This window comes from Plasmodium malariae (genome assembly GCF_900090045.1).
Source record: "Plasmodium malariae genome assembly, chromosome: 9".
Classification (NCBI taxonomy): Eukaryota; Apicomplexa; class Aconoidasida; order Haemosporida; family Plasmodiidae; genus Plasmodium; species Plasmodium malariae.
This window is the reverse complement of record NC_041783.1, coordinates 488,839-618,353: the sequence shown is the minus strand read 5'-3', so window position 1 is coordinate 618,353 and position 129,515 is coordinate 488,839. Positions and strand designations below refer to the sequence as shown.

Genomic DNA, 129,515 nt, shown 5'->3' with positions numbered 1-129,515 from the left:
CAAAAATGTGAATAAATTCCTAGCAAATATGTTAACAAAATATACACAAAAATGTTAACAATTTTCTTGCAAAAATGTTAACGAAAGTTCACAAAAATATTATTTTTGCCCCTGATAACTAATCTGTAGTACATACACATTTTTACATGAACAAATGTATATATGTACACACACGTGTATACATTTGTGCATATATATATATATATATATATATATATATATATATATCCTTATACGAGTAAGCACGTAACATGTATCAAGCATATCTTTTTATTTAAAAATAAAAGATACGTAGAAAACTTTTAAATATTCTTTTATATTACGTAAATCAGAAAAAATTTTGTTTCTCCCTACAATTGAACTTTTTTTTTATATATTATAATGATTTAAAAAAAAAAATAATAAAATAAAAAGCAAAAAGGGCGGACAGAATGGAGTTGGTGGAAGGTAAAGTAAAATGGAATAAATTGAAGATAAAATAACATTTTTATATTTATTATTTTTGTTTTTTTATTGTAATATTTGTATTATAAATGTATTTCAGTTAATGCGTATTTCGTTTTACTACATACGCCTGTGCATAATATTTTACTGTTTCGTATTCGTTTTAGCAATTATTTTCGTTTACTTTTCTTATATTTTTGACATTCGTATATTGCGACACCAAAACGTAAGATAAGATGCACCTTGTGCGTTATACCGTATATTAAAGTTGTTCTATATCTCTTTGAAAAAAAAAACAAAGGACGCAATTGTAAACATCATAAGAACAAAAAGAAAATAAACGTAAAAAATTCTTTGTAAAAAAGGAGAATAAAAAGACATTCATTTTTTATTTATAGAATGTCAATAATTTTTGTTCCTTCTTTTTAATCTCGCCAGTCGCTCTTCGTTTTTCTTTATTTTACATAACCTAAATATGCCGCTAAAAATTGTTCACCGAGTGTCACGTAATTCCAACAACTATTCCCGTAGTAGAAAATATATAAAATGTATCATACAATGAAGTATATGCCTAATATGGAGAAAATGCTTGTATATATAAGTTTCCCTTCTATTTGGTTTATCATTTAAAAAAAAAAAAAAATTTTACTACAGGAGCAAAATAGATCATAATGGTATTATTTTAAAAGTGTAACTTATTTTTCGAACTCTGTTTTTTTATTTTTTTTTAAATAAGTTAAAAGTTTATGAAAATATTATATATATGTTTGCATATGCACGTATATGGTGTTGAATATATATACACTAAATAACACATGAACTTTTTGAAAAAAATAGCAACAAATTAAAATGGGGATAAAATAAAAGTATAAAGTCCATAATGTATGTGCAAGCATACATAATATTGTTATTTACATATTCTTTCGAATTTAAAGCCCTCTATGTTGACAAAGTGTATTATATAATGCATATACATGATGGCTATATGTATACAAACATAAATAAACATTTTAACAGCAAATTAAAACTTGTTACTTTTCATTTAAAAAAATGCGTAAGCGTAACTGAAAAATGAAGTTGTAATGACATGCGAAAAAACATATCATTAGGCATAATGTATGCTGTACATGCATACAAACTGTATGTTATACATATATATATATATATAACAACACCGTATGATATACTACGTCATCTATATCTTAAACTTATACGTTCACCCATTCTTTTTCTTTTTCTTCTCAAGGCTAACTTTGTTTTTTTATTTTTAAAATATAACAATTCCTGAGAATTAAAAAAAGAAGTTGGATTAGATTTTTAAAGCATCTCAAATTATATACGATGTAATAACCGCATGTAAATATCGCGTCATTATCTTGAGTAGTAAAGGTTTTCATGTAATATGCCTTCAGTATGTATTTTTATATTATAAACATATGCTGAAGCAAGTGAGAGAAATTATATATGGCAATAAAAATATATCATTTTGTAATAGACAAAAAGAAAAAAAAAGGATTTAAAACCTGGGGAGTTTTTTTAAATATAGGATTTTCCTCGTTTTCCTTTAAAATGTGTAAAAAAAAAGAATCATTCAAAAAATACGAATTTGTTAGCATATTATCTTCTCTTATTATAGCTAACTTATCAAGGTATTTAAATTTAGAAATTCCATACTTGAACAATGAATTTTTTTTTTCAATAATTGGAAAACATTTTAAGGAACATACAGTATTTTTCGAAAGGGAAAATATGTTTCTATATTCAAAACTATATTTAACAAGGTTCATTTTTTTTTTTTATGCTTTTATAGTTTTTTTTTTTTGTTTCCGTTATGTTTTACCAAATTCTTTAGCAGGCATGCTTTAATGCAAAATTGCACAAAAAAATGGACGTGGAACTATCAGAAAAGGACAGGAGAAAAAATTGAAGTATAGTTAAATAAGAACATTATTTGTATAAAAACATACATATATATATATATACATGGTATATAATATTTTACACATTAATAAGCATATTGTAATAGAGAAATGTTAAAAAAATTGATAAAAAAATGTAGTACACAATTTCGCCATATTTGGCCCAATTCAAATGATGCACTGCTTGAAGCAGAATAAAAAGGATAAAATTAATACAAATGCATAAAAATGGAAAAAAAAAAGAACTATGACATATATATAAAAATAAATTATACAGTACGCACATTTATGTATATAATATATTTTTACAATTTTTACAATTATAGTTATAAATATGTATTGTTATATATATATGTATTTATATCACAATTTTAATTGCTTTATTATGTAAATTAAAGTTGTCCGCAATTAAATATTTTAATTTTGAAACATAAAATATGCGTAAAATAAATATTTATATATATGTACCAACCATTTAAATAAAATTCCTTTTTATTTGATTATTCAATATAAATTAAAAATTACAAAATCTCATCTCATAATAGTTTATTACATATTAAAAATTTTTTGTCATTTTTTACGAATGTGTTCATAAAAATATATAAAATATATACATATATATAATATATATATAATACATATTTTTATTTTCAAATTAAAATTTTTATTCGTCATTTTCGTTATTTTTCCGTTTATAAAAAAATTAAATCAAAAAAAAAAATAACATTAATTTTCATTATTTTTTAATAAATAAATCGCAAAAATATATTAGTTGGAACAGTATTTTAGAAGTTTGTTATTTATTGAGTATAAATATAAAAAAAAAAAAAAAAAAAAAAACCTTTTCATTTTACATTAACATTTTTTTTTTTCATATATATATAGAAAAATAGTAATGTTTCCATTTGGTATATGTATATATATTATATATATATAATACTTACAATATATTTAGGGGAAATTTTAATTTCATACAAAATAACACATTATATATTTTTCATTCGATTAATAAATATATATATATTTAATATCAGAGAAATTTTATTGAAGAGTTTTTAATTGAAAGTCATATTTTTATATAACTTACAAAAGTAAACTATATAATTTAAATATAATTATGAAAAAACAAAAAAAAATAAGAAACATGTATATATGCTATAACTCTCTATATAATAGACCACGAAACAATTTGCTGATATCATAAAATAAGCATTGAATTTAAACAGGAAAGGAAAAATTCATTCCCATATATATTACGCATTACGTATGCGTATATACTTACACATATATATATATATATATATATATTTATTTATTTATTTATTTATTTATATACGTGTACAATTTTGTGTATATATATATATATATATATATTTATAAGCTTATATTTAATAAAAAAAAAAAGTACATAACAATAAAAAACACGTTTATTTATTAATATAATATGCATAAGACAATATTCAATTTTTCGGAAGACTTAAATTTCAGTTGTTTAGATATTTTGCAAAATAAGTTAAATGGAAATAAAATATATTAAGAGCATCTTATATACAAGGAAAATTGTATTTGTGTTTGCGAGCATAGGAAAAAAGCGAACGTTGGGGTAAAGCAGATATTATAAGAAAAGAAAGGGGAAAAAAAAAAAAATAGTATATTTCAATTTTACAATTTGGATGATAAAAAAAGTAAAAATAAATTATATGTAAAACGAAAGACGATTTTTTTTTTTTTATCCCCCATTTGCATGGTTAGAGAATATAAATTATGACTAAAAGTAACGATAATATTAAAACATATATTCAAAAAAATAAAAAGCAGATAAACTTTTAAAGCCCACCATACACGGCAGAGGAAACAACCCAAGGGTTGAACACAATAACTATAAATTTTTATATGTATATAATATGAGCTAATTACTTATTTGAATTTATATCATTTACATTGATATGTAATTTTAATCTCATCAGTGCATCAAGAAGCTGAGAAGAACTACATAAATATATAAATAATGAATAAATGACAAAAAGGGATAAGGAAAAAATAATAAACAAATGCAAGTAGTTAGATAACGTAGGAATTAAATTATGTTTGTAACATATTCAGAGAGCGTCCAAAAATAGAAAATATTGCAAATGTTAACATAGAAAGGTTTATGAAAAAATAAAATAAGATAGAGTAAGAATAAGAGAAAGCGTACGGGTAAGCGTAAGAATAAATACAAAGATAAATTATGTGTTTACGCGAGCCTTTGCATTGTATAAGTATGAGTGGAGATTGTTAAATGAATTATTGGCTTGTGTTATTTACGAATAAATTATATAAAAGAATTATAATATAAAAAAAAAATTAGAAAAAAACTGGAGGATAAATATACCAGTTGTGTAAATTGTAAAAAATAAGCTTTTAGAGAACACAAAAGATGTGCAACTTATTAATTAGAATATTTAATATTGCTGTATACATATTAAAATTAAATAATAATATACATATATATACATTTTTTTCTTTTACCACCACCGCGGATATAATTAATAAGAATTATATATAAATTGACTTTAATGAGAACGGATTTATTATATGTAACATTGTTACAAAGTATATCCATTCATCATTTTAAGATTAATTTTTTTTTTTTTTATTAAATAAGTTAATTTCATTTTTTTTATAATAAATGGGATAAGTATAAGAGAAAAATGAAATATTTGTTTATGTCGAAATGTGAACTATTTTATATTACGGTGCGTGTGTAAAAACGCACTGCCTTTTCGGAGTGACAGAGATATAAGTACACATTTAAAAATATACATATATGTGCATGCGTATTTGTTTGTGTATTATCTATATTTCTGTTTATATATCCATTTACATATATATATATTTCTTTTTATTACCTTTCATCCCATTTTACATGCAATTAATACATATTTATACACAAAGTTTTCATTTTACTACCTATATGCGGTCTATTATTTAAATACCTTTTTTTTTTTTTCCCCCATTACACCCGCCATTCTAAGTTCTTTCTTTGCATCTAATGTATTTATACATTTATAAATATATATATATATACATAAATATTTACATACCTCACATATACACATTGTCACACGTTATATGCTACAATGATTTATCACTTCCTTTATAATTTTATAAAATATCTATATATATTTAGTGTACAAGTTATAAAATAGTTGTGATAATAATTTTTGAAATTTTATCATTTCTTACAAGTGTTTTAAAGAAAAAAAAAGGTGCATCTGTTTAATGATTACGTATTTTTTTTTTTATTTATTAATATACGTATTTATGTTTTGTCATAAGAATTTGTTTATTTATGCAAATATGAAGAATATCAAATAGCACATTTTTAAAAATTACATCTATTATTAATTATATTTAGTATTGATATAAAGTAATATACATGTTATTTGTGTATATATGTATGTATGTTTGTTTGCATATATGTATAGATGGATGTACTCTTCTTGACTCTACCGTTCCCACAAATTGTGCTAATCCCCTTTCCCATATTTCAAAATTGGAAATTACATACGCATATATTTACCTCAAAAAGGTAATATTAATAAATATATAATTTATTGCATGTACATATATATATATATATACATACATATACGTGTGTGTGTCTATGTGTGCTACATGCATAAGTAACAATAATAATTTTGCATGACATTTTTATCCATCTGCCTATATATATATACGAACATATACATGTACACATATATGCTTATGCGCATATACGAATATACGAACATTTGTTTATATTTACACAATGAAATATTGAAAAAAAAAAGATTTTATTTCAAGGAATAGTGTTCATATTTGTTTATAGTTTACACGAAATAGTGAATATATTTTTAATTAACGATTTTTTTTTTTTTTTTTGTATGTAATTTTTTTGTATGCAAAAATACTTTTTGCATATGATGTTATTATATATATTTTTAACATTGCCACTATAGAGTTATCCTATTTGGTGTTAACCAGTTAGTAAGACCCTTATTGGTGCTTAGTTGAAGCATCCGAATTGATCCCCCGAAGTAGCTTGTAGCAGTTGAAACGAGTTTTAAACCGTGCTAAATTAGTGCATATAAAGCTGTATAATTGTATGTGTATATGTATATATATATACACTCGCAAAACAGCAAAAGGAAAAAAAAGAAAAAGACTCATTTTTCAGAAATTCGTGAAAAATGCAAAGTAGTGTTGATTATGAATTATTAAGTAAATCCTTCTTTTATTGTAATAAACGAGTTTATAAAAAAAGTAGTACTTTTGATAAAGTTATTAATAGAATAAATGTGAAATATTTCGAAATGGAAAGATATTTAGGTAATGCAAACTATAATATGGATTACTTAAACCCAGTTTTAAATCATCCAACAAAAATTGAGCATGGGAAAATAAAAATTTTGATTTTAGATGCACCAACAAATGATTTATTACCATTATATATAAAAGAAATGAAAAATTATAATGTGACTGATTTAGTTCGTACATGCGAGAGGACATATAATGATGGTGAAATAAAAAATGCAGGAATAAATGTTCATGAATTAATATTCCCAGATGGGGATGCCCCAAATGTAGATATTGTTAATAATTGGTTAAACATTGTAAATAATGTAATTAAAAATAATTGCGCAGTTGCCGTTCATTGTGTAGCAGGGTTAGGTAGAGCACCTGTTTTAGCTTCTATTGTATTAATTGAATTTGGAATGGATCCTATTGATGCAATTGTTTTTATACGAGATAGAAGAAAAGGTGCAATTAACAAAAGACAGTTACAGTTTTTAAAAGAATACAAGAAAAAAAAAAAAAAAAAAAATTGTCTGAGAAAATGTCATTTTATGTAAGTTTTTTTTTTTTTTTTTTTTAAATAAAAGAAAAGTATAAAATACAAATTAATTTAAAATAAAACAAATATATGCGCATAATTGTGACATCGTTGTTATTTATTTTAAAATGAAAAAATATGGATTAATAGTATGTGAAGGAATACATTTTTTTTTTTTTTTTTTTTTGTTACACGGTAAACCTTTAAATGGGTTAAGATGGAGCAAATGTCTGCATATACATATTCATGCATTATGTACATATGCGTATGTATTCGTACTTACATGTACATATATATATATTTATAACAAATATGAATTTATGCAAATGTGTAATTACGTGAAAATATAAACTTATAATTTAATGTGTGCATTAAACTGTATCCATTACTATAGCTATGTTAAAATAAATTTTAATTTATAATGGAAAAAAAGAAAAAAGAAAAAAAAAAAAAAAAAAAAAAATTTTATTCAAGACTCTTGAAATGAAAACACCATTTATGAAAATTTTAAATGTATCCACCCCCCTTATATGTATTCTTTCCTTGTTTTTGTTTATTAATTTTCCTATTTTGTTTCTCTTTGACGCGAGGTCACTGCTATCTCTGGTATCTTTTGCTCTATCTCCCTAACAAAAGGTACCTTCCTATGTTTAAGACCCATTTCACTTCTCTGTAAAATCGCGAACAGCCTTCGGTAAGTAGTTGTAAGCATAAGAAACAATAATATCAATAAAATTTATTTCCCCTATGTCCATAAAGAAGCGATAGACTGTATTTTCAGCATTAAATTCTTGTATGAAAGATTCCCCAATTTTGATCAAGTGTGTGCAAACATATGATTGAAAGAAGGGTTCTCCAAAAATATTTGAAACCGTTGCTGATATTTTATTGAGGAATGTTATAATTATCGAGAGTAACTTTTTTTTGTATCTAGAATGAAAATATAGTTCAACTGTTTGTATAGATGAAATAGTAAGATATGATATAAAATTTCCAAATAATTTTTTTAGGGTAATATTTTTTGATAATGCTTCATTTATATTATTAACAAGGTCTTCTATAAATCGAGCATTTCCAGTATATCTCATATGTATTACAGCAATTATATTAGACAGAAGTTTTTCTAATTTTTCTTCATCAATAACATTTAATATGTTTTTTAAAGAAACAGATAAATTCTGCATATTACATAAGCATATATCAAATAAGCTATGCTTCATTGAATCCGTATTCGTTAAAGAGGTGTTCAACTCAACATTTCGTACAATTAAGAATAACATATCTAAACTTTGAATCACATTCATTTTAGTATAATACGTTATATATTTTGAAATCATATGTCTACGATAAAAGAAAAGACTATTTCTTAAAAAAAAATCAAACCCATGTACAAAAGTAAATGAAAAGACTCCTCCTTTTAATTTTGAATATAAATTACTCATCTGAGTACCTAAAAAGTTGCTAAGCATATCAGAAGATTGTATATTATTTTTATGTTCATTTTCAATAAAATTGTATGGTACATTTTTTATTATCTCGATGGGATTTGTAGTTTCTTTGATAGTAATCTCTGATGACATAGGAGCACCTTCTTCCTCTCCTTTAATAATATTATTATTATTAACTCTATTCCTTAGTGTACCATTTCTTATGTAGTTAGGCTTTCCTGCATCTTCTGGAATAAAACTAATGGAAAGGTTTCCTTTGTTTATTATACTATGATTGCTAAGCATATCTTTTTCATTTCTTATTTGATAAAAAGCAGGACTGTCATAATTTCCTCTTTTGCTCCAATTCGGTTTATTACATTTTTCGCTACAACTTTTTCGTACCTCAACTGTCCCTCCTTTTTTTTTATCCGAAATTGTGTTCGATGAATTATACCAATCTATATTCTTGAATGTGTTTACCCTATTTTTACATATTACCATATTTCTCTTTTTTCTTTCTGTGTTTATTCCTAATGGGTATGTATACCTACTCATTTTCCCCCCCTTTAACAATGGCACAAATTTCCGACACCTTCTTGTGTCTACATTTTTGTAACCCCAGAGTTCAACGGGGATATATTTATTGTAACATTTGCAGTGATTATTCGTTCTTCTACTAACAGTACCAATTCTTTTGGTATTTACTGAATCATGTGCACCGAAGGGATTATACCCAAGTGAATGGTAGTAATGTACCTTCTCCATACTTGGATTCATTTTAGAATAATTCTCAGTCCTTTTACGAGACTTCTTATTATAGTTGTACATGGTAAGAGGACCTTCTAAAAATATATATCCCTCTTTGAATTTCCTATTTCTGCAATTAGAAGTAGAACAGGATTTCTTTGGTATATTCTTTAAAGAAATGTCATCATTGTTGTTAATACTTATTACATTTTTGATGGCATAGTCTACATTATAAGACCTCGTGGCAGCAAATAATATGAAATCTATAATGGATTTTATAAGATTAATTGCAGTTGATTTATCACTAATTTGTTTTATTGCCTGCATATTATAGTTGATATCTTTTTGATTTATTATATATATTAAATTATTTTTTTTGTTAAATGAGAAAAAAAATTGTTTTACATTTTTGATGAAATTATCGTAAAAAGAGGAACGTTTACTCAGACTAAAATTCGAAGGGTAATTATTTAATATGAAAATATAATTTTCAACCATAATTTGGATAAATGAAATAATTTCATCTAAGTCACGTGGTGTATAGGCTTTTTTATTTTTGCTCTTTAACATGCTGATCAGTTCATTTTTTTGCTTCTTGTTGAATTTGAAAAAGACGTTACTGCGGTTGTTAGTAGAATCATTAGTGTCATCACTACCACTATCATTATTACCACCATTGTTGTTGATATCATCCTTATGATAAAATCTGTATTGTATGGCGTACTTATACACAAGTTTGGCTATTTCCTCATGTTCCTTATTTAACGTTCCTCTTTTCTCAGGATCTAAATTGAAAGTGTTGTATGACTTGGTTCTATAAACATAAATAGATTTGTTGTTATCAATAGTTCGGTTAATGGTTGTCTCTAAATTTACATACTGTCTTCTCGTTCTTATTATATCAGAGAAACCATAATAAAAAGCAAATAATAATAAATGATGAACTTTATATGTGTCAAAATTAAAAGGAGGTGTAGTCTTAATAAAATGATGATGAAAATCTTTTTTTTTCAATTCTTCATTAAGAGCTTTTTTATATGCCACTAGATAATTATTATCATTGAGATAACTTTGTAAGTTCATTAATTTTATTCCTTTTACAAAATAATCTACTAACTCATGTTGTACTATTAACTTTTTAATGCTATATATTTGTTCCTTTTCCATCCATTTGAAATCATTAATTTCGTATTTTATATCATTCATTTTGCTTTTTTCCATTGATTCAGTGGCATACACAGAAGAACTATTATAATCTCCCTCATCTTCCCCCCTAGAGAATAGATAATTGTAAATAGTTCCAAATGGTTTTGTGATTTTATCTGCAATTCCTGTTTGATTTTTTTCAGAACTGTCTTTCTGTTTTTGTTCATTTTTTTGAGTATTGGAAGAACCACCATTTTCTGATGATGCTTCTTCCTTAGATTCTAAAATTTTTTTCATCTCGATTACATCTATATCTAATAGTTTATAAATAAATTCCACATTTTGTGAAGCTTCTAGTAATACTTTTTGTATTTCAGGATAATATCCTAATAAATTTAGAACAAAGAAGGCATATACTCTAGTGTTCTGTTCTCCTTCATTAATAGCTTTATTTGGGTCAGCAGATAATTTATACCCATATGCATCATCACTAAATGGCTTATGAAGAAACATAAGAATCTCGACTGCATCACTAGGGAAAGAAATATTTCTTAAAAATACATGATCTCTATAGAGAAATTCTATTTCTAAATATAAGGTGCTAATTTTATCTAACATATAACTTAAATATTTTGAATAATTTTCTTTTTTATATAATAATTTTGTATATTTATTTCCTACCAAATTTAATTTCTGTTGAATACGTAAAGGTTTGAATGCTCTCGTTTCAAACATTAGTTTGTATATCATGACAATATATATATTTTTAAATAGAGCATAGATATTATATGCATTTCCATTACTTATTCCATCCTCTTTTAACTTGTAATATTTATCTATAAATTGCTGTAACACATTAAGTGTTCTATTTAAGATAGTAATTTTACATTTTGCGCCTTTCTTTTTCTCATATGCCTTTAATTCATCTCTATCTGCAAAACCAAAGCATTTTATTTCACTATAATTATTTCCCCCATAATTGTTATGATTTTTATTTGATGAAAAAGTGTTATACAACATATTAATCCATTCAGTGTTTGGTTTGAAAGGTTCATCAAGTTCTTCAATTTCTTTATCGAATATATTTATGCAAAAGTTTTTATAGTAGTCATCTAGTTCACTCAAATTCTTTCCATTGAATATAGATTTCTCACATTGATATGAAAACATAGCTATATTTTTAATCCTTGTTTTCCCTATTGATTCATCTATTACCTTTCCAAAAAACGATATAGTACTTCCGTAAAATCCTACCTTTTTTTCACATTTTTTTATTTTTTTTTCTGCGTCAGTAGTGGTTGGTATTTTTACTGAACTGTCTACTTTGGACGTATTGGAGAAGTTAAATTTCTCCTTATTTTTTAACTCATAAATAATTGGACATAGGGATTTAATATTTTTTAAATTATCTAAATAAAAGTTGGAAGAATGGATGTTAGTATTATCTGTGTAATAATATTTGTAAAAATGTTTGTTAATACTAGAAATTTCTACAGCTAAATCCTCCAAAAAATTATTTAGAATTTTCTTTCTTTCTAGAGAATTCTTTAAACTTTTGTAGAATTCTAATCCTATCAAACACTCTAATTTCTTTTTAATTATATAATGTTTGTTTTCAACGTATACATGTCTTTTCCTAAACAATTTATTTTGATGATATTCAATATGTTTGTAAAATTTGTATCTATTCGTTAATAATTCATTACTAAGGCTATTCATCTTTTTTAGGTTACTCAAGTTATTGCTTTTAATTATTATAACAGATAGCAAAATAAGTCTATATTTCAGTAACGCGCAAGTTTTGTCCATTCTAGTTTTTATAAAATAATTTTCCTCCTCAGTTAGGGAATAAATCTTACTAAAGTATTTTGCATAGTCCGAAAAGTATTTACTGTTTCTACCATTTATGTTAGTCGATTTCATGCGCATTCCACGTATTTCATGAGTCGCACTTGGATTAGTAGCATCAACACCTTTTACCTCTATCTTTTCTTCTTCCTTCTTCTCACTTATCTGATCTCCTTTGTCCTCTTCTTTCTCTTCCTTATCACCATTAGCCAAATCTGTTTCTTTCCTAGAGCTAGCCTTTTTCCTACTACTGTATGTTTCAAATATTGTAAAAATATCTGTAATATCACCATTCACTTCACACAAAATTTCACTATTATGATTTTTTAGATTAAACGGATTGATGGATCTTACTGATATAATGGCTTCTTCGCGTCTTTTATTGTGCTCTTTATACCAAGTAAATTTTAAATACTCCTCGATTGTGTGCTTCTCCTTTTTGTCTTTGTTATCTTTATTCATCATTTGTTCTTCTGCACCACTATCTAAGTTACCACTTTTCTCCTGTGTCATTTTTTGCCTTTGATCATCTCTTTGCATTGTGATACTATCCATTTTTCCCATCTGTTCATAGTCGTTCTTCATAGGTACCTGCTTAACCCATTTTACATAGGAAACATGTTTAATTTCATGGTTAAATTTGAATAGGTATTTTAAAATCATGTTTAATTTAGTGTACTTCTTCAACCTTTGTGATATGCCATTTCTGATATTACTTTTTTTAATAAAAGCGTCTAATTTTTGTAAAGATGGAATATTATTGATTCCGTTTAAGTCTACTTCGTAATATGTTTTTATATTATAATCTCCTAGCTCTAATATTAATTTGATATTTTCATTAGTCCCTTTCATAGTATCAATGGTAAGACTAAAAGTAGTAGTAGACCATTTGCCGGAATGGAAATATTCAAATTCTAGTAAATGATTAATCACCTTTTTATTTGTTATATATTTTAGGGCATCTTGAATTTTTTCTATGTTATTATTTAAATTATCTTTTTTTTCTGCACTTTTTCGTCTTTCTTTTATTTTATATTTTATTTTATTTATTCCTTTTTTAATTTTTTTAAATGGGTTTTTCAATTTCTTTTTTTTATTATCATTCACATTTTTGAGTGTACCACTTCTGAGATTATTTGATTTTGCATAGGCTAACTTGGAGTAATTTCTCCTATTGACGAGTTCTTTTCCATTTTTTTTGTAATTCTCCTCTTGCAAAGTAGAAATGCTTTCATTTTTCATTTCTGAATCTTTTTCGCTCCTTAAGGCGAGTGAATTATTTTTGTATGCAGTGGTATCATTACTATCATTATTAGCGCTACTACCACTACCATCAATTATGTTAAAAGGGTATATGCGCATATTATCGATATTTTCCATATTCTTTTCGTGAACCAATTCATTTTCTTTCTGAATTTTTCTATTATTGATATTGTCAACATCTCTGAAGGATTTGTTTAAGTAACTGGTAAGATCATTAGTTCTATAAAATGGGACTAACTCAGCAGTGTAACAGACGTGTATATTTTTATCCAGACGTTTGTTGCTATTAATAATTATAAAGCATAACTGATTATTTTCTCTAAATATATTGAAATCTGATATTGCATTTTTATATTTCTTACTACTCAAAATGTATTTCTTTTGTACAGGAACATTAAGTTTAAAGTGCAACTCACATTTTATGTCATTAACTTTTATGTATAAAAATAAATCATGCGTATAATCATATATAGATCTTTCTTTATCATTTAATTTTTCTAAAGAAACTTTATATACTTTCTTTGTCCAATTGTGAGTATACAACGAACTGCATGTTTTTGTTTTATTTTCCAAAGAATTTACATTAGCGTCAAAAATGTGTATGAACATTTTTTCTAAACAACTCAACGTTCTATAGTTATATGATTCAGTAAGATAATAATTACTATTCTCGTTGATACTTCTATTTTCTAGGAATGACGAGTCCAAATGGTCATCATCATAACTATTCCTTAAAACGGGAAATATATTCTTGGGCGTATTCGTAAGGTTCATGTGCTTAATATGATTACTTAGAACGTTGCAATACCTAGCGGCCTTTTCGCTGCAGCCATTACCACTGCATATACTGCCACTTCTTACGCTGCCATTACTTGTATAATTATTCCTCACATTATTAGCCAAATTATTACAGTTATGATTTTGATTCTTCCGAGCTGGGCGCCCGTTCACTTTTTGGTATGCCATCCCCATCGAATTAATCCTGTGGATGCTGAACATATTTTTAACCATGTTACTATCCATGTTTCCAAATTTTGTGTTACAATTATGTTGCATATTAACCAATTTTTGTTTATTATGCCTGATGTTATCAAAAATGGGTTGTATGTTCTTCTGTTTGTTAGATGCACTAAAATACTTTCGCTTGTCCAAATTTTCACCTTGACAAATATTAGTGTCATGCCATTTGTATCTACCCCTACAATTTTTCAGTTGCAAATTTTTTAATTGCCTATTTTCTAATTGTCTATTTTTCAACTGGTATAACATTTTTTTTTGTAAAAACGATGATACCGCTGCATTGCGTGTATCCCTTTCACCTCCTTGAATATCCTGGTTTTTTATAAGTGGCTCCTCCAGTTGATAATGTTCTTTCATTTTATTATACATGCTGTGGATTAATTCTGAATTGGATACTTGTACTTTTTTCTGATTAGAAAAATATTCCTTATGTTTATTAACAGTAGTTTCTCTAAGTCTATTCATAAAGTCTTCATATTGTACAATTGCTATGATATTTTCATACATTAATGCCATATTTTCTTCATCGTTGAATGAGATGAATTCAAGTAAACTTATTCTCTGTATTTCGATTTGCATTATCTTTTCAATAATTTCAGATGAATAGGATAATAAATTATTTAAAATTTTCGTAACGTAATATTTGATATAGGTTAAAAATTTGCTCTCGATGCTATCATATAAATGTAGAAAAAAATTAATATAAGTACCAAAATTAAGCAGAAACAATTTTTTAAAATTTAAAAGAATTTCAGTTACTTTCTCCTCATGATCATTTACAAATTCAACAATAAATGGATATCCAAGCAAAAAATCTAGTATAGCTTTAAAGTAACATTCTTCTACAATATTATGTAGTAAAAAAAATAAATTAGAAAAGATTCTTCTATAATCGATACTTTCTAATATATCCTCAATGATACTATTTTCGATAACATTATGCATGCTTGTTAGAAGAGTAGTGAACCAAGTAATTAATGTATCTAATGATATATTAAATTTTATTAAAAAAAGTTTAATAGCGTCCAAACTACCACGAAAAATTCCTTCAGACGTAATTGTATTAAACATATCCTTTTTTGTTTTTCCTAACTTTAGTATACGATATATGATATAAGACAAAGCATTTACTAAATAAGTGTTAATCCTTGAATTTCGGATAAAACGAAGTATTTTAAAAATTGAAGCAGAAGAATAGTATGTAACGTATTTTGTTGGTACTAAGGATCTTATTAACATATTACTAACTTTTACTTGTTTAATATCTTTTTTCCACATATCATAGTTACATATAGTTTCAATATATTCCTTTGTTAGTAAGGAATCACCTGATATGTATATTCCTCTAATTATTAACTCTTCAAACAGTACATTTGTTATCCTATAACTTTTGTATTTATTAAATGTACCTTCATCAATGGCTTCAACTAACCTATGGAATATTATTATTGCATTGAATAAATTATGTACATCTTCTTTTTTTAATAAAGATAAATATTGTACATCATTCTTATGACTTTTTAATTTTTCATATATGTCTTCAAATTTTATGTCCTGTCCATTTACACATATTTCTGTATTAATAAATTTCCATACAATCGAAATAGCATAATGTTCTCTATTTATCAGTTTTGCGTCTAAGTTGTTATCCGTCCTGCTCAGAATTTTTACATTATATAATAAATCCTTGTATTCGTTATATGTTAATTTATTGTCACTTAGTCGTTTTATATCTTTCTCATCTATGTATAATTTTTGCTCTTCTAATTTGCTCACAATGGATTTGGATGTAAAAAATTTTGCCCCTTTTTTCCAAAACGTAGATTCATTCAAATGTTGAATATAGAATAATTCATTTTTTTTAAAATAATCCACTTGAATTTTGCATGCTATGGAATACCATTCTTCGTAGTCAATTTCTTCGTCTGACAGCTTCTGTAAAACTTTTGAATAGTCTGAAATTTTTATATTTCTTTTTTCTAGTTCGTTGAAAAACTTCCTAGTTAACTCGGTTGCCCCTAATTCGTTGAAATCGTACTTCAAGCAACAGTCATGTATTATTTGAACTTTGTTTATAAATTCATGTTCAATATGTTTCTTCTCCGATTTGTATGCAATATGGTTGATTATATTGTCTAGATTTATTTCTACATATTTCATTATATTTGATATTATTTTTACATGTTCACAAATGATAAGGGATTCTAAACTTTTTAATTTTTGAATGTACGTTTTCTTTTTTACCATATTTATCTCATTTACTTTACTTAAATTATCCAACAATTTATTCTGTGTTTCTATTTCCACTTTTATTGTTTTGAGTAAAAAGTCTAGGAGTCGCAAAAAAGTACCTGCCTCATGTTTTCTATGGCTGTGATTTTTCATAGCATTTGAACAAATCCTTATTATCTCTGTACCAAATATGCTATAGTCATCATTTTCTATAAAACTGAAAATATTGTTAATACTATTTTCAACTATGCTATTTGGAGAGTTTAGAATATCCTCAAATGTTATATCAACATTTAAATGTATTTTAGAATTAAGTATAGAAATAAAAGTATCCATTATATCCAAAAATTTTACAAATTTTTCGTAATATATAACATATTTAAAATTTAGTATATCTTCTCTTATTGATATTAGTAAACTATATATATGTATCTTTTTAGATAAAAATAGGCTTACTTTTTCTTCAATTATTGCAACATAGGTACTGTAGTATTCATTTGATTTGGCTCTATTTTTTATAGACTCATCAATAACCAATGGACAGTTAGGAATATTAAAATACAACGGCGCAAGAGTTTTAATATTATAACTGATATCACCTTCACTTTTTATAATCGTATTTGTAATAATATTTAATATATTCAGATGTATGAAATAAGTAGGTAGAATTAAAAACATATTCTCATCTTGTACTAATATTTGTATACTAAATTTTATACTACTGTCTTCCTGATATTTGTACAAACGTATATCATTATCTTTAATATATAATATACTTAGAGAACTTCTAAAATGTTTTGATATAAATGGTATAAGCCATACCATTTTTTCATTAAAAGGATTATCCTTAAGAAACCTCCTAATAACATCTTTAATATGTTCCTCTTTTTCTAAAAAGCAAGATTTATCATCTAAACAATTTAAGACGGAGTAAAAAAAGTCATATACATTTTTATATAAATAATTCAAATAATCCTCATATAGTGTAAAGGACTCTACATTATTTTTCTCTACATCTGTATCATCCTTTTCTTCTTTTGCATTTTTACAATTTAAAAGATCATTATGTACATTGTGCATTGATAATATTAGTTCACAAAATTCTTTTCTCTTTTTCTTACTCAACTTAATTTGTTGACTTTTTATACTCTCTTTATTTTTATAAAAAAAATTTCTGTACACCTTAAGTATGGTACTAATTAGTATATCCATCACATCCGCTAGTTCATTTACAAGGAATAGGTTATACATCTTATGTAACTTAATCAAACTACTAGCAGACATAGAAGAATGAAAACCTAACTGTAACTTATTAAATTTTTGAATATAGGAATGACCTAATCCAATTAAGGAGATAAGGTAATAAGGTTTCCTATCCTTAGATGATACAGAAAATTTATATTCTTCTATTTCCTTCAGAATTTTATCTTTTATCTTTTCATCAATTTTGAATTCTTCTACTTTATTACTAAGCATAGTATTGTCATAATTTAATTTTTTTTTTTTTTTTTTTTTTAAAAAAAGTGGTATAACTTCCTCAAAGTCAAACTTTACTATTTCTTGTGTTTTTGTCTTAAATAGTTCCATAACTTTATCATAATCCTCTTTTACTAACAATTTATTACTTGTTATGTTTTCCAACTTTTTTATCATATACCTTAACGAAGTAACGAATAGAGGTAATTTATTGTAATTATTGACCTCATCTGATTTTCTTCTATGAAATAAGGATTCATTAAACCATTCTAACAATCCCTTATCACACAAGAATAAATCATTTAATAAATTATCTAAATTGTTATAATACCCAAAGGCAAATAGGGAATTTACTTCTAAGTATAGCAAATGTAGGTAGCTGTTTTTAACTCTCATATTTCTGTGCTTCACAATGTCTAAATCTATCAAATTTAAGAGGTCTACCTTTTTTAAACTACTGATATCCTTATGTTCTAATAAAACCAATATTGCTTGCTGTATGTTCGTGTAACTCATTTCATAGTTATAGGCTCTTAAAATACCGTGAATTTCCTCCAATGAAATCCTTGGATTCTCTGCATACTTACCTTCAAGCGACTCGAGATATTCTTTTATGTTCACTACTTCATCATAGTACATATGGAGGAAACCTGGACAATCATGGGAAAGAAGGAAGACGTGAAAATAAAAATGGCAGAAAAGTGAAAGTACAACTAGGGACAAAAATGAAGGAAACATTGAAAGTAAATTTAGCAACCAATCACATGAACAATGTAAAAATACACACATGTGAACGTGCCCCATTATGCACACGATGGTGCGAGTTTCTACATGAAATACATTTCAAACACGTTCATTTCTCACAAAATTTCTACTTAAATGGCATATATATATATATTTTTTTCCCTTTTTGTCATTTTATTTATTTTTATTTCTTCTCTTCTCACAGGCGTCTTTCACGTGGTGCATCTCATATTTGAACAGAGAGTTGTTCTGATCGAACACTTTCAACGTATGATCATCTTTTAATATGATAATTTTACTATCATTATCACTCTTTTCAGGATTAAAGGAATATACACTGAATTCACCTTCTGCATTTTCTGATAAATATATAATTTTTTGTTTAAAATGATGACTCAATATTTCAGTTAAATATAGGAGTGCGTTTTTAGAGTAATAAAAAATGGCAACTTTTTGTTTAATATTTAATACGTTATTAATTTTATAAAGTAATTTGATACTCATATCATTTCTCTTTACTCCCATGAGTAAAAAAATGGAATTGAATTTATCTTTTGTCTGAAAAATATTATCTAACTCATAAGCTAATAAATTTAACATAACATTTGTTAATGTGTTTAAATGAGGGTACCCTTCGTTTTTTCTAACACATGTCTTAATGTCTTGCACATTCAAGCTAAATCTCATTTTAACATTTGACAGATATGATTTCATATTTTGAAAATTTTTTTTGTATAACCATTGTTCTTTTAAGCATGAATATAAACTGCTAGTCCTCTTTTCTTCCATTATCGGTCTTTTTATTTCTACTTTAACTTCATCATAATTCAACATGAAATCTACTAGATGCTTTATTCGACTGCTTTCAAAGTAGTACCTGATTAATCTTTGCAAATTAACAACACAAAGCTTGGCGTAAGTGTCTGTCGGAACTGTAGACAATTAAAAATGAACACAGGTAAATGTGTATTGTAGGAGTTATTTATGTGTGTGTATGCATTATTTGGGCATTTATGTATGTGTATGTAGTATGTACCATGAGGATAGGTATATATCTACATGTACAATTAATACGATGCTGTAGAATGCATGAAAAACGAGTAAAAGCTAAATACACAATTTAATAACCCCCATTTTGGAGTACCCGTAATATACGCGTAATTCATGTGCATCTACATACAACGGCACACAAAATATTAAGCGGGAAGCACTTTAACAAAAAGGAAAGATTTAAAAGGTAAAGAGGTAAAATAAAAAAAGTAATGATTCGTATATAGGTGCATGTGAATGTATATATATATATATATATATGTGCCTATATATTTATGTATACATCCATGAAATAGAGTCTGAAAGGCCCTATTCAAACATGCAAACATGTTTTTCTTATATAAATGGCTCACTAGGCGCGTGGCCTCATGAGACGCTTAATTACCATTTCGTCCCCATAGTTCACTTTTACGAACTAAAGATTTATTAACAGATTCTTCTTGAGCAAAATCGAAAATATGTTGAAATAATTTTTCATTATATTCTTGGGGTATATCAAATGCATGGTACAATAAAATTACCTTCTTCACACGTTCAATTAGTTGTGACATGTTGCTACTCTGTTCATCCTTATCATCTGGTGTGTATTTCAAATGAGAACTAGTATAATCAGAGTATGAATATTGAATTAAATCTAAAAAAAAGATTTTTTCGAAATTTTTAACTTTTCCGTATGATATATCGATAGGAAAATTGTATGTAATAGGACCTTCAAACATTAAAAATGATTTTTTATTTTTTATGTTGTTAACAAGTAAGGATGACAACTTTTTACTATCGTCATCAATAAAATTTTTATAATAAATAAGTAATAATTTCATTTTTTTTAATAATGTGTCTATTATTATATTTCTTATATCATCCTCTATAATATCATAAAAGTAATTATCAAAGCTTTCAAATATTTTCCTTACAACTACCATAATTTCATCTATGTGACTTATAATAATATTTTCATTGTCAATTAATTCTTCTAATTCCTCTATCTTGATTATCTTATTTAAAACTTTATTAAAAAATGCCATTATATTTGTTACATCGATTAAATCGAGAACTAGTATTTCGCTGTGCACTTCCGGAGTACCTTGATTAACACTCTGCTTCATTTTTTCTACTTTCATACGATAAAAGATTAGGGAAATAATGTCTAGCACCTCCATGAATTGTTCATTTTCTGCATTTTTCGCGTGAAAGGTTAGGGAAAAAAGAAGGGGAGTTATATATGAAAAAATGGGAGAAAATGTAAAAAAATAGAATCATATTATGACAATGTGGTCTAATATTGCAAATAGGCCAAATATGATAAAATATACCAAATGACAAATGAAAATAAAAAAAAAAAAAAAAAAGGGCAAGTAGTCACATGTACAAATACATATGAGAACGGAAATAAGCTCATTACTATTATTAACAATATCTATCACTCCGACTATTTACATATACATATGTTCTAAATTAGCATTCGTCTCATTTTTACCTGCGTATTTGTTGCTTAGCAGAATTAGAGTACTAGCTACTTTTTCGCTATATAGTTTGTATTTAAAAATTATTTCTTCTAGGGCATATAAATGAACTGCTATTGTGTGGTTAGGAACCCCTTTCTTTAGTACTTGTCTTTTTATTAAGTTATAAACAAACGAAAAGTGATATCTAATTTCATTCTCCTTAGATAAAGCTTCTGCATTTCGGCTCATCTCTTCGAGGTGTAGTATCAGTGCTCTCAGAACTGTCAAGAACGAAAGTAAAAAATAGAATATTGTATAACATATAGTGTACTACATAATAGTGCATAACCAAAAAGCGCAACAGTGAAAAAAGAAAAAAAAAGGCATATAAACTGTCATATTTCCACGCAGCAATTATAATGTACAGAAAATAATTAGAAATATATGCGCCAATATTTATAGAAGGAACAATAATATGTATACTGAACAATAATATAGCGATACGTGACTGTAACATTTATAATGAATTTTCAATATCGTGTAAAAAAATTTTTGAATTAATTTTTTTTTTACTTACGTATTTTTTCATTATCATAAAAATTACTAAAAACATTTTGATAAGCTTTCTTGTTAGACATAAATGTAATACTTTTAAAACTTGTGCTATTGTTATAAAAGTTATATATAATAGAATTAATTTTTTCACTAAATGGAGAGAAAACATCCTCTTTTTTTATACAATCATTTATATTAGTTAACGTATTTAATTGACCACATATAATAGCTGTAATTAAAGCAGGAACATCATTAATAATAATTCCGTTTTCATTTCTATAAATGGGTAAAAATGAATACTTTTCTGTTACTGTCTTGTTATTTATATTATACGAAACGCTTGCATGTTCAGTTGATCCTATCATGGTTAGTAAGTTCTTCTTTGGAAGAGACATTTTTGCTTCTTCTAATTCGGATACCATATCCCCGTTATGATTAAAAATAGATTTATCTAATCAGATTGAAAATGGCAGAAATGGGAAATGGGGTGGATGCATATTCTCGTGGCAAAACTTATATAAACAAATATGAAGGTACACAAATATATATATTTATATATATATGTATATACATGTATATATATATGTTAATCACTATGCACCGTTAGGAAAACATGTGCATTTGAATGTTCATATGTATGTATATATTTTGCACATCTTTTCTTCCCCCTTTTCGTATACATTAACGAGTCTAATTACCTATTTCCTTAACAGAGTAGAAATTCAGACCAAAACCTGCATTTATTTTATTTTTATTATCCAAATTTTTATTTAATATTTTAGTTGCAAAATCGTTTTCAAATATATAATAGAATCCATTATCCCCATGTGCAATTTGTAGAGGCTGAATTTTTAAGAGCGAATCATTTTGAATGTCAAAAGATTTATTTTGATTTATATAATATATGTTTCTCTTTAAGCTAATTAATAATGTGTACATAAGAAAAACATCAGTAAAACCAAAATTGTTCAAAAGATTTAGGTGATGATCATCTTTATTTGTATTAATAAATGTATAATACATAGCTGAGAGTACATTTAATTCCTTTGTTGAAAATATATCCAATATCTTTCTCAAATAATTTGTATAATGTACCCAAACAATTGTAAATACAGAATAAAGCTTCGTTTCAATTTTGTTTATTACATCTTGACTAGTATTTAAACTAAATAAGGATAAAATTTTTTTCTTATTATAGAATACGTTTGGTAAATTATAAAAATGAGAATTTAAGTCACTGATATTAACATCTAATATGTTTTCTAAATTTCCTATTTCGTAGGTGGACATTATCCGAATTATCGAATTTTTCATTTGATTAGAATCAAAAAAAATAGATTCAAAAATATTTTTTAAATTTGAGTCATTCAGAAACAATAAATTTTTATTTAAAATACTATATTTTGTACCTAGTAAGTCAAATTTTAATTCTTTAATACTTTTTAACTTTTCTATTTCCATAATTTTTTTTTTCTCGTTACAAATATTTCTAAGATAAAATGCACTATTCATTATTTCCCTCATATTCTTTTCATATTTTTCTTCTTCCTTGTGCATATTATTATTTTCCACTTTTAAATTAGACATATTACGAACACGAAATATGTGAAATTCATTCATTTGGTCATCTATCGTGTTGTCTGCTCCTTCCATTTGTTTATAGGAACTACCTGAATTGTTTATATATTTGTTGTGCTTTTCGTCAGACATTTGGTTATCGGTAAAAGAAGGATCATCAACCATGGCAGATGTACTGTTCGGCATAAGTGACGTATCTCTTGCTGTAGAATAATCATTATCTTCTAAGAATTCTTCTTTTGAGCCTTTATACAAATGTTCAGTTGATGATGAGCTTGCAGAGTCTTCAGTCGTATAATCTAATAATTCTGTGGACGTGCTATTACTATTATTAGAGGACTCATCCACATTATTTTCTTTCAAATTTTTATTAATCCATTCAGAAAAAGGTTTCTTGTCATGGATGTATGACAAATTAGGCATAGACTTAGACAAATTCTTATATTTCCCCTCAGAATTTGTACCATTTTCCCATTCAGATGTACCTTTTTCTTTTTTCAAAATAGTTGACAAATTTGACATGGATTTAGACAATCTCATCCTCGATCCTGCAGTAGGCATATTGGTAGAAGGACCTGACAGGTTTTCTAAAAAAGTTTCATTTGATTTGTTATATGTACTTAGAGTTAAATCATTATTTTTGGATACATGTGATTCGTCGGATGAAATATCTTTTTTTTCATTTTGTAGTAAATTAATAGATTCATGATCTGATGAGTGATCACTCCTTATCTTACTTAAGTGCATTTTTTCTGTAATAGTTTTTGATTCTTTTAATTCTGAATTGTTTGAATCGCTATCTGAATATTCGGTGCTGTGCATAATGGAATCATATAACTTCTTCAATTTCGGGTTGTCATGTATATAATTAGTTAATAAATTTTGTGTTGAACTGTTATTAACATCATCATTTTGTATATCGAGTCTATCAGAATAATAAAGGTGTAAACCTAGATCATTATAATATTCATTATTTTTTTCTTTATCCCCTTTTTCTTTTTCTTGCATGTTTTCTCTTAAATTTTCCTTACGCAAGTCGATGTCTTCACAGTGTTCATCGAGATAATTAATAATTTCCAATGAAAATAAGAGACTTAAATTTGTTAAATTCCCTGTAATAATATCGTGTAACAACAGATAGATATTATTTTGTGTCAAGGGGTTATTCCCATTATACTTGGTAATTATATCGGCTATAGTTTTGTAGTGTTTTACATCCTCCTTTTTTTGCCCAGTAGAATTTTGCTCTAATTCGTTTTTTATTAACTTGGTAACTTCCTCATTCTCTTGTGAGGTGATAGACGCAATTTTGATGGCTGCAGAGGAAGGTTAAAATGGAGCGATCAGTGATTCACTCATGCAAGCATATATGCGCACACACAGACAAATACATATATACATACCTACATGCACGCTCATACAAACGCACATATAAACACTCATACAAACGCACATATAAACACTCATACAAACGCACATATAAACATTCATACAAACGCACATATAAACACTCATACAAATACACACATACATACAAACATCGGAAGCACATTTTTTCTGTCAATAAAACCGAAAATGCACACAATGAAGCAGCAGAAAGTCCGTTTGCACAAATGAATGGAACAGTTAGAGGTGTAACTCTTCTATTCATTCTCGCGAAACTGTCTCAGCGAAGTGTATTTGTATACGTGTAAATCTCCGCATAACGAACGTACATGTAAAAATTTCATACATAGATGTTCAGGCAAAAATGGAAGTACGAATGTATGTATATATATATATATATATATATATATATATATATATATATTTAGTGTAGAAAATTGTCCTTTTCGATTACTTTCTGTTGCAGGGGAATGTTTATACTGGAAAAAAGTTGAAGAATCATTTATGACATGTATCGGAGTTACTTCGAAATTATGTAAAGCTTTTAGTATGGATAACTCTTCATGAACTAAAAGATATGTTAGATCGTCAAATAATCTATGAGGAATTAAAGTGCCTGAGTAATACTTGGTAGATACTAACTGAATAAGCTTATCAGATAAAGTATTTATACGTATAGATATGAGAATACCATTTTCATTTAAAATGGTGACTTTCGAATTATGAACTTTTGAAATTAGTAGTGCTAAAAAACTATCAAAAAAGTTGTATATATTAAGAAAATAACTTGCCTCATCATTATATATAACTTTTTCCTTTTTATGACATATAACGTCATCTATATATGTAAAGATATCATTTTTGAACTTTTCCCCTAATACAGTAAGAACATGTGAATTATATGACTTAAAAAATAAATGTAAGTTTTTTACACATATCCAATATGTTTTTAAGAAAGAATCATTGATAATATCTTCATCTCCTTTGACAAAATTTTTTAATAATATATAAGGATTAGGTGAATTTAATATATAATCAAAATTCGTTAGTATTGATTTATGGTCTATAGTTATTTTAGATGTATCTATTTGTATTAAGCTTAATATAATTTCATGTGCCTCTGGATCTCCAATAGAATATAAATTTAAAAATTTTCTTAATTTTTGTGCCATATTAATTTTATTAAAATATAGTAAATTATTCTCATCTTTTTCAGACTTTTCTTGTTGTAAAAATTCTTCATATAATTTATCTACTAAATTCTTTTTAAAATTTTCTTCATTCAATTTACTTGCTTCTGATATGGCATCACTATTTGTTAGTAATAAGTATTTTACTTCTTTTATTAACAGTTCATTTAATTCTGCTAATGACTTATCAATGTCTAAAAATGTTTCTATATATAATTTTTTCACAAAAGAAGAGCAAGAGTTTATAAACTTTTCGTAAATGTTATCATTATATTTACGAAATTCTCTCAGTTTATTTATTACGTTTGATATATTATTATTTATTTTTATTTCTTGTATAATATTTATATTAGAATTTGACAGCATTTTATGTAAATTCAAAAAACCACCATAGGAGTATTTCTGAACGAACATGTTCGCTGACGGTTCTGCTGAGGATAATAATAATAAAAAAAAAAAATATATATATATATATATAAATAAAAGAAATCCAGTAGAGCATGTCAGTATCTCAGTATATGTGCGTATGTATATATGCGTATATATTTCTTTTCTCTTTATCTTCCTTTACCTTTTATGCCTGTGAAGAACTGCATCAATCCAAAGCAGGATGTTGAAGAGGAAAAAAAAAAGAAAAAAAAAAAAAATTATACCGTTTTGATTTTTCTATATTTAGTATAAAATGGTTAAGACATAGTAATACTAGTAATACATGCATTTATTTTAACTGCTTTATTAGAATACACCTTTCAGCTATTACTGTAACTACTGCTTTTTTTCTTTTTTTTTTTTTTTGTTGTTGTTACCTTTTTCAAAAAGGGTTTTCTCAGTGCAGAATCGTTGCAATATAAACCTACAAGTAAGAACAAAATAGTAATTTACCATATATATTAACGATGTGGATTTATATGTTAGCTCGCAGGGTGGAATGAAATGATGTAAAAAACTAGACTTTCTCCTTTTATATAATAGAGCATAATATCATATAATACATATATGTTTAGTAGATGCATATTTTTTTACTTTTCTGAAGAATGGATAGAAAAAGCACCAGCTTTAAAATTATTATTTTATGATTAATTAGATACATTGTTAAACACTTTTGGTTAACGAAACATGTACATTTCTAGATGTATACTTCTCGCATTAAATTAGTAAAAAGTAAAAAAAAAAAAAAAAAAACTAATTAATTATGTTAATAAACTACATCAAGTATTAATAACCAGGTATGGACGAAATAGAAAATAGAGAAACAACCAACGCGGTCTACAGCCGAATGATATGTTTATTTTTAACACGTAACCACGTGATTGTTTATACTCACATGCACATATTTTCGTATGAGTATATGTACACATATGTATATGCACACATATATATATATACGCTAAAAATTAAGATGAATAAAAGCTAATTATTAATAAAGAAATGAAATGACGAAGAAAAGTAAAAAAATAAAAAAACGACAGAGTAAGAATAAAAACGACAGAGTAAGAATAAAAATGGCAGAGTAAGAATAAAATTGGCAGAGTAAGAATAAAAATGGCAGAGTAAGAATAAAAATGGCAGAGTAAGAATAAAATTGGCAGAGTAAGGATAAAAACAAAAAAGAAAGAAAAAAACAAATAGAACGAATAAAACGAGAAAAACTCAAAAAGAAGATTTTTTTAAGTGGAGAAAAGACAGCTTGTATTGCCTCTTATTAAATGAGTTACATGTTATAGGACAAATATGTTTAAAAATAAATATCATTACCTACATTAATCATCTTCTAATTAATAATATATAGTAATACTGCCATTACAAATTAAATTATAAAAAATTGAGAAAAAATAAAATGAATTACTATAAAAATATAAATACTTCTTCAATACTTATGAAGAATAGTATTATAAATTATCAAAACGAACTTGTACTATTATAATTGCTCTTATTAATAATTATATTAGAGTTAATTACACAGCATTTCAATGTCAACAACCAAAAATATTTTTTGTTATTTACATATATAAGGATATACCAGATATGGTAATAATATAGGCATGCACTCATATGCATATATGTAATAACTACATTTTTTTGTTAATATAACAAGCTGAACTGAAGATATTTTTGAATTTTTTAAGCGAAAAGTCATATATATTTTATACATCATTCATATGTTAAATTTATGCTTTTTCTGGTTATCTATAATAGTTCAGCATTTTATGAAAATCTATTTTTTTCTAGTTGTCGGATCTTTTCCAGTTGTTTTATCTTTTCGAATTATTTGACCTTTTAGAATTACCTAACCTTATAAAATTGTCGAACTTTTGAAATTTCCAAACTTTATAATATTGTCTAACCTTTTAAAATTGCCTATCCTTTTCGAGGTATTCGACTTTGCCCAATAGACTAACATGCTTAAAATTCGACTTAACAAAATGGAATAACAATAATAGTGCGAGAAAAAAAAAAAGAAGTAATAATATATAATAAATAGTGTAATGAAATATAATAAAATATAATATAACGAAAAAGACCGATTTAATTATATTATATATATATGCTCGTAACAACTGTGTATAAAAATTAATTTAAGTTTTGGACAAAATAAAATTATAAAAATTAATTATATCGCAACGACATAATAAATATATAGTGAACTGTAATTTTCGTTTGTCGAATTATAATAAATATAATGACAGAAGGAAATTTTGTTTTTTTGAAATATAAGAGTACACAAAGAAGAATTCATTCTGTCGAGAACTTCAATAGTATATGTATAGTTCATTTTGCGGAGAAAAAAAAAAAAAAAAAAAAAAAAAAATTTATAAACAAAATTTCTTCATTTTTGCAGTTAATAGTTTATACAAAATGAGATTTATTAAAGGGAAAATATATGCATTTGCATAAAAGCAAACATATTCAGCTAAGTATACATACATACAAATAGAAATATTTATACCCAAATTCATATGCATATATAGACAAATTTATTAACATATGTACACATTTTTACACATATATATTCATTTTTATGATGTCGATTTTTCCTTTTTAATTTTTTTTTTCTTTTTATGCGCTCTTCATCTTACTTTGTCATACAAATTTTAAAAATTAATAAACAAATAAAAAAAAAACTATCGCTAAAATGAAAAGTTTTAAAGAGCAAAATGAGGATAATGTTGAAACTTTTACATCAATAAATAATAACCTTGATATCCCCTTATTAATAAAAAAGCAATTAACTTTAAGGGTAAACTAATTTGTAAAAAAAAAAAAATAAATAAAACAATGTGATAACTATTACAAGTCTTCACATTCACTATCTTAGGATTTAAGATGCAGAAATAAGGACTTAAGTGGAAAACACGCGGATATTAAAAAAACCCTTCAAGAAAAGGAAAATTACTTTAGGTTCTCATATACATAAGCGTATATATATAGTACTTATTAATGAGAAAAATGAAATAGGTGTTATTATATATGTGCTATTCGAAACGAGTTTTCTGTTGTCTTTATCAAAAATTATGGCAGGAAGTGTATATGGAGGTGTCCACTTGAGTACAACGATATGTGGGCATGTATATATGTATACATATATATATATATATATATATATATATATATTCTATAGCAACTAAACTTAACTCAAAGTGGTTGCAAAACATCCCATTTTATTTTACGCCTTAAAATACTATATGTTATATCATGCTATTCTGGGAAAAGCAAAGAATGAAATGATCTTAATTTCTCTCGCAACAAAAATCGGTTGTATATATTTGCATAACTGCATAAGTTTAAATTTATATATTGTTTTTAAAAGTTTTAAGGAAAAGATATATAATGAAAATAAAGAAAAACTGTTAAAAGAATATCACCAAGCTATGAAAGTAGGAAAAAAGGCTCGAAAAAAAAAATAAAAAAAGCTGTGCGTATAACTAAAATATATTAAAATGTAATTTAAAATAAAAAAGAATTAAACAAAATGAAACAGAGTTACTCGAATAAAACAACCAAATTTTCCACTCAGGATAATTACGATAGACAAGTAATTTTAAAAGAAAAAATAAAAAATAAGGAAAAAAAAATAAAGTTATACGATTCAGAAATTAAAAAGTTTAAACTCACCATTGCGGATATGCATGAACGCATAAAAAAAGCGACTTACGACACCCTAGAAAGTAATAAAATAAATTATATTAAAAAAAAAAAGAAAGAAAAAAAATTTTTACAATAATTTTAAAATATTATAACCGTACAATACACACGTATGTATATATGTACATAACAATAACCAATATAGGAGAAAAATGCCTCAGTTTTTTAAGCAAGTTTAAAGATAACTCAGCCGAGTTCGTTCAGTTAGATATGTTTGACAGATTAGAAACAATATTTAGTTCGAGGGAATTCTTAAAAAAGAAAAAGGAAAAGTTGAAGGCAAAGATAAATATTATAAAGGATAAAATAAAAAATATGGAAGAAAAGAATAATGTAACCTTAATGGTATGTCGTTACTTCCACTAATATCTTTACTCCATTTTACATCATAATTTGTACTGTCATTATTCATGTGCTATTTTGAAAATAACATATAATTTGCTTCAATCATTATAATTTTATTAACCATAATCTCTTAATCTATTTTAAATATATATCGTCCTTAGTCGTGTATAAGTGTATATACAAATATATTCAACACATATTTATGTATATATATATGAGTATATATGCAGAATAAGGAAAATGAATATAAAAATTTAGAACAAACGTCTGAAAATGTTCTGAAAAAGGAAAAAGAAATAGAAGATTTGTTAAAAGAAAACATAAATGAACACAATAAGAAAGCATTACTTCTATATAAAATAATTTCATGCATTGATAACTTCCTATGTCGTTTTTCTTCATTCCTTCCGGAGTTGCGTCATTATAACGTTAAAAAGGATGAAGAGAAAACGTATCTAAAAAAAAAAAAAAAAAAGACATTTAAATTTATTTTGCTAGTCTTAGTACATACGCATGCAAATAAACGTATACACATTATACGTACTGAATTATGTTAGCCCATTTGTCTATTCTTTCGTTCATTCATTCTTTTTTTTTTTTTTTCTTTTTACGGAAGAAATTTAGAAAAAAAGAACAAATCTCAAGATATAATGGAAGACACACAATTCATCGACACAGCCGATTTTAACAACTTAGAGGAAGTAAAGGCGCAAAAAAAAAAATATATATATGTATGTATATATATATATTATTTTTTTTTTTAATATACCTTGAAATATTTAGGGCGAAAAAAAAAAAGTCTTCGCGAATGTTAAATGGCCATGTATAATTAAACGAAGTTTAAATTTAGCCATTCATCAATTTTCCATCTCAGGAAATACTAAAAAAATTAGACATAATCTACAAATATATAAAAGACACTATATATATAATTAATAAAGCAAAGAAGGAAATATCACTAAAAGATGACAATTACATGGAAACGATGAAAAATAATTTAGGCAAAAAAGAAAAAAAAATACTCATAACTCTGATCTAATGCATATACCTATACATATATATATACACAATTTGTACGCAATGTACACTCAAAGTATATACATTGAATATGCACATTTACAAACATGGGTAACGTTTTCTTAATTTTGAAACTTTTTTTATTTTTTTCAGATGAAAATATCGAGTTTTTTACATATAATGGCAATATTAAAGGAAAGAACAATTAATATGTTTAAAAATGAACCTTTGTAAAACAAGAAAAACATGCAGCAGGTTACAGTTGTACTTGATGTATGACTCTATGTTTTATATCATGTGTGAGAATACAGCACATGGTTGGAGGAGGAATTAAATTATATACCGTTTTAGAGTTATAGATAAAATGTATTTTGCCAAATGCCATTTTGTGAAACGACAAAAATAAATAAATAAATAAATAACAATAAAAAGAATTAAATGGAATATATAAGATTAAGTAAGAAAAATCATATAATTTAGTGAAATGCATTTTATTTTATTAAACTTTTTACATTTAATCCTGTCAACTTGATCTACTTGCGCATATAATGATATTGTACAAATATTTACATGTACATTCGCATTTTCAGCATATATTAACCTTGTATATAACAACTTATATCTGATATATGATTATAAAAAAATATTTATTATAAAAGAAAAAGGAAGTAAAATATTTTGTTATATTTATAACATACTGGAAAGTGCACATTTAAATGACCTATTCAGGAAATGTATATATATATTTTTTTTTTTTTTTTTTCTTAAGGTTAATATATATTTTTTAATATATTACGTCCTCCTTTGTTATAATTTCCTTCTATAAGTATATATTTTTGTATCGCTGTAAATGTGTATTGTTTTACATTTTATATCAATGCTTGCATAAATTTTTGCTATGGAGCCTTTGTATTTCGCCACTCCAGTTTGAACAAGGAACATTTAGCAAAATGAGGTATATAATTAATATCTCTTTTTTTTTGGAAGTTCTAACTTTTCTAATATAACTAGCTTGCAAGTTTTATTTTTATTATTATTTCTAAAATTAAGACCTAAGATCTCAGTTTTTTTCTATTAAACCATATTTTTGTCTCTTTTTTTATGTGCTGTGCAAAAGATATAAATAGAATAACCAAAAGTATTACCATACCAGTAAGGGTAAAAAAAAATGAAAAGAAAGTACATTATTTAAACAAATAGATAAGAAGTACAATATTCAAATGGAGATATATACACATATGTGTGTTTATATGTTCAGATATGGAAAGGAAAAAATTATTACGCGCATTGATGTATCCGTTATTCCACAAAAAAGAGACAGTATGTTAACAGGAGTATATATAAACTCATGCTCATTAAATAGTAGAAAAGACATTTATATTTCTTGATGTGGAATCGATGCTATTAAAAAATGTAAAATGATAAAATAAAAACATCAAACATGTGGGTACCATTAAATACATATGTATGAGTTTCACCTCTAAATAATTAAATGCTATTTGTTTTATTCTATTTTGCATTTGTGGCTGATCATGTAGGTTAGGAAATGTATAAACATAAAAATGGGACAGGCAATATCTTATGTATATATATATATATATATATATATATATATATATATACGTATGTATGTGTAGCTTCTAACAGTTTTTACTTCATTTGTTCTTTTAACTGTAATTTTTTAAAGCAACGAAAGCATTTTTTACTCATATAAAAAAATCTTAATTGACCCTTCATCTCATCAGTTCTTCTTTATATGATTTTGCATGTATTGTGTTCTCAGAAGAGTCCTTTGCGTGCTGCAAGCAAAAAAAAAAAAAAAAAAAAAGAATAAAGAAAATAAAATTAAATTAAATAAAACAAAATAAAGCAAAAAGAAAGAGAAAAACAAATAGCTAAAGCAAAAACACAAAGGAAAGGAAGAAAATATGGTAACCACGAAATTGAATGTAAATCCACAAATTAAAGGAATGAAAACAAGATTTATATAAACAAATAAACTGTGAGAAATATATTAACATGGCAGCGAAATAAGAAAAGAAGTTTTGCAAGTGATGGTAATGTTGTTTAATCGGAGGTGGAAAGGGGGGTGAAAAATTGAGGGGAATATATAATATGAATAAAAAAGATACGTATATATATATATATATGTATATGTATGTGTTAATTACAAAAACGAGGTTAGCAAACTGTACGTTTTTACTTAAATACAAAAAAAGAAAAACGCTCAACACAATCACATGTACACAAAAGTGTATACAGCGAAGTAACCAAAACAGCTGCTCAGTACCTTTAAAAAAATTGCGTTATTAAAATTTTTAGCTATTGATAAAATTTGATAAATAGTTTTGCTAAAATTGGAACAGTCATCATCCATATGTAGTAACAAAATAGGAAAAATATGTTCACAGGAATCATCTGGTAATATTAGGGATTTATTTTGAAAAAGCCCATACATAGCAACTGCTGAGCACTTACGGATAGGTTTATTTGTGTCGTCTAAAAGCTTAATTAAGGTGTTCAATATAACAAGTAAAATATTATTATTATTTATATTTTTTGCAATTTGTCCATATATTTGTATACCTATTTCTCTATTATCATTATTCCATGTATCATCAATTGTTGACTTAACGACGCATACTAAACTTTCAATTAATGCATTATTTTGCTGAAATATATTTTCGTGAACTAATTTTTTTACAAACATGGTTTTTATACAAAATAAAGCTCCTTTCCTCGTTTGAGCTTCGTTTAATCCACTTCTCCATGTACATAATGGTAAGAGAACATTTTTCAATATATCATGTGAATTTTTAAAAAAAAAAGTAGGAAATAAATTTTTAGAACAAAATAAATTTAGAAATAATAGAAATTCAGATTTGATTAATGGTTTTAATTCATGATTTACTGTTGCAATGAAGTTCATTAAATAAGTTGACTTCTCCATAATAACTTCTTCACTTATATTACATAGTAGTATGTGTAAAATGTTTATATTATATTTAAAATTATGGAAATCATTAAAATCTATTATATTGCTTTGAGCATTTTGTATAAAATATGTGTACTCGTAATTATAAAAATTAAATCTTTTTTTTTCACTGTAGTATTCTATTTTTTCAATTAATTTGTTTATGTCTTTGTTTGAACAAAAACGATTGTCTGACTGGAGAATAATTAAAAAATGAAATAAGATATTACTATAATTTTTGCATTCCTTCCCCATTAGGTATAATAAATGTTTTATTATTATTAAAATATATGGAAAGGAATCTATATTTCCATAATTCATATTTTCATTTATTATAAATAAAACAAAATTTATGTGTTCCTCAACTAGTTTATTTCTCCTTGATAAGTCCTTTTTCCTTATATAGTAACCAGCTAAAAATTGAGATAACATCATAAGAATAATTTTCTTATTTTCATAGAGTATTGAAAGATCACAATATTCATTGTTAATGCAAGATTCAACTTGATCTAATTCGTTTAATGTGGTATTCCCACTTTTATAAAAAGCACGTTTGAACTTCTGACTATATTCTGCTTTATTGTTTATGTCGTCCATTTTTTCCTTTTTTTCCTCCTCATTTTTATCCTTACATGTGTATTCATCTCCCCGTTTGATAGAAAACACATCTTGCATTTCTTTGTCAGATAAGAAGGGTGGGTGAAAAGGGTTACTACTACTGTTTTCACTTTCTATAAGTAAATCATTATTTTTTTCAAAAAGACCTCTATGGTACACTTTTTGTAGATATTTATGATAGTTTGAATTCAGAAAAATATATTCTTTCTTGGACATATTACTTCCTACTTTAGAACTACCATCTTTACATTTAATTTTTCCGTTGGTACTACCCGATTTCATATTATTCGATGAAATGTCATTAAATTCGTAAAAACTTGTTAATACATTTTGAATATTACTATCACCTAGGAGTATTTGTGCTATTTCTAAAAGAAATGTTTGTATAGGCATTAAATACCCACAAGTTATTATTAAGTAAATAAATTTACTTAAATATACTAATGATTCATATTCATAACAATACTTATCCAGTGTGTTTTGGAAAATTTCTTCTCCTCGCATGGACAAATCATCTATTAGCACAGGTGTTGTTGGATAGTCTATATATTTAAATAAGGATATCGATTTGTAAACAAAGCTTATAATATGTTTAATAAAATAAAAAACATCATATGAAGTGTACAATAAAAACATAGTTATAATACTTGCATATTCTTCTTTTCCTTCACTCCAAGAACATTTTTCATTGTTCATAATTTCACAAAATAGTTCTTTCTTTATGCTTCCAAAAAGGGGGTGAATATCGGAGCATAGTGTGTTATGAAAACTGGGAGGTACATAAAATAGTTTGTTCATATTAGCAAAAAATTGCTTATGTGTTTTAATTTCACCCTTTTCGAAACATGCGTCTTTTTTTTTCAAATCATCTTTTTGATTGGACAGCTCGTTTCTAATACTAATATGCGTTTTTTCCTCGTCATCGTTGATTATTCTTGAACTTACTTTTTTTTTCCCCCCCCCATGTTTGCCCATTTCCAGGTCTTCACTATATATTAATTTTCCAAAATATTCATTTTCACTAATACATACCTCTCTCTGATCATCTTTCAATTCCTTTGACAAATGTGTTATTTTTTGCAAAACTTGGTAGCATCGTTCATTCAAATATGAAGACACATTTGAATTAATACACAAAAGGATAATAAATACTAATTTTGCCTTTTCACAATCATTTAAATCTTTTATGTTTAAACTCCACACTTCAACGCAATTTGCAATTTCTAACACAACATTGCTTGATTTGTTCGTACATAATTTCTTTAAACATTCTGACGAATCATTGAGGAAGTCTCTATTGCTTTCAAAGCGCATCAATTTTTTTAAACACTTTAAAATTAGCTAGAGAAAAAAAAAAAAAAAAAATAATAATAATAATAATAATAATAAGCTAGCCATGAACACATTACATAAAATAAACAATCTTGTGTATATTTAAAAAAAAAAAAAAATTGATATCCAGTAAATATGTACCAAAGAGGAAAGGTAAACAGTTGTTTGAAGAAAATATTTGCATAATACAAAATGCACATATGCTTACACATACGTACACACGTGTATATATATATATATATATATATGTATATGCATATACTCATATAGGCACTGCTGCATATAATGACAAGGCAACTCCACGTCCTTACCTCTCTCACATCATTCTGCCTGAAGATTATGTTAGCTAACATATTTTTTAGCAGACTTCTATATATCTGAAGAGAAAAGGAAGCAAGAATAATTTATTTTAGTATATATGTGCATGTATGTATGTATGTATGTATATATGCATATACACAAATTAAGAAAAAAATTGTAAGGGCAAATGCCTATAATTACGTGATTAAACTCTTTTCGTTCTTCCTCAAAATTCAGTTCACATAACAGCTCGCACGTAAGCTTTTTAATTAGTGGAAAAGGATCTTTAATTAAAATTGATAATGCCATTAAAATATTCTCAAGGTAAACATATATATTCAATATGTTTGGAAGCGTTGTTTCATCTATATTATTATGTCTTACTACAATTTTATATAAAAATTGTAGTATTTTTAGTCTTATTTCCTCTTTATCTTCAACAATTTTTTTATTTTCATCTTCTTTTAACCTATTTGTGCATATAAGAAGAAAACTGTCATCATTTTTTTCGGTTTTGAATAAAATGACATCTAGTAACTTATCGTTGAGATTTTTTTCAATTAAAAAATAAATATTAAGAGCAACATTCCTGTATTCGTCAAATTCTTCACTAATCCATTTGTTTAAAGGGTGTAACAAATAGTGGCAAAAAAAAATACAAAACTTTTCTTTTTCTCCCTCATTGCAAACATTGAAAAATTCTAATAATTTCTCATATATTACACTCAAAGAACATAATTTTACATCCTTATCAGATATTTCATTATTATCTAAAATGTGTAAATGATGTTCAAAGCTTTCAACGAGCAAAATGTTGTACTGTTCTTCGTGTACAGTATTACTCATTGCAAATTATCAAAAAAAAAAAAATAAAAAATAAAATAAAGTAAAATAAAGTTGAATAAAACAAAATTAAACTGAATAAAACAGAATAAAAAAGATTAATATAAAAATGCAAATAGAAGTGGTCAAGCAGAAATTGATAAATATGCACAACGGCAGTTATACTGAAGATATATATATATATAAGAGAACAATGATAAGAACTGGTCTTAGGAAAAATAGAAGGGTATAGAAGGGTAAAAGTCATAAAAAAATTTCAGGGGGGAATGTAATAAAAAAAATGAACACAAAATAATGGAGATAAAGACAATAGAGATATAATAATACAAAAAAAAAAAAAAAAAAAATTAGCAGTACTTTGTTTTGTTTTATTTTGTTCTATTTTGCTTCATTTTCTTTCCTTTTGTTTATTTTTGTTTCATTTTATCTTATTTTGTTTTGTTTTGTTTCATTTTATCATATTTTGTTTTATTTTGTTTCATTTTATCATATTTTATTTTTTTCTCTATTTATTCGTTTGCTTAACAATGCAGATGAGAAATAGAAAAGGTAAACATATACACACATGCATACTTACACATACTAATTATATTTCGCAATGTCTCATAATTTATGGAAATGACTAAAAAAAAAAATAATTACTTATCAGTTTTATTGTGACACGGTATACAGTTTCACACTGCATCTTTTTACGTTTACGTTTATGTTTACGTTTACGTTTATGTTTACGTTTATGTTTACGTTTACGTTTATGTTTACGTTTGCGTTTGTGTTTACGTTTGCGTTTATGTTTACGTTCATGTTTATGTTTATGTTTACCTTTACGTTCATGTTTATGTTTATGTTTACCTTTACGTTTACGTTTAATTTATGTTTCCTTTCAGCTCCACTTACACCTTTTCTATTTCATTATCTTTATTATTACCTTATTATTTTTTTTTCTTTCTTTCTTTCAATTTCCATTTATCTTTCAAGAAGAAATATTATACATTATCCAGATGTGCATTATTTCCAATAATGTAATAAGGTGTGAAATTATTAAGTGCATTGTTATATTTTTGTATTTTAAAAAATCCTTTTTTTCTTTTTTTTTGAGAAAATCAAAATTTTATTAGTAAAAAATGAGAAAAAAAAGCCTATGCAAAATAGTACACATGGTTTATAATGTAGGAAAAAAGAATGAAGTGCTAATATAGTAAATTTTGTTTTAATGTGTAAAAGTTATTTTTATGTTTCTAATTTTTTTTTGCTTCTCCAAATTTACTTCTCCAGATTCGCTTCCCCATATTTGCTTCCCCATATTTGCTTCCCCATATTTGCTTCCCCATATTCGTTTCTCTTCATTTTTGCAGCTCCCTTTCTGATGAATGAATTAAAATTGTTTGTTTCTTTTTCTACATTTATAATAATGTTGCGTGAACACTTAATGCTATATTTTTCTTTAATCAATTTTTAAAGAAATGAAGAGAAAATCTGTATTTATAAAAAAAAATGTAATAAAGTCTCAAAATACTTTGGATAAATTTGGTATTTTTAAAAAGGTGAATGCAGTAAAAAATGAAAATGACGAAAGTGTAGGGAAAGTAAAGAAGAAAAATGTAGAAGAGGCAAAAATGAATAACATCGCAACAGTTAGGATAAAAAAAGAAATATCAGAAGAAGACGATAATGAAAATATAAATAATAATGTTATTAAGAATGAGAATAATGATATCGAAAGTCAATCAATTAGAGTTAAGGTAAAATATGAAGATAAGGTTACAAAAGAAAAAGTTGATGATCGAGATATTATAGTTAATGAAAATAAAGATACTAAACGTGAAAAGGGAAAAGTAGATGATTGGGATGTAAACAAAGATAAGGAAAAAAATACTGTTAAGAAAAATGAAAACCATATAAATGAAAATATTATGCCATTACATAAAATATATGAACCAATATATAAAGAAGATTATATAAATGAAATAAGAAGTAAAAGAAATCCATTATTAACAAAAGTGTTAGAGGAAGACTTAAATTTTAATTTGATTTTATGTGGACCTGCTGGTTCTGGAAAATCATCCTTAGTAAATGTTATCAAAAATAAAACTAGTAATTTATTTATATCGCTATTTCATTTAAATAATTTAAATAATGAATTAAGAAAAATATATGATCAGTCTATAATAAATTATAAGTTATCAAAAAGGAAAACTATTTTATGTATAAAAGATATTAATAGATTAAATAAAAATCAACAAGAAAATGTATTATTAATTTTAAAAAAAGGGTATTTTTACCTACTGGCAACTTGTTTATTCAATCCAATGAATATTTTAAATGCATCTATAAGTTCGCGATGTTTATATTTATACCTGAACCCGTATGATAAAATAGAATTAGCCTTAATTATAAAAAGAGTCATAAATAAATTAAACGTAGATATAGAAAACAGTGCTTTAAACATCATTATTAATCATTCCTGTGGGGACGCACGTGTAGCGATAAATATCATCGATTTTGCTATACAGAATATGAAGCGTGAAGAATTAAAGGAGAAAGAAAAAGAAAAGGAAATGGAAAGAGGAAAAGAAATAGAAAAAGGAAAGGAAGTAGAAAAAGAAGTAGGAAAAGATGTAGGAAAAGAAGTAGGAAAAGATGTAGGAAAAGAAGTAGGAAAAGATGTAGGAAAAGAAGTAGGAAAAATGGAAAAAGACATTGGAAAATATATGGAAAAAATACTCAATTCACAAGAACCTGAGGAAGAAATAAAAAAAAATGATATAATAAAAAAACAGATAAAATTAAGGGATTACAATGAAACATTACATAATTCTACAGACTCTCAAAGTAGCAAGAAAGTCATACAATTAAAAAATATAAAAAATTTTTTACAGAATTTTCCATCAAATGATAACAAGTTAGATCATTACAATTTTATTTCAGGTTTACATAAAAGTATAAGAGCAGGAAATATAAAAGCTGCTATTTTATATTTAACCAAATCGCTAAAAAATGGGGAAGATCCTTTATATATATGTAGAAGATTAATTAGAATAGCTTCAGAAGATATTGGTTTGGCTAACCATGATGTTTTATCTATATGTATTAATACTCATTATGCATGTAAGGCTATAGGGATGCCTGAATGTCAGACAGCATTAATATATGCTGTTATTGTTTTGTGTAAATCTTCAAAGAGTAATTATATTTACGTTGTTGAAAATAACGCCAAACAAATATGTAATGAATATAGTTTCGATGTCCCATTTCATTTAAGAAACACATCAAACAAATATATCTACACAAATCAGCCTGAAATTTTAACCTTCGAGGAGCACTTAAATAAATACAAGGACGTTCAAAAGTATTTGCCTGACTATATAGAAAACCTGGAACTTTTGCCTGAACTGTGAATGAAAAGGGGGAGTGCAAACCTTGAAGAAAGAAAAAGGAAAAACGGAAAAAGTAATGTGCAATGTAATCGAACTTATAACTGTAATTAACTAAACTCCCTTTTCCATACATAGCGCAAATGTACATAGTACTATGCATTGTCTAGTAGGCCTATATGCAATTTTTATGTAAACATATATGTTAGTTTGATTTTCCATTTTTATTTTTAATTTTTATATACAGTATATTTTCTCGAATTATTTTATTATTTTTTTTTTTTTCATTTATTTTCTGACCAATTAAGAATTTTTCTTCTTTTTTATAAATTTGATTATGAAATGCATTTTTTTTTGATTTGATTTCAAATGAAACTGTTGTTATGATGCGTTACACATGGATAAATATAATGCTTTTAAAAAAAAAGGCTCCTTTTTCCATTAGTAGAAGCCAGTTTTCAAAAATGTAGGATGAAATAGAAACGCGTAAAGATATGCATATATTTATATATATTCGTATGTATATGTGTACATGTATGTATTTGCGCACATGTGGGTGTAAGTATGTGCTTATGTGAGCTCGCAAATACATGTACACCCACATACGCGCAAGAAAGTATTTTTTTTCTTTTTTTTAACTCGTGTTCCCTTTTGAAAAACTTCATCTTCCAACTTTGCCCTGTTTTATATCGATGACTGGGTTATAGGTTAATATTTGTATTTCATTAAGAATATTTTTTATATGTGTTTTCCTCTCCTTTAATACTTCATTAAAAATATATTTTATGATGTAAGCAAAATCTTTTAAATTATTATTCGAAACGGTAATGTTAAAATTAAATAAATTTTCGTAATCTGCATTATATATTTTTTTTTTATCTTTCAACTTTTCCTTTATTAAGTGCAACGCAGATATGATATCATGTAAACGGTTATAGTTATTACTATTATTACTGTTATTATTACATTCTAGTAGTGGTATATTATTCGCTTTAAATATATCATTAATTTTTTCAGTTAATACATTCAATGTAATAATTCGTGTCATTTGTTCTTCCTTATCACGACAATTAAGATAATTCAATTCGAAAAAATTTACTAAAGTGATATCCTTTGTTTCATCTTTATGTTTTGAGTTGATCTCATTATTTTTTTCAGACACATTTAAGGCATTGTGTGTTTCACGATTTTCTACATTTGCATTATCATTATCATCATCTTCATGATTATCAAAATGAATTAAATCCTTATAATCATCAATTAAAGCTAATGTTGTCAAGTTGTTCAAAATGTACGTCCTAACTTCTGCATCATTAATATTCGATTTATTAATATTAGTTGTGTTAATATTTAACTTTTTTAAATATTTTAATATATGTTCAACATAATTTTTTTCCTTCATATAATTAATTTTTTCTCTCTCCTTTGGTTTATACAGACGAATTTTTTCCTCTTCAAGTTTTAATACCATATGATAAAAATCGTCTTTTCCAATATCGATATTTTCATAATTCATTAGCTTCAGTTTTCTTCCCAGAGAATTCATATTATAATAAAAGGAAAATGTGAACAGGAGTAATATAAATATATTCAAATAAAAAAAATAATAAAATAAAAAAGTGTGAAAAATGGTAAAAAGGTGTGAAATAAAGGTGAAATAATGGCAAAATAAAGGTGAAATAAAAGTGAAAAGAAATAAAATCAAGTTAGAATAAAAAATTGTGATAAAAGTAGTGCAGAGATGATATCAACCGAATGACATTTATGTAAACATGTATACGCTGTGACTGAAGTACCAAGAGTAATACTGCATAATGTATACATATATACATATAAATATGTACTTCGAAAGATACGGTTAAAAATTTGTAAGGAAATTACAGCTCTACAATTTGCTGTTATTTTCTAATATTCAGGTAATCCTGAATATTAAAGGTGATTAAATAATCACTAAAAAAAGGAGTAACAGTAACACATTAATATCTTCTAAATTTTAAATATGTTATATTTATGTTTACACTGAATAATTAAAATTTCACGTTTATATCATGAAGGTGTTTACAATCAATAAAAAAAAAAAAAAAAAAAAAAAAAAAAAAAAATGGGCTCCTGAAAGGACATGAAAGAGAAAAATTTTTTTTTTTTTACATGAACTTGAATTATTCTTTTTTCCTCTACCAAATTTAAACTTTAAAATTTTGCCACAGCTTTATTAAAAGAAATAAAGTAATGTGAAATATTATATAATAGTAGTTATGAATTTTAAGAGTGTATTACTAATATAATATAATTAATTATTTTATTTAAAAAAAAAGGTGTATATTAAAATGGTCACAATAAACAGCAAAACTCAAATTAAGTGTAAAACGAAACACATTAGTCGATGCTCTGTTAAAAGGGAGAAAATGACCCTTTAATTATGTAACATTTGTGCATATGTAATTTATGTACATATAATATGTGTATATGCTCTTCTAATTATCTTGTCGTTTGTACTGCGGGTATTGTTATTCGAAGTAAATAATTTTTTTAAAAGGGCCTTTTACATTTATAAAGTGACAATATTTAATACGAAAACCTTTTTAATTATTCTTATGTGCAAAAGAAAACGTTTCCGAATTTTAAATTCGTAACAACAATGCAGGTTTTGCATAGAAAATGGGATAAGATATTTAGGCATTTGTACATGTATCCACAAGCGTGTACATGAGGACACAAACTTTTTATATAGCTGTATTTTTTTTTTTTTTTTAAATAAAACGCTGTTTAATCTTATGAAAAAAATGAAAGAAAAATTTTAAGGTAAATGGAAGAATTAAAGATGAAACAAATATATATGACATATATAAAAAAAAGCTTAAAAGGGGTGCCTTCAAGTATTCAAAAAAAAAAAAAAGATAGACACATGTATATATATACGTGTTACATTCCCATGTATTACAAGAGATGGTAACAAATGGTGCATGCATCATCTTTACAAAAATTACTATTAATACGCACAAATGACCTTTTTATAAACAGTAAAAAAAATAAGGAAGAAAAAAGGAAAGAATAAAACAATATAAAAAGGTATGAATATATTAGTAGAAATAGGTATGAATATATTAGTAGAAAAAGGTATGAATAAAATAATAATTGAAAAATGGAAAGATAAATTAATAAAAGAAGGAATTAAAAAAAGGATTTTCATTATTTTGAACACTGGAAGGATTTCCTTCCCCATCATTTTCTGATTTTTCATCTTCTATGGGTTTTTTTTTCTCATCCTCTATATATTTTAAATAATTATAAAATACTAATAAATGATGATGACATAAATAATTAAACGAATTTAATTTGTTAATTGAACTTATGGAAATACTTAAATCTTCGTTAATACTAACAGTGTTACAGATACCAAATATCTGTATTATATCATTAACTTTAATATCATCATTTTTTTCATTATAATTACTAAAAGAATATGTTAGAAGTAATTTTGCTTTAATATATCCTGTTGTGTCATCAATTGTGTAAACTATAAATTCTTTTTTTTCTTCTATATTAAGTACAAACCCAACTATTTTAATAAGGTTTAATTTTTTATTTAAAATCGTTAATTTATGTCTGTCTTTCTTGTATGCTCGAATTAGCATACTAATATTAACATACATGAAATTAGATTCATTTGGTTCTTCTTTTAACTCATCATTAAAATATCCGCTCTCAATGTTTAAATTTGTTACTAAACCAGACATCTTCTACTACTCAAAAGGGGAATATCTGTATGTACTTACATGTAAATATTCAAAGCATATGTACATAAACATATACCTGCATATATGTATGCATATGTATACATATAACATATGTATTACATGCGTATATACATGTATATATTTACCTTACACATACTTAAGGGCTAGCACATATATGCAAACACTGTAAGTCCACAAACAATTATATTTACACAAGTACATGTATAAGAAAGTGTTATTTCAAAAGGAAAGACTTTAGTTATATTAACATCCAAAAAAATAAGAAAAAAAAGAAAAAAATCATAAACTTAGATGGCATCACCGATGAAAATGTATAAGTAAAATAGGAAATTCTCAATACGACGAATTAAAAAAAAAAAAAAAAAAGAGGAAACTAATATAATAAATAGTATATTTCTTCTCAATATATCTTCACATAAAATGAATATCATTTGCCCATAATAGAGATGTATTTTTTATCATGACTGACATAATAATCTATAATAGTATTAACAGTTCTTGTGTATTAATATTTACAAAAAAAAAAAAAAAATAATAAATAATGAAGTTACAATAGATGTGTTATTTTTTTAAAAAAATAAAAAAATAAAAAAAAACTCTATGAATTTAAAAAATGCAAAGGATACAAAACATGATTATTTTTAAATTAATGCACAAGATATTTTTGCGGCATATTTTTACGTACTTTTTTCGAGTTAGTAAAAGCTCATTTCTGTTATAATAAAAATAGTGAAAAAGCTGATTTTACTTGCCTTTATATTAATATTTTTTTTTTTTTTTTTTTTTGAAGAAAGCAAGAAATAGGGAACAATTACTATCGAATATTAAAAAACACAAAAAATAGAACAAACAACAATATTCGTAACGCTGCTCACATGTAGTGTCATCAACTTTTAATAAAAGCATCGTATATGTTTAAACTTGTTCATACGAAAATGTTAGCATAGTAAGAGTTTATTATATAAAAAGGCTGTTTACATGTAATCGTCAAAAAGAGTTAAAGTAAAATTAAAATAATGAGCAAAATGTGATACACTATCATAACGTGCTTCATAAACGAGACATCATGTAGTACTGTTATCAGCTGTGTTGTATATATATATATATATATATATATATATATATGTACATCCGATAAACCATGATGAAAGATTGACCTAAAAAACTGCCGATTGAAGAATATTTATAGAAAAAAAAAAATATAAAAGTACCTTAACTAGGAGGCACAAAAAAGTGTTAGTCAAATACTCCTTCAATTAGCCTCATATAAAATATGATAAATATATATAATTATTTTTCTCGTTATAATGAATTAAAAAGAATTTTACAAAATTATAATGTTCATGAAAGGGTTAAATTAAATATGTCATGTCGTACCTACAGTGTAATTATTGGAAAATATAACAAAAGTGATAAGAGAAAGTTCGTTATATCATCAGCGAAAATAAAGAAAGGATTAAAAACTGATTTTATAAAAAGAAACTTTATATATGGTAATAAAAAAAAAAAAGAGGAAGAAAATATTTACTTGAATAAAATTTTTTCAAAGGAAAAAGACAAAAGTAGTTTATTTGGAAAAAATAACGAAATTATAGAAACGAATAATGTAAGTAATATTTTCGTAAAAGAGTTGTTAAATGAAAGAAATATATATTATATGTACATGTATCAATATGTGTTAATTGAGTTGTTAAAGTATAACAATCTTTTTATAAATGTACTGCATTCAGACTGTGTGATAGCTTACATTATTTATTCTTTTTATAAAATAAAATCTACAAAAGGGGATGTTTCAAATGGTGGGTCATTAAACGCGCGTGTTACTACAGCTTCAATGTGTCAAGGAGCCATTGCAAGGGCTAGCACGACAAACGGTAAAAGAGAAAATGTATATATGGAAAAGTTAGGAAAAAAAAAAAAAGAAAAAAAAGTAGACAACAACGATAAGAACAACAATAGCGACAACCACAACTATAAGAAAAACGATAACGATAATGACGACAAAAAAAAAAATTTTTTTTACCCTCATAACTCTACCCTTTTCATTGGCTGCTCAAAAGAGAAAACACTAGCACTGTACGAGACCATAATAAAACTAAAAAGTGCCGACATATCAACATACATAATATCGAACGAGAAAAGCATTGATAATATAAAGAAAAATTTTTTTTTATATAATATTATTGTCTTAAACATAGAAAATTTAAATGACTCCTGCGATTTGGGTATTCTATTGGAGCAAATAAATTTTGTTGTGGTAGATGATGTATATGAAATATATAAAAAAAAAAAAAGTGTTATGTTAAAAAAAATTATGAAATATTGTAAAGAAAAGCAGGAAAGGCAAGAAAGAGGTAATATGGTGCAGATTCTTTTAATAAATAAATTATTTGATGGATGGGTTGTCAATGATATGATACAGTATTTAAAAAATATAAAATACAAAATTATTTTTGAAAAGAATATGAATGAAATATCTTCTTCCCCAAAGAAGTTTAACCGTTTTAGCGGAGTTACTGATGATATTTGTTACAACCCTTTTCACTATTTCGATTTGAGGGGATACAGGAAAAACATTTGTAAGCATATGAGTATTAATGCACCTTTAAACGACGACAAAAAATTTTTAATATTATTTTATTTGTTAAATATAAACAAAGACAGAAAAATATTAATTTATTACAATAAAAATGATATATATGCTTTCTACTGTTTTATCAATTCGTACATTCCATGTGTGTTCATATCAAATACCTACAACAGGTCATGTAAAAATAATATAGTGAGTACATTGCGCAGATCAAGTGACTATATCTTAATTACTAATGATATAAATATAAGAAAAATTTATCAAGTGGATGCAAATTTGTATATACACTATACCTTTCACGAAAGCGTATGTTCATATGTCGATGTATTATCAGATAATATTATAATGACAGAAGACAATCCAGTAGCGCTAGGAGTACAAAATGGAAGTAGTATTCTGGATAAAAATGAAGAGAGTAACATAGAAAAGAGCAGCAGTAGCAGTACCAATGAGGATATTGTTGAGTCTGTCTTATTTTACAACAGCAAAAAAGAAAATAAAGAATATGAAACGTTGAACAGTCTGTTGAATTTTACAAATTATTCTTTGCCCTCATTAAGAATCCTTAAAAATAATTTTCTCAATTTTTTAATTGAAGAAATAAAGAATGTTGTTATCGAAGATCACAAACATATAGAAGAGGCTAAAAAAATATATGAAAAATACGGGCACTCTTTTATTTCTGCTTCTTTATATTATATACAAAAGAAGAAAGTTTTTTTGAAAAATTTCAAAAAAAAAATTTATACTAATATAACTTTTATTGTAGAAAAAAATATTCTTTTAAATACGAAAAGTAAAATGATTAATTTTTTAAATGAATTATTAAATTTTAAAAAAAATGTTGGGGATATAAACTTTTTTATTCAAAATTACTTGTATTGTAAAAGAGGGTATATCTTATCAGTTCCTGAAGATATATATAACATTATACATAAAAATAAAAACATCAGTGTAAATAAAGAGAAATACGCAGCTGTCTGTATGTATATATTGTATAATAATTATGAAAGACACTTTAGAACTACCCATGCTAAGAAGGGCGAATGCAGATCGAAGAAGTCGATCAGGTTATATATATATGTGCAAAGTGCACAAACATGTACATATACATACATGAGGGACTTTTTCTTTTCTCTTTCATAAAATACAGCAAGGAGAAGTGCATTTACCTCCTTATTTAATTATTTATATCTCTGTCCATTTATTTGTTCATTTATTTGTTCATTTATTTGTCCATTTATTTGTTCATTTATTTGTTCATTTATTTGTCCATTTATTTGTTCATTTAATCATTTTATACAATTCCGCTTATTTTTTTTTACAGGAGGTTTAAGAAAAGGTTGAACATAAAAAAGGAAAAATCGGAAATAAGCAAACTCAAAAAATGGATGGAGTCTAGCTTCACAGTAAGTGCAAGAAATGCAAAGAAAAAGACAAGTGTAATATCTGACATAATCTGATGGACGTAAAAAGTGTGTAAACGGCCTTTTGGATTTTTTTTCATATGAACGAGATTTAAAATTATGCACAATGAATACGAAGTAAATGTTATAATAAAAGGGGGACATTTATAATACGACTGAATAATAGTATTGTTATGGTTTATTACAAAATATATGTTTTTTTTTTTTTTTAAAGGTATGATTATCAACATCCTCATGCAGAAAGAGCATTGCGTCACGCAGCTCTACGTTTAATAAAAGACAAAGAAATAAAAAAAAAATGAAAAATAATAAGAAAAATATAGAAAAATAATTGAAAAAAAATAGAAATATAATAGCAAAATAATAGCAAAATGATAGCAAAATGATAGCAAAATAATAGCAAAATAATAGCAAAATAATAGCAAAATAATAGCAAAATAATAGCAACATAATAGAAAAATAATAGAAATAAAAATAAAATAATTATGCATTAAAAAAAATTACAAAAAAACATGTGTCACATAAAAAATAAGTGTTCATATAATAGAGTAAAAGGGGGATAAAAAAATGTGCATTCGTATTTGTTGGAGGGTGTAAAATAAACTTTTTACATCTTTATTATTTATTCCATTCATCTTGTTTTGTTTGGGTATTTCCACCATTCGTGTATAAATATTAAGGAAAAAATGCATTTCGAGGGAAACATATTTTAAAGTTCGTCTTTATTTTCCCCACATTATTATAATTGTCTGTTAGTTCATATTCTCCTTTTCCGTCAACTCGTTCAGTTAATCCCGGCCATAAGACGTAAGTGTGAAGGTAAAGGATGAATATTGTACGTTTTTCTGAACAGATCGATGTCCTTATCAAGCCATTTTTCGATATGAATAGAATGCAAGGGTTTACGTGTTAATATCCCGGCGGTGTATGCCCATGGGTACAACTGTTTTAGTAATATTTTTCTTGGTTTATATTGAAAAAGAAGATATTTTTTTTCAGGATTTTTTAAAAATATGTATTCATTATTTAATTTATCAAATATGATGTCGTTATTACTATTATTTTCAAAACCGTATATAATAGATCCTCTCACAAAGGACGAATTATTAATATTGTCAAAATAGTACTTATATAATTTATTATAAAAAATATTATCACCCCTTTTGTCAACATGAAAATAATCAGTTAAATTATATTCATACTGCTTAATGGACATCTCATCTATATATTTATATATATCGTTATATGTATAGTCAAAATTTGATGTCAGAAAATTTGATGGAATTTGATCTTTAAATGTATATTGAAATCGATAAAGGGGTGTCATAAGAGGGGCTATTAAAACAGCTAGTAATGTGATAGGCAATTTGGTTTGTATTAATTCAATTAGTTTGAGAGCTGCTTCTGATTCTATGGATATATTTAAATCGTATACAACATGTCCTATATCGTGAATTTGTCTGTATCTTGTTAAAATGTATGAATAATTTATATCAGTAAAAAAATGAGACACTTCTCTGTCATGTGCATGTAATTTATATGTTTCTAAAAATTCCATATATTTATATCCTAACGTATTTTTTGGTAATTTTTTTAGTTCATTAAATTGTATATCTTGTCTAATTAGCAAAGGCTTCTCGCGTAGTATAACCCTACCTTCTTCATCTTCTTTCATATAATTATATATTTTTTTTACTGCATATAACGCTGATATATCTGCTGCATGGGCCAACAAGTGCGTTCTATCTGGAGCCTTATATATTCCTAATATCGTTTTTAAAAAAATTTCGAATTTATTTATTGTATTTATATCAATAAAATTCGATCGAAATAACTTTGCAAAGTTGTACATTTTGCACGAATTTCGGGATAAATCGATCGACTTTTATTTTTTTGTAAATTCATAAGGGGAAAACACCTCATATTATTTGCTTCGGTTTGAAGTAAACCTTCCAAAAAAAAAAAAAAAAAAATTAATTTTTTAAAGTATATTTCTATGTATCAAATAGAAACATTTATTTAGCGATATACTTACACATCCAGCACGCAGCCTTTATTATTGAATTTCCCTATTTTTGTATGCAAAATAATTATGTTAAAATGGATGCTATATGCTCTTGCGTTCGTACAACCGTGTAATTCTCAGTTAATGGGAGATATATGAAACACATTTAACGTACGAAACGAATTGGACATAAACTCAAGAGTGTGTATATCATATTATCCCCCGATTTGTTTACTACTTACAATGGTAATTCTGCAATTTTACGGCCTTTGATAAGCAATTTTATTTTATTTTTTTTTTTTTGTTAAAATTAATAGCTACAAGATTATATTGGTAAAAAAAAAAAGAATAAAATATGGAAATGAAGCAAATTATTCTTTGAGTATTCGTAAAAACTATTAATTTGACGTTGGAAAAGTTTTAATTATTTACACTTCATATTATACTGCTACTGCGATTTTTTTTTTTTTTCATTTTCATTTCCATTTTTCGATTTTTATTTTTCTTTTGCATATGGAACAAAAAAGAGTAAAAAAAAAAAAAAAATAAGATAAACAAGCAAAAACAAGCAGCTTCACAGATAGTTATGCATTCGCACTCCCATCATAAATGATGTTTCCATAAAAAGAAGCAGGACGTAAATATTAAAAAGAAGAAAACAATTGCTAAAAATTGTTACACACAAGTGAACATCCAGGGCTCGAACCATACATAAAATGAAAGTCGCACAAAAGATATAATATTGTTTCGATGAAAAGGTAACGGAATGGGAAAAAGAAAAAAACAAAAAAGAAATATCACCATATATTATAAAATAGAAACATATGTGTAAATCTACATAATGAGCAATGATAATGTTAGCTAGTTAATAACTATTTGAGAAGAGGAGAATAAAAAAAAAAAAAAAAAAGTATTTATAACGAAGGTTTTACAAAAAAAAGAATATGTAAAAAAAGTGCCTCCAAGAATAGGCCTGAAAAAATGCAATATGCGCTACACTTCAAAATAAGGTGGATGCATTATACATTTCCCTCAGCAGTATTGCTTGCTTCTCTTCATCGTCATCGAATATTTTTTCGATTGCTCTTTTTAAATTTAAAAGAATAAATATTGCTTTTTTTTTCATGAGTTTGTTGATATATTTTGTGGATTTCTTAGTGTCATTAGAAGAGCATTCACTGATATAATAATTTGCATCATTTAATTTCCTGCACTTTGTTTTATTCTGTTCATTTTCAAAAAATAGTAGTTTTCTTTTAAATCTACCATCACTTTTGTTAGCATTACTGTTCTGGTCTGTCTTGTTATTTGTTATCATTTTACTCTTGCCATTATTTATCCAGTTGTCATGCATTGTTTTTTTTAAGCTTTTCAAATTCGAAATAGAATTCTGTATGAAAAAATATTTATTATTGTTTCCTATATTCTCACCCATAATTAAGGATTCTTTCAAACATTCTCTTCTTAAGTTGCCCCTCTGGTCATTAGTGGTGTGTGGGTTATGAGGATACCCATTATCTCGATTGGCTCTGCTAATATCAATCCCTCTGTTAATGTAACTTCCTCCCCTAATATCATTGTCAATGCCTCTTCCATTGCAACAGCCGATCTCTTTGCTTCTAATTATCCCTTTAGCTTTATTAGTGCTATCACTATAATAAGCGTTACTTATAGACTCGTTATTTCTCTTTTTTAAATCCGTATCTCCATAATAATTTTTTTCGCTATTATTGTAGTATTTCCTCTTTTGGCTAAAATATATAGAAGCTACCTTATTCTTATTTTTGCTGTTAATTTCTTCCCAATTATTTTGGTCAAAATTGAAATAATAATTGTCCGATTTGTTTATTAATATGTTATTAGACATATTACCCTTTTCACAATTTTTATTTTTCTCATTAGAATTAAAATGAATATAATTTAATTCGTATACATTACAAAAATTTAATAAAAGATGAAAAAATATTTGCCAAAAATCTTGATATTTTTTCCTACTTAACATCATTTTTACGTTGAAATTTTTTATTTTATTTTCCTCTTCTTTTTCAACAAAATAACTGTCTGTTTGTTTTTTAATTTCATTAAAATAGCTGTTAATCTTTTCCTTATTTTTTTCATCTATTGATAAGAATTTCGAATAGTCTATATAATAAACCCTCTCCGAGTTGTTCTCATCCTCCTCGTCCGTTTCGTCATTAGACCTTTTTCTCGTCTTATAATTCTGCTTCTTATTCTGCGCCTGTTTCTGCTCCTGATCCCGCCTCATTTTCGTCTGACTTCTAGTTGTATAATTACATTTCTCCTCTCCTTTGGAGTTGTTATCTCCGTTACTGTTACTATTACTGTTATTATTACTGTTACTGCCACTGTTGCTACTACATTTACTATCACTATTACCGTTGGTACTACTACCATCCCGCGCGCAATTTTTCTTTCCGGAGTCTGCATGTACATCGTCTAAGGCAGATGAGCACATGCCGTTTTCGCCTTTGTTAATCGCCCCTTTATAGTACTTGTCGTTACTATCAAGCGTATTTGCATTTTCCACATACGTTTGTTCCTTTGCTTTTATGAAATTTTCTATTTCCTGATATTTGCTCTTACTAATGGTACTATCGCTAGCTTTTTTTTTCTTCTTCTTCTCTTCCTGTTGGTCCTCCTCCTCCTCCTCCTTGTTGTTGTTGTTGTTGTTGTTGTTGTTATTGTTATTGTTCTTATTTTTATTATTAGTAGTACTACCATTACTGCCGTTACGCTTTAAAAAATGATTGTTATGTGTTACGTATGTGATGTCTAAATTGTTAATAACGATGTTATTTCTATCTACTATTTTATCTTCATATTTATATTTCACATGCCCAATATGCCTGTAAAATAATAGACAGCTAGCTACTTGAGCAATTCCTACAAGATCTATATGATAATTATAAACAGAGTCAGTTAAAAAATTATAACAGTCACAATTTTTTTCTCCATAAAAGATATATTTTTTAAAATGTTTAATATCTATACCACGACCTATATCAATTAGGAATAAGTTTAAAGGAAAAGTATTTCTAAGAAATGCATTTTTATTATCTTCCTTTAATTTATCATTATAAAAAAGGTCATTATAATTATATTTTTGTTTTCCATCCTCCTTAGGATTTTCACAATGATTATTTTTCCCCTTCTTCTTTGCAGCTTTACTTTTGTCCTTTTCATCATTTATATGGTTTCTACCGTTTTCATCATATTTATCATTTATATGGTTTCTACCGTTTTCATCATTTTTATAATTTTTATCGTTTCTATCCTTTTTACGTATATTATAATCCTTTGTTCCATCATCATTGGACATATTTTCATTTTTCACAATTAAAATATTATCGATTTTAAGATCCCCATGTAACACATCCAATAAATGTAACTGTAGTACACCTACAATAATCTGGTATACAATAAATAAAATAAATTCCTCACTTATCGCTTTATAATTTTTTTTAATATAAGTATTGATTAACTCGTTTAAAGATATGACATATTTGTATGTGTTCATGAGCAAAATAGACATGCCATTTTCATTCGATGGATTTTGAGTTCCACCATTTTGTATATCATTTTTATTTTTAGATTTTTGTAAAGCATTAGAAGAACCTGACTTTTTTTTGTTCATTCTATAATGTAATTCATCAGGAAAAATATATCTATTTTCTTTAAATATTTCAAAAAAAAAATTTTTGCTACTATAATTTATGTTACTATATTTGGTATATTTGTACAACTTATTACTTTTTCTTACCTTAAGTATATAAGAAAAATATATTTCTTTTTTTGCTAAATGCAATTTTTGTTGGACTTTACAAGCTAATAATTTATCGTTAATCATACATTTATATGTACTACCATTAATCCCATTTCCACGTTTTGATAAAATTTTCATTACCCTCTTTTCATTCTTATCACTTAATAGTAATATCTTGGAATTCTTCTTTAATGATCCTACTAATTCGTTACTGTTATAATGAAATATTTTTGTATGATTTATGTTATTAATATTTGATTGCATTCTGGCAAAATGAATATACCTTTTTTTTTCCTGACTGTTGTAAGGATTAATCAGATATAAACCTCCAATAACATAATGATCAAATAAATAAATAACAACTAATTTGAATTTGCTATAAATACTATATATCTTATCTTCTTCTATTCTTTCATTCATATATATTTCGTATGTATCTGCAAATGGTTTATCAAAATGGTCCACATTATTCTCTCTTAACATTTGGACGTTCTCTTTTGCTATTTTTATATCTTCATATTTTTCATATTTATTCTCATACTTTGCATCCGTATTTAACGGTTCGCCTATCTTTTTCGTCCTTTTATCTTTTTCCTTTCGTGCTATAGAACCTTGCACAGCTCTGTTAACATTTGCATTTTCTAAATTCAAAGACTCCCCGGTACTATCACTCAGTGACATAGTAAATATTAACTTTTTACTATTTTTCCCTTTTGGCGTTTCATCATAAGTGCAATCTTTTTTTTTATTCGGATTCTTTTTTTTTATATCCGAAATTTTTTTTTTTGAATGATCTTTTCCTTCCTTGCCTACTCCTTGATCCCTTTGACCTCCATTATGTATGGTGTAAGCTTCATCTCCACGGTGGTCTTTTCCACAGTTTCCTAGATCTACCCCCCTGTCACTCCTCCTGCTGCTACTCTTACTTCCACTTCTACTTCCACTTCTACTCCTACTTCTAGTCCTACTACTATTACTCCCCTTCCTCCGTTTATCATTATTATATTTGTCATTTGTTACACATATATTTTGTTTTCCTACTTTTTTCTTTTTCACTGAATCCTTTTCATTTGTTCCTTTTTGTTCTTCTTGTCCATCTTTTAGCCCCACTTCTGAAAATGTATTTTCTGTGTCCTTTTTATTGTATGCGTTGCTTTGATTTTTGCCTTCTTTTACAAATTGTCCCTTCCTGTTTCTTATTTGGCTAACACGATTTTTGCCTTTTAATATATCTTTTTGCACCTTGATTTTTCTTTTTAATTTATGCTGAAGTCTTATGCTTCTCCTTACATTATTTCCACTTTTTTCAACTTCTATTATTTCTTTTTTCTTTTTTCCATCTTTTATAACTTTTTTTTTTTTTTTTTTTTTTTTTCCCGTTTTTTATTAATTTTCCTCCTATTTTTATGTAAAAATCTTCATCATCCGTTGAACTTTCTGTGGCAGTCGACTCATCGGAAAAGTATTTCGCATATTTTCCCTCATTTTTTATATTACGTTGTTCATCACTTTTTTTATGCTTAGTTCCATTCATACATTTTTCTTTTGATGATACAATGGACATCTTATCACGTTCCTCCTCTTTGCGATTTTGTAAAGAATCATTATTTGCAGCTTTATCACCAGGAAGACTACTACTAGGACTAAAAGTACGACTAAAACTATGATTAAAACTATGACTACAACTACCAATGATCTCTTCATCTATTACTTTAGCATTCTCTGTCTCCATCATTTTTACATCTTTTGTATTACTTGGACTTTGCATCGGTTCGTCTTCCTGTGTTGCTTTATTCCCTTCGATCATTTCCTCTTTTGCTACCTCTTCCTCTTGTGCTATCTCTTCCTCTTTTGCTACCTCTTCCTCTTGTGTTACCCCTTCCTCTTGTGCTACCCCTTCCTCTTGTGCTATATCTTCCTCTTTTGCTACCTCTTCCTCCTGTGTTACCCCTTCCTCTTGTGCTACCCCTTCTTCTTGTGCTCTCTCTTCCTCGTTTGCTATCTCTTCCTCTTGTGCTATCCCTTCCTCATGTGTTACCCCTTCCTCTTGTGCTATCTCTTCCTCGTTTGCTACCCCTTCATCTTGTGCTATCTCTTCCTCTTGTGCTATCTCTTCCTCTTGTGCTACCCCTTCCTCTTGTGCTACCCCTTCCTCTTGTGCTACCCCTTCCTCTTGTGCTATCTCTTCCTCTTTTGCTACCTCTTCCTCTTGTGCTATCCCTTCCTCATGTGTTACCCCTTCCTCTTGTGCTATCTCTTCCTCGTTTGCTACTCCTTCCTCGTTTGCTACCCCTTCCTCGTTTGCTACCCCTTCCTCGTTTGCTACTCCTTCCTCTTGTGCCCTGTTTTTCTCAAAAGTCGCACTAAAATTACTTTCACTATCTGCATTTCTTGCTAATTCTACGTTATCTACTTTGATTTGATTTTTTGGTGATGCATTTTCTAATAATTGAGAAGGTAAAGTGTATTCAATTTTTTCATGAACATTAGAATTATCCTGAACAGGCCCAGAAATTTGTTCCTCGTGTTTCAAAATTTCGACTTTTGCACCAAAATGGCTATTCACATGGTGGTTATTATTAAAACATTCATTATTTTCAACTTTATAATCATTTGCATACATAGGAAGGTTCGTGCAATAAGCATTCTCACTTTTCTTAATTAAAACGCATTTATTTTGCTTTAGAAGATTTCCGTATGTACATTTTAGTAGCTTATGCAAAACTCTCTTCTTACAAACATAACCATCTTCAGAATATATGTTGGTAACATTTTGATCACAATTAAAAGGGTGCACCTTAGTTAATTCATCTTTATTATTTTTACGCTTATACAAGAACCTGTTGCAGATATAGCATTTTGCATTATTTGCTTGTGCATTTACAGAAATGCTATCATATAAGTTTTCCCTTTTCCTAATCCTATTTCTGGATGTCTTTCTATATAGTGAGGAATATCTTTTCATAAACAGAAACTTATTTGGGTAGAAAAAATTACATTTTTTTTCATACTTTTGGTCACTTTCCTTTTTTTCCATTTTTTCCTCTTTTTCTATTTTTTCCTCTTTTTCCGCTTTTTCTATTTTTTCAACTTTTTCCTTTTTTTCTGTTTTTTCCATTTTCTCTACTTTCCCCATTTTCTCTATTTTTTCCCTTACTTTTTTTTTTATTGATAAGAATTTATCCTTTCGAAGCTTCTCTTTCCTTCTCAAGTGCTGTTCACTGTTATATTTTAACTGTATAACAGAACCGTAGACATGGAAATTCAAAAAATTTTTTAGTTCACTCCCATTGTACACTCTTTCATTATAGTTATCTATTTCAAAAAAGGTGATATTTAAAATTTCTTTTAATTTTTTTTTTTCTGAATTTTTAATATCAATTTTGACAATAGCTGTCTTCTTCATATGTACTTTGTTTGTGTCATTTTGTTTATTCACTTTCGCACAGTTAAACAATTTTTTCCTCATATAATTTATCCTTTGCTTAGATACATTATTCATAACATTTCTGTATGTCCTTTTCATTTTGTTCATAGTAGCTGATACTTTTTTTGTTTTATTTTTAAAAAATATTAAAAAAATATTCAAAAAGTAATGATTCATATATTTTGGTAAGTTAAAATATAAATATATAATAGTCACTTTTATGGTTTTATATATAGTGTATAGGGAAACTTGTAAAACAAAATCGACATTATCATTCAAATGATATAAGCACTTTTTGATAAAATAAAGGAGTAAAACTAATTCATAAATATATGAATAATTTCTGTGAGACATTTTAATATTTTTAAAACCATTACCAACTTCCGTAAACCTTTTAAAATTTTTAATATATTGAATAACATTCATTTCGTATGAATTAAAAGTGTACTTAATATTAATTTTATCAGTTAATTTTAAATTTTTTAAAGTGCCATATAGACGTATTTTTTGCATTACACAACTTCTTATACTCCTTTTGGACCACTGAAATATTTTTAATTTCCCTTTTATAACTTCATTATCGTTATATATTTCACCATAACAACTAATTATAGTATATTTCATAATATATTCTGCATATGTGCATAAAAAGAAATATAAATCGTTACAAAAGAAGGTATCCCTTTCGAAAATTTTTGCAACATCATTCATAATATTTTGCAGAGGAACGCCGTCTTTCCTCGACACTGGAGTATGTTTCCCTGCATTTTTAACACTACATATTACTAACTCCCCATTTGATTTTTTATTATTGTTTTGGACATTAGCCTTGTTGGTATTTATAGCACCATTTGTATCATCATTTATAGTACCGTTTATAGCACCATTGTTGTAAATTTTTAAATATACAAAAATAAGCAAATTGAGAGGGTTTAAGGAAACATACAAGTATCTGGTTAGTAGCTGCTGAATATTTGCATTAAATGTATCAAATATAATAATATGTCTTTTTATGTAATGTAATAAATTTTTTACACTATCATACTTAAACAATATTCTCGAATATCCATTCTTTACAACATTCTGAATATCAGTTTTGCTTATTTCATTTATAACATAGCAATTATTTATGTCAAAGTCTGCCAAATCCTTAGTGTATTCTAAAATAAACGAGTGAAATTTATAACCAAATTTATGCACATGAAAACTTAAATATTTTAACAATATATTGGAAAATTCTGAGCTGCGTTTATCAACTTTTAATTTTTTTATATTTTTATCAAATTTTCTTATATTTACTAAAATTGCAACAAAATCATCGAAATTTTTGTAAAGAATACTGCTATTTTTTTCTTCAATACTGCTATTTTCATTATGTCTTTTTACGAAATATATCTTCTTGATGTGATTTTTTACATATATCTTTTTGATATCTCCTTTAAACATTATTTACCAGAAAGAGATATGCATGTGTAGGGGAACACAAAAGAAAAGGGGGTAATAAAAAGGGCGCAAAAAATAGGCGAAAAATATTGGAGCAAAAATATGGAAGAAAATTTTTAAATGGTCTAACTGCAGGTATTTACGAAAAACCAAACATGAGATAATGAATTGGAATTACATAATATATAAAATACTAAAAATGTGAGTATGTTAGCTTATCCAACATGTATACAATATGTTTAAAATGAAGGGCTGCTGGAAAGCATATACAGTTGTATAAACATGTATGCGTGAATGTATATATATATATATATATATATATTTATATTTATATTTATATTTATATTTATATTTATATATGAACGCGTCAACAAAATTAGTGGGTTCAATTATATATTGTGAGAATATCTATGTTCCTCATGAAACTTCAAAGCTCTGCAAATAAGTATGTAACTTAGCGCAGAAGTGCCATGAAAATTTCCAAGTCGGTAAACAATGAACATTTCGAAAAATTAAAAAGTAAAATTTAAAATTTAAAATTTAAAAATTTAAAATTTCATAAACATTGTGTAATATGATGTTTCGTAATATGAAGAATGTGGAATATATTTATGTGTAAATGTATTTTTTTTTTTTTCCTTTTAATATGCATGTATTTTTAATCTGTTTAAACGTAAATATAAGAAATGTTAATTTTTTTTTTGATGTCATAAAAAAAAAAATAAAATAATTAAAAAAAAAAAAAAAAAAAAAAAAAAATGAAATAAATTTAAATAAAAAAATCTAAAAAAATAAAATAAATCAAATCATATCAAACGATAGGAAAATTTTGTAAATTTTAGTAAAATTGAAAATATGTAACAACGAAGGGACAAATAAATTTGAAGAAAAACAAATTACAATCAAAAAGGACAAAAAAATAAAAATAAAATAATAATAAAATAAATAAATATATAAACAACCTAAATATTATAAAAAATACAAAATGGTAACGCTTCCTGAGTATGTTACTTTTCTTCATGTGTATTTTATTACAGCAGATTAGGACTTTTAAATAACTCCAAGTATGATATTGAAGACATTGTTAAAAATATTTTTTACAAGTTAATTGTAAAAATAACTGTTATAGTATTTCACACACCCTATTATTCATTCTTAAATTACTATGTTTTAGTTTATATTTCTTTTTTTTTTTTTTTTTTCTTATTTTATTGGAAATGTTTACTTACAAATGTTTCGTGGAATAGGGTAAAAAAAAAAAAAAATTAAAAATTAAAATTACAACATAGCATATATTTCTGTTGTGTATTTTATCTATACATACATTTACATTCAATACCAAATTAATTTTCCACATTTACTCTAGCAAAGTATTTCACTAGTATTTTTTTCTTTAAGTGCATTTATGATAACTATATATAATGTTTTTTCTTCGCATTTTCGACATATTTATACAATGTGCAAATTGAAATTACAACAAAGAAAAGTTATCCCGTAAAAAGAAATGCTACGTAAACAATATTTTTAAAATAAAACTTAAAAAAAAAAAAAGAAGGAAATACTAATTCATCGATAGTATTATATATAATAGGTCTATCCATATTAATAATATGCATAATAAACATTATCTTAATTTATAAATCCTTTAAATGTTTTTTTTCCCAATTGCTGAAGAAAAAAGAAAAAAGAAAAAAGAATGATTGTAGACAAATAAATAAAAATAAAAACAACAAAAAAAAAAAACAAAAAAAATAAAAAAACAAAAAAAATAAAAAACAAAAAAAATAAAAAAAGGTGTATTTTCATACAAAAGATTTAAAATTGAATACACTTCTTGCTATGTAGTGTGATCATATTTATTATAAAATATAACAATATACCCTCTATTTTAAAATGCTTTTATATATACGCTGCATTTAATTATAATTTGTATAAAAAATAAAATGATCAAATGTGATAATTATTCGTACACATAAAAACAAAAGTCGTTTATGTATTTATGTATGCTTCTATGGGTGTATGTGTTACATATATACACGATATACAAGGTGAAACACTACTTCCTTTTCTTAAGCAAAGAATACACATAAATATTTAAGTATTTTATTTCATTACGCGTAAAATGGATCATAGATAAATTTATCAACACCAAAAAACATTACGTCGATTATTAACAACATGGATACACATATACTAGCAAATATCCTAAACAAATGTGGAAAAAAAAAAGAAAAATTGTCAGATTTACGTTATATTTTCCTATATCTTCTAAAGAGCATAATTTTTCCCCGCTACTTTTTGCCCTTCTTTTTTTTTTTTTTTCTCGGTTATTGTATTAAACTTATTTAGTACCACATATATCTTTGAGACTCCACTGCAGCAAACGAAAAAAATATTATCACAGCAGTAACTCCAAAAAGAAAGGCTAAAAAAAAATTCGAAGTATGGCAAATTTATATAATATTTGTTTCTGTTTTTTTTTTTTTTTTTTAAATATATATTATGCTACGAAGGGTGAACAATATTTATGTAACTTTATTACTTCTCCTGGATTTATCGCCCATTTTTGTAATTTGTCACTTTATATTATCATTACTATGGATTTTGACCTCTTTTTTTAATTACTCTTCGTACCATATATTTTATTATGCTTTTTATATAACAGTATATTATACATATATATTTTGCATATATATATATATATATATATATGTGTATGTAATAAATTATGTATTTAATGACGAATACCAACGGAAATATGTATATAAAATAAACACTTTACCAAAAAGAAAAAACTTCAAATTTTTGGAAATTATAAATATATTTTGACTTACGTTCAAAATTTTTTAATTTTTTTTTTTTTTTGTTTTATATTATTATTATTTTTTTTTTAATAAAAGCTGTTTTGCGCATGCACAGTTTTTATATAATAATGCTATTTGAAATTATTCTTTCCCTTTTTAAAAACTTGTATAATATAATTGTCAGATTTATATAATTTATTATCTTTTACAATACTGATTAAATGTTCATTTAACTGAAAAAAAAAAAAATGAAATAACCGTAATTATGTATAGTATATTTGGGTATTTACGTATGTATGTTTGTATAATTATATATACAAGTGTACATGTACAATAATTATGTAAATATATTCGTAAATTAATGAAAAAATTTATGGGAATTTATAATATAATACACACTGCTTTAAATGTTAAATTAAGCTTTAAAGGGCATAAAAAAAATTAAGAAAGAGTATATAAATAATTTAATAAAGATTAAGATCCATGGTTAAGTGAACTTTTAAGAAATTTATATATTTTTTGGTTCAAAAAATCAAGTTAAAAAAATGTGTAGTATATCATTTTTTCAATATATATATACATATCCTGTTTACTTTTCAACTTAATAATTTCCTACACAACTGAAATGAAAACACATTTCTTTTAAAATAGTACGTATTTATGGGAATAAGATACTTGTGAAAAACATGTTGGAATTATAAGTTCAGCTGTGCAGAAAAAAGGAAATTCCATTAAAAACTTATTATAGATGTATTTTATAATATAAAAGAATGTTATTAAAGAATGTGCAATTTTTGTTAAGTATACTACAATTCGCCAAAATTTTCATCTTTACACCTGTTGGTACACGTGTGAGTATTATAAATACTGTTAAATTAATATGCCATTCATCCGTGCATATGGGCATTCGTGCATTCATTAATTTGTTTATTTGTTTATTTATTTGTTTACTTAATTATTTTATTTTTTTTTTTTTTTTATAGTATACATCAAAATTACTGGGAAATAACACCGGTTTGCTAAGGGATGAATCCAGTTTGAACCACATTCCTGTCACAAATATTAAACACTGCATTAATATGGTTTATACAAAGATAAGAAATGTAATAAACAGTATATTGGAAAAAATAAATGTATAAAAATGTATGTCTTTTTTCCTTTTTTACGCATGATTATATATATTACTGTTTTTTATTCATGTTTTTCATAAAACAAAAAAAGAAAAGAAAAGAAAATTGTACCTGAAATTTTTCTTATTGTGTAAAAATGCCTATGGTGGTATAAATCAAAAAATTTTATTTTAACAATATTTATTATGAATGCAATTAGTTCTCTGTTATTTAAATGATTATCATCAAAAATTGTGTAGCAGTTTTTGCTGTCATTATTTACTTTTTGAAATATCTCTTTATTATCAACCCAGGTTAACTCAATATTATGCTTATTCATCAAGAAATATAAAATATTTATATTAAAATTTCCAAAATAATAAATGCCACTTTTAACATAAGAGAGGAAGTTATTATAATTTAACTTATCTTCTGTTTTCAAATCAACAGATTGTGCGTTAACTGAGTTGTCAATTTTATCATTTTCATTACTATTTAATTCAAATGTTTCATCATTAGTATAACTCAGCTTACTTTCATATTCCTTAAAATCTTTGGGTGTATACACATGACCTTGCAAAATATTGTTTGCAGTGTGAACTAAACAATATAACTTGCTTTGTTTTTCAAAATATACATTTATTGACCCTTTTTCTGTTTCAATAATATGTGATTCATAATGGCACATTTTGAAAACGTAAAAAAACAATTAAAAAAAGTTATTCATATTTTAGGTTTTTCAAAGGTGGAATAATGAACAGCATATTACTGTAATAGGAGAAAAAAAAATAATAATATATAAAATAAATAATTAACGTAAATAATTAAAATAAATAATTAACATAAATAATTAATATAAATAATTAATATAAATAATTAATATAAATAATTAAAATAAATAATTAATATAAATAATTAAAATAAATAATTAAAATAAATAAATTGTATGAATAAATTATCGTACCTTACTATTTTTTTTATGATGTTCGATTTGAATGAGAACAATATTAAATCTTATAGCTGATGACAAACTGTTATTTTAAAAAATTAAAATTACATGTTCATAATAGTATATACAGGACAAAAATGTGTGCAATATTTTTTTATTTTTTTTCAAGCTTGATAATCTTTTCAAATTATACTATAAAACAGGGTATATCAATGTGTAACTATATGTAAAATTATGATATTGTATATATAATAAAAATAATGCATGTTACAATGTTACAGGAAATAGGGGAAAAAGTTACATAAAAAATAAATTAGCATTTTTAAATATTTACAGTAGTGAGTTCGAAACTTTATTTTTAATGTGTCGAACTGTATTATAATATAAAGCATGTTTCGGGCTCCATTATTTTGTGCCGTTTTGTTTTTACAACTGCAAGCATAATTCATGGGTTTCCATTTCAAAATATTGTATAGCCATTATGATATACACACACATAAGAAAATATTCCATCGGAGTTAAAATTGTTAAGATACTATTCTTAATATAAAAATTACCCAACTGTAAATATGTTAACTTTTTCCTTGGTTATACACATAGATGAATAAATAATATATAATAAATAAAATTGACAAAGTCCATAAGAAAAATTTTAAAAAAATTTTATAACAAGTAAAAAGAAAAGAGGAAGGAATTAATAATAATGATAATAAAAAAACTAAAAAACAAATTAAAAGATAAAAGAATATATTACTATTCAATAAAAAGAATTTTGAATATTTTTTATAAAAATTTGAGCTATCATATATCATAAATATGTAATTTTTTGTTTTGTGTATGTAATTATTATCTATTATGTTTAATAGTGTCTTGTTGAGGAAGGTATTGCTTTTACCTACTTTTTCCAAATTATTTTCCTTATTCACAATTAATTTATCGTTATATTTATTAGACAACTCCTTGTTATTATCTTGATTTGTTTTATCATCTACTATATTATAACTGGCTATTTTTTGTTCATCATTTGTGCTATGTTCGCTTTGATTATCATTATATGAAAAAAATTTAGAACACACTAATTTATTCTTCTTATTGTAAATTAATATTTTCTTTTTTAAAATTGACAAAGATTTTTTTACATTATTATCGCTCGGGTCAATCTCTAAAACTTTTAAGAATTCTTGCTTTGCTTCATTATACAAGTCTAAGCTCATGTACGCCTGTCCTTTTCTGTAGTATGCCTTTATATTATTCTTGTCTAGATTTAGCACCTAATCGAAAATATGATGGAAACAAATAAACCAGAAAAATGAGAAGTCGTTTGGAGTAAAGAAAAAGTATGGTGACGAGTAGCTTAATTTAGTGAGATACGATGTAATACTACTCAATTGTAACCATTTATGGATAAGAACGAAAGAAAGGAAGAACGAAGGAGAAAAAAAAATTACATGAAGTTATACAAAAAAGGAACAGCCATAAACGCATACATAAATATATTTATTATACCGTAGAACATTCACTGATGCACTCATAATAATTGGACATGTGAAATTTCGTTAATGCCAAATTTAAATGTAAATTGATTTCTAGCTGGTTTTGTTCATTTTTCTCTGGTTCGGATTCAGGAAAACTATAATCTAATTGTATTAATCCTTTTCGAAAATAAACACAAGCAAGTTTATAATTTTTTTCATAAAAAGCCTTTTTCCCTTCTATATTAAAAGCATTCGAAGCTTTTATTTTTTCTTTTGTATCTTTTTCATATAATTGTCTTTCTTTTGAATGATCATGGGAACACGGGTTTCTTTTATTCAAAAAGTTATGTTTGTTTTCTTCTTTCTTTTTCTTTTCTTCTTCTTCATCTTCAATTTCTTTTATACAGCTTTCAAATTTTGAATAATCGAAATTATATTTTGAACAATTATTTTGAGATTCACAAATGTTCTTTTCTTTTTTTGTTACTTGTTTTGTATTTTCTATTTCTTCTTTTATTTTTATACAATCTTTTACAAATTTGTAAACATCTTCTGATGTTCTTACAGTCATTTCAATATTTTGTTTCAAAAAAAAAAAAAAAAAAAGAAAGAGATAATTCTATTTATATGAACTGAACGCACACACACACACAAAAAAAAAAAGGAGGAATTCAGAATAATTTTGTTATTATATTATTATCCTCATACAATTAAACCTTCGTGGAACACTTCAAAAGGTGGGAAGTGATAAATATTAAATGATAAATGATAGAAGATGAACGAAAAATGTAAAATTAACAATGAACAGTGAAAAATGAAAAATAATAATTGAGTAAATGTAAGCTTAAGTAACAAATTTAACTACAATAAAAAAAAAAAAAAAAAAAAACTCCAATGTGTACACATATACATGAATAGCAAAATAGGCTAATTTCTTAAATTAAATAATACACGTAAGTAGGACTACATCGTACAAGTTACTTGAACACAACGTATGCACTACTATGGAACAATTATATTTATAAAATAAGAAAGTGCTGATCGTACGATAAAAAAATACTAAAAAAAAAAGAGAAAAAAAAGTTTAAAATGTTATGAGGTTAAAAGGTTAAAATAAAAGTTAAAACTATTTTGTAAAACGCAAAATGATCTTAAATAATATAAACAAAATTGTAAGGTGAAAAATAAAAAAAAGGAGTTCCTCAAATTTGCCCTTTTTAATATAGTAAAAAATATACATGTACTTACTTCCTATTCGTATTCCAGTTCGAATTTCAACTCGTATTTCTATTTCTGTTTCTATTTCTATTCCTTTTTTTTTTTTTTTTTTTTAAATTTCCATTCTGAAGATAAGTTTCTTTATATTTTTTTTGTAGAGTTAAAATAATATACATGTAACACGTATTGTACATCCTTATGTACGTAGGCTTCTAATCCTGCTTGCGCGTACAGATTCATTCACCTATTTTTAATATATATGTTTACGTGCGAAACTAGTTGCACAGAACGAACATGTATTTCAATGGGAATTGTAAGTATGTTCATAACAGTGGTCTGATTTTTACAACTATAGAAAAAATACATATTGACGATATCAAAAATGTTAGGGAACAGAATGAGGGTATTTTTGATTATTTAGGCTATCTAAATACGAAGAAGAAATGTTTGAAAAAATTGGAAAAGCTAGTTAACAGTCACATACCAAATAGCCAAATAGTATTAACAAATTTTGCTGATGAATCTACTGAACTTTTAAGTAGTAATTATATATATGAAAAAATTGTAAAAAAGAAAACAAGTTTCCTTTTAAAAAATGTATATATATCAAGTTTTTTTACGAACGATTATATTAATTATATTAATAAAAAATATAAACATGTTTTAATAACTCTAAATTGTAAATATGACAATAAGGTATACATTAATAACCATAGTGCATATTTTTCTATTAACGATCTAATAAAATTGAGATTAATCATTCACAAGAATTTGTATAAGGATAAGTATATGATGAACAATATTGTGATGATTGAAATTGATAAGAGTAGGAATGAAATGATACATGACGAGGATACTCGTAGAAAGGACCAAAAAGAGGATAGCAGTGTAAATCCTTTAAACGATATAGCAAGTGAAAAGAATTATAACATTTGTGAAAACACAACAGGAAATAAATGCAAGTCTTATGAAATGATAGAAAAAAAAAATATAAACATATGTGACAAACGTGACAACAATTATACAGGTGTTAATAAAAACAAATTGAGGGAAAGATATGAGAATTTCTTCTCCGAATTATATACACATCCAGTGGATGTACTTGGTATTTTTAATACTGATGTTAATTATGAAGACTTTTCAATAATTTTGAGAAATATTTTAGCGAATAATATGTCAAGAAATGTGGAAGTGAAGGCAGTTCATTTGAGATGCTACGAATGTGAGTATAAAACGAGTAGAAGCATAGCATCCTGTGTGTATGTACCAAACGAAATTGGCTTTAACACGCCAAACGAGAATTGTTTTAACGACCTGACAAATAATAGCAAAAGTTATGATATTACAAGAAGCCAAATTAATACTTCACCAAATGAGATAAATATTATGAATAACGCTTTGGATATTTATAAAAATATTTTTTCTAATTCTACCCTGGGTGATAACCTTCCAAATTTTGATCATCCAAAAAGTGAAATTAACAATTATAATATACATACTGATATTTACCCTTTACAAAATCAGTATGATTTGTTATGCTATAACACAGCTAGTTTAAATAATAAACATATGCTTATCGCATCAAATATAAATACAAATGGGAATAAGGAAGAACAAGATTTTTATGAACTCGACATAAATTATATTGAAAAGGAATTTCTATCTCGTGTGTGCCAATCCGATAAGAAAAGAAGTGAAAGAGAAAAAATGGATGATATGTGCAAACACCCTAATGGTGATATAATAGATGTGTACGACTTGAAGGAAAGGCAAATATATGGTGTATGTGAAAATGAAGAAAAAGCAGATGTAGAAATAGTAGACGTAAGCAAAAAAAAAAAAAAAAAAAAAAATGCTTCAAAATTAATGAGAAAAAATTTTACCTCAATTATAGCTCCACTAGCAGTAGTGATGTAAGCTTATCACTCATACGCCATGTGGATAATAGTACTACTGTACGGAAAATAGAAAAGGAACCGCATGTTTTAGGTAGTTCATCTGTTCCAATATTAGGAAATTTCGTAAAAGTTATCAATTATAAACAATCTAATGGATTAAGTGGAAATGCAAATGAAGAAAGAGAGGGAGGAATTCACAAAATGTGGAAAAACAAGAAGGAAAAGTCCTTCATATCAAAATCAGTAAAAAGAGAAGACAAAAAAAAAAAAAAAGAAAAAAATTTATCATTAGAAAAAGATTATGATAGTGAAGAAGATCGAAAAGTAAAAAAAATAAACAAAGTTGCTTCCTTTATACAAAAACATAAAGAATACTATTTTAAGAATAATGAAAACTTAATAAAAAGAGAATCGCTTTATACTATTATGCATAATATTTCAGAAAGGAAAGAAACCAAAAAAAAAAAATCACATAATAGCGAAAGTAGTCAAAAATTTGATGAATTTGTAAATTACTTAATTGATTATATAGGTAGAATTCATTTAGATATAAAAATTGACTATAAGAAAAATTCAAATATACTTGTTAAGAAACCAAAAAAATATTATCAAATACAAAAAATAATTTTGAATAATGGTTTGATAGATACTTGTAACATAGCTTATATTTTTAATTTTCTCATAGACACTTTAATTAAGAACAAAATAGAAAACAGAAAAAAGTTGCACTACGTTTTGTCTATATCAGGAAAAGATTATAATTTTATCAATTCTGATAAATATTCACACGAAAGGTGCACACAAGTTGCTACACACATCCTTTTTTTTAGTTCCCATGATGCAATATATGTACTGGTTTTGGATGCAGTGAACAGGGTGTCATAACTTGTGCAAATATTCTCAAGCACATATATACACATATATATATGTGTATGTGTGCAAAATAATGCTTCAGTCGTGTATTATGTTACTTTGTTGTGTTTTTTTAAAATTACTTTGCCCCTTTTTGAACGTGATACGTTTGTACCTTTTTTTTTTTGAACATCCTTTCGACCTTTTTTAATTGTTTCTTTAATGTGCTCTTTAAGCTCTCCCCCTTATTTTCTCTTTCAGTTTCTCATTTAATTTGTCGTTTAATTAGTTGTTTAATTATATCTTTATTTTATCGTTTAATTTTATCGTTTAATTTTATCGTTTAATTTTGTCGTTTAATTTTGTCGTTTAATTTTGTCGTTTAATTTGTCGTCTAACTACGTCTTTATTTTATTATTCAATTAGTTATTTAATTCCCAATTTAGTAAAGTCATTTATATATTTTTTTAAATGTAGGACAGTGCATGTGCTATTTCTTCTACTTTAATTTTTTAATACCGAATTTGCCTTTTAATTGTTATTTAATTTTACGTTAAGTTTGCACCAAAAAAAAAGAAGAAAACGAAAAAAGGAAAAAAAAGCGACTTTTCAAACATATAAAATATAAACAAATACTCATATATTGTATTAATGACAAATATAGAGTAAGCTTGTTTATTTCTCTCTATTTTGAAATTAATATAAAATGGTACATTTAATAAAAAATTTAAATGCAATTACAGACGCATCCAAAAAAAAAAAAAATTTTTCTTTTTTTTACAAATTAAATTTCGTCCATGAGACGTACTTTTAAGTAAATAATTAAAAAAAAATAGTTAAAAGAATTACACACTTATAAATGGGGATATATGTGTGACTGCTTACATGAAAAATGACACTCCTTAGAAACATTAAAAGAAGGTTAAGGGAGAAAATTATGTAACAAAAAATTTTAAAAGGGATCCGAATGATAGCTAAAATTTCCAAACACTCTACAGGATAAGGGAAAAAAAAAAAAAAAAATTTAAGGCTAGTTAAAAAGTCAGGAATATACACAGTAGTTTTCGTTTTGGCACATGAACATAGTTCACAATATATATAAATGTATGTGTATGTATAGGAGCGTGTTTATGTATTGGCCCACACACTAGGAGTTTTGCACCCCACCCCCCCTTACAGGTACTCAAAAATTACTTTAGTCAACGGTATATCTTCTTCATTCTTCATTTTATACATTTGGAAGCAGCACGACACGGGGTTATGATCACTAGACATAATAATACCTTAAAAGTAATAAAAAAAGGAGGGGAAATGCAAAAAAATGAGAACAAAATGGAAAAGAAATCATTAATATTGGTAAATGAATGCATGTATGGTGTATATTATAGTCAGGTTATATAAATTACTAATTTCCTGAGGTATTGGTGAAAGATACGAATTTGGTACAAACGTCAGGCAGTTTTGAGTTTTTTCACATGACCACTTGAAAATTCTGTCTGTCCACTGTATCAAAGAAAACGAAAAGGGAAATTAAACACACAAATGAAGGGGGGGGGGAAATGAGGGGTGCATAATGAAGGTAAAAGAGGCGACATATGTAAGGAAGTACAAATGTGCGCACATGTATACATAGATAATATACTTACATATTTAAGTGTTTATATGTAAGTGTTTACATGTATGTGTTTATATATACGGGTATATATGGACGGGTATATATGTACGGGTATATATGGACGGGTATATATGGACGGGTATATATGGACGGGTATATATGTACGGGTATATATGTACGGGTATATATGTACGGGTATATATGTACGGGTATATATGGACGGGTATATATGGACGGGTATATATGTATGTATATGTACGTGTCCACATGTATGTATATGTGCGTGTGGGGAAAAAGGCTACCGAGGGTAAGCGGGTTTCCTGCTTGCCACCCTTGTACCACTTGATATTGTGAATGAGCTTGTACTCCTTTTCCACCCATTTGGTGTCATTTCGATTAATGATAGGTCTGTTTCCCTTTTTTTTGTAAGTGGGTAAAAAATTTATTGGGAGTTCTTGAAAGCTTATAGACAAGTCATACGAATAAGCTGAATGCCCTTCATCATGTTTAAGCAATTCGGTTAAATTATTTGTTTGTAAATAATGAACTACTTTTTCTAGATGTATACCATGAACTCTAAAATTAAAATCGCCCATCCAAATAATATGATGAAAAACATCCTTAAAATTAGATGTAGCTTTATTACTAAAATATTCACTTAGTTTTGTTAAGATAAATTCTCTTGATTTTTGTCTTAATTCTTGATCCCTAGCAGGCATATGACAACCGATAAATAAAACGAACTGGTTGAAAATGTTCAGTAGTATTGAAACGCATCCTTTGCTATTATTTAATTTGTTGAAAGCTATAGATTTAGAGGCACATAATTTTACTGGTCCTTTTGGATATAATTTAGATTTCCTGACCCATGCAGCTATAGTTGTAGATTTCATTTGTAAAAATGCTCCATCTCCATAACCGGATAATTTGTAGTCTGCTAAGGGTAAAAACTCATATGTTTCTTGATTTATCTCTTTTAAATATTTGGATAGACAATCAATAATATTGTCAGATATGGACTCTTGTAAACATATAACATAGATATCGTAATAAGGTTGAATCCAATGAGCAAAAATCTTCCTATCTTTCGATTCATATGCTCGTGTACAATTTGTTTTAATCTGAAAATTGTATGAAGTTCTTTTCTCACTTCCTGCTTTTTCTGTCAAATTTGACAAGTGGGTCATATCTGTTACTTGCTTTGCTTCGTCTGACCATATATCACTCCTTTGTATTTTTTCAATGTTAATATTTGGGATGCTCAGGGTGCTGCAACTCTTAGACTTTTTGTTCTTATTCTCTTGGATACTGCTAGCAGCTGTACTAAAATAGGAATTACCATTTGCATCATTACTCCTTTCGCTGTTTCCCTCATCCCGCCTTTCCGCATTCGAAAATTTATCTGCATCTGTCCTATTCCTGTCAATCCTAAAGTTCATCACATGGGTATAATTGGAATTGTTATTATTATTATTAGCATTATTAGCATTATTAGCATTATTAGCTTTATTAGCATTATTAGCATTATTAGCATTATTAGCATTATTAGCATTATTAGCATTATTAGCATTATTAGCATTATTAGCTTTATTAGCATTATTAGCTTTATTAGCATTATTAGCTTTATTGGTATTGTAACCTTTTGCATTACAATAATTGGTTGCCCAATCACGTACGATATGATGAGTAAAATTATTAGTCTCTTTATCTGAATCAGAGGAAACATGGTTTGAGCATTTATTTGGGCTTTTCTTAAAGTAATTAAATTTGTCCTTATATTCCTTCTTAATATTACTACCATTACTATTAGTGTGGTTGTGCTCATTTTTAATCTTATCGTCCTCTCCATTATAATAGGAGTTGTTCCGTTTGCTCGTTGGACTGATATATATTAAAGGAGTTAGCGACCTCAAGGTATATTTTTCATTTAATTTCATTGAGTAAATTTCATCTTTTGTATTTTCACTTAAAAAATTTGTAGTATATCTTTTTTTCTCATATTCAAAATCTTTTGAAAAATCAAAATATTCACAGTTCCATGTACCCACATATATGCTCAGAGGAATGTTTTTTATTATTCTTGAATCGTCTACATTTATCATCTGCTGCCTATTTGTGAAATAGTTATACCCTAGGACTTTCTTCCTTTCAGATTTGCTAAAATATTTATTGCCATTTATACCGCTATTATTACCACTGCAATTGTTATGGTTGTTTCCGCTACTTCCCCTATTGGCACTATTGCCATTTAGAATGCTTATTCCTAGACTATGCCTCTTTAAATCTGCTGAATACTTGTCTATTGATTCCTTACATACATCCTTATCATTAGTACAAGATAACCTGACGTTTTTTACTACCCCATCTTTTTCGGTGTTATTTTCGTTACTATAAGATGCATTTGAATTTTCGACACTTTTACTTCTAAACCTAGAATATTCTAAAGGGGATAATAACTTATTTTTATTTTTATCATTTCTATTAATGACACTGCTAGCATTTACACTGGGTGTATGTGTGTCGTTCGTCTTTTCGTTAAATATAAGTGTTTTTGTTTCTTTTTTCTTCAGTTTTTTCTGAATCGTTGGATTCATTTTTGCTGCTAATTTTTAAGCTTATTTTCTGGTAAGATACCCCATCAGGAATTTTACACACATACATACGTACATATACATATATATATATATATATATATAAACCTCTCTACTGATTTTGCAAAAAAATAGCAGAGCGCAGATGTACGTTACTTCTTACCAGGTACGAAATTGTATATTTAAGGCGTGCTATATTAAGAAGACTTTTTATTTTTTATTTTATTACCTTTTTTTTTTTTTATCACATAAGAGATCTATCTTTTTCTGGATTAGCAAAAAGCTACAATTATTTGCTCATACGTCTGTACATATATTTCAAACGTTACTTAAAGCTTCTTTTTTTCTTTTCCTACAAAAAATAAATACGTATAAAAATGATAAGAGTATGGACAGGCATAAAAAATTTTAGCTGAATTATACTCATAACAAAAAAAAAGAAGATTTATTTATTCTCTTTTGGTATGTTTACATGGGGTGTGCGCGCATGAACATGTATACTTGCATATATTTTATGTATAATACTTAACATATTTAAATAAAAAATTCCCACTATATTATCATAAAAAAGAAGGCATTTTAGAATTTACACATGAAAATGTAGTTGTCTTTAAGTGAGTGTTGAAGGTTATATTATACTCGAATAGCACTTTTTTTTTTTTTTTTTTTCTTTTAAGTTTAAAGGATATAATATAAAATTTTTTAATGTATAAATGTATTTGACTTAAAAACATCCAGAATAAGCATAAAGATGGAAAAAGGGGGGGAAATTCAACAATATATGTCAAAGTGAAGTAAAAACAAAAAATATGAACAAACGAACAAGCGCACAAACAATCTCGATGCATGTTCTCATTGTCTACTATATGATATCGATGTGGTTATAAGCAGGAGAATGTACATTTGTAAATAACAGGCACCTCTTTACGAATTTATTAAAAAAAAGCATGTTCATATGTTTACTTGTTGTTGTTTTTCCTCTTCCTTCTCCTTTTCATTTATGGGTTTATAACACGGTTGAAAATTTTCCAGAACCATGCAGTTGTACTGGCAATTTTACCACTTTATTATTTTTAAATATAAAAATAAAAAGAAAATAAAAAAAAAAAAAAGAAGAAAAGATAAAAAAAAAATAAAAAATAATTTAGGAGAAAACCAAAATATACAGCAATTATAAATCGGAAAAATATTGAGAAAATATCGAGAATAAATCGAAAATAAATCGAGAAAATATCAAGAAAAAATTAAGAAAAAAAAAAAAAAAAAAAAACAGACTATTACATGTGTAGGTCAACATGACACTATAGTTACATAAAGGATGAAAAAAATAATGGGAAATAAAATTTACTCTTTTTTACAAGAAAAAAGGTAGCATAAATCTATTTTAGAACACATGAGGGAAAAAAAAAAAAAATGAGGAGGCTTCATTAAGGGAGGAAAAAATTGAAACACGTGGAATTTCGCCAGTTGCATATCATAACATGATAAGGGAAAAAAAATATAAAAGATAAAATAAAAATAAAAATAAAATACAATGTTGCAAAAAGGTTGTAAAAAATGAGTAAAGAAAATTAAAAAGACAATTAAAAGAGATGGAGAACATCATTATGAATAAACTAGAGGGTGTCCTTACTCACATATATATATATATATATGTTTATGTTCGTAAGTAAAAGTCTAGATATACTTTTAAAAAAAAAAAAAAAAAGTTTTTGCATAAAATTTTCTTCCTTATCGCCTATTATATATATGTATCACTAAGATTAAGAATAAATCGTAAAAAAAAAAGAAAATATATTAAAATATATCGAACTTTATCAAAATATATCAAAATAAATAACGAATAAAATACCTAAAAATAGCGAGTTTAATTGATAAAAAAAGTGAAAATTTTATTTTTGTATTCGTTCACCTTGAACAGAAAAATAAAATTACCTGTATGTATAAGCATGTACACAAGATCTAAATGCAAAAAAAAAAAAATTATGTTTTTCTTATCTTTATTATTAACTTCTTCACCTTTTTCTTCTATTTTCTTTTTTTTTTTTTTTTTAAATTGTACAGTTGTAACCTATATAAACGCCTTGTGTACAATAAGGAGCTATTTTTTTGTCTGCTTCAAATTGTTGTAGAAATTATAATTTTTTTTTTTGTTTGTTTTTCCAAAAAATTTGAAAATATTAAGAATAAATTATGTTTAAATAGTACATACGACGATAAATAAAAAATTGGTTTTTCTGTTTATGTGATAAATTGCTGTTGCGCGAATTTTACGTGTAACGTGTTTTGCGTGCACGTATGCTTACGTGTATGTATACATCAATATATATGCGCATATGCACATAATATACACGTATACACACGTACACATATACTCATGTACCCCTATTCCCATATATTTACAACTAAATTTGCAAACAAACATGGAAATTTGCTTTTAAGAAGCTTTATGTCTTTCAGTTAAATTGCAAAAAATGTAAATCAATAAAATGTATGTAAGTATATATATATATATATATATATATATTGGTATATGTATATATACATATATGTATTCATATACGTGTGAGGAGTCTTAACAAATACGCTTTAAAATTAGTTCTTAAAAGGGACCAAGTTAATGCTTGTCCATTTGTACATACAGATTGCTGTAAACAAGGGGAAAGCTAGCGATTATGGAAATGATTATTATTTTATTTTGTTTATTTTTTTTTTAACTTCCAAAAAAAAATAAAAATATTCTTCTATATTAGAATGCAGTTTTATATTACCAATTCAGTCTATTCGGTTTTTAATTTTAACTGATTTTATTCTCCCCTAAGATTATTGCGTTGTGTATATATTTATATACACTGCTAACAAAAACGAATACACGCAAGTGCAGTACTGTCACATATATATACAATATATATATATATACAATATATATATATATACAATATATATATATATATATATATATATATATATATATATATGTATGTTGTACACATATATGTATATAGCTTATTAATTCCCTCAAAAAAATGACAGAAATGAATAGCGAATGAACATGTTTCTTCCTGCATATAGGAATATACGAAGGATGCAACGAGGGGAGGGGTTATGTGCATGGGGAAGCATGTATATACATGCACACACAAATTACCAGATACCCACATTAATACGTATGTACATATGTATGTACATGGATGCAAGTTTGAGCCATCGTAGAACAGGAAACTTGAAAAAAAAATAAAAGATGAAAATGTTAATATTTAACGGGAAAAAACAACTCTAAATATAGAAAATATGAGCATTAGAAAAACATAACCCTACATGTTTTTCCTCTCTGTGAGTTATCGCTTTTTCCATTTGTTTATATAGTTCCTTTAATTTATTTCATTTAATATTAAATCGTTCTCTCGTTTATTCGCTTATTTGTGTACTTTTTTTTTTTTTCTTTTTAATTATAACAATTCATTAAGATGGAGACACTACAAATTGTTGTCGCGTGGCTCAACAAAACTGTGCACAGTTGAAGTAATCAATATACGTTCTTTTTTTTCTTCTTTTTTTTTTTTTTTTCATTAAAATATATGAGATTAATTATGCCCTTACAATTTCATAAATTATAAAAAATTTGAGAAAAAAAAATTTGTATTATTACCTAAAAAGTTTAAAAAAAAAGAAAAAATATATAGTGAAGCATTATACCTGAATATATAAATCTGCACATATATGTGGAGAGAAAGAAGAAAATTAACGAGTGTTTTCTTTTTTTTGTTAAAAAAATTTCTGAAATTGAAAGGCTTTATTCATAATTTTTTACTACTACATGTTTTATTCTTCCTACAAGGATAAAACATAAATTATAAAGAAAAAAAAAAAAATTATGCACATTCGTCCCTATATATCTTCGTTCCTTTTATTCCCTCAAACAAAACTTTGGTCAAATAACAATTTTTTAAAAGGTTTTTGCAATTCTAGTAAGATGATATATTCATTTGATTTTGAAGTGTTCGGCAAGGTTCAAGGTTCGGAAAAAAAAAAAATAAATAAATAAATAAAATACATATATGTGTACATACATACATAAACTCATACATACATAAACTCATACATACATACACTCATACATTCATACAAACACCCATACATACATACATACATACATACATACATACATACATACATACATACATACATACATACATACATACATACATACATACATACATACACTCATACATACATACATACATACATACATACATACATACATACATACATACATACATACACTCATACATTCATACAAACACCCATACATACATACATACATACACGAATACATTCATACAATAAAATAAAAGAAAAATTAAAAATATTGAAGTATTCTAAAGAGTAACGTTAAATAATGAAACATCGTAAGGTCAAAAATAACAAATAAGAACACCTCCCCCTTGCTGTTTTATATTCCTGGTACATATTTTTATTGCAAAAAAGTTTTTCGTTATTTTGAATTATTTTAAAGGGGGAATCATGTAGAATAAGTCGTTAATGTCTTCATTGTTCTGTTAAATATGTCACGTGCATACATATGTATATGTAAGTACTTATCTATATATGTACTTACCTCTATGTATACCTATCTCTGTATGTACCTACCTATGCACACTTTGACATCTATTTATGCACAACGCACAAAACATTTTCCCTTTTTTGTAGGTGTTTTTTTTCGAAAATATACAAAATTAGAAGCAGATAAGCTAAACATAAGAGGATATGTTCAGAATACTGATAGAAACACAGTAGTGGTTAGAGCTGAGAGTAACAATAAAGAATCATTAGAACAGTTCAAAAATTTTTTAACACGCATTGGTAGCCCATCGTCAAGAATTGATAAATGTGTAGTAACGAATAGTCAAATTGTGGACACATACTCAAGTAACGATTTTTTTATAAAAAGGTAGTTAACTTTTTTGTTTTTTCCATGGACATATGAACGCCAACCTTGGACAAAAATAGATTACAAGGATTTGAATGTTCAAAAAAAAAGAAATCCAAATAAATCCAAATAAAACGAAGTATAATTTTATGTGGTGATGTAGCTATGTAGTTAGGCATCTTTTTCCATTTATAAGATAACGAATTGTTGTAAATATTTTGCTTCACATGTAAATATGTATATATATGCATATGAGCATGTATTTACCCCCAACTGTAGCTCCTAAATTTTTTTATTCTAAAGTACTGAAATTAGAACTCGAAAGAAAAGCACAAAACTTCCCCGAGAAAACGTGTGTAAAAAATGAGTAGAAGAAGAGGAAATACTATACGAAAAGTGCAAGATTTAGAAAGGACATTAAGAAGAAAAGGAGGGAAAATAAAAACCATTTATGAAAAGGACAATGATATAGAGATTAAAAACATAATTGACGAAAAAGTAAAATACATCTGGGATTATATTAACAACATTGATGATATAATAGATGATAATGATTTTTTAAAAGAGGAGATAAGACAAAAAATAGAAAAAAAGCAGAGCTTAAAACTAACAGAAGAATTTGACGAAATAATATATTATAATAAAAATCTTAAAAATTTTATTAATATACAAAAAATAAGAAAAGCATTGTATCATTTTAATATAAAAGTAAATATTGAAGATATTGTAAATATGTTTTTATATTACACCAATAATCAATATTTTAAAAAAATTTTGGAAAATCAGATCTATTCTAATGATTGCATTGACAGAAACAAATGTAAGCGGAAATTTCCTTCCATGGATATTGCTAATTTATATATTAATTATGAAATGTTTAAACATATTTTTTTGAATATTGATTTGAATATTGAAAATAACGGGAAAATTTGGTAATGCGTACTTTTTACACTTAAATATTTTTCTTTCGTCCTTTTTTTTTCAACCATGTATGCGACCTTACTTGCAACCAAATTCATTGCCTCGTTTGCGGCTTAATTCGCTGCCTAATTTTCGGTCTAATTTGCGACCTAATGTGCGGTCTAATTTTCGGTCTAATTTGCGATCTAATTTGCGACCTAATTTGAGGTCTAATTTTCGGTCTAATTCGCTGCCTAATTTGCGACCTAATTTGAGGTCTAATTTGCGGTCTAATTTGCGGTCTAATTCGCTGCCTAATTTGCGACCTAATTTGCGACCTAATTTGCGGCCCTGCTTAAGAACCTTTTTTTAGGCCATTTTTATCACCCATTTTACGGCCCTTTTTATGACTCCATTTGAGCCTCTATTTGAGCCTCTATTTGAGACCCTTAATGCAATCATTTTACAGATCCTCTTTCAAAATTTGTTCGCGAACCTTTTATGAGGTCATCAACGCGATCCATATTGCATCCTATATTGCAGCCCATTTTGCGAACTTTCGTGAGCCCCATTTTGTGAAGAATGCTTAGTTTCACGTACATAATAAATGAAGAGAGATTGGAAAAGAAAAAAAAACAAACACGCGTGCCACATGAATGTTTACAACATTGCAGAACAATGAGATATGGATGTTTTACACAAACTTGTCTATATGATACACCATGTATTTTATGTGTTAGACGTGTACCATATATGTACATTTATATAAAAAAAAAAAAAAAAAAAAAAAGGAACTTAACTGGAAGCTCTATTATTTTTCTGTCTGACAAGGCGTGGTACTTATAGTAGGAAAAGTCAGGTCATTTATTTTTTTATTAATAAGGAAATTCCTGCATATAAGGCATTCATAGGAAAATGGGAACCCCTACAATACGTACTAGTGCTTACATGCATGAATTTACGTATGTGTGCATGTATGTATGTATTATGTATATATGTACGTGGGTATATGTACGCATATAGGTACACGTGACCATATAACTCTTTTAACAGTTTACACTTTTATATGTTCTTTAAAGCTATAAAACCGCATCATGGAGTAAATATGGCACGCTTGATTTCATTTAAAAAACTTAACATTTATCTGCCTTGTAGAGATCTACACATATATCTGTATGCCAACTTGTTTTTAAAGCTTCTCTTTTTTTTTTTTTTTTTAAACTTTATTCAATATATTAATTTCTAAAGTAAACGCTCATTTTGAATATTTCTTCACAGTGGCAATTTGGACCAGCGATCGAGCAGCGCAAAAAAAAAAAAAAAAAAAATATATATATATATATATATATATGCATACATACACACATACGCACATACATACATACATATATACTTCTGTATGCCTTTCGTGTTTTTCCCTCCACCCTGTTATTTTGCTTATGTGAACACTTTAAGGTTTACACTTAAATTTTTACTAAATATCACGAGCTTTTTTTTTTTCCACAAGTTAAATGTATTCTTGCCTATAATGTTTCTTTTTATTGGGAACATGTACATTGCAAATAGGTACATATAAACATATATATACATAAGATGTGCGCATACTTACATACATATAATGTATATATATACGCTATCACACTGTAAGCTCTTGTGCGATAAAATTTTTTTCGACCTCTGTTTTTACGTTCGCCATTTGAGTTCACCTCATTTTTCAGAATTTTTTATTTCTGCCAAAGGGCTATATACGTAAGTAAAATTCCCCTGTAGCAACGAAGCTTTTTTTTTATTTTATTTTTTTAATTGTTTTTAATTTTTTTTAATTTTTTAATTTTTTTTAATTTTTTAATTGTTTTTAATTTTTTAATTGTTTTTAATTTTTTAATTGTTTTTAATTTTTTTTTAATTTTTTAATTTTTTTTAATTTTTTAATTTTTTTTAATTTTTTAATTTTTTAATTTTTTTTAATTTTTTAATTTTTTAATTTTTTTTAATTTTTTTTAATTTTTTAATTGTTTTTAATTTTTTTTAATTGTTTTTAATTTTTTTTAATTGTTTTTAATTTTTTTTAATTTTTTCAGTTTTAATTTTTCTTTTTTCTTTTTTCTTTTCTTTTTTTTTTTTTTTTTTGCAAGAATGCTATAAATGAACAGTATTTTTTTCGTTACGAGGTGAGGAATTATGATAGATGAGGAGAATATATCAACGTGCCGAAGATAATATTTAAACGTTTTTGTAAATGCTTTTTCGAGGACCTCTGAAGCTTTTTAAGGCTACTTATGTAAAATTTACTCTATTTTGTAGCACTTGTGTGAAAAAAAAAAAAAAAAATATAACAGAGGGAACACAAAATGAAATCGAAATATGAAGCTGTACTAGACGACGAAATGAGAGGTACGTTTTCTGGTGCTCGGAAGGAATACGAATATAATGAGGGTAGTAGTAAAAATAATACACAACAGCACGAAACAAGTTTGAATAATATATATGGAAAAATAGTGAAAGTAAGGAAAGAATTAGAGAGGTCATATAATTTATTTTATTCATACAATTTGATTGTATCGAATAATCAAGAAGATAATAACAACATATATAACAGTTATTCTAATATATATAAAAGAAATGATGTTTTAAATATAAATAAAAATGGAAAAAATAACTTAACATTAAATAAAATAAATGCACTAACAAATTCTTTTTATATGAATGTGGAAAATTTAAAAAATACCTATTCTTTTATAAGCACAAATAATATGAACAACAGAATAGTAAATAATGAAAATGTTATATGGGAGAGAAGAATTGAGACCTTAACAAATGAAGCCAATTCATACATTAAAACTTTGGACAGTATTTATAAAAATAATTTAATTCAGTCTGAAAGAAATAATAATAGTAATAATATCTATAATAAAACACATAGAAATATGAAAAAGAAAAAATATGATAATGACTCGACAATAAATTATTTACATAATGAGAAGGAAATTTTAAAACAAGTTGAAAATAACATTAATATATTTCATATTCAAGGTATGAGCACATTAGATATGTTAAGGAAACAGAACAAGTTTTTAAAGAATGTACGAAAAAAAGTCATCGATATGTATAATTACATTGGCTTATCTTCTTCATTAGTTGATACTATTAAGAAAACGCATAAACAAAACTTAATCATTGTCATTGTGGGAATAGTTTTAAGTTTACTATTCTTTTATCTGCTGTATTCGTATTTTAAAAAGTAATCTAAAAAAAAAAATTATTTGTTAAAACGTTTCGAACGAAGAAAGGGGCATCACTTCACATTTGCTAAGTTAGTTCACACGCGCACATATAAGTGTAAATATATGCTCACATACAAATGCATATACATACATATATTTTTGCAGACACAATGGTAGTGCCATCACTCACTGCGTATGAAGAAAAGCCTATTTGTTGAATCAAAACTACATATATATGTATATAACTCAGTAACACGTAAAAGCGTCTAAATGGACAACCATTTTGAATGTTCTTCTTTTTCTATTTTCGTCTTCTATTTGATTATTATTCTTAACATAAATGCTACACCATTTTGTGTATGTTACTGAACAGATGGGAAAGTAAAAGAGAAAGGGGGAATAAAAAAAAAAAATTAATTTATATACTTATATTCCTATATATATTTTTTTTCTCGTTATTTCCATTTATTGTTTTATGTTGTTCAGTACTTCAATGCCATATGTTGGCGTTAAATTTGCTGCGCAATTTAATTTGTTTAACATATAAATGGCATAAACCTTCTTTTTATTATATTTTAATATATATATGTACATAACGCATATGCATACACATATATATGTATGTTTAATTTTTTTTTTTTACGTTGCCACGTCATTATTAATAAAATTATTTTACTGTATTTTCCTGTATTTTGCTTTTTTTCATTTTATTTTACTTCTTTTCATTTTGCTTCTTTTCATTTTGCTTCTTTTCATTTTACGTCATTTTATGATGATTTCCTTTTTTTTAGTGAACATTCTTTAAAATATAAAATTATTTTTTTTCTGATGCCAACAAATAGGGCATACTAAAAAAAGTACATTTTGCAATCAATTTGATTATAAATTGTTTAGCATACATTTTATAATATTTATGTTTGTATTTTTTTTTTTTTTTTTTTTAAATTAAGTTTCAAGTTATAAAAAATATATATATATACATATTTATATTTATACATATTTATATTTATACATATTTATATATATACATATTTATATTTATACATATTTATATATATACATATTTATATTTATACATATTTATATTTATACATATTTATATTTATATTCCTCTACTTCACTGCAACATACAGAATGAATAATGTCAATTCTTTTTTAAGAGTAAAAATATACTGAGAGGGTACAGTGACGTGTAGGAAAAAAAGGAACAATAAGTTCATTTGGGTTATATATTATGCATATATAGGGAAATAGAGGGGGAGAGGGATGAAATTTTAGTCTCTGGTATCTTTTATTCAAGTTAAAAAAAAAAAAAAAAAAAAAAGGAAAAGTAAAAATAGCAGAAAAGGTAAAAGAAAAAAGTATGTGCATACATGTTTAAGGACTTGTTATACTCCTTTTTTTTTAAAAAAAATAATCATTCTGCTAGTTAGAAGAACTTTACCAAAATGGTAAATTCTTTATTAACTCATAGAACTGAGTAGAAAAAAAAAAGAAAAATCCTTAAAAGGGAGGAAAAAAGAGGTATGGACAAAAAAATAGAAAAGAATAATGCAAATCAATATAGCGGAAGAAGAGTTAGATCAAACAGGGGAAGTAACCAAAAGAGAACAAGTAAAAATCCATATAGGGGCGGCAGCTGAAGAAATGGAACAAAACAGAGATAAGGAAAAGGCAAATGATAAAGCTGAGTCAAAATTTGATAAGGAGAAAGAAGGAAGTAACGAACAAAATAATAATGGCTCTACGCGCGAGCAGCTAGAGAATTCAAAAAAAAGAAAGTATGATAATATATCAAAAGAAATGCAAGAATATTACGTTGGTACACCCCACAGCTGGGAGTATGTAGAAGGTAGTAAGGGTTGGTTTATCATAGAAACAACTAAGAATTATAAGTTTTATTTTAACAAAAAAACAAATGAAAAAACGTGGGAGTGCCCCGAGGATGTAGAAGAACTCTTCGTAAGGCAAAAAATGAAAAAAGAGGACATTAACAATGTAGATAAACAATATGAAGATGCTGAAAAAAATGACTACAATAAATGCGTTGGAAGAGATAACAGTTTTTATGGTAATGATGGTAGTTATGGCTATGATACGAAGTATAATGACAGTGCAGATCCAAGTGTAAATCAGAACAGAAATAGGAAAGACGAAGACTTGGAATTTATTTTGAGAGAGTATAAAAATCTTCTGATAGAAAAAAATATTAATGAGTTTTGCAAATATGAAAATGTGTTAGCATATATGCTGTATGATAGACGATATTTAAATGTGCCAAAGGAACGGAGGAAAGAATTTTTTCATATATTAATAAAAGAAATTAAAGAAGAAAAAAAATGTGAAATTAAAACATTAGTTGAAAACTTTATTAATATGTTAAATGAAATGGAAAATAAATTTACGTACCCTTTTAGTGAATATGATGCTGTTCATATTTTAAAAGGGAAAAAAGAATATAAAGGAAATTACACAAAAGAATGGGCTAATAGTAGAAATAAATTATTAGGAAATTTTTTAGAAAAAAAAAAAAAAGAAAAACAAAAACAAATGGAGGAAGAGTTTGAGCAGATTTTATATGACCATATGCAGGATGAAAACCCGGGAGTATGGATAAAAATAAAAAATAATTTAATGAAAAACGAAAAATATGTAATTTTGTCGTATGATAAAAAAAACAAAATATTTGAGGATGTTAGTCAGACACTTTTAGCAAAAAGGAAACAGCAAAATAGAAGAAGCGGGGGTGATAGACGAAGCGGCAGGGCAGATACAGATGATGGTATCCATTTTAGAAAAGGTTCACAAACATTAGAGGAACACAAAAAAAATACGAATAATGAAAAAAATATATTTTTAAGTCTATTACATGAAAAATTAAAACACCCCAATATAGATGAGGGACTATTGAATGATCATAAAATAAATATAAAGAAAAATAGTAATTTTGAAAACGACTGTTTTATCCCTCGTGAACTCACAAATGATGAAAGATACAAAAAATTAAAATTAAATGCTAGTGAGAAATATTATATATATAAAGAATTTATAAAAAATTATATAAATTTAAAACGAGAAATGTTTGACAAGTTACTAGGCGAACTCTCAATTAATTGTATTAACAACTCGCTAGAGGATATTATTAAAATGACGGATAAAAATAACAAAAGTTTTAAGTCGCTAAAACGACATCACCTGGAAGAAGTACATGCGAAATGGAGGAATTATAAGATAAGGGAAGCTAAGAAAATATTTAAGGATTTTTTAAAGAAATCAAATTTTGTTAAACACGACTCTGATGAGCGCGAGAAATACGCGGACTTGGTTAATGAACTGTCAACGGATGTAAGGTAACTGCTATAAATACATACATATGCGTAGGTATAGTGTGTGCATGTGAGTCTGCGTATATGGGTGTTTGTATATGTGTAAGTATATATATATATATATATATATATATATATGGGGGGAGTTCCTTGCATTGGCTGTAGTTCTTTACGCCCATCAATTAAGTTTTTACGACCCTTTGCATGTATATTTTGCATGGGAATAGCTATGTGTCGAGACTTTTTTTTTTTTTTTTTTTTTTTGATTCATTGATACATAGCCCAAATAACATACAGTCGAATTATGAACTTTTTCTTCCCTTTTGCATTTGCTTACTGGTTCATTTGTCATCATCATTAGTTTATTCATGTCAAATGATTATTCCTACTGATGTTTTTAATTTGAATTTTAATTTTTGCAGCTATCAGCGGCTGGATTGTGTACCTGAAGAAAGAGAAGAAATAATAAAGGAAAGAATAAAGGAACTGAAAGTCGAACATGAACAAAATAAAAATTTAGCAGAAAGATTGAACTTTTGATAATGGGATATTTCATTTTCTTTTTTTCTTTTTTTCTTTTTTTAATTAATTTTACAAGCACACTTTTTTTGATGTTATACTAAAATAATATTTAAAATAAAGAAACGTAATAATTTTACTGTAATTTTAAACGTTTCTCCCTTGTATATATTTATATCATCTTCATATGAAAAACCTTTTCCTATTTTGTATTTTTTATTTTATTTACAATTAGTTACTAAAATATGAATAATATTCACGTTCCCACATTCTGGAATATTTGCTTATTCTGTCAAAACTTTGTGTAATATCTTTACTCTTATTATTTGAAGCTCATTGTTTGTTATATACCTTTTAAAACATGTTCAAATATATAAGTGAAAGTGGATCTATATATTCATATGTAAATAAATAATAGTTTTCTTCTCTGTGTATTTTATAAATTTTCATTTGAAAATGCACACACATTTTACCTATTTGTGAATAAGCGTGTATATTTATTCTTAATTACTGTAATTACTGTAATTACTGTAATTACTGTAATTAAATGTTTTTAATTAAATAAACAAATGATATAGTGATAAATACACTTTTTTTCAGGGGCTAATGAGGCCGAAAACTTTGTACTTAATCATAAACGTTTGCATATGTTTATGTAGGTATATGTATATATACGCATTAAGTATATGTGTACATGTACGCATTTACCCTTATCATTTGGATTACTTGAAAAATTTCTCTCTTTTTATAGAGACAAACAATTTACTAAGTTTTATATACCTAAAATATTTTTTTCCCCAAATTCAAGTTTAAGTTTTGGTTAGTAATATACATTACAATAAAAAAAAAAAAAAAAAAAAAAAAAAAAAAAAAACTACTGCTTAATTTTATTCCTTCTAATTTTTGAAAATTTAAAACAATATAACATATTTCATAAATTAGCGGAATGGTAAGTAAACACCTGTGACATATTAAAAGTAAGGGTGGCTATATCCTTATATGAAAACATGATGTTGATATGAAATGTATTTCATTTTGATATAATAAGAGTAGTAATAATTATACAAAGGTGTGGCACGTTATTGTGTTAACCTCTTATTTCTTACATAATACATGTTAATTTTTTTATATATCATTTATATGAAAGTCTAAATCGTAATGCTAAATTGGCGCTAGAAAAAAAAAAAAAGATGGCATAGTTCATATTTTTTCCCCTTCGTTTGTATTTTATTTTTTTCTCCATATGTACGCGTGTTTCATTTTTGGCGCAAAATTAGGCAAATTTATTTACATATATATGCGTGCTCATTTACATGTACGTATATATATATATATATATATATATGCATGAATAGGCAAAATTCTCACATGGATGTTTTATTTTGCTGCGCGAAAATAACGTTTCATATTACGTAAGAACAAAGGAAAACACAATTATATGGCATAAATAAACACGTAAAATAAATTAGTAAGTAGTCTTCTATTAAGCAAAAAGAGCACATACAAAGATATGCCTTTTAAGCATCATTCTGCCGGCAAATATTTTTAAAATACATGTTTATATGTACATGGTTGGTGAAGGTACGTACATATTCTTATGCATTTGTTCTCATTTCGACATAATTGCGGTGGCGAATAGGTGCGAGCAAAATGAAAGCATAAGAATTTAAGAAAAAAGGGCATATATATATATTCCCATACAAGTGCATAATAGTATGTTTGTATTCTGTATGTTTATGAGCATCTATAACTGATGACAAAATTTACATAACGCTTTTTTTCTCATTATTGATAAGTATGAAGTATATACTATAAATATATATTAATTTTTGAGAGCCGAGGAAAAAGAGAAAAGAACAAAGTGTATGTCCGTGCTTTGCTTGAGTTGATATTTAATTCAACTTTCTGGACATGTTTTATATTCTTTTTTTTTTCATTTTACATTTGTTTTAATTTGGCGAAAAAGAGGATACGTATATGTGTATGTGTGTGTGTATGTGTGTATGTATGTATGTATATATGTATGATTATGTATTCATGTATATGATAATGTAAGAAGGTGAAGGTACATATATATGTATAAACATGCTGCCATACTATAGAAGCCGCTTTTTGTGTTTATTTTTACGGTGCGCATAAATTTGAATTCAGTGCTGCATACGTGTAGGAGTTTTATTTTTCTTTTAAGTTTCTCTTGCTATGTGTGACAAACCCGTTTCATGTTTCCATGTGCGTATTTTATCCTTAAATTTATATTTAGGATTTGTGTACTTTCAAATTACGTATATCGATAAATTTTTGCAATTTTTTTGCTTCTCTTTTTTTTTTTTTTTTAATTATTGGTTAAGATGTGGCTTGAAAAATACGCTCCACAATGTTTAGACGATTTAAATATTCATAAGGATATAACAGATAGATTAAAGAAATTAAGTGCCCACAAAGATTTACCCCATATAATATTTTATGGAGCTCCTGGTGGAGGGAAGAGTACAAGAATAGATTGTTTAATAAAAGAAATATTTAAAGAAGAAAAAATTATTCGAAGACCAGAATGCATAACAAATGCAGAAAATAAAATTAATATAAATGTAGTTCAGAGTAATTATCATTTAGAGTTACAATGTTTTGAATTAGGAACAAAAGATAAAATTATTGTTCAAAGTATTATTAAAGAATTATGTAGTTATAAGTCAAGTGCTTCCTTTTTTTCAAAATCACCCATGTATCGTATATTTGTTTTTAAAGATGCAGAATTTTTAAGTGAAGGTGCACAAGCAGGATTAAGAAGAACACTAGAAACGTATATAAGAAATGCAAGAGTTATATTACATTTAGAACATTTATCTAAAATAATTGAACCATTAAAAAGTAGATGTATATGTATTAGAGTACCTCTACCAACAGAAGATGAAATTTTTGGGGTGTTAAAACATATATGTGACAATGAAAATATTTCTCAGTCTTTTAGTTCAAAAGAATATTTTAAAAGTTTAATTAATACTCATGGGAGGAATTTACGCAAATGTATTATGGCTTTAGAAATGACTGTCTATGCAAATTCAATTAAACCACATCAATCACTCTCAGTTGCTTCTACATATATAAACGAACTATGTGATTTTGTTTTTATAAACCCTAGTCAAATGAAAATGAAAGAATGTGTAACAAAAATACAGAGCTTAATAACATGTCAAATACCTGTTAATTTCATTTTTGAAACTACAGTTAAATATTTGTTAAGATGTAATTATGATTATAAACTTAAGTATTATTTTCTTAAGTTGTGTTCGCATTTCTCGTATCTGTCAGAAAACTCATATGATAAAAGTGTTTCTCTCATTGCTTTTATCGTAAACGCAAATACTGCCATAGTAAAATATAATCTATCAAAAAAGTGAGTAATTTTTAAATAAATATTGCTTATAAAAATGGTCTTATATTATGTAGATATTTTTACCCGCTTTGTTATTATCCCATTTGTATGTATTTATTTATATACATATGTGAGCGTGCGGGAGTGTGTGTGTGTGTGTGTAGGCCGCTTGTATTAACTTGCAACCGTTTTTGTAGGTCTAATTTCATATCAGTCAGATTAGCTGAGAATTTAATTTTTTTTTAATAATTGCACAAACGCATAGCACATAATAAGTTTCACCCTTTTAGTCATAGTTAAAATAATTTAAAAAAAAAAAAAAAAAAAAAACAATTGAAGAAATTGTTTATGATATAAAACTGGAATTTTTTAATTTATTTGCTCACATTTTGCTTCATTATTATTTGTTCTACTTTTAGTACCTTTTCATATATTTTTCGCACTATTTCATACATTTCTACACCATTCATATATTTCTACACCATTCATATATTTTCGCACCATTTCATATCATATATCTTTTTTTTTTTTTTTTTTTTTTCCTGCACACATATATTTTACGTGTGAATGACTAGTTCACTTTTTAAAGCCTCAAAAAAATTATCAAATTGTACTCAATAATAGATAAAATTAAAACGAAAACAAAACAATTTCAGATAAAAAAAAGAAAAAATAAAATAAATAAGCCAATTTAATTACAATTTAATTAAAATTTAATCACAGTTTAATTAAAATTTAGTCACAAATTAATTGCAATTTTTTAAAATTTTCTGAATTTTGCATATGTATAAAACACCAAAGGGTGATTTATCGGGTAGGGATATATATCCATATTTAGTTTTTTCAAAAAATCTTAAAAAGTTCGTTTTCCCCTTAAATTCTTTAAACTCATTATTGTAAATGGAATTACAATTATTAGCAGCGCCTTCCTTTATAGACACGATTGTCTGGTTAATGCGTTTATAGTCCTCGTGTTTATTATCATTTTCCTTCTTTTCATCTCGGTTGCTACTAACTTCGTTTAATCCATCGTCTACACTGTTAACAAGAACAGCATCAAATTTTTTACTATTCATTCCATTCACTGCGCCCATAGCAGCTGGAGGACAAATCCCAATTTGCTTCTGCTTAACGAGCATAAAAGCTTGCTCGTATCTCTGTTGATATTCGACCTCTACAAAATCGATAATTTTAACTTGCTTCTTAAATTTTTTTAGGAGCTTTTCAATAACTTCATCATTCTCATGATAAGATAGTGCGCAGGTGGAATATATTATAATACCATTTGTATGGAGTAACTGAAAAGAATTCATTAGTAGCTCACACTGTACATACGTATTATTTTTAATAACGTTAATTGTCCATTTGTTTAAATCACATGTTCCTTTGTTTATTAAATGTTCATCAGTCGAACATGGGACGTCTAATAAAATTTTATGAAATTTTGGAAATCTCATAAATGAGTTTAAATTCAAACCATTATAATTAGTTATATGTAAATTACTAGAATTAATTAAATCTTTAGGTAAATGTTTATGTAACACTTGTTTTAATCTATCATATCTTGATTTATTATATTCATTAATAACTAAAAACCCGTTCCTGTTACATTTGTAATAATTCAGCAGGTTTAATGAACAGCTAATTTCGATATGTGTGTCATTTATACTTTCAATATTTTTAATTCTATTTAATGGTGATATATCATAACCAAATAATTTACTAGCTATAACTAATGATTTCCCACCGGGGGATGCGCACATGTCTAGCACCTTTTCGTTCTTTTTTATATCTAAAAAGTATGCGGATAAAACAGAACATGGGTTTAAATAATATATTATTTTATCCACATTTTCAATACTTCCATCATATTTCATTATATCATTTATATTTAGCAGTTCTAATTTGTGGATGATTATTTTTTCGTAATTATTATTGGTCTCTACGCTATAAGGAGAGCACAATTCACATTGGTCTACATTATGTATACCCTTCTCCATTTGTATGGTTTCCATATTTTCAGTTTTGATGTCATTAGACCCATGAATAATGTTATTTTGCATTTTCTCTCGTACAATGTTTCCGAAATTTTCCTTTTCACCCCCAATTAAATATAATTCATTAGTATAATCCTTTTCTTCACTTGTTATTTTATTGGGTAAGATTATACTTTTTTCCTCATCTAAAAAAGTTAGAAAACTTTCATATTCCTTGTCCACATATAAACCATCAAAACTCGTTTTTATCTTATTCTTTGTTATCATATATAATAAAATTTTAGTTATGTTCACATAGTCTATTTTTATAAAATCTGTTATGAAAGCTCCTTGGACAGTTTTTCCCTCTTGCAGCTTTTTTAATAACGCCTCAGCCCTTTCCCCATATTCTTTTTTCAAGTTCAAAAAGTAGCCCGCTTTTCCACTGCATTTCATGTTTTATCACTATTATGATGGGGGGAGTTGGAGTCGGTAGAATTTTTCAGCTAGTTATTAATTAAACAGCTTGACAAGATATGCACTTACGAGGTTGACGATATATGTACTGACCTACTTGATGTTTATCGAATTGTTTCAAAGAACATTTTCCATAGCTAAGCAGTACCAATTTAACCATTTTAATTTATTTCATTTTATACCTTTCTACATGAAAAAGATCATATTTTGAGGAAACATAGTGCTCTGTAGAACATTTTCTGTCGCTAAATAGGTAACAAAATGGATATACATATGTACATATATACATGTGAAAATTTTTTTCAATTTTTAAATTCCCCGTTCAGAAAATTATGAACATGTCATAATTTTTTCCTTATTGCTTCATTCTCATTATATATAAAAAATTGCACAGGAAAATAAAACAAAAGAAAACAAGAAATGGATGAACATGTTTGTGGCGTTATAATTTAAAACATCTCAGTTCGAAAAAGAGATCATATGTACATATATTACGTATATATATTATATAAAGCATTATTTATAACATTCACTTAACAATTTTTTTTTTTTTTTTTTTTGGCGAGGGAAAAAATTAATTCTTCTTTTAATTTAATAAATGAAATAAATTCTTAAAATAAAAAAATAAAATAAAACAAAATGGAACATGAAAAAATATAAATGATCATATATAATTAGGAATCAGTGCGATGAAGCATTATTAAAAATAAAAGGTAAAATTTTTGAAGTGACTGCAAAAATAAATTCATTGATATGTTGTTAACTTTTTTGTAATCTCGTGTTTTCCATTTTTTTTCTTTAAACTGTACAAAGCGGCATAAGTATAACAAACATGCATGAAAGAAATAGATAAAATTGTAAAAATAAGCTATATGAGAAATATTTTTTCCTTATGTATGTATGTGTTGATTTATTTTTAACCATTATTCTCTTAAATATGATAAGCAGGCAATAAGCGAATATTTTCGTACAGGTGAATGAAGCATGTTGTAGGGTAGTCATCATTTTTGTGGATCAGAGAATTTCTGTTATAAAAGGGAAAAGGAAAAAGAAGAAAAAGAAAGAAGAACAAGTCCGTAAATGGGAGATATTATAACGGAATAAGTTTAACTCAGACGTTAAAAAAAATAACACACCATTACATGTATAATATAGCGTAATATAGAATATAAATGTAACAGATTGATAGTGTAATACTGCGATAGGGTAACATTGTAATAGTGTTATAGAGTAATAGTAAGGTTTCTGTAAACGTTTCAGTAAAGCGATATTGTTTAGTAGTGTTTTTTTGAGGGCTGGAAGTAATGTCTATGTACTAATTTATCATAAAGCTGCGCATTCCACGAATTGTTTCATACCTCTTAGAAACCCAAGTGCGTATATATGCGATATAACACATATATTTATATGTACATAAGTAAACGTGCATGTGCATATATGCTTGTGCCAGAGCAAGAGTGAAGACCTGATGGAGCACTTATCAACTCCAGAGACTCAAGGGAACGAGCGTTTTAGAAAACAAAGGAACTCGAATGAAAACAAAATTATATTAAATGATGAAGATAATTTAAAAATAATAAAGAAAAAAAAAAGAAGAAATGGGAAAAGAAAGAAAAATGAAAGTCAAGGGGAGCATGATGATGATAATGATAACAATAATTATAAATATAATGATAACTACTTTGATAATGAAGGTACAGTAGGAGAGCATAAAAATGAAAAGATAGTTTTGTTTGAAAATAATGAAATTGTTGAATATGATGCAAGTAATTTTGGAACTAGAAAGGACAATATCATTGTACTACTTGAGGAAGACTATTTAAGTGTGTTAGAATATTTAATTGAAAAAAAATTTTTCCCTGATATACATAAATTAAGAAATGAATCAAGTTACCAAAAGTCCGAATGTGTTAATGTAAAAAGTAATAAAAATAATTATAGTAGCGATTTTGAGTATAATTATTCTGATCAAGTTAGAAGTTTGGATAATATGTTAGAGGACAGGAATTATTATGACAATAAAGCTGCAGAAAACGCAATAAATGATGGGGGAAATAGTAGCTGTGGTATTATGGATGTATACAAAAATAATAATTATTATTATGATGATGATAGGGAAAGAAGTAATGTACTGTGTTTTCCAGAAAGACAAAGTAAGTACAAATTAGTTGTATTACCAAACGGTAAAAAACATAAAATAAATTTAAATATAAATCTTCGAGATTTCCAAAAAAGATACACATCAGAGGATAACAAGTCCTTTGAGTATTTATTACGGAATATGAAAAATAAAAATATAGAGAAAAATTTATATTCCATTGTTAAAAGAAATGAACATAACTTAAAAATTGATCAAATTGAAGAATGTACAAAGAATGGAATAAAATGCCATTTCCTGAATACAAACAAATCTGAAAATGAATCGAATTCAATGATGTTTTCATCAAGTTTTAAAGTTAGTGATGTTGATAGTATAAAAGAAAACAAATTACAGATATATTATGATAATACAAGATTTTCGGAAGAATATAATAAAGATATGAACAATCAAATAAATCAAAGTGAACAAATAAAAGAACTGAAAATTATGAGTAAAGAAAAAGAAAGGATAGAAGACCAAATGATTGAACAAGGTAATTTTAATTTATTAACAAGAAATAATCAATATGAATATGTACGAACTCCCTTAATAAGAGCAGGAAAGGGTGTTGATAAAAGTCCTATAATAACATGGGGTAAAATTATGAACACACCAAAATTAATTCAAAATGAGGAAAATGAAATAAATGACTATAATTCCAATGATTATAGTAAAATTAATGGAGGAATTAAAAAAAAAACCTCAGAAGAAGATGACAATGAAATATACGCAAAAAATGAATTTAATTTGCAAAAAATAAATAACAGAGAAATTATTGCAGAGAAATTACAAAACAGCTTAAAAAATATAAAGTATAATAAAGAACTTTTAAAAAAAAAAAATTTAAATCTTTTAATAAATAAAAATTATAGTTCTCGTATGTCCACTACATCATTCAGAAATTCGATTTTGTCCAGACAGAGCCAAAAGCGTTTAAATAAATTGGCCCAAAAGTCTTCTCTAGCTTCGCAAATTTTAGGCAAAAAAAAGAGCTCATAATAATTGGGAGGAAGCCGGTTCGAACTGTCAAATATACGTACTTGTACATGTAAATGTACACATACATGTATATGTGTATGTGTAGATGTACGCATATATACATGATTAATTAAGTGCAATAACGAAGTTGAACTATTTGGAGTAATTATTAGAGGAGAAGAATGCATTTCCCAGCATAAGTGGATACGCACACACATACATATAGGAAGACATCTTTCCAACTTTACCCAGCATTTTATTTTAAGTTAATTTTTTTTAGTAAATTTAATTGCAAATTTTAGCAATTCCACAGCGTTATTTTATTCGTATATACATAATGAAAAACGTGTGGCAAGCAAAAAGAGACAAGTTTGGGCGCATATATATATGTGTATTATGTGCATACTGATGGATAGATACGTGCATACATAAATGAGTACACACATAATTGAGTGCACACATAAATGAGTACACACATAATTAAGTACATATATAAATAAGTACATACATAAATACGTGCATTTTTTTTTTCTTTTTTTTCCCTTTCGTGTATGTTAAAGACTGGTCTTTTTTATTAGCCCTACAAAAATGCGTAGTTAAAAAATTAAATTTTTCTCAATGTTTTTTTTTTTTGTAAATCCCTTCCTATATTTACATATAATGACCTTTTTTTTTTTTTTGGTGAGGCGGTGGATACACGTAAGCATGAATATATATATATGTATAAATGTGCATAAATATGCATACCTCAATGCATAAATATATCATGTCGTATAGAGTATACATACTAATGGTACAATAAAATAAGGCATGGGCCTATTTTTGGCCGATGATAAAACTAAATGAAATTTAAATGCATATTTACGAACTCCATTTTTACTTTAATTTTTCTTTTTTTTGAACTTCATTTTGAAAACATTTAAAAAATAAATCCATGGAATTAGCAAAATTATTAGAGTACAAAAGCTTATCGCATGAATACAAGAAGTCTTTAAGGTTACACCGATAAAAAACATATTACATTTTCTGTTGAAATTATTTGCTAACATATATATTAATTTTTAATAGAGAAAAAAAAGAAAATGCGAAAAAAGAAGTGTTAGCCGCAATTGTCATACAAAAATGCTGTAGGGGATTCCTAGCAAGAAAGACGTACATGATTTATAAGTAAAATTAAGCTTTCTTAAGGGAGATATAAATACATGCGCACATATGACATATACAAATATATATATATGCATATGTAGCAGTAAACATCAGACTAGTGTATTTAACACTTGGAACGATTTCCTTTATTTACATATCAGGCAATTTTTGAATCATGTGAAGGGCCAAATAGAGATTTTCCGATGCAAGTGTTTGTTAAAAAAAATGAAACATCAGAAGTTGGAGCAGCAGAAAATCATATTCCTTTCAGATAATGCAATAAAAATACAGAAGACGTAAAATAGATAAATAGATTAAAAAATAAAAATAATAATAGAGAGTTTACCTATAATAAGTAGTCGCACATATAGACAAGTGCATGGATGTATTATGTGCACATATCTTATGAATACATACATACGTACATATATACATATGTACATATCTATATTCGCTTCTTTACCTTAATGAACAGCTTTCGTGGCTTCTACTCGAGGAAATACATTCACGATTTTTTTAAGAGAAAAAGACAGATTATCGAAATGGACAATTATGTAAGAATGTTAAAAATAGAAAAGAATGAGAAGGAAAAGATAAGAAATGAAAAGAAAAGAAGAAACTACATTACTACCAAAATTTCTTATTCTCTTTTAATGTTCATAGGTAAAAGAACAAAGAGAATATATGCTTCTAGGACTTGCGGAAAAAGAAAATAAGCAACTGGTAAGCCAAAAGTGTAATGATCACCACCCTCTGCATTATTGGGAGCGGGTGGAAGGGAGCACATACGCACACAAATATATGCATACATACATACGCAAGCATATATATAAGTAAATAATATATGCACTTAATCCATACAAGTACGCATTCATTTTTACGTATAAATCACCAGTGTTCATCTATGAAGCGTATACATATAACCATATTTTACTCTAATAGATCCCCTTAAAAAAAAAAAAATAAAAATAAAATTGAAATAAAATTATATCTACTTTATAGCTGCACAATAAGAAGCTCAAAGATAAGAAAATACATGATGTTGCAAAGAATCTGCATCACCTAGTGTCCACAAAAGCGCAAAGAGGAGTCTACAATTATAAAATAGAAAACATAATAAAGGAGCAGGTTACTAATTCTTAGGAACAAAAAGTTAAAGATTTGAATTTTATGAGGGTATACATATAAAATAGTCTTTTCACAAATGACATACAATGATACTTTTTTTTTTATTTTATTTTATTTTTTATAGCAAGGAAAAATTAAAAAAAGGAATAAAGGGTACACTAAAAAATAAGCCATAAGTTCATAAGAAATATCGAAAAAGTTACATAAAAAATAAAAAAAAGAAAAAAAAAAGAAAAAGAAACAGAAAAAGAAGATAAAAATAAGAAGGAAAATAAGAAGGATAAGAAAAATACGAAGAACAATAAAAAGGAAAAGGTAAAATAACTAAGGAAAAAAGGCGACTAATCAGAACAATGAAAAATGAGTAACGAAAAAATAAAAATGAAAGTCCTATTAAGTAAGCTTTAGAGGTGCCTATAAAATTAAAAAATATGGAATATAACATGTTCAAAAAAAAAATATAAAAAAAATATGTATGTTTAATAAATAAACGCCAAAAAAAACATTATATGAGAGTGTCAAAGAATGGTAAAAAGTACATGAGGGTAAAAAATCAAAATGAAACACATAATATATAAAAGGTATAGCTTCTCTATGCTCACAGCTTGCATTCGAAAATATGGAATACAATTCACATGTATATGTGTATTTGTATGCGTACATATATGTATCTATATTTTTGGTACTTTTTCTCGAATAATAAAAAAAACTAACATATAAGGCAGATATAATACATTGCAAACATTTAACAAAATACAGTGTCTCAAATTTGTAGAATTTATATTAATATTTAATCGGAAAGTCGTGTTTAATATATATTACGCATATAAATTAATTTTAATAATCAAATTGTAGGCAAATAAATATTCTATGAGAAATAGAGATAATTTATTTTATCATTTATTATTTTACAATTTAATATTTTACCATTTATCATTTTACCATTTATCATTTTACCATATATCATTTTACCATTTATCATTTTACCATTTATCATTTTACCATTTATCATTTTACAATTTATCATTTTTTTTTTTTTTCGATCTTACTTTTATTAAAATAATGTTACTGCCTATCTCTTCATACTCCTCTTTTGATATCCATAAACCTTCTTGGGCTTCCCTCAATTCAGGCTGCGAAAATATCTTTGCTCCCAACCACGCCATAATTGCTCTGTTTTCGTATGCGTGCACCTTTTATTGGAAGAAATGAAAGGATCTCAGATGTAAATGAACAGGTGGATATGCATTTCATTACATATATATATATATATATACACATTCACACACACATGCATACATATATGTAAGTGTATACACATATATATATACATATATATTTACACTTCTCGAAACGCACACAGGAACTGCTGTGTGGACAAAAAATAAAAACTAAGTTTGTCCCATTTTTTTTTTTTTTTTTTTCTAAATTACCTTAACAGCGGACCTTGCATTTTGTGGAGCATTATTTTTTATTTCTTTTTCTAGTCTTTCTACTAAATTAGGAAAAAGGGTGGACCCCCCTGACAGTATAATATAACTAGTTAAGGTTTTCCTGTTTTCCATGGGACACAATAAAATAGATTTCCATACAATATCAACGATACTTAAACTATCCCTATGACAGATAAGAGGATTAAACAAAGCCTCAGGAACATAAAAACGTTCATGTGATATTTCTATGGAGTCATAACCATCTCTTAAAATATCTCCATCAGGTAAGGTATATGTAACCGCTAAATCGTCTCTCATTTGATCTTTTGGTGGATTTAATGAACAAAAACATAACGTTTCCTTAATATTTTTGACATATTCAAAATTCTTTCTTGTTGTAACACTATAACCAATATCACATATTAATTTTTGTAAAAACATACTTAATTCTTCTCCACCAAAGTCTGAACGTATAATGCAGTTTTTTTCAATATATCCATCGAATACAGGAATAGATTGAGTTACTCCTTCTCCTATATCTAACACTAATCCTGTTGTTAATCCAGCAGCATATATCGACATTAATCCAGAAACTGAAATATTTAAATTATTAAAATCGAAAAATTCAAAGAACATTTCCCCCATTTTTGTCCTATGTGAACTTGAACATAAAGGTGGTTCGGTTAACAAAATATTTTCTACATTTCTTTTCTGATCAACACAACTTAATGTATATTCCCATGTTGTTTGTGCCAAATCCCAGTCACTTATATGTCCATGGTCTATTGGTCGATAAATGGATAATTCTGATTCATGGTAAATTGCTTCATCTCCAACATACGTTTGCTTTTCTTCACTGTTACGTTGATGTCCAACCACCGTTGGAAATACTATTGACGGCTCATCATAAACATTCAATCCTGCTTTTATATAACCTACACAAAGAGTAAAAAACCCATACACGTAAACAGTTGGATGTAAGAGCTGTAAAAAAAGGGGGCCTTTTAGATTTTATCCTGACCAGCTGTATGCCATATCGTTTTTTACTACATACATATAAATGGAGATATATATAAATGTACGTATAAATAAGCATATAAGTGCTTAAATGTACACATATATACCTATGTAAATTTATACGTTCACATTCAAACATATATATATATATATATATATTCAAGCAGCATTTCAGAATATGGCTGGTTACACGTAGTTCTTACCTGAACCGTTGTCAATTATAATTGTTTGGTTATCCATATATATACTTATATATACGTGAATATTTCAGCATTTATTTGAAAAATTTAAGTTAAATAGGAGGTATATTATAAGTAATATTTCTTTACGCTTTATATATGAATGTATGCATAATTATAATATCATTATATATGGGAGATAAAATAAAAAACAAACAAAAAAGGGGGAAAATACTGCAAATTGAAGAATAACGTAAGAGCTGAAAGACTAAAAAAAAAAAAAAAAAAAAGAAAAAATATTGCCTATTTAGTATGAAAAAAAAAAAAAATTATTAACTGTTCATGCAAATTATTTGTATATAACAAAGTTCCAAAAAAAAAATTTAGTTTGAGAAACCTTAAGATTGGGTGTAATATATATATTCCTATTTAAGAGAAGAAATAAAAAAAAAAAAAGAAGGAAAAAGAAAAAGAATGAGAATATGAATGAGAATACGAATGATAATACGAATGAGAATACGAATGAGAATACGAATGAGAATACGAATGAGAATACGAATGAGAATACGAATGATAATACGAATAAGAATAAGAATAAGAATAAGAAATTGATCATTTAATATTAAAATAATATGCTTAAAAATGTGTGTAAGTGTGAACTGGAAAGAATTGAAGTTATTGCATATATGCATAAAAGTATAGTTTATATATATGTAATACATACACGTATCACATATATATGCATACATTTTTTTTTCCCCTTTGCTACTATGATGCTATGCACACACAAAAAAAAAAGAAATAATAAAAAAAAAAAAAAAAAGGTATGCTCAAAGGAGAAATAAATTAACTTGCTCAATGTCCTACACGAATTATCAATAAAACATGCAGCATGTAAAGGTATGTTTTTATTTAAATATTCTTTAATGAAATGAATTAGTTACCTCATATTAACTACAAAAATATAAGGTATTCCTCAATATTTAAGAACTTGGTATAGGCAGGTTAAACTCATAAACATTTAACATATAAATAGGGAGGAAAAAAAAAAAAAAATATATAAAATAAAAAATAAAATAAAACAAAATAAACGGGTGGAATATAAATATTAGAAATGCGAATTAATATGATGAAAGTACTGATTGTAAAGAAAGAAAAAGAACAGAAACGAAATTTGTAATTCGTATGTTTTATATGCTTAACGGTTTATCCTATTTTTAACACCTGAGTAATTTAAGCAAAAGAGGAGTAACAAGAGTACCTATATTAAAATAAAAACGAAACATGTTCACATGTTCACATTTTCATAATTTCAAAATTTCACATTTGCATAGTTTCAAAGAAACAAATGTTGTATTTCACAAGATAATATAATAATGTTGGAAATTAGCATACACTTATAAAGGCTTAAATTGCAGTGGTTTTTTCTAATATGTATAATAAAAAAATGTTCATTTTGAAAATGTTTTGAAACCATGAGCCTTTGAATATAAAACGTATATGCATACATGCATGCATGTTCGTTGTGGCATGGTTTATCGTTTCTGCTTGCTGTATCCTTGTGGAATATTTTGTTTAACCCATTTTTAATATACGTTCTTGTGGCATATATATTTTTTTAATTTTTTGTCGTTTTTTTTATTGGTGCTCTTTTTTCTTGTTCCCACAAAATAAGGAATAACAAGCAAAAAAAAAAAAAAAATGTCCAGAATAGGAAGATTTAATATGATTGTTATGGCGGGTACTGCAAAACCAAGTGCCAGTATTGGTCAAACCCTAGGACCATTAGGTATGCATTCATTCTTGTATATATATATGTATGAATTTATCCGTTGATGTACATGTATAACTCACATATGTACTCGGTGCAAATCAAGACAGAAAGATTCTTTATTTCCTTCTGATTCACGTGGAAACTATTTCTGTTGTTCTATCACATGTAGGTATAAATATGATGACGTTTTTCAAAGAATTTAGCGAACGAACAAAAAATATATCAAAGAATGTTCCTATTCAAGTTACACTGGAACCATTAAATGACAGGTTTAAAAAATAAATAGAAAAATAGAAAATAGTGTTTATTCAAATGTTAGTCATCTTTTTTTCATATAGTTGAAAATTCGTGATAAAAGTCAAAATTGTGTAGCTCTTTTTTTTTGTAATAAATATTATAATTCATACTATATATATCTAGTTCTCTTAGTGCATACTTTAATATGTCAAAATGAGTATTTTAATAAAAACAATACAATTGGTTATAAATTTTCTAAGAACGATGTAAACGTTTCCTCCGTTCGAGAAACACCCTGAAATTTTAGTATTTTTGTGCCATCTAGCATACGCGTGTGTATGTACTTTATGAGTATGCATTTTTCTGAGCATTTCAGGACATACAGATTCTATTTGAGAACTCCAACAGTTGTGTGGTTCATCAGAAGATGCGCTAGGGTTCCTATGTTCAGTTCCACACCAAAACATCATATTGTTGGGGCTATTACCTTAGCTGAGGTGCTTTTTTTTTTTTTTTTTTTTTTACATACATTCGTATACACATTTGTACACTCACTGGTTGCATTTATTCTGTTCGTTAAATGTTTTATTTCATGAATCCTTTTTTTCTTTTGCTGTATACAAATTTACGTCTTTTTATGTTAATTAAAAAAAAGTACATTAAGTTATATGATTAATTATATTCTTCAAAAATACAAATAGGTTTTTCATATTGCTAAATGTAAGCGTATGGACCCCTCTTTGATAAATCTGTCTTTAAAAAGTATTTGCAAATATATTATCGGTAAGAAAAAAAAAAAAAAAAAAAAAAAAAACTTTTAAAATATAAAGATTTTGAGCAATATATGAAGAAATACATAAATCCAAATTACAATTCAGATATGTTACTTTGCATTGTGCCCCCTCATAAATATATACTATTTTATTTATGTTGTTCATATGTTAAGGTACATGCAAAAGCATGGGAATAAAGGTATGCAGAGAACTAGATGATGACGAGAAAAAAAAGTATTTTGTCGACATTAATCAGCTAGACAACATAAAAAAGGATATCAGAACGAGGAACAAGCATCAGAAGAGGTCTAAGAAGTAGAGGCAAAATAATTACAATTCTGAAAAAAAAAAAAAAAAAAGAAGGAACAAGAGGATAGAAAAATTAAAATAAAAATGGAAATAAAAAAATAAATAAAGAAGGAAAAGACTGCTCCTCTTTTAAATTCTAGTTCAAAATATATTAAAGTTTATTATATGAAAATTTACATATCCACATACACACACCAATATATTTTAACAAAATCAAACATGTAAGCTTTACATAAATTGAAGTTGGGACAAAAAAAAAAAAAAAAAAAAAATTTAAATTAAGTAGGTCCAATAAATTAGAGGTAACCTTATTAGATCTTTATACAGTCAAAACTGATCTACATAAAACAAAACAAAAAATAAACTATAACACGGTAAAATAACGTAAACACAGATAAATTACAACACAATAAAATACAACAAAGTATAATATAACACAGTACAGTAACATCTAACATAATGAAGTGAAGTATGATAAAATGAAAGTATAAAATCAAATGTGTGTGTGCTCATATGTACGTGTTTGTGTAATTTTTCATAAGTACTCCTTTATTGCTATATTTAATTTTTTGAATATTTTTTTTTCTTTTTTTTTTTTTTTTTAGCTAGCTATAATTTGTGAATATAAATAAAAAAATTAATTACTGCGAAAGTAGTGTGCATTTAATTGTTGCATACTTTTTTTTTTTTTTTTTTTTTTTTATCCAAATTAAAATACAACATTCAAGGTGTATGTATACTTTAATTGTGTACCAAATGGAGATACATTCTGATATTTATTCCCTGCTGTGTAAACATTTTCTATAGAAGGGGGGTTTATTTGCATGGTGTACATATATTTTGTATGGAAAATATAGGAATGTCAAGTGATTGTTGGTCAAATATATGCGTGATGAGTACTTGCAGGGGGTCTACTCCACCCGTAAAGGAACCGCATTTACGTTTATCTTTGCAAAGGTGTTCGAATTTTTTTTTTTCTCTTGTATGTATTTAATAGTTTGTATAAATTCTTGCTTAAAGGGGGAGTTATTATTATTACTACTGGATTTAGTGCAATACTCTTGGCAAATATGAATTAAATAATTTAAACTTTCTTCTGTAATTTCGATATTTTCAGCTTCATAATAATACACATATTTTTGTAGCATATAAACATAAAGAATTATATTATCATTATTTGACTGCATAGCTATTTCTGCATTTTTTACACTTTTTTGTAAACATTCAAGAACTTTTGTGCTATTTCTATATTTTTTATTTTCCCAATATAAATGAGAGCATTTTAAAACTCCTAAGCATTGATCTTTTTTTTTTAACAGTTTATTTGCATGTTGTGTTAATTTTAATGCAATATTATCATAATTTTCATTTTCTAATATTGTGATATAGGAACATAATATACCAACAATCCATATAATACACTCAAATTGTTGAGATGACATGTTAATATCTTCTTCATAAATGATAAGAGGTTGTGTAATAAATTCATAACATATTGCTTCTAAATTATCAAAAGAGATAAAGGAGTGTGTTTGTACAAAGTAATAGTAATTGTTTACTACTACAGCACTGTGTAAAAACAGTTTGAACGTAAGCACTGGGATTTGACTAGCTACTTCCTGCAAATTTGTGTGAATGAATTTAAATATATTTTTTACATACATGTTGTACTTGCTAATTACTTTTTCGTCAACGCTATCATTGTGGTATTCCACTAACGGAGCGATTCTGTCTTTGTCATAGGATGCCTCATCATATGTGTCTTCTTTTTTTTCCAAAAAGAAGTTACTACCACTATCGTTATTGCTATCGTTATTGCTATCGTTATTACGATCGTTATTACGATCGTTATTACGATCATTATTATTGCTATTATTAGCACCCTTATTATTAACACTACCACTATTCCTATTATTGTTAACATTATTGCTATTTTTACTGTTCCCCGCTTCTATATTAATTATTGCAGTGACTATGTGCAACAAGGTAAACACGACTGTCGGTAGCAGGTGCACTATATAAGAGCTATTTTCAATATATTTATAAAACAACATGCATATATTATATTTTTGATCTATATCATTTGTGTTGGTTATGATATGAAAAAATTTGCATATTTTTTCTGATATGTATGTTATAGAATTATTTTCTAAATTAAATATGTCTTCATTTTTATTCACTTTCTCATGAAATATAGATGATATATATTTTAATATTTCTTCAACATTTTCATACATTACAGTTTTATTTCTGCATTCTATTATTGCATCTATAATATTGAGGCTTAATTTTTTTTTATGTTTATCAATGATATTACTTAACAACACTTGCATGTTTTTTCCTTTCAAGGCATTTAATCCTAAATAATTAAAAGGTAGCACAATAATGCTGATAACTTGTTCACAGATCATGTCGTTGTTAAGGTTAACATTAGAAACAATGGTATATGGTAATACAAACAGTTTGCTTATAGTTACATCGTCATAAAGGCGTATACATAAAAATATAAACTCATAAATAACCTGCAGTATTTTTACTACATTTTGCACATATTCGTCTTCATTTCTGTTATTACTGTTGCTACTACAGTTGTTCTTGTAAATGTTTTTGTTATAACTGTGGTTGTTATCATAGTTGCAGTTATACTGCTTATTCGTGTTATTCGTGTTGTTCAAACTGCTTTTATTATTCTTTCCATTACTGCTTACATGTGATGGCTGCTCAGTTGAGTCGTAATATCCCAGAGTTTCACTGCTTATTTGATCATTTGTGGACTCAATAAAATTGGTACTATTATTAGTATTCCCATCATTATTTCCATCTTTATTCACATCATGACTCGCATAGTTATTACTCGCATAGTTATTACTCGCACAGTTATTACTCGCACAGTTATTACGCGCACAGTTATTACTCGCACAGTTATTACTCGCACAGTTATTACTCGCACAGTTATTACTCGCACAGTTATTACTCGCACAGTTATTACTCGCATAGTTATTATTCGCATAGTTATTTCTCGCATCGCTGCTTCCGTTATTCGTAAGTACAACCTTTTCTGCATTTCTATATGTTTCGCTATAGTCCAAATTACTAGTTTTATATTTGTTTGTACCATCAAAATTTGCGTTGTACGCTGTTTTCCCATTGTAGTCCAATGTTCTATTAACGTACAGTACTAAATGATCATAAAATAAATGAAATATGTCTATCTCTTTTGGTAACTCATATTTGTTTGATTCAATAAAATACCTCAACCTTTTTAATAAAGTAATAAGTATACTTTTAAAATCTAGTGAAGTATTTATCTTCAATATAGCATTTAATAAAATTTCTAAACTGTAAATATGACACTCATCACTAAATACTTGAACGATTGATTCAAATATATATTGTTGTATAAGTGAATCATTAATATTAGATAAATATAATAACAACTTTGGTAAACATTTTTCTAAATAATATTGCTTGGTCATACCTTCTAATTGTGACATTCGTACTAATATTGAACCCACTAACATCTTTACATCCATTTTTTCTTTTAACACTTTTACTCTATTATTAACGATTTGTTCCTCTTGCATACTGGGTATTTTTATTATTTTATCATTCATCCTACTCCATAACTTTAAACTTTCATAAAAATTTGTTAATAAGAATTCAAATGCATCATCAATATTTCCACCACCTGCTTCTTCATATTCGCTACCTGTATCTGGGATTCTATCTTTACACATCTGGATTAAGAAATACCTCAAAAATAGTCCTCTCAAAGGATGTTGAATACCTTTACATAACTCAGTCATATCTTTTAATATATATTTCGCTTTTATATCTTTATTCTTAATATAATTTCTACCCACTATTATTAATAAATATAAACGCGGAATGATATTTCCCGCATGTTGAACACTCTCATATATATCAATGAATTTTTTCTTGTGCTTCTTTTTATCACTTAAGAAATTATCTAAATGTTGCAATTCGTTAAATATTAACATGTACAGTTCATAATAATGTTTGGGCGATAAATGCGATGTTCTCAATTCGCACAGCATGTTTGATGCGTGTTTCAGTGTATCTCGGAGGGATCCATTTTCCTAAATACAAAAATGAAAAGAGAAAAAATATATATATATGTATATATATTATAAATGGGAGAGAAATGGATACATATAATTATCAACAATTCTGTGTTATTTTATTTTATTTTATTTTTTTTTTCGAGCTCAAATTGTTGTGTAAAAAAAAGAAAAAAAAAAAAAAAATATGACTATTCTGATGGGAAAAAACGGAACGGGGTAAACTTGTCCGCTACTCTGTTCAGACAAAATCCGTTAAGTTTTACGTGAGTTATTTTATTTTTATATGTTTCCAAGTTCCAATTGTTGTGCAACTTTTATTAATTATTTTGTACTTTTCAAGCGTATATCCGCCCCTACACACAAAAATATGCACATACTTAATCGTACTTTTTCCTTTTTTTTCTTCTTCTTACCAGTGCCTGTTTCATATAGAAGCTTTGCTCCTTAACAACAAAAATACATTCGTCCAAATATTTTTTTTCATCTACTGCATTGTTACAATCTTTATATGAATTCATAATGAATATTACGGATGTATGTACGTGTACACGTGTATACAGGTGTACTGTGTATATACGAAAAAGCAAATTATATAGGGGAAAATGCCCCGTGCAGGGATTATATAATGTGAGCAGCTTTCGGATTATACGTGAGCTCTACTTATCCTTGTGAGAAGAGCTCACATTTGCAAAAGTACATATGTACATGAATAAATGTATATGGATATATTTGCCTATAGATTTAAGCGCGTAAACATATGTACGCTGATGTTTTCATGTAAATGTACTATACACATATTTAATTACGAAAATATGAAAAGCACACATAATCACTACGTGTATGATCTTATTTGTTCCTTCTTGAGGTTAAATGCGTGCCATAGTTACGTTCTTTTTATAAGTGAAAAAAAAAAAATAATAAATAAATGGAACGAAATAAATGAACGAGATGGATGAACGATATGGATGAACGATATGGATGAATGACATAATCAAAAAGATGAACTAAATAAATGAATAAAATAAATGAACGATGTTAATAAAAGGAATATATGAACGAATATATGAACGAATATATGAACGAAATAAATAAACGAAATATATGAACGAAATATATGAACGAAATATATGACGAAATATATGAACGAAATATATGAACGAAATATATGAACGAAATATATGAACGAAATATATGAACGAAATATATGAACGAAATATAAGAATAAAATAAAAAGAACAAAATCTCACATAGGAAGCAAATCTAATACGTGCATATACACATCATAATAAATTTCAGTTGGCGTAATAATAATGAATGATCTAATTTTGACACATACACGTTAAAAAGTGAAGGTAAGTACGCTTTAAAAATTTTTCTTTTGATATATACTGTTACATATTTCAACAAAAAATAATTGTTTTTATACACTAATTCATCATTTAATGTATTATATATATATAAATATATTTATATATATATATATATATATATACACATACATCCATATATGAACAAATAAAAGCGTACAAATAGGATATATTCGTTTTGAGCTCTTTAACATAAAATATAGTAATGATGCGAACAAAAATAAAAAAAATTTATAACGCAGGACTATATTGAAAAAAAAAAAAAAAATGGTAAATTATTGTAGTGTGTACATACCCGTATAGTATGTGCTATTTATGCTTCGTTTGACCATACGGATGATACAAAAAAAAAAAAAATAAATAAAACAAAATAAAACGAAATAAAACAAGACCAATCAAAATAAAATAAAACGAAATGAAATAAAACAAAGCAAAGCAAAATAAAACGAAATGAAATAAAACAAAGCAAAGCAAAATAAAACGAAATAAAACAAAATATAAAATAAAAAAAATTTCCCGTAGAATATATATTCTGCCATTAAAGAAGTTTTTATTAGAGCTTCAATATTGCCAGTTTTAACCTCTGGCGTGTATCTTTGCATGCAAATTTTTTTCTTAACACCTTTTTTTGTGTTACAGGTTTATTTTAATTTTGTCATTCCCTTGTTAGGATTATATAATGTTATGTGTGTTATTTACTTTTTAGTTCTCTTTGTGAAATGTTCCTTTTTCATTATGCGGGGAACGAAAGATACTCATTTGGAGTTAGCCGTACATGTAGATAGGTATATATATATATGTATGTTTGATGTGTGTATGTTTGTGTATAGATATACAAACGTATGTAAACCAGAGTACATATATTTGGACAAACAGCACGATAATTAAATACGTAACGATGCGTTCCTTAAATATTAAGTTATATTATTTTTACTTTGGAAAAATTTGTATTACGAGATTAGAAAAGGCTTTCTTCCTTTTTAAGGCCTTTATATGCGCATATATCATGTATAAAGGTGTATACATACGTATGAACGTACATATATATATATATATATATGTGCACGTTTACAGCTCCTTAGGTTGATGAGAACTCCAAAAAAGCCTGAAGTTTTGCTGAAAATATAAATTAGTCATGCGTTACATAAACTGGTTTACGATTATTCTGGAAATATAATGGTGTGTCTCTTAACATTATTTTATTTTTATTATTTATAATACTGCGCTTGTTTTAATTTGTTTTAAATTTATTTAATTTAGTTTTATTTTTTTCCTTTTCTTTTACGGACAACAGTTTATTTAAATATGCACGATGTTGGAAAAAAAAAAAAAAATAGCTATTTTAATTATTACTATAAGCACAAATATATATATATATATATATACGTACGTAAATGTATTACATTGAATTAAAAAAATAAAAAGTAAATTGGATTAAAGTACAATATTATTTAATAAAAATTCGCAGTGTACTTCTGAAAGATTGTAGAAATACAAAATAATAGTACAAGAGAGGTATTATATACATGTATACTATATATATATATAAGTATATATACATGTATGCGTGTTCATGCACTTGTGTTTAACATAAAACATAAATTCATGAACTCTCAATGGGACCAAAAAACTAATTGGTCTACTTATATAATATTAAAATAAATTATTCAAATATATTTTTTTTAAAGCTAAATTATATTCCTTTTTTTACAGTGTCACTATTTACTATTAAAAATAAGTAGGGTATAATAATATGAATACTCATATCTTCATATATAAAAAATATACATGTAGCATGTACACTTGTTAATTTTTTTTACATAAAATGGCAGAAAAACATAAATAAATGGTAAATAAATACATGATAAATATATGGTAAATAAATACATGATAAATAAATGGTAAATAAATACATGATAAATAAATGGTAAATAAATACATGATAAATAAATGGTAAATAAATACATGATAAATAAATGGTAAATAAATACATGATAAATAAATGGTAAATATGTGCAAGATAAATAAATACATAAATAACTAATAAATGGATTAATAAAAAAAAAAAACAAACGTATGTTCCTTCATGTTAACAAGAACTTCATAGTTACAACATTGAGGTAGGCATAAACACATATATATTATATTTATTTTGTATACATAAATATGTAAGTAAAAAAAAAAAAAAAAAGGGAAAAAATTATATTAAGCATATTCTTAAAAATTAATACCTGACTTGTGCATGTAAATTTGTAAGCCCATAAAATTACATAAACATGTGCATTGCTAAAACACAAAATTCGCGTATCTTCATAAAGGTGTATACAAGATGTACACACGTATCAGTTTATACATATATATATACACATGTACACATACATCTTGTCGCTTATGTTTAGATTTCTTTTTTTTTTTTTTTTATATTATTGTTATTTTCGTGGTGATCTCTAACATTGCAGAAATAAATAAATTTTAATTTCATTATTACTTCATTTTAAGCAGGTTATTTTTTTGTAATTTTATAACGCTTCCCATATTTTTTGTTTGCTCGCGCCAACTGAAAATATGATACAGCAAACAATATGTTTACCGCAGCAATAGTGTAACCATTACTTGCTGATAACAAATGGTCGTTATATAATATAAAATGGTAATATATCTTTTTCCCCTAGTCCCTGGATACGGAGGGCAAATAGTTTTTTCCAATTTTTTTTTTTTTTTTTTTATCTACTTATCGCTTTCATCTCCATCTCCCAAGCATTCGTATCTATTTTTTTTAATAGAAACGTTATTGGTCTTAACAGTTGTTACTATTGCCTTTTTTGGAATGGCTTGAATTTCTGTCTTTGTTTCTGTCTTTTCCTTATCATTTTGTTTTGTTGAATTTTTGGGTTCTTTGTAATAAGTTCCTTTAGGGGAATATTTGTAATAATTCGCAGATTTATAATTATTTGCATAATTATAATTATTCATTTTTGAATGAGAATTATGGTGTTTATAATTTTTATGTCTCATTGAGTTATAATTATTGGAAAAATATTTATTGTCCATTTTATCATAATCCAAATAATTATTATTTCTATCATAGCTATCTCTATAATTATCTTTATTATTTTTTTCATAATTATCTTTATAACTTAATCTGTCATACGAATTTCTATACCCTTTATCATATGAATCCCTATGGTTTCTTTTATCATCAGATATATAACTCTTATTATCATAATTTTTTTTATCTGATGTACTACTATATTTACTATTTCGTTTTCTTTCGTAATTATTATTATTTCTACTACTATGCTTATCATAATTCCTACTACCATACTTCCTATACTCATAAGAGTCTTCCCTTTCAGCCTTTTTTGAATCTTCTCTTTTTTTATATGTATCCCTTTTCGTGATACTACTACTACTGTCTTTTCTTTGGTCTCGTCGATCATTTCGTCGCTCATCCCGTCGGTCGTCTCGTCTCTCATCCCGTCGGTCATCACGTCGATCATCTCGTCTCTCATCACGTCGGTCATCACGTCGATCATCTCTCCTATCAGATCTCCTGTCGTATCTCCTACTGTGCCTGTCTCTTCTCCTGCTGTCGTCCCTTCTTCTACTACTATCTCTTCTTCTACTACTATCTCTCCTTCTGCTACTATCTCTTCTTCTGCTACTATCTCTTCTTCTGCTACTACCACGACTAGCTTTATTTGAGTGTGAACGACTTTTTCTTGAACTGTAGTGAGAGCCTTTATCATTAAGTAGACTGTTTTCTTTCTGTTCTACTAGTAAGTGTGTCCTAGCTTCCCATATATTTTCTCCTTTTTTTAAATTAGGTTTCATTAATATATCTATTTTTTTATTACCTGTTCCTTGTGCATTATTATTACTTTGATTGTTATCTCCATTTACATTATTATTTGGATCATTTTGTTCAACTTCATCTGTCGTTTTCTTTTTTATTTTTCTCTTAGTTTTAGTATGTAACAATGTCGATTTTAAATTTGTACTAGTAATATCTTTACAATTTTCTGAACTTTCTGTTTCGTATGTATAATTATCATTACTTCGTTGAGAGTCGTTATTATTATTAAGAATACTGTTATCAAGTTTTCTTTCATCCAAATAATATTTGTCGTCTTTACTATTTCTCTCACTCTTAATATTATTATCATCCCCTCCTTCATTATTTCCATCATCTTTGCTATTTTTTTCCTTTAATTCCTCGTTTCCATTATCTTCATCATTTTTCTTTTCTGTCGCTATAACCTTAACGGTCTTAATAGACATAACCTTCTTTGCCTTGCTAGAGTTATTTGCGTTTTTCACATACTTCAACGAGTTATCATATAAATTTTCGATATTGTAATTATACGCGCTACCACTGTTATTGTTGCTATTACTGTGGTTGTTACTGTTACTGTTACTATTACTGTTGATGTTACTATTACTGTTGATGTTTCCATCGTCATTACCGTTGTAGTTCTCCCCTTTTACGTTCACATTCCTGTTCATATTTTCGAATGGCTCTTCATTCTTTTTACCACTACTGTTATCATTCATCTTTCTCATATTTATACCATCTTTACCTAGTTCATTATCAGAATTCAATTTTCCCGCACCCACTGCAGTTCTAAAATTGGAAGGAGAATCATTATTATTTCGATAGATGAGGTTGCTCCTATATGTACTACTGCTATTATTACGGTTATCGCTATTGCTATTGTTATTGTTTGAACCGTTTCTAATATTGTAATTCGTACTGCCATCTTCTCTCTTCACGTTTTTCATTATAATATTTTTAATATTCGCTTTATCATCCTTTTTAATAATGTTGTAATCCTTTTGTTTTCCCGTGAAACTGCTATTATTGTTATTACTACCACTATCATGATTAGTTTTCTTTTCCATCTTCAAATTCGTATTTCTGAAATTTCCGAAGGCGTCCTTCCCATCATTGATGGTATTATTATTATGACATGTGTTCAAATAATTTACATTTTTTAAATCTTGATTCATACTATTTCCATCTCCATCTACATGTGCGTTATACATTTTATTTTCATATATTTGATTATGAATAACACTTACATTTATATTTTTTTTATTTTCATCCAAATTTATATTTTTCATATTATTACTACTACTGTAAGCAGAAGAATTCACATTATTATTATTATTATTATTCATATCCATGTTTTTAAAATTTTGATTTAGGTTAATTCTTTTCATATTATTATTCATGTCTCCACTAAGGTTATTAGGATTTGGATTGTTCATATTATTACTTACATTTTTATTTCCTAACATATTGCTACTATTATTATCTGAAGAACTGTTCATATTTTTTTTCATACTATTATTATTGCTATTGTTCGCATTATTTTTATTCATCATAAATATTTTTTTTGTCGAATTATTTTTACCATTATTCGTATTTTGAAAATTATTATAATTGTTATAATTCCTCCCTGTGTTTGTGTTCTTTTTATAATTAAATATGTTCTTATTGGGGCTGTTCAAGCTTTTGTTATCACTGTTCATGCTACTCAAGTTGTTCGTCATGTTGTTAGTTGCCTCGTTGGCACTGCTCATGTTGTTTAATCCTTTTTTCTGCTTTTCATTTTCCTCCTTATTTTCTGACCTCTTTTCACCTTCTTCTAACATATGATTGGTCCCACTATTATTCCCATTGTTTCCTTCCTTTTCCTTTGAAACACTTTCTTCTAATATTTTATCAGGGTTCGTATCCACCGGTTTTGCTTCACCAAATATGTTTGGGTTAACTACATAGCTTTTCTGATCTAATGGTACAGATCGTTTTTTCAAAACTAATTTTTTTCTTTGTTCTGTTCCGCTAGTTCCTATGGCACTGCCAACATTTTCAGCATTTTTATTTGCACCGATATTACTATTATTAATATGAATATTACTGTTACTGTTACTATTATTGTTACTACTATTACTCTGGTATTTCATATTTTTAAAATTAAAATTTGCACTAGGGTTTATCTTATCGTTTAAAACATGAGCATTGTTATTCTGCTGATTCATATGCAAACTGTTGTTGTTATTGTTGTTGTTATTGTTGTTGTTAATATTGTTTATATTCATGCCTGGTTGATTATTTACATAGTTCATTTTCATATGGCTGTAATTATGATTAGTGTTCATGTTATTATTATTGATACTATTATTCATAGAATTGCCTTTCATATCCATTTTCATATTTTTATTATTTTCACTAAAATACGAATTATTATTCATTGAAAACACATTATTATTACTGTTGTTCGCGTTGTTATTATTATTGTTATTAAGATTGTTCATATTGCTACTACTGTTATTATAACTGTTCATATTATTATTTCCTTGTCGTAAATTACCAAAATTATTATTTCTGTTTATCACTTTCTTAAATTTGTTTTGTTTTTGATTCAAATGAAATACTTTCATTTTATCCTTATTAATTATTACTGATATTGCACCATGCTCACTCGTATTATTGCCTGAATAAATCATCTTTCCATTTAATTCTAATGATCTGTTCATATCTTCTGCATTATCAAACTCAACATATGCCGCAGCAGTTTTTCCTTTCTTGTTCAAAATATTTATTCTCCTTATACGATATCCTTCAAACATTTTATAAATCTCTTCTTTTGTTATATCTATATGTAAATTACGGATATAAATTTCGTAGCTACTCGAATAATTGTTATACATATCTGCAAAAATTAGGTCAAAAAATAAAGCATATATATATATATATATGTATCATTGCGGGGAAATAAAAAAGGTATGTACATATCATGCTGAACAGGAAAGGTGAAATGGTGTAAACAATATAAACAAAAATAAAAAAAAAAAAAAAAAAAAAAAAGATAAAATTAATATGTGAATTAATTAAAAAAAATTGTAAAAGGTTAATGAAATGATACGTGAAGGGGTGTGTAAATGTGTGTGTGCCAAAAAAATATAAGTATCTTCTATATATCGCACAGTGAAACGTATGATTCCCAAACTGACATACATATCAAATCAATTCGCGCAACTATACACATACTACATATGAAGCAAGGGGGACAAAAATCTGCGCGCGTATGAAGGAACACGCATAACTACATATATATATATATATATATTTACATATACATATGCATATATATATATATGCATATATATATGCATAAAAATATATGTTAAACACCTATATTTCGAACAAAACAGCACGAATGATATCAATACAAACATATATACATGCAAAAAAAAAAAAAAAAGAAAAAACATCTATTACTGAAATGAAATATACCATTCTTTGGAGGAATAAAATAATTCTGCTTCATATTACTACTAATATCAATGCTATTATGATTACTTTCCATAGTTCTGTTCTTCATATCAATGTCATCATTGTACGTATCGACTAAAATACGATTGAAAGGAAAATGGTAAAAAGGGCAAAGATTGAATATGTGTATATATAAGAATATATATGTACACACACATACATATATAAATGTACTTATGTATAAATATACATATGTATAAAGGTTAAAATGTTTAAACGTACATATATCTGTATACATATTAACACATTTTTCAAAAACCACATAAACTACAGGTATGAAACAAAGCCTCAAACATATACATACGTATATAAGTATTATATATATGCCTGTGTGTACAAATATTGTATGTACAAATTAATACCTAAAGGGGCATCACAATCTTCACACATGTCTGCCCAACGATTGCTACTCTTGCTTTCTTCATTTTCTATTTTTGGACTATCGTTATTATTTTTACTGTTCGTACAATTTTCATCATTGTTGTCACCTTTACCCTCCTCGTTATAATCATTTGTTGTATTTTTATCCTTTAGATTGTTATCGTTAAAATTATTTTCATTTACGCTATGGTCATTGTGTACATTTTTCTCACTATTTTCATTGGTTTCATTGTTTGTGATACTATTACTGTTTGCATTACTATTATCGTTATTGTTGACATTCTCATTTTCTTTATTTGCATCCATTTCCATTTTGCTATCCTCAATAATAGAACTCATTTTTTTTTTTTTTTTCTATCCCTTCAAATTAACCCCTTAATTTTATTATATTATTATTTATTTATTATTTATTGTTTATTTATTATTTTTTATTTATTATTTATTATTTATTATTTATTATTTATTATTTATTTATTATTTATTATTTATTATTATTTATTATTTATTATTTATTTATTATTTATTATTTATTATTTATTTATTATTTATTTATTTATTTATTTATTTATTTATTTATTTTCCCCCCTTTATTTTATATGTCTTGTTATTTTACTTTATTTTATACTCTATATATCTCGCTCTACGTAATATTTTAAACCGGTTTCCTTCTTTGATACTTTGTAGTAATAGTAACCAATTAATACAATCTTAATTTAGTAAAATTATCATAAAAATATTTCTTTTCCAAAAATCGATCAACCACAAATAGCTAATTAATACGTATATGTTGTAATAGCGTATAAGAAGGTGTAAACGAGCAAAGTACGTAATTTCCATAAATATGTATATATTATATTATATTTTATTATATTTTGTATTAATGATGGATGTATTTATTTTAAAAATACTTCGTTAATTTGTTCAGTATACATATATATATTTATACGTACTTATATATGTATATAAATAAACATATATTACTTTTTATTTTTGTAAAAATGATTACATTACACAATTAACAGTATTATCATTACACTTTAAAATGAATTCCATAGGGAAAAAATAAAATAATACGCTTGTATGGATAATTAAAAATATATATTTCTTCCTATAATATATATAACGCATATAATACATATAATATATATGCATATATTTTTGTATACACCTCTACACTTTTAAAAATGTTCGAAAATCGTTATATTTTCGTAGTGGAATTATTCTTTGTTATTCCTGGGGGGATTTTCCTCTCGAATGTTATCAGCGTCGATTCTCCTTCAGATTATAAAAAAATAATGAGGAATAAAAAGGGGAAAAAAAAAGAAAAAAGAAAGAAAATTGAAAATCTCTCCACAACTAAATATTTTTCGTAAAAATTAAGTCTTTCTTCTAATAACATCCATTTTCATTTAATAAACATTTTATATGTTCAATTAATTTTTTTTTGAAATTTTTTAATAAATAAAATAATTTTTTATTTATATGCTCGTAATATATAACAAATATAATACGTATATAAAATTATTATATACTTGTTATGTACTTATTACGTACGTGTTACGTAGTTATATATTAACGTGTATCCTTACTATTGTTTTATACTTATTTTGTACGTATTATATTATCTTATTATATTTTTTTACTCCTTATCTTTTTTCCTTTTTTCTCAAGGTACATATAAAATTTTTTTAAATAAATAAAAAGGGTATTATTATATATACTATATACTCTTCCCTTAAAATAGGTAGTAAAATAAAAAAAAAAAAAAATACAAAAATGTACAATGAGTTTCATAAGCTATTGTATAAAACTTGCGTAACTTTATATATATGCGTATGTATATAATTATGTATGTATATAATTATGTATGTATATAATTATGTATGTATATAATTATGTATGTATATAAATATGTATGTATATAAATATGTATGTATACAAATATGTATGTACATAAATATGTATGTATATAAATATGCATGTATAACTATATATTACATATTATGCAATAAATCTATTACACTTTAATATACCATATATATGAATATATAAATAAAATCGTATGCTTTGGATTTATATATTTATTTATATATATTTATATATATACATTTATATATTTTTTTATATTTTTATGTATATAATACATTTATATGTTTATATATATTTATATATATATATATGTATATATATGACCAATTGCTTTTTCTCCTTTGATGGAAAATCTTTCAAATTTGACTTGATTAAATACTTTTTAAAAGTGCTTAATTTTATATATAAAAAAAATGATGCTTATTTTAGTAAATACATGAAAAGGACGACTTCTTTAAAAAGTATTGCATATCAATGTTATTTTAAAAAATATATTACAATTTTTTTTTTGCTTTTGTATAATTTTAAATAAATTATATATATATATATATATGTATAATTTTATATACATGTAACTTTTTATACGCATATATAAATATTTTTACATACTATAAATTTGGTCTTAATGACTGTTATATCACTGCTATGAAGTATAAACAAACTTTTTTATTTTAACAATATTTTTTTCTTATGTTTAAGAAGAAAAAGGTGTTTGTATATAATATTTTAAAAAATATATAATATATAAGTAAATAATACAGAAGTACGTATTTTTTTCTGCTTCTTTAATATATTGACTTCACTTTGACTTATTTGATTAACAAGGATTATTTATTTTGTGTTAGTCGACAAGCAGTATAAAATTTAGGTTTTACTGTAATAAAACAGATGATACGTATCTTATATATAATATATATATATATATATATATATATATTCGTATATATTTATATATGTATTAATAACATATTCATTTTTAGTAACTGTTTTTTTTTTTTTATGCACTTTATTCATTAAAAAAATTAATTAGCCTAGAAAAAAAAAATTAAAAAAAGGTTTATAACTATATGTGCTTTTTAAACTAGTGTTAAAAGTTGCAAACTTTTCGTTTATTCTATATTTTTTTATAATAAAAATATATTTCCTCTTCCTTTTCTGTGTGCTTTTCTCTCTTTTTAATTAAAAAAAAGAATAAAATAAAAATAAAATAAATGAATAAATAAAAAATGTATGAATAAATAAATAAATATATGAATAAATAAAATATGAATAAATAAATAAATATATGAATAAATAAATAAATATGTGAATAAATAAATATATAAATAAATAAAAAATATATGAATTATAATATGCATAACGTAATTGCACATAAGGTGTTATTATATATATATATATGCAAATTAGCTTTGTTTTTGTTATATTAATATTCCATAAGGAAAAAAATATTATTTATATATACCAAATTATGTTACCGTTATTTTATAACTGTAAATTATTATACGTATAGCTTACTACTGGAAACTTTTTAATATAGCCATAAAAAATATTAAAGCATATAAACAGACGGGGATGAATAACATCTATTGCCTCCATATATATTAGTAAAATAAAAATACGAATGAACAAATATGTAAATGTATATTTATATTCATATATTCGTATGCATGTTTATATGTATATTTATTTTTTAAGTGTAAAATTATGCAAGTGATATATAGTATCCATAACGTTATAGCTTATTTTGTAAATGAGAAAATGGTTTCCTTCAAAAATTTCTTTTCAATGTAATACCATCATATTATATATATATGTATATATACTCATTTCAATCTCTTGTGTTAGTGCATGTGTATAACTTCATGTTAAAACACCTTTTAAAGAAAAAACAAAAAAAAAAAAAAAAAAAGAAAAAGCCTTTTGAAAATTGCTTAGAAATTTTTTCGTTAAATAATAATAAAGAAAACAAAGAAATTATACATAACCCCCCGAACGTAGGCAGAAAAAGTACATAACCTTTCTTAGGTTTATATATATAAGTATACAGTTGCATTTAAGTGAACAAATAAAAAAAAAAAAAATCCAACAAAACAGATAAACCAAAAGGGATATCGCACGCTTACGTGCTAACAACATACCATATATATATATTTATATTTATTTATATATATCCCTGTAATTATGATGAAGAAAAATATTAAGGGGCAAGCAAAATTAATGTTTTTTTCGCATTAGGGGGTTTTACAAATTTCACATTACCATTTTAATTTAATAAGGTAGTACGTACTTTTAAATTTAATGAATAACATGCCTATTGAAATGAGGTAAATTCTTTCTTTAAAATTTTTCCGTTAATTTTGTAAAAATTGAAAGAAGGTTCTTTTCTTTCCGTAATGCAAAAAATAAATATATTTTATATGCATAATACCATTCCATATATGTATGTATTATGCATGTACGTAAGTAAGTCCATTTAGTGCTTAAAGGGAAAAACTTTTGCCACAAAGCATGTCGAAAAAGTATTATGAAAAGCTATTAGGGGATATACGTAAGTTTTGTACAAAAAAATAATAAAATAAATAAATAAATAAATGAATGAATAAATAAGTGAACAAATGTATAAATAAATACGTGAATGAATAAATAAAGCAAATATTAACGGATAAGTAATAAATGACTAATTAGGTGTTTCCTGTTTTGATAGAAATGCCAAATGAAATTGTACCTGCATATATAATAGAATTATTAGCTGCCTTAAAATATGATCTGTGAAATGTTTTTTTTTGTTGATATATCAATAACACTTATCACCATTAAGTGCAATTTCAACTGATATATATTTTATGAGGTACTCTATGTACACACGTATTCATTAAAAGCATATATTAGGTTTTGTACTTAAAAAGGAAGTCAGCTTTTTTCTTTTTTTTTTTTTTTTTTTTTTTTTTTTGCTTATTTAGAAAATCAGTCTAAACCGGTGGAATCAAAATTTGGTTATTATATTCTCCAAAAATTTGGGTGGGAAAAGTAAGCATAAGGGAAAAAATATAAAGAGAAAAACGAATTACCTATTCACAAGTATATATTCATATTTCTTCTGCATAAAAAGACTTTTTTTCTTTTATTTATTTTTTTCTTTTTTAAAATGTTTGAAAAGATTATAGCATTTAGTATGTAAAACATAAAAAACAATTTCATCTCTTCTTTTAATACATATTTTGTTACGTATTTTTTTGATTTTTTTGAATTTTTTTTTTTTAAGAGGAAAGGGGTTAGGCAAGCACGAAAATGGCGATGTCAGTATTATGAAAATTAAAAAATATGGAGAGCACGGGGTAATTTGAAAAAAAAAAAAGAAAAAGAATATACGCAAGGTGGAATATACTATTTTTCAAAATGACTGTCCGTTTATTTATTTACACACAGCATGTTTTACATCTTTGTATGACAGCTAAGTGCTATGCCAATTTGTTATGCCTATGTTTTACGCTTATGTCTTACGTTTATGTATTACGTTTATATCATACGCTTTAAGTTTTACAACTCTCCTTTTTTTTTGTTTGGTTTTGAACATAGCTGGGTTATGAAGAAAGCAAGGAAAATGATAAGAACGGAATGTGGTGGGAAAATATGTACAATAACTGTGCGAAGAAAATAGCCTCGTCTGTTAGCGACCTCTATTCCAGTAGTAAGACGAATGGTTACAGTGCAAATGGGATATGTGAGAACAAAATAGAGAAAGAAAAAAATGAAAATGTTAAATATTCAATCTTTGTAAAAAAGAGTAGCACTGTGGTAAACACAGAATATGAAAAACTCTCATCACTTGAATCGGAAGAGAAGAAAAATTGGTCCATTAGTTATAAGGAGAAAAAACATGTTAAAATAAGAGAGAAGGAAATATGTAAAAAGGAAAAAGTTGAACGTACAAATATTGATGATAGTCTTGACATTAAAAGAAAAATAACTGAAGAAAAAGCTAAAAACGGGGACGATAAAGAAATTGCAGGAGTAAAAAAAAAAAAAGCAGAAAGGAATAAAAAGGGTAAAAGGAAAAATAAGAAAATGAAAAAGAAAGAAAAGAAAATGAAAAAGAAAAAGAAACAAAGAGAGTAAGGGGTGGAAGGTGATTGATGAAGTGCATATTTCATCTAATTGTGGTATGTGGTTTAATGTATTAGCATTCCTTATAATTAAGCGAATAAAAAAAAAAGATGATAACATGCCTACAACTATGTACATTTATTGAAAAGGAAAGAACCTATTTGCAAATTCGTTTAATATACAAATATGATAACCAATAATTCTCGTCTTTTAAATACGGAGTCGTAACAACGAAAAAAAAAAAAATTTAAATAAATTTTTTTTAAATAAAAAATAGTATTTTTGAAGTAACCATATTTTTTTTTTAATTACATTCGTTTGTTTTAATATCTTTTTTTTTTTAATGAGATTCTCTTATTTTAATGAAATTCCTTTTTTTCAATGAACTTGTGCCTTTTTAATGATTTTCCTTCCTTTTAAGGAAATTCCTTTTTTTTAATGAGCATGCTCCTTTTTAATGATATGCATTTTTTGAAAAATTGTATAGAGACGTCGTTGTTGCGTACGTTCATGAGGCAGGCACATGTGTGTGCTCGTCATATCTGCGTATAAAATAATTAATGTTTGTATCTATTTTGTTTAAACTACTTACAAATTCGTTAAAAAATTTATGAAAATATATATATTGTACAATTATCAACCACTGAGTGTAAAAAAAAAAAAAAAAAATTAAAATAAACACAAATAAATTTCATCTAGTTTTATTATTTTGTGAACATACAAAATTGAGGCAGCTGTTCAGTTGGGATGCTTGCGTTCCTTTATATCGCAAAACTAAAAAATTAAAAAAAAATTGGGAATAATAAACATATTTTAAAGGTTGTTTTGTTGTAAATAATTATGTGTATATATATATATATATATATAAATACATACGTATTTATACAGTCGTACTCATTTACATGCACGTACGTATTTATATATCCATATAATATCAAAAAAAGGAAAAAAAACTAACACACATATGGTTACATATACATATAAGTGTTAGTCCCTCTATGTGTGCGTTACATTTATAGAAAAAAAATAAAATAAAATAAAAAATAAAAGGTCACAATTTATTTATTTTTTTTTTTTTCTAGCTGTTTTATCCGTTTCTTCGTTTTTGTTACTCATCTCTTTTCTTTTATTTGTTTTCTTTTCGTCATTTTTGCTTTTAGCTTTTTTTTCCTTCGGCTGAGATTTTCCCATATTTCTCGCACTTGTTGTTCCTCCCGTTTTCCCCGTTTCTTCTTCGTCCCCCAGTTCACCTGTTTCGTCTTCTCCTCCTTGTACTGCAGTTTCTACGTCTTCAACCTTTCCTCCTGTTTCTGCGTTTTTCTCCATTCTTTCTATTTTTGTTTCTCCTCCTGCGTCAGCTTCTTCACCCTGTTCATCCCCCTTATCTTCTTCAGTCACTTCTTCTGCCTTGTTGTCCACTGGCTCAGTCTCCACGTAGCTACTTTGAAACACCGGATCATCTACGTTTTCGTCGCTAATAATTTGCCAAATTTTTTCCGATATTTTTTTTTTTAACACTTCCGGAAATAACTCCTTAATATATTTATACAACTTTTGCGGGTATTTCAATCTCCAGTTTTCAACCCGTTTCGTAATTCTGTTCCACATGTAGCCTGTATGGCAGAAATAGAAAAGCACGCAAACAAATAAATATTCAGTCATACATGCACAAGCTAACAAAAGTATAAACCTTACACTAATACACGTATACACTACACACTATTCAGTAACACTACACATACTAACACACATATACACCAACACTGCATATGCTAACACCGCACATACTAACACTGCATATGCTAACACCGCACATACTAACACTGCATATGCTAACACCGCACATACTAACACTGCATATGCTAACACCGCACATACTAACAATGAAGATGCTAACACCGCACATACTAACACTGAAGATGCTAAAACACGTATGACGGAGCTGCGCAGGTACCTCTGTTTGGCTCGGCCTTTATGCACTTGTTAATGATGTCCTTCTGGTTAATCTCGTTCTGCTGGTCAATCTCGAAGGCCAGGAAAGTAGCCCAACCATCGCCGAAATTGGGATTCAAACTAATAACTCTATAAAACCATTTCCTAGCTTTTGGAATTTTAAAATTCATCCAAAAAAGTTTAGCGACTGTTAGAACTACATAAGCATTATTTCCACAGCTATTAAATGCACTAACTGACTTGCTATTTTGTAAATTCTTATTTTCTAGTTCTATTGCTTTTGACCAAATGATGCCTGAAGAAGGGCATTCCTTTAAAGCCTCTGAAATAACAGGATTGATATTTTTATTATTACAACATAATTCTATTTCAATTAATTTTAACCATAATAAGTCATAATTTTCAATAATTTTAACTGATGCGTTATTTATTGCTGAGTTTTTCTTCTCTAACTCATTTTTATTATTAGTTAAATTAGTACTATTCGAGTTTGCATTTTTTGTATCCTCAATATTTTTATTGATATCTTCTTCATATGGATGTTCACTACTTTCGATAATTTCTTTATTTTTAAAAACATAATTGTTATTCTTTATTGAGTTAATACTCTTTATTTTGATTTTAGCCTTTTCAACTAGTGCCCTAGCTGATGTATAGTTTTTATTTTCCATCTGCAGGTCAATAGCACAAATCCATAGATTTATTGATCCAGGGCAATACTTTATTCCTTGTTCATATATTTTCTGTGCGTTTATATATGGGATGTTGTTACTTCTAAGCGAGTTGAAGTCATGCTCAATTATATTCGTCTGTTCCGCTTTTTCTTCTCTGTGTAGATCTTCCCCAGGATTGTTTCCACTCGTTATGGTTATGTCCACATTGGTACTGCTACCAAATGAGTTGGTAGTTATTTTGTTTATCTGCTTCTTATCACTATCTTCCCCTTTAAAAATTTCATATTCTAGTTCTATCTGACCAGCAATCATATACAATTTATCGAAATATTTATGTATTTTTAAAGCTTCATGTACAAGGTATTTAGCCTCACTATAATTTCTTAACAGTCTTTCCAGTTGTACAGACTGCATCCATATTTTTGGCGTATTACATTGTACTCTTGACTTTTTCAATAAAAACCTTGCTCTGTCAAATTCATTATTTTCTCTTTCTAATTTGATAGCTGCTAGTGATATAACTTCTGTGTTCTGATTGTGCATAAACGATTCTGCTAAAATTTCTCTAGCCTTATCTATTTCATTATTTAACCATTTCTGCTTTGCTAACATTAACCATAGGACACTAGATTGTGGACAATTCTTAACAGCTCTTTGTAACACTTCATCTACATTTTCTTTTTTCCCATAAGCTAATTCTAGATTAGCTAGTGCTAACCATAATGATTTTTTCGTTTTAAAATTTTTTAACGCTTCATTGTAGATAACTCTAGCAGTATGAAATGATTTATTATTAATACAATTCTGTGCATCTTGTTTGTATATACGTTTTTTATTTAAATTTTCTACACCTATATTCATAGTATTTCTAATAATGCCTTCACATGTATAAGGGAAATGGGATTTCTCACATTCTTCAGCAAATTTTATCCATTTATCTCTTTCAAATATTACATTTTTCGATGTCAAATTTTCAATACATCTTTTAATAATAATATCAACCATGTTAATATTCCCTTGCTTTTCTTCTAATTTAGATGCATTAATCCATATTTCTGCGCTCGTTGGGATCTTTTTTCTTGCTTCGTTTAAAACCTTCTGTGCTTCATTATAGTTACATAAACGTGCTAAAGCAATCCACATTTCAATACACTGAGGTATACACTCAACTGCTCTTTTTAGTAAAATATACGCATTGTTTTCATTTTCTAATGATATAGCTTCTTTCCATAATATCACAGAATTGGGTATACATTCAATAGCTTTACGTAAAACTTTTCTTTTATCATCTATATTCTTTTCTTTTTTATATGCTTCTAACCACAGTTTAACAGATGTCGGTAGATGCTTAATAGCTTTTGCTAATATTATTTTTGCTTCACTAAGTTTATCTTCTAATCGTACTGCCTCTAACCATATATCCTCATTTTTTGAACACTCAATACATCCTTTCATAATTATTTCTTTTGCTTTATCTTTCCTTTGAGCTAATTCTTCAACTCTTGCTGCTGCTATCCAACCTGGACCATGCTTAGGGTTTGTACTAATAACAGATTTTAACAATGATCTAGCTTTATTTATATCAGCTATATCTGCATCATTTACTAAACTTTTTGCATTCAAATTTGTTAAGTACCCCTTAGGATCTATGACTGTCTGTCCTTCTACACTGTCTATAAGTTCATCCAACTTTACGGATAAAACTGTTCCTCTTGCTTCCCCTAAATCATTAAGAGATAATTTGTTAGCATTGTTTAGCAGCGGTGTGTTGTAACCACTGATATTTGAAGCATTCAATGGAGTTGTATATCCTGATAAGGTAAATGGCGTATTCAAACCGCTATAAGGCATAATACCTTTCATTCCATTCCTATTATATATAGGCGTTTCTAACCCAAAACTACTCGAGCTTTTCATATATGGAGTTTGCATTCCTAATCCTATGGGAGTGCTGGTACCTAGGGATGAGGATCGTAGCACTAAGGGGGTTTGTAGCCCTAATGGGGTTTGGAACCCCGTTGAGGAGCGTAACCCTAATGGAGTTTGTAGTCCTAATGGGGTTTGAAGCCCTAATGGGGTTTGAATGCCCAGTGGGGTTTTGTACCACAAACCGAGAGGAGTTTTAAGCCCATTGGATAAGGACGTGTTATAATTCATGTGCATGTTCGAATCGTTGATTCTATTCATAATAAGGCTATCGGGAGCTGGCAAATAACTTTTAGGTACTTTCTTTTGTTTCTGTTTTGAATAATTTAAAACTGTAGGAATTGATTCCCATTCTTCTATAGTAACATTCGCTAGATTTTTTTTTAAGTCACTAAACTGTTCTTGAATCGTTGGTTTTTGTGCTCTCATTTTTGATATTTCTTCCTTTAGTTTATTTTCTCTTCTAGTTTTTCTTCTAACATCCATACGAGCATCTATATTATCATATATATCATCAGCTTCTTTGTCTTCTTCATCATATTCTGTATCTTTAAATAAGGATTCTGAATACCCATGAAATTCGTCATAATTGAAATCAGAATAATCATTTTTGTCCTTATCATCTGTTGTATCATCCCTACTAACACCCCCAGAGAAACCGGTAACCCCTCGTCCCTTCCCTGGTACATACCCCACTGGGGCTTTTCCGAAGGGTTCTATTTTTACCGAGTTAAAATTGTATAAATTATTTTTGCTATTTTTCATCATGTTCTTATTTGTGAATATAATCTATAGTCAATAATTTTTTTTGAAACGTAGATTGTTTGGTATCCTTTACTTGCGCAGCTATGCATATTGTATTAGGGGTTGGAAAAAAAAAAAATAAAATAAAATAAAATACATGCATATATATATATATATATATAAATAAATATATATATACACACATACGTACATATATATATGTAGTAGCAGTTCTTCAGGAGGGGGATTGAACACCCCACATATATATATGAGCAAATGTACACGGATGACTACGCGAATGAGCAAGTAAATGTGTAAGCAAATGAGCAAGCAAATGAGCAAGCAAATGAGCAAGCAAATGAGCAAGCAAATGAGCAAGCAAATGAGCAAGCAAAAGAACAAGCAAACGTATGTGCAAATGCGTGTGTAATAAACACTGCACATATAATGCTATTTATGGCCCGAATTTGTAAGCGCCTTTTGGTACAAGTATTCAACACGGAATAACGGAAAGAAAAAAAAAATATATTTGTTGCTGTAAAATTTTATTAGGCTATTCTGTAACACACAAAAAGGGTATTCATATTATGACAAAATAAACTCTACTACAATCCTGTCTAAATGTATCTGTTCACAAGCTTTTCTTTAATGCTCATTAAATAATTTCCCATTTATGGGAAGCGTTCTCACGCTACTCATGCTAGTACTGGTTAAGAGTACTGTCAAAAGTTCACCTACAAGTAACACTACAACTTACACTATTCGTGTAGCTACTGTTCTTTCAACTACCACTGCTTTTAGTACTATCACTACTTGTTCTGATGTACCTTTCTACAAAACGGCTCCACGTATATTATTAGCTATCCCCTTTGTACTATTTAACTTGATTAATTTCCTCAAAATCGAGATTACTAATTATTAAATAAATTTCATCTACAGTCATTAAAATTTACTAGAAAAATTAATCTTTTCTAATTCTTCTTTTGTATCCTTAGCTCTATCTTATTCCTCG

At 26.3% G+C, this 129,515-nt stretch overlaps 30 protein-coding genes across 30 annotated transcripts; 14 read left to right on the top strand and 16 right to left on the bottom strand.

Moving 5' to 3' along the window:
• Nucleotides 1–1,635: 1,635 nt before the first annotated feature.
• PmUG01_09022600 (conserved Plasmodium protein, unknown function) lies at nt 1,636–2,231 on the bottom strand (the record flags this gene model as incomplete). Its single annotated transcript, XM_029004907.1, has 2 exons — nt 1,636–1,728; nt 1,968–2,231. 2 exons carry the CDS (start codon nt 2,229–2,231, stop codon nt 1,636–1,638), a joined length of 357 nt encoding a protein of 118 aa, XP_028861550.1.
• A 4,346-nt stretch (nt 2,232–6,577) lies between these two features.
• Nucleotides 6,578–7,240, top strand: PmUG01_09022500 (protein tyrosine phosphatase, putative; the record flags this gene model as incomplete). The annotated part of the gene is made up of 1 exon (XM_029004906.1): nt 6,578–7,240. One exon carries the CDS (start codon nt 6,578–6,580, stop codon nt 7,238–7,240), a length of 663 nt encoding a protein of 220 aa, XP_028861549.1.
• A 643-nt stretch (nt 7,241–7,883) lies between these two features.
• PmUG01_09022400 (conserved Plasmodium protein, unknown function) lies at nt 7,884–26,745 on the bottom strand (the record flags this gene model as incomplete). Its single annotated transcript, XM_029004905.1, has 7 exons — nt 7,884–19,033; nt 19,331–20,059; nt 20,563–21,351; nt 21,655–21,903; nt 22,200–22,628; nt 22,876–25,071; nt 25,596–26,745. 7 exons carry the CDS (start codon nt 26,743–26,745, stop codon nt 7,884–7,886), a joined length of 16,692 nt encoding a protein of 5,563 aa, XP_028861548.1.
• Nucleotides 26,746–29,464: 2,719 nt separating this feature from the next.
• PmUG01_09022300 (conserved Plasmodium protein, unknown function) lies at nt 29,465–32,045 on the top strand (the record flags this gene model as incomplete). The annotated part of the gene is made up of 9 exons (XM_029004904.1): nt 29,465–29,569; nt 29,648–29,730; nt 30,140–30,206; nt 30,347–30,497; nt 30,620–30,807; nt 31,050–31,270; nt 31,436–31,520; nt 31,694–31,820; nt 31,990–32,045. The coding sequence occupies 9 exons, from the start codon at nt 29,465–29,467 to the stop codon at nt 32,043–32,045; spliced, it is 1,083 nt and encodes a 360-aa protein (XP_028861547.1).
• A 1,524-nt stretch (nt 32,046–33,569) lies between these two features.
• Nucleotides 33,570–37,906, bottom strand: PmUG01_09022200 (conserved Plasmodium protein, unknown function; the record flags this gene model as incomplete). Its single annotated transcript, XM_029004903.1, has 4 exons — nt 33,570–33,635; nt 34,127–36,769; nt 37,072–37,137; nt 37,262–37,906. The coding sequence occupies 4 exons, from the start codon at nt 37,904–37,906 to the stop codon at nt 33,570–33,572; spliced, it is 3,420 nt and encodes a 1,139-aa protein (XP_028861546.1).
• A 1,457-nt stretch (nt 37,907–39,363) lies between these two features.
• PmUG01_09022100 (DNA helicase, putative) lies at nt 39,364–41,298 on the top strand (the record flags this gene model as incomplete). Its single annotated transcript, XM_029004902.1, has 1 exon — nt 39,364–41,298. The coding sequence occupies one exon, from the start codon at nt 39,364–39,366 to the stop codon at nt 41,296–41,298; it is 1,935 nt and encodes a 644-aa protein (XP_028861545.1).
• A 637-nt stretch (nt 41,299–41,935) lies between these two features.
• PmUG01_09022000 (conserved Plasmodium protein, unknown function) lies at nt 41,936–42,820 on the bottom strand (the record flags this gene model as incomplete). Its single annotated transcript, XM_029004901.1, has 1 exon — nt 41,936–42,820. One exon carries the CDS (start codon nt 42,818–42,820, stop codon nt 41,936–41,938), a length of 885 nt encoding a protein of 294 aa, XP_028861544.1.
• A 1,609-nt stretch (nt 42,821–44,429) lies between these two features.
• Nucleotides 44,430–45,011, bottom strand: PmUG01_09021900 (conserved Plasmodium protein, unknown function; the record flags this gene model as incomplete). The annotated part of the gene is made up of 1 exon (XM_029004900.1): nt 44,430–45,011. One exon carries the CDS (start codon nt 45,009–45,011, stop codon nt 44,430–44,432), a length of 582 nt encoding a protein of 193 aa, XP_028861543.1.
• Nucleotides 45,012–46,395: 1,384 nt separating this feature from the next.
• PmUG01_09021800 (conserved Plasmodium protein, unknown function) lies at nt 46,396–49,085 on the top strand (the record flags this gene model as incomplete). The annotated part of the gene is made up of 2 exons (XM_029004898.1): nt 46,396–48,692; nt 48,950–49,085. The coding sequence occupies 2 exons, from the start codon at nt 46,396–46,398 to the stop codon at nt 49,083–49,085; spliced, it is 2,433 nt and encodes an 810-aa protein (XP_028861542.1).
• A 748-nt stretch (nt 49,086–49,833) lies between these two features.
• On the bottom strand, nt 49,834–50,901 carry COQ4 (ubiquinone biosynthesis protein COQ4, putative; the record flags this gene model as incomplete). Its single annotated transcript, XM_029004897.1, has 1 exon — nt 49,834–50,901. One exon carries the CDS (start codon nt 50,899–50,901, stop codon nt 49,834–49,836), a length of 1,068 nt encoding a protein of 355 aa, XP_028861541.1.
• A 1,153-nt stretch (nt 50,902–52,054) lies between these two features.
• Nucleotides 52,055–59,711, bottom strand: PmUG01_09021600 (conserved Plasmodium protein, unknown function; the record flags this gene model as incomplete). The annotated part of the gene is made up of 2 exons (XM_029004896.1): nt 52,055–56,151; nt 56,336–59,711. The coding sequence occupies 2 exons, from the start codon at nt 59,709–59,711 to the stop codon at nt 52,055–52,057; spliced, it is 7,473 nt and encodes a 2,490-aa protein (XP_028861540.1).
• A 1,631-nt stretch (nt 59,712–61,342) lies between these two features.
• PmUG01_09021500 (conserved Plasmodium protein, unknown function) lies at nt 61,343–62,272 on the bottom strand (the record flags this gene model as incomplete). Its single annotated transcript, XM_029004895.1, has 4 exons — nt 61,343–61,376; nt 61,824–61,913; nt 62,061–62,133; nt 62,251–62,272. 4 exons carry the CDS (start codon nt 62,270–62,272, stop codon nt 61,343–61,345), a joined length of 219 nt encoding a protein of 72 aa, XP_028861539.1.
• A 371-nt stretch (nt 62,273–62,643) lies between these two features.
• PmUG01_09021400 (conserved Plasmodium protein, unknown function) lies at nt 62,644–64,309 on the bottom strand (the record flags this gene model as incomplete). Its single annotated transcript, XM_029004894.1, has 3 exons — nt 62,644–62,745; nt 63,501–63,562; nt 63,754–64,309. The coding sequence occupies 3 exons, from the start codon at nt 64,307–64,309 to the stop codon at nt 62,644–62,646; spliced, it is 720 nt and encodes a 239-aa protein (XP_028861538.1).
• An 833-nt stretch (nt 64,310–65,142) lies between these two features.
• PmUG01_09021300 (peptidyl-prolyl cis-trans isomerase, putative) lies at nt 65,143–66,616 on the bottom strand (the record flags this gene model as incomplete). The annotated part of the gene is made up of 2 exons (XM_029004893.1): nt 65,143–65,841; nt 66,077–66,616. The coding sequence occupies 2 exons, from the start codon at nt 66,614–66,616 to the stop codon at nt 65,143–65,145; spliced, it is 1,239 nt and encodes a 412-aa protein (XP_028861537.1).
• A 941-nt stretch (nt 66,617–67,557) lies between these two features.
• Nucleotides 67,558–70,046, top strand: PmUG01_09021200 (conserved Plasmodium protein, unknown function; the record flags this gene model as incomplete). Its single annotated transcript, XM_029004892.1, has 2 exons — nt 67,558–69,087; nt 69,237–70,046. The coding sequence occupies 2 exons, from the start codon at nt 67,558–67,560 to the stop codon at nt 70,044–70,046; spliced, it is 2,340 nt and encodes a 779-aa protein (XP_028861536.1).
• A 1,140-nt stretch (nt 70,047–71,186) lies between these two features.
• Nucleotides 71,187–74,222, bottom strand: PmUG01_09021100 (endonuclease/exonuclease/phosphatase family protein, putative; the record flags this gene model as incomplete). Its single annotated transcript, XM_029004891.1, has 3 exons — nt 71,187–71,296; nt 71,420–71,516; nt 71,931–74,222. The coding sequence occupies 3 exons, from the start codon at nt 74,220–74,222 to the stop codon at nt 71,187–71,189; spliced, it is 2,499 nt and encodes an 832-aa protein (XP_028861535.1).
• Nucleotides 74,223–78,093: 3,871 nt separating this feature from the next.
• Nucleotides 78,094–79,174, top strand: PmUG01_09021000 (acylphosphatase, putative; the record flags this gene model as incomplete). Its single annotated transcript, XM_029004890.1, has 2 exons — nt 78,094–78,235; nt 78,930–79,174. 2 exons carry the CDS (start codon nt 78,094–78,096, stop codon nt 79,172–79,174), a joined length of 387 nt encoding a protein of 128 aa, XP_028861534.1.
• Nucleotides 79,175–79,512: 338 nt separating this feature from the next.
• On the top strand, nt 79,513–80,085 carry PmUG01_09020900 (conserved Plasmodium protein, unknown function; the record flags this gene model as incomplete). Its single annotated transcript, XM_029004889.1, has 1 exon — nt 79,513–80,085. The coding sequence occupies one exon, from the start codon at nt 79,513–79,515 to the stop codon at nt 80,083–80,085; it is 573 nt and encodes a 190-aa protein (XP_028861533.1).
• A 2,315-nt stretch (nt 80,086–82,400) lies between these two features.
• On the top strand, nt 82,401–83,294 carry PmUG01_09020800 (SNARE protein, putative; the record flags this gene model as incomplete). Its single annotated transcript, XM_029004887.1, has 1 exon — nt 82,401–83,294. The coding sequence occupies one exon, from the start codon at nt 82,401–82,403 to the stop codon at nt 83,292–83,294; it is 894 nt and encodes a 297-aa protein (XP_028861532.1).
• Nucleotides 83,295–84,824: 1,530 nt separating this feature from the next.
• On the top strand, nt 84,825–87,139 carry PmUG01_09020700 (conserved Plasmodium protein, unknown function; the record flags this gene model as incomplete). The annotated part of the gene is made up of 2 exons (XM_029004886.1): nt 84,825–86,623; nt 87,022–87,139. 2 exons carry the CDS (start codon nt 84,825–84,827, stop codon nt 87,137–87,139), a joined length of 1,917 nt encoding a protein of 638 aa, XP_028861531.1.
• A 2,327-nt stretch (nt 87,140–89,466) lies between these two features.
• RFC5 (replication factor C subunit 5, putative) lies at nt 89,467–90,516 on the top strand (the record flags this gene model as incomplete). The annotated part of the gene is made up of 1 exon (XM_029004885.1): nt 89,467–90,516. One exon carries the CDS (start codon nt 89,467–89,469, stop codon nt 90,514–90,516), a length of 1,050 nt encoding a protein of 349 aa, XP_028861530.1.
• A 721-nt stretch (nt 90,517–91,237) lies between these two features.
• On the bottom strand, nt 91,238–92,923 carry PmUG01_09020500 (tRNA m5C-methyltransferase, putative; the record flags this gene model as incomplete). The annotated part of the gene is made up of 1 exon (XM_029004884.1): nt 91,238–92,923. The coding sequence occupies one exon, from the start codon at nt 92,921–92,923 to the stop codon at nt 91,238–91,240; it is 1,686 nt and encodes a 561-aa protein (XP_028861529.1).
• A 1,489-nt stretch (nt 92,924–94,412) lies between these two features.
• Nucleotides 94,413–96,083, top strand: PmUG01_09020400 (ES2 protein, putative; the record flags this gene model as incomplete). The annotated part of the gene is made up of 1 exon (XM_029004883.1): nt 94,413–96,083. The coding sequence occupies one exon, from the start codon at nt 94,413–94,415 to the stop codon at nt 96,081–96,083; it is 1,671 nt and encodes a 556-aa protein (XP_028861528.1).
• Nucleotides 96,084–96,996: 913 nt separating this feature from the next.
• On the top strand, nt 96,997–98,655 carry PmUG01_09020300 (conserved Plasmodium protein, unknown function; the record flags this gene model as incomplete). The annotated part of the gene is made up of 7 exons (XM_029004882.1): nt 96,997–97,058; nt 97,131–97,229; nt 97,370–97,504; nt 97,684–97,762; nt 97,872–97,931; nt 98,211–98,336; nt 98,581–98,655. 7 exons carry the CDS (start codon nt 96,997–96,999, stop codon nt 98,653–98,655), a joined length of 636 nt encoding a protein of 211 aa, XP_028861527.1.
• A 694-nt stretch (nt 98,656–99,349) lies between these two features.
• On the bottom strand, nt 99,350–101,026 carry ALP1 (actin-like protein, putative; the record flags this gene model as incomplete). Its single annotated transcript, XM_029004881.1, has 3 exons — nt 99,350–99,469; nt 99,770–100,704; nt 100,990–101,026. The coding sequence occupies 3 exons, from the start codon at nt 101,024–101,026 to the stop codon at nt 99,350–99,352; spliced, it is 1,092 nt and encodes a 363-aa protein (XP_028861526.1).
• Nucleotides 101,027–102,666: 1,640 nt separating this feature from the next.
• On the top strand, nt 102,667–104,068 carry PmUG01_09020100 (50S ribosomal protein L11, putative; the record flags this gene model as incomplete). Its single annotated transcript, XM_029004880.1, has 5 exons — nt 102,667–102,754; nt 102,909–103,008; nt 103,353–103,473; nt 103,678–103,759; nt 103,923–104,068. The coding sequence occupies 5 exons, from the start codon at nt 102,667–102,669 to the stop codon at nt 104,066–104,068; spliced, it is 537 nt and encodes a 178-aa protein (XP_028861525.1).
• Nucleotides 104,069–104,969: 901 nt separating this feature from the next.
• Nucleotides 104,970–108,661, bottom strand: VPS35 (vacuolar protein sorting-associated protein 35, putative; the record flags this gene model as incomplete). The annotated part of the gene is made up of 2 exons (XM_029004879.1): nt 104,970–108,158; nt 108,557–108,661. 2 exons carry the CDS (start codon nt 108,659–108,661, stop codon nt 104,970–104,972), a joined length of 3,294 nt encoding a protein of 1,097 aa, XP_028861524.1.
• A 3,576-nt stretch (nt 108,662–112,237) lies between these two features.
• On the bottom strand, nt 112,238–117,572 carry PmUG01_09019900 (asparagine-rich antigen, putative; the record flags this gene model as incomplete). The annotated part of the gene is made up of 3 exons (XM_029004878.1): nt 112,238–116,229; nt 116,814–116,927; nt 117,215–117,572. 3 exons carry the CDS (start codon nt 117,570–117,572, stop codon nt 112,238–112,240), a joined length of 4,464 nt encoding a protein of 1,487 aa, XP_028861523.1.
• A 4,038-nt stretch (nt 117,573–121,610) lies between these two features.
• On the top strand, nt 121,611–123,218 carry PmUG01_09019800 (conserved Plasmodium protein, unknown function; the record flags this gene model as incomplete). Its single annotated transcript, XM_029004876.1, has 4 exons — nt 121,611–121,650; nt 122,063–122,129; nt 122,365–122,437; nt 122,679–123,218. 4 exons carry the CDS (start codon nt 121,611–121,613, stop codon nt 123,216–123,218), a joined length of 720 nt encoding a protein of 239 aa, XP_028861522.1.
• A 1,050-nt stretch (nt 123,219–124,268) lies between these two features.
• Nucleotides 124,269–128,527, bottom strand: PRPF6 (pre-mRNA-processing factor 6, putative; the record flags this gene model as incomplete). The annotated part of the gene is made up of 2 exons (XM_029004875.1): nt 124,269–124,819; nt 125,161–128,527. 2 exons carry the CDS (start codon nt 128,525–128,527, stop codon nt 124,269–124,271), a joined length of 3,918 nt encoding a protein of 1,305 aa, XP_028861521.1.
• Between the last annotated feature and the right edge of the window lie 988 nt (nt 128,528–129,515).